Source organism: Beta vulgaris, chromosome 1, assembly GCF_026745355.1.
Source record: "Beta vulgaris subsp. vulgaris cultivar EL10 chromosome 1, EL10.2, whole genome shotgun sequence".
Classification (NCBI taxonomy): Eukaryota; Viridiplantae; Streptophyta; class Magnoliopsida; order Caryophyllales; family Amaranthaceae; genus Beta; species Beta vulgaris.
The window spans coordinates 60,655,292-60,777,187 of record NC_079202.1 but is presented as its reverse complement, the minus strand read 5'-3'; the positions used below and the strand labels follow the sequence as shown (position 1 = coordinate 60,777,187).

The following is a 121,896-nucleotide window of genomic DNA, read 5'->3' as shown; positions in this document are numbered from 1 at the left end:
TGTATTAGTTTTAGTTTGTAAGTTAATTTTTAGTTTTTGTAAAGTTTCCTGATCATTTGAGTGATTTGCGTGATTTTTACAACGTGATTTTCTCAATTCTAGGAGTGATTTGTAAAGTTTCCTCATATAAGTGATTTCTGAGTGATTGTTGAAAATTAATTTCCGGTAGCTTTGTTTGACCCTCATTTTGGTATTGAGATTCCTTTTGTAATTTAGAAAGGGAAGGGGGGCAAAATAGTCGGTTCAAAAGAGGACACCGTTGCTCCTCCCTTCCCTTATGTAATAGAGATATGAAGGATGGCTCTTTCTATTTGACTAACCCTTATGTGAATGAGGTAGTACAGCTTCCCTCGCTCGAACATCTACCGTCTGCAGAAAATTATAAAGGCCCCAAAATATATTATTTTGAAAATTTTTCTTTATATTTGAAGAAACCACCCTTGTTTTCCAGCCTTAATAAATTTGTCAATGATTTATCTTTAGATTTTTAACTTTCCATTTTTAGAACTCTAACCTTTCATCTTTATTTTCTATAGATTTAGGGGTCCAATTTTCATGTTAGAACCGGGGCCCCAAAATCTTCAAGACGGCCCTGACCGTCTGTGGTGGGTGTCAAACGGGACCCTAAATCAGGCTCTATTCTCAAGTATAAGGTGATTCGTTCTGATTATAACTGGTATGAGTGGGACGAATTCTATTCACAACGATATCCCTACACACTCGTTGATCCTAATGATATGAGGCGGATGGTAACCCACTTGGCCCTTTCTACAGACGACCCGCGCAGTTGTGCAGATTGTGTTGCCATGGCCTGCCAAGGAGACATGAACCGAGTTGCATACTGTCGCATCGGTAATCAATTACCCAGCCGTGATCCCCCCGAGGCCCCGATTATCCTGATAATAGCTGCCCCTTTAACGATGGTCCTTTATGGTATGGCCTGCAAGAAGATTACTTTCCAGGTTTTTGTTATGAGCAGGTGGTATATTGTCATCAAAGGAACTTATTCTATACTTACTTTATTGAAACCGGGATTCTGGCCTTTGATGTGGAGCGCAACAGGGGCCGGGCAACTAAAAAGGTCTTTCAGTTCAAGGCAGAATACATTCACTCTCAACTCAAGCGTCATTTCGAGGCATATAGAGATGAAGGAGGTGAAGAGGTAACAAATTACCTCAAGCGTGTGAGAGCAATGTGTATTCGGACTATGTATTTAGTCACCCTTGACAACGGTGACCTTTTGCTACTTGTCAGGTACTTCTGTGGACGTTATCACGAGGCGAAGACTCTCCACTTTGATGTCTTCAGAGTGGTGTATCCAGGCCAGCTTGAGTGGGTACGCTCCCTCCAGGACAGAGCGATCTTCATCGGAACAAATCAAGCTTTCTCTATTAAGGCTGCTGATTACTCTGGTGTTAGGCCTAACTCTATCTATTTTACTTATGGGATTGAAAGTTACGATATGGGCATTTTCACCCTCAAGGACCGCATTATCACCCCTTTTAACATTACCCGCAATAAGGGACAGGAAAAGGTTCCATTCTTGTGGGTTGCACCAGCTTCACAACAGGTTCTTGATAATAGCAAGGGTGGTATCATATACGAACAATCTCGCTTCGAGGACCAAATTAAAGACATTGTTAATTAGCAAAATGCTATTCTAGCTGATTTGATCTACCCGTAGAAAATGCTACCTTGTATCTTATTGCGGATGGGATCTTCTCTGCCAACAAGACGGACTAGTTGCTCGAAGAGTACACAACAATTGGAGAATACAAGTTTTCTCTGTTATTTTCCCTCTCGATCCGATGAGTTGAAGGTCCAATAACCGAAGAGAATACAAGATACTGTATGAGAGAGTTGTGTGGATCCAGAGCACTAGTTACGAAAAAGCTAGTGGGAGTAGCTTGCTAATGAAAGAGGATTGGACATATGGAGGTAAAAGGACACCTAATACATTCAACTGATCAAACTAGCTATTTACGAAACAATTTTTATACAAACACCTAATACATTAGCTAACACAATCAACTAATACAATCAGTTGTACGCCAATTTGCCAATAGGGCCTATATACTGCTGTTGCATATTCGCTACAGCAATTTTACAAATAATACATGGTGATAATCTAAACATCAAAGATAAGAAGGAAAAGGAAATGGTGGGCCTAACCATCTTCTGAAGTGAAATCAGGCTCAGTTGGCTTCTGTAGGTTAAGGAGGGGTGACCTTGGAGGAACTCTGGCATTTTGGGGAATATTACGTCGAAGATTACGAAGTGCATTGGCAGCAAATTTTGACGCATAAATGGTGGCACCAAAACTTGGTGAGCTTCCACCTTCCTTTGACATAGCCAATTCTTCAGCCTCTTGTAAAGATTTCTCAACCTTCCTTCTGCAGTACCGTCGCCATGCTGCCTGTATGAAACAGGCTGCCCATCTTTTCCAATGTTGTGAGAAAAACCTAGAAATGCATCACAATTCACAGGTGTTTATTTGAGTTTGACGGAGTAGATAAGTCAAGTCATGTCAGTTACTGACTATAGCAAGGACTGAAGTTTAATTTGTAAGATTGGATATCACAAATTCACAATTGATGACTGTCTCAAGGACTGAAGTTGAGCTCTAACAAAATTAGAGCTGACAATCTCTAACTCGACCCAAAATGAGCTCTGAAGTAACAGAGAAAAACGTGAAGCCGACCCGAAACAAGCCCAAACAGTCCTATTTAACCCAGTTTATCATAATTTTTTCTTATATTATGTTTTACATATTTTATTCATATGTATTGAGAATAGTTCAAAATGAAGCTGAAACCAAATTCAAACCCGACCCATTGATTCGAATTGCCAAATATAAGTAAAACATAAGAATTTATTCTGGACATGCATCTGGCTTATTAGAGTGCTTTCCCTAAAATCTCATTTAGGCCACCTAAATTGATAAGAGAAACAACCTTCAGAGATTATCGTCTGGCAACCTGCTAGAAGAGTGAGGGAGAGACTTGCCTAAAGGTGTGGCGGAGCTGCTTGCTGTGAAGCCTTCGAAATTGTGATGCCACAAGCTTCAGATCATCAGACATTAAAGCAAAAGCTTCAACTTCTGTCTGAGTTTGTACAGTGCTAGTTGAAATGGGAAGATTGGAAGAAGAGTGTGGATCTAGGGCCCATGTAAGCAACTCTTCTCCACAGAAGTCACCAGCTTTGAGGGAACCTGAATTAAAGAAATTAGTTCTTCCACCATTAGTGGTCATTGTCAATAGACTTCCTCTCATTATAAAGAGCATCTCGTTAACAGGATCACCCTCGCGTACAATGAAGCTGGTCTCGGTATATAGCACCGGTTTCAGACGATCACACATTGCATCTTTCAGTTGCTCATCCATTATTGCAAACATCGGCACCTACAAGGAAAAGTTACACATAAATCACAGAGAAACTTCACAATCAAAATAACATGTATACAAGCCAGATTGAGAATCTGAGAGATATAGGAGACGCTGAAGGTAACGATAAAAAAAAAGATGCACTTACCTTCATCAAAAGAGACAAGCAGAGATGCCTCTTAATGTCCCTTCTAAGGTCCCTAGGAAGATTTCGAATCACACTCTCTTCATCAACACCTCTTGTTTCTTGCCAATTGTATTGCTCATACCTTCGGATCCTTTTTTTCATGTCCTCTGGAAGCAAACGATGGGACATCCACTGCTCTGCATCTTGACTTCTTATTCTCATCTGCTCTTCCCTAACAGTCGTTGATTGTAGATATTTCTGTTCAACACATAACCAGTAGCGTTTTAGATCCTTATGTAAAACCAACAAAATGCAGATAATTAACCAGATTAGTATACATCCTATTAGTAAATGAAGTTTCATATTTGGTTCATGATATTTTTGTGTATGGTCAAATCTAATAGCCACCGCAAGTCCAATATGAAGACAATCAACAACAAATTTCATGGCTCCAGGTTCTAACATATAAATAGTTTCTCAGAAGGACAAGAATATGTAAAATTGCTTTTGCTAATATTGAACAAAAAAAAGAACCTCAATACCTACACTTCCATCAGACAATTTTACCAGACGTTTTTGGTCTGACCACTTAGCCTACAACCTATCCTTTTTAGTTTGGGGTGCAAAGCCTTCCACCTTTCCTTAACTGGTGAGTATTTTTTTGTAAATATTTAAAATTTAAATATAGCTGTTTAACTACTTAACATTCTACCTATTTTTTGTAACTTCTGCTTTTTGTATAAGTATATGACAGCCTGACCATCAGATCATTTACAAGAATTTGCCAGACCCTGAGATGAAGAAGAGCCATAATTAACTTTTCATCATTAAGAGGTGACGTACTTCAAAATAAGTATCTTGTACAGAAATTTGTTTATATCGATTCCTTAAGAGCAGTTGAAATTCATGACTAGTTACTTGCCTGCATATTCCCAATAAGCAACGAAAACAGAACCAGCCCAGCAATACAAATGAAGGTGGCAAATAAGATCTCCCCAATGAAAGTACTTGTTTCAAGACCCTGTCCAAGAGAGCTGCAAGAGAAGTTTAAAGGAAGTCAGTCTAACAAAAAGTCGATGCGTTTCATCCATCCTCATTTGTACTTTTAGCCTTTAGCCAACGTCTAAATTACCAATCCACAAAATTAATCATTGTATACTTCTAAAGTTTAGGCAAAGTCTGAGCAGCTCTCTTGAAATTTCTGGAACCAATGATACTTCAGAAATTATTGATCCAATCAAATGCTTACCTAAGATTTCGAAGGCCCCACCAAAAACAGTAGGAGAGTTTCCTTAGAAAATTAGTGGACTGTATCACTTCTGATTTAAGAGCATCGTAGAACAAACCAAAGTTAAATACAGTAGAATCTGTAATCTCATCAGGGTTTGTAAGAGTGCAGTAAGAACTGTTAAATTTGTAATCTTCTTCATGCTTTTCTTTGACTTTGCAATATAAAGACAAATGAGCACAATTTATACAAGATCTGTGCCAACACTTGATTTGTCGATCCACAGCAAACAAATACCAAGCTGCTCCAGCCACCTGTGGTTTGACTCAAGATCTATAAATTGGTACTTTCAAATTATGATTTATGAGGAAAGAACTATTAGATAATATTGCTTTACATGGATGGATGCAGAAGTATTGGGATTTATTGAAGCCTGACTACATATTTATATAAGCACAGACTGATTTAGACATAGAAAATTTCCAAGATTCTTCTGTCAACTTATTATTGCTCTTGCACATTCAGAAACCTTTTTTTTTTTCAAAAAATGAATAAGAAGACTAAGATAAAGTCAAGGAAATGCATGGGATTTTTTTTAAAAAAAAGCAGGCACCATATCCAAACTATATCTCAATATTGATATATACTAACTGGTTTTAATTTATAAAGCTATCTGAAGTTAGAAAGATCTTACTAGTCGAGTGATGTAAGTCATTGTAATGGACAAGGATCAATTTGAACTTACGTGGCTGGCTAGCATGTAAAGGAACAGATTGAAAGCAGCTCCGGCCCATGCTGTTTCGGTGATTATGCCTGATGCCCGTGTTACTTCCTTGTATAAAGGATAAATCCGAAAGAGGCGTGGGACGTATTGGGCGAATATCACTAGTTTCAACAAGCCTTTTGAAGTCAAAGGACCACCATCCATCAACTTTGGCATAATAACTAAAACTGACATCTGCGAAATTTAACCGGGCAAAGAAATCATCTTTAGATTGATAGCAATAGCCTATGACACCACATTAGCAATTCAAAAATCTAACTTCTTCATCCTTGCCATCTAAGTTGATCGTAAACTACTCACTGTGTTTTCCACTAATTAATTTACCTATCAACCCTCGGCTTATGAGAAACATTAATTGGATTACATGTATTTTGGTGTAAGTGTGAGTATTTTGTTTGTCCCACATTGAAAGATGAAGCAAAGAACTTGCTTATAAGCCAAGGAGGCTACTCCTATCACCAATTTCAGATTGTATTAAGATGGAACTTTAAGTGCTCACTCCTCACCTGGTCCATGTTAGTGGGCTTTCCACTCCTTGTCTTTCAAGTGGTAACACGGTTTACCTAAGCTTTTCACACCAGTAGTATAGAAAAAGCTTGGAGTCAGATTGAGAGATGTCTGAGAAGAGGCAGGTACCTGAGGAAAGGGAAGCACGGCTAGGATGTCCACAATAAAGTATGATGAGAGATATCTTCTAGCTATAGCAACATGGTCCTTTATTATTTCACCTCTTCCAAGCACTCGAGTAGAAGGAGAGACAAACCCTGTACGGAACTGAAAGATGATATGAAGTAGATAGAACAAGTCGGTGAACGTGCGAAGAATACAAGCGATGATTTCTAATTTGCCATCCAACTTGAGGCATTTCTCTTTGCCATCGATAACTGGGATGTAGAAGAACAATGGATCCCAGGCCATTGCGAAAAAACATGATATCAGAAATATCTTATTCCATTTCTGCAGAAACGGTCCTTGAGGATCAAGAATATTATCCTGAGGTACAGGCTTCCTTGCAGATTGGTAAGAGAGTGCCTGAAAGCTCAGAGATCCTGCCAAGGTCCTAATTCTTTGCAAACCTTGCTCAAATCCTCGACGGATAAAATTGAAGGTTGAGCCAAATGACACTCTATTATCTGATGATGGTGACGGCCTTCCAGTAGGATACAATGGTTGGTCTGAACTTGTAGATCCCTCTGACCTTCGGTCCTCAAATCTGAGAGAGAGCATAATGGAAGAAAAAAACTAAGAACAGTAGTCATACACGGGTATATACTGGAAGACAAATCCTTACGGATCAAGTACATTGCAGCAACTTTATTTGACATTATTTCATGATGTAATTCTTCAGCATAACTGGGGAATTTGGACAAAAAAAGATTGGTGAAAATTTGATACTTTGAGAATTGAGATTCACCTTACAACTTTGTTTCTATTGTCGTTCATAAATTCAGAAAGCTCCAAACTTCCTGACATTATGAAACGTTTATCCTGGATATTTCTCAGTATTTGCGCCTTATCCAAAGCCAAAGATGGCGCAAGTGAGTTTTACCCCTGCCAAAATATTCATCTTCAAGTTTAGATGTTGTTTCAATGCCCACATAATAATCACAGTTTAGAAGACCTTTAAGTAAATTTTACTTGCTTTCTTCAGCATGTAAGAATCATATACTTAAGCTTTTATACCAATTTTAGTTCATCAAAAACAGAAATAAATTACAAGAACTATAACATACAACTCTTTCAACAACAACAATAATGCAATACTATCAAGCTAAGGTACATTTGTGTGCCATATGAATAAGGCAGCCTTGATAATATCCTAATAGTGCATACATCCAATTCGAAATAAATTTGGTAGTTTATCCTTAAGAAAAACAAATAAAGTACTTCCTACGTTCTTTTCTAATTGCAACATTTCCCCTTATTTGGAAGTTTTGTTTTGATTGCAACATTTTTTTTTATCCGGTAATATCTCCTCTCTATCTCTCCTATCACATGGATCCCTCTTTTTATCTATCTTTATCTCTTTCTCTTCACATGACTTTCTTAAAAAATGTGCCAAGGGATGATGTTGCAATAATAATGGAACAGAGGAAGTATAACTTTTGGGCAATCTATGTTGTGGTAGATGTATATCCTAGTCGGCTTAAAGATAATTTCTCAACTTTAAATCATTTTAGATATAAAACTACAACAATGACTTTTTTTAATTTTCTATCAATAATCTATTGAAATTAGGTAATCTCCCATCACAAAATTACAAGTTTACAACCACTCCTAAGAATCACCATCTCCTAGGAAAATATACACCACTAAAGAATATAAGTATGTCCAAAAGCGTGGGATCGAATGTTAAAGCTTTTGCTCATTATTATTTTGACACTATAAAAGGGTTGTTAATGAAACTATGAATCATCAACATGGAGGGTGTGTTTGATTGAGCATAAAACATTTTCATGGAAAATTGATTTTGCCTTCTTTTAGTTTGTAAGTGGTGGAAAAAAGTTTCCCAATCATGCAATATAGTGAAAAACATGTTCCTTATCAAAAGAAGGGAAAACATATTTTCCTCGCAATTTACACTTTCTCCCCATCCGTCCTCCCCTTTTCATTACATTCTACCTTTTCCCTTTCAAATTTTATACAAGGAACCAAATCACGGAAAAACTATGCTAGAATTGTGCTTTCTCTTAAAAAATATCTTTAAAAAAAAAAATCATTTTCTATTAAAAATAGTTTCCGTCCAACCAAGAACTGAACTTAAATAAAATTGTGTTGTGAGTAAAAATATTAAGTTAAACTAAATTGAAATAAACTGAATTGAAATGAGAATAAGCTTGAGAGATTAAAAAAATATATATACTTTCTCTATTTACTTTGACTTTTGCACTATTCACCCCGTATATAAAACCAAAATTATTAATATATTATTCTAAAATTGGTTTCAATGAATATTTTCATTATATCAACTTTTTGTAATTTTTACATATACATCATATATTAATGTTCAAAGTTGCACATTAACGAACTTAAAAGTCAAATTGTTGCACTTATTAGAATCAACGAAGTATCATAAAAATTGCAGCAAAAAGTGCAAAATTTGAATTTTTTTTTTCTTTAAAAAGAAATACTTCCTCCGTTTCTTTTTACTTGCAACGGTTTGACTTTTACACTATTCACCAACTCTACTTAATTTATGTTTGGTGATTTATAGTTAATGAAAAACATATTCATGTGGTATTTTGTTAGATTCGTCTGAATGTATATTTCCCGAAAATATATTTTTTATAGTTTTTATTTATCGGTAACTAAACTTATTGATGGTTCAAATTATGCATTGGCACGCGTGAAAGTCAAAATGTTTCAAGTAAAAAGAAGCAGAGGAAGTAGTATTCTATTATAGTAAATAGGAGCTTACTAATAACTATGGCGCTTTACAGCAGAAAATGAGGATAAATTGACGAAGACCTCATCCTCCTGCAAATCATTCAGAAAAAATAAAAATACCAGCGAAATTAAATATTGTTAAATTATGATGAAAATAAAGCATAAAAAACAATCATGAGACGATTAAAATCAATATTTAAAAAAATCAATTTATTCCAAACCTGTATAATCTAAGGCCTTGTTTGGCAAATTCCTGAGAAAAAGCTAAATTCACTAGTAACTCTGAACTCTGAAGTAGTATAAGTTGAAAGTGAAGCAAATAAGCTAAACAAAGAGAGAGAAAATGCAGAGGAAATAAAAAGGTTGAAAAGAAAAGTATTTATGGAGAAATGTAGGAGAAATTGGAAGGAAATTTCGTGGATAGATAGATTGAAATTGAGTTTTTGGGGTTTATTTGCATCACTATAAATATATTTTTTAGAGGGAAAATGGAAAGGGAGAAGACCCAAGAGTAGACTTATGTCATTTGTATGACAGTGTGAATCGTCATAGACTAATGAACGTTGACTAATAAAGTAAAGAAGCAAGTCAAGTTTTTTTTTTTTTTTTTTTTTTGGGGTGTGTTTGGAGAAAAGTCAGAAAAACAAAATTTTATTTGAAGAATACTCAATCAAATGGCTTCATTTTCTTTTCTTTTCTTATTTTTCGGACGGGGTAGGAATAACAAAAGAAAACGGAAGGAGTATATCATTAGTAATTCCTACACTAGAAAAGTATATACATCATCTGTTCTTTTCACTCGTAATGTTTTTTTTTTTTTGGTAATTTTTTGTTATATGCAAATGTTTCTACTTTTAATGATGCATTTTTTCTCTTTTCTAACCTACGGGGTTCTTTTTTTTATCGCTCTTATAATACACGGATATTTTTTTGATCAGTCTCCTCTCTTTGGTTTTTGTGTAAAGGAAATGTTGCTAGTAATAAAAAATAAAAGAAATATATGCAAATTAGTTTTGATAGTCATGCAGAATATAACATTGAGTTGCAAGATTGGCATCTAATGCTTCCAATTGCTCTGAAATTTGGTACTTTTAAAAACTAAAAAAAAAAAAGAAATTGATAATCAGAAGTTAAACCTACCCTAAATGGTAGTAAATATGGTACTATTCAATCTCATTACTAGCAAGGGAGAGGGATGGTAAAATGCTCCTTATTAGATATAGATCCTACATAATCAAATATCCCCAATAGACCATGTTTTGCTTGGTATAATTAAGTATCAACTAAAGGAAAAGTAACATGACCTTTAAAAATTAAAATAAGATCGAGTATTAGCAAGTAAGTCAAGTTTTATTTGGTAATTGGTCTTGTTTGAAACAGATATAAAGATGTATGATTAAGTATAAAAGATACCATTGATGTAACGTTTGACGAATTCTTACAAGAGTAACTTACATAGTAAATAAGCTAACTTTATGGGTTTTTTTATAAACAAGTTTCAAACTTTAAGAATTTTTATGATTTTTTCAGTTTAAATGAATGAACCTTTGCATGGGAGCAAGATTAAGGTCTTTATAGTGTGGAACAATGGATGGAAAAAGATAAGAATCCATTTATTTGGACAACCTTTAGGCATGGGCTCAAGAAGAAACTTTGGTCTCTATGAGTTGTGGGCCCTCACATAAATTAAACCCATTGGGCCATGATCCATATGTTATTCCCAACAGAAAGTATTATCAACTTGTCATGCATCATTAGTCAATACTAGTTGTATTACTTGTATTACCGGATAATAACCTACAATAGATTATCTGGGAGATTCCCAACATTAGTGTTTTTTTTCCACAATAACAACATTTGTTTTTTCCATTTCTTAAAGAATTCTTTTTGATAGGAATTTGAGACTATTAATTAATTGTCCACAGCTAGACTCTTCTCTTTTTCTTAAAATCCTATAAATAATTTATTCTCCACGAAATACATGCATCATGCACGAGTGTATTATATGTATGATACACTCATACTAATTAATGCTCATTTGAAATTCTCCTTTTTCATACATTTTGTTCATTTGTATTATTTAATATGAGTAATGAGTGAGTAAGAAAGATAATCTTACATATACCATACTCACGTTACACTCGGATGTTGGATAAAATTTGTAATCTCCCACTGACATAAATTGATTCTGCTAGCCAGCCATGACATGGAGAACATTATCTTTGGTGTATATTTTGGACTTTGATTGTGAAAATCACACAGCAAATGAACTCTTTTTTTTTTAATACTGATTCTCAACACTCCTTAAAAGTTAAAACTGCTAAGTGCTAACTACAAGTCAAACTTGCTAATGCAATCTGCTAAAATTTCCGATTAAATTTTGCTAAAAATGGTAACAAGAAAATAATAAACAAACAGGTCATTTTCTCTTCTCAGGTTCTCATCACCACTGAATCTAACAAATTATACAAACTCAAACATTTATGAATGTCAATACTATAGATATATTGCACACCATCAACGAGATGGGAACTCAAAGTATAGCATCGTTATATTTCAAGATATAATTAGATTGGTATACAATACAGAACCAATGAACAGTCATCATCAAGTTCTTGTTAACATCTGACGACAGCTAATGAGTACATATATCAGTAGAAGGCAGACACATGTCCCCACTCTTTTCCCTTTCCGAAGTAAAAAATTTATGGTGTAGCGTCGAGAACTCAGCTTCATTTGTCTTATATTGGAGAAGGGACGGATCGAAATGTGGCTCAAGACTTCTCCTCATCGGATTGAGGAGGCGGTCCGGGGATTGAATCAACGAAAAACTCCTCCACTGAATAAAAAAGAGAGTAACTTCAAAGTAAACAAAGTTTTCTACTTCTTATATAAGCATTAACATATTGACAGTTGATTTGTAAAACGAATTGGCAGATTAGCTGATGCAGTTCAGTAAATGACAAAATAAATTTAACATGTTCAAGAAACAAGAAACAAATTCTCCAAATACCTAGGTCCTCATTATCTGGTGAATCGAGCAGGATATCAGAATCAGAAGGCAGAAAAGGCGAACCTGGATAATTTCCCAAAGGCCCAAGATCTGCAAAATTTCGAAGAGAATATAACAAACATATTGGGAAAGAGAGAGAAACAAAAACCAAAGGAATGTATCACCACTCATGGTTTCGAACAATAGTATCAAGCAAGTATATACGATAAGATCATTATGCAATAGTCATGTGACCAGTAATACGGAAAATGGTGACTGGACATGCCAGGAGTGTAATATGATTATACGAACAGCAGAAACTCTGCTAAAGATGAATTTTAGTAATAGTATCAAGCAAGTTTATACAAAAATATTAGCATCATTTCTATAGTTCGTCAAGGACATGTGCCAAGTAATTTGAAGAAGGTACATGTCACATGAGCAGATAAAAATCTAATTATATCCATTACTAGTTTGTCAACAATCAGATTCACAAATCAATTATTAAGTCAATGCTTCACTCTGGTGAAAAATTTGGTCCGTCTGTCAAGAACCACAAGTCAATAGATGCAACCTATAGTTAATACTGTTATACACATACAGAATCCTCCCTGAAGGATCAAGGGTGGGTAGATAATCTAATTTCACAATTTAACATTATGATTATCAAACATTACAAAAATATTTCATTCCACATTGGACACGAAAAAATGTGACTCGTTTGTAGATCTGGCAGGGTACTCCTCTGGTTGCCAACTGGGTTTGGACTTTGGAATAAAAATAACTTAAAGACTTACAAGTGATTTTGCTAGGGCTTGTAGCTGGTCTAATTCTCCATTCCAAGACCATTTCCCACATTTATTAGAATACTCTTTGAAACAAACAAAGATTAATGAACTACTAGAGGTATGAATTAGAAACAGGAAAAAAAAATCACCTCCCAAGTTTGATAAATCTGCTGTTAGATCAGAAAGGCTGAAATTCCAAGGAATTTGAGCCAAAGACCGCAGAGAATCTTTAGAATTTCCAGCTCCTCCATCAGAAGGAAGCTGCAACCCAATTGAACTTCCCACATCAGATTGAAATGCTGTATCCAGTGCTGAAGTATCTACTACCATCCCCGGAATTTCTGAAGCAGTGAACGGAAAATGCCCACTGGATGCCACTGAAGTTGGACTAATGGGCATTTCTGACATCGATGACATGCCACTGCTGGGTGGAATCACTGGTGCAGCTTCAGCTGAGCTACTTTCGATCACCATACTAGGGGAAAAAGAACAGTTTGTCAGCAGAACTTCACAAGACAATCTAAAAAAATAAAAAATGGAATATCTGTACTCTACAAGCACCACCAACTACACAGGCAAGTGAGCCACACCATTAGAATTCATTTAAAGATTACCAGTTCATATACTCATATACTTTTCCGCTATGCATTATGCAAGATGGTCACTTCCAAGTTGATTAATACATCCTAAACTAATTTAGAATCTGCTGCATACCGAGCTGATACTTCGCATGAAATTTAAGGATCCCAAGACTGCGTAAAAATTCTTTTTACCAGACAGAACCTAGGGGAAAATGGAACAGACAGGGAGTAGCACTAAGCCAAGTAATGTCACAAAAGAGAAGAAACTTTGCTTCACAGCCTGACAGAAGATGTAAGAAGTCAATATTGAAGGTGATATGTAGGTGCTAGTACTCAAAACCAGAGATGCTCGTCAACATTATGTTAACCCTAATGTTAAATGTGGGAAATCATCAATGCTAATATTGTCTCATTTACCTACAGAAGGAGATAACATTGAAAAACCAAAACACCACATATAGGTGGAGCAATCCATTCATTTTGGCTGATATAAAAGTATTGCACAGTCATCAAGACTAGTGAAAACAAAGGCTACTAATTGGTCAAGTTATGATAAGATACCAAATCTCAAAATATTGAAGAGACGCTTACTCATTTCCAGAATTCATCCTCATGGGTTGAAAATTACTGGGTGCAGGGACTCCATTAACCACATGACAGCTGGATATTCCATGGCTAATAGAATCAAGATGAGGTTGACCAGCGGCTGGAATTGGAGGTGGTTGTAGGACGGGGTATCCCATAGGCAAGTTGTTAACTGCAGTGCAAACGATTAGAAGTTACAAACCTAAAGCACAACGTTTAAAAACATTTTACTCCCTTCATCCTCAAACTTCAGTCAAACTTCCATTTGAGAATGTCCCAAGATACACGTCAACTTTCTATAAGAAGTATAATTGAGCACTTGAAAAATTATGGCAAATTGTGATTGGTTAAAAGGAAAAAGGAACTGCAAAGCAATATCAGATGTGATATTCCCTTAGTTTAAATTCACTTTTCCTACAAGAGTATTAATAAAGACAGAGGGAGGAAATTTTTTTATAGTGAAAGCGAGTATTAGAGCACACACAAGCAGCCGATAGACAACTATCCGGCGCTCCAGCCACTCACAAACACAAAGAATTTTAGAGAAAGAAATGAAGAAGGCTCCTTTCACTGCTCTAAAAAAGATTTTGAATGGGTAATTCAGATTCAACCTCTGTACCAATCTAGACTAGGTAAAGGTAAGGGTGCATACATCTAGATTTCTGCTACAAGGTGGTTGATGTCAAAAGGTATGAAACAAACATCTCAAAGTCTTCTCATCTCCAACTAGGTCATAAGTCATAAGACACTAGATGAATATCAAAAGGACCCAGGAATGAAGCTCCGTAACAGCAAAGTTCCAGAATGTTCATGGAGACATATGTGTTCTCTCAAAGTGATTCGTATTAAGTCCATAGGAAAGAGGAGCAAAAGTCTCATTGCTATAGGTTGCCAGGCAGGCAGTTCCAGCAGTAAAATAGAAGATTGCATTGTAACAAAGGCTCCCAACTGTCATTATAGTAAGGACATAGCAATCACAATGCACTTAACTTTGAGATCCTAGTCCCATTTTACGTATCTTACCCGGCATAGGATGTATTCCATTCTGGATAGGAGCCAAAGGAACTTTTGGAGGTACGGAATACTTCATTAGATGATATTGGTGTTCAAGAAGATGATTGAATAAAACAATCTGCTTCTTCAATTTAAGCCTTATGTAATAGGCCCTGAAAAAATCAGCATTTTCTTCCTCCAATTTCTGCCATACTGGTCAAATGAGTCGAAATAAAACTGATCAGAACTACAACATAAGAAGGCAGGTTCGGTTACCAGATAATGAATTCAAAACTCTTCTACATTTTTTAATTTTGATACGTGCAATTCCTTCGACACATAATAAAATGTCATGGACTCATCACTAACATGATCACACACAGACACGCAGCAAGACAATAAGAGGGAAGAAGAAGCTAATGGAAGCAAAAAGCAGCTGCACAAAATTGGGGAGCTGAGCATAAAGTTGTTATTATTTTTATTCACAATTACTTGTGTGCACAATTTCCTTGACAGAAGGTATATAAAAGAACTTCCATGTAAATGAATAATCTATATAACATCCATGAGAAATGATGTTATAAATGTCATTCTAGCACCATTTACACATGTCTATCAGTCAATCTAATTCATTCCCATTATAACTCCAGCAATTACTTTAAGCATTACTGAATTCGTTTACATAGTAAGCATTTCGAGAATTTGCAACTGATCACAGATCCTACCTAAAGTAGTGAATCCTGGATCAATCCTTGCACGATTTAAGAGGGTCTTAACCACCTCATCTCTATTCATATACAGTTGTAAGCACCGTTCTATTAAATTCTGGACCTGCAACAAATCATCACACATTTCCAAATGAACATGGCACATCTTCCAAATATAAAGAAACCAGAAAGGGACAAAAGCAGTTTGCCTCACAAGTTCAATATCTTCTCGAGAAACTTTGCGCCCATCGTTGCTTGAAACAGCAGCTGAACCTGAGTCAGGGACTGGAGCTTCTTGATTGTTGTTATTTTGTTGGTCACTTTGGGACTCATGAGAAACCTGGTTGTTCGACTGTCTTTCAGGAGTGGTTTGAGAGTCCTGCACATATATGTACAATTCAAGACTAAGGGAATCACATGATAGCGAAATAAGAGCACCAGTGCTAATGGTCATCACTAACAAATGCCAAATATATAAACCCTAAAAGCTACAAGAGCACGAATATAAACTTGACAACTGCACAATGATGGCATATTATCTATTAAAAAAAAGAATTAAAGAAAATCAAATGGTCGAGATAACACTGTACATATCAGTATATAATCTGACATCTGAAGGAGGGCTTCAGGGAGCTGCTGTGAGCCTTTCCAGCAATTGCCTAGAAAACACAAGAGCTTGTCGCCCTTGTAGAAGTAGACAGTGGCAAAACAAAACAGATACCATAAACCTTTTCTTATCCAATACTGTTTCTTCCAAGGACCTAAAAAGAAACAAGAGGAAAAAGGATGTTCTATATCTGCTCATGGAATGCTTGCAGAAACTGCTTAACAAAAACAAAAATCTGCAATGTGGTATTCGGGACAGTCGATAAATGTTTTGATTTTTATTTGTATTTTTGGAACTGCCTATAATTTTACCTCCAGGTAAGTACACTAGAAAGACAGACAGCACCCAAGAGGCAAGGATACAAGGTTTTACAATGGTGAGTTCTGATGCTAAACAATAAAGTACACGCGTTTGTTGGACTTGGTGCATTCACACAAACAATGTAACACTCCAGACAAGTTGAACTGAATGATATCAATGCACAAGTACAGAGAGAGTGGAGTGAAAAGATAGGGTAAACCAGAATTGTACAGGTTTAAGAGGTTGATGGCAAGCAGAGGAGTACACGGCAGCATGCTTGTTACTTTGACATACCACACATAGCACCACAATCAACGTTTACAGACCCAAACAATGTAAACCATTTCAGTTTCACTCCCGTTCAAATATGAGAATAATATAGAACAATAACGTAAACGCACCGGTGAGGTCTTCATTTCACTATATATATAACAGCCACATCTTGTTCTGTTTGGACAAAGCAAGTGCTATTCGATATCCAGGGGCACCAACATAAGAAAGACAGCAGCTGAAACACAAAAATTGGTAATGTATTAACATCAGCCATTTTACAACTTTTGTCCATGTGCAATTGGATAATATTGAACATACTATAGAACATTAAACACAATATAAACGAGCTAAAAGAAATTTGGAAAATGGAAGGAATATCTACATGTCACTATACCAGTGACCTTTTGTGAGCATATACTTTAGACCATGATTGCTAACATAAAGGATCTCTATGGCATGCCATAGTCATAACGCCCGACTAGGCGACTACCTCTTTTCCGAAATAGAAGGCACCATTTGACTTCTTAAGTCCAACCTTGTTAGCTTTGATCCTCCTTTCATATCACTATATAATTGTAACAACTAACAACCATAAAGGGATAATCTTCTGAAAATACTTAAAGTATTGGTAAACCAAAGGCTGAGGTTTGATCATATAAGATAAACATGGCCAATTACTTTGAAATGTAGCTAGTAACTTTACTCTTATTAGTCTCATTACTGATTCCATTCAAGCTAACAGTTCATCAATCCTCGACGAATATCAGCATAACGAATAAACAACTTCAAACGACAACTCTCTTGCTATATTACATAATACAGTATGAAAGAACATAAACAATCCTTCAAATCTCTACTAACAAATCCAGCCATCAGTAATTCACAAGTGTAAAACATAATTATCCCAGTATACTCTTAGTTAAAGCTACAACATTTACCCATATATCTATTAAAGTAGAAACACCATTATGGAACAACTAATCATCAAATTCACCCCTAATTACACACTAACATTGAAGCAGATAACTAAACAACAACAATGCACAAAGTTAACAAATTTCATTCAAATCATATTGCAGAAAATTGTACCATAAACAGAAAAACTCAAACTAAACTGCAAATTAAACCCAATTAGCAACTATTCAGCTTATCGATGAGTTCAATACAAGATCTAGTAATAATTTACCTTAATTATTGCTTAAAATATCTGCAACCTTCAAAAATTTAGATAGTAAATGTAAATAATGAGTAATTAGAGCTTTTTAATCTGGAAAAAAGCGATGAAGTTTCGACAAATTTATAACTCAATATTGAGTAATAAAATCTAATATTAGAAAGAAGAACATCGAGATGGAAGAATTGAGTTTCCCAAAATAGTAATCTTAAAGAGTAGCTGAAAACGAAATTGAGAACTCAAAAAATAAAAAGAAAAATAAAAATTGTGGGAAGTTTGGGGGAAATTGAGTTAATATATAAAGTTAAAAAAGGACATTGATTGTGAAGGTAAAATAAAGATTAGGATGAAAAATACAAAAAAATACAAAAGAAAAAAGAAGTTATAGTTAGAAGGAAAGTCTTTTGGGGCTTTGACGCTGCAGAGGAGAGAGATGGAGTGTGGAGATGAGAATGATAGTGAGAGACTGAGAGTAGTTGAAAAAATGAAAATTACTCCTAGTATTTCGAAATATTATGATTTTCAAATGTACAATTTTGAAAAAAACTATTTATTACTTTTACTTTATAATAGTTAATCCATAAGACCATACATTTTCCGTTCTTTTTCAATTGTAATATCTTTCTTACCGTTTTTTTATTGGGTAGTATGTTCTTTATCACATCAATCTTTATATTTCCTATCTCACTTGTCTTCGCATGGGTTTCTAAAAAATGAGATGACAAAAGAGAAAGTTGTTATGAAATGGAGGAAGTATTAAGTATTAACTTTTGACATACACATTTTTATATGACCCTCTTGTGTTATGTATTATCTCCGTTTCAAATCAATCTACACACTTCATTTTGGGGAAGAACCAAGGAGAAAATGCAAAAGTATGAGAGATCAATTGAAAAGTGAGAAAAAAAAACTAAAAAGTGGATGACATGGGTGAGTGGAAAAAAAAATAGGAGAAAGTAGATGTGATATATTACCAAAAATAGAAAAAACAATAGTGTGTAGAATTAAAAAACAGACCAAAAAGGAAAGTGGGTAGGTTAAAAAGAAACTGAGGTAGTATTTATGTATATCAAAAGTATATATAGATGTGATACTATCAGATTTGCCTCTTTATATAATTTCACAATATTGACTTATAATGTTGACTTATGCATATTCGAATATATTACTGTTGAAAAATGTACATTGGCAAATATTTTAGATCCTTTGTGTGCAACTATTAGAAATAGGAGGAAGTGTAATAAAGTTGATATATTTAAAGTTTTGGAGTATAAAGTTAGAATTTTTTATCGAACAATATATGTGAAAACATATGGATGTCAATTAGCTAAATTGGTTAAAGTATTGGAGAGGTAGTATCTAAGACTTGAGATCAAATCTTATCTACATCATTTATCCTTGTGACTCTCTCAACACCAAAAAAAAAATATGTGAAAACTTAATAATTGTAATATGTTGGATACTTTGATATTGAGATTTTGATAAGCAAATTTTTTCATAAAGAAAAATGATAATTAGGATTGAGGATATTTAGGTGTGATAAGGTTTTATTTGTCTCTTTTGCATTCATAATTATCCTTATGTATGGGATGCTCTAAAATTTACACCAATAACAATCTCTTATTATTAAATCAAGATGCACAATTCCAATAAACTTATCTAACTTATTGTCTTATGTGGGGCTACTCTTATCCAACAATTTCAATCAACAACACTTACATTCTATATTTATAACATTTTTACAATTCATAAAATATCATTTTTCTATATTGAATTAATGTAAATATTATGAAAAAATAACTTTTTCTTTAGAGCTTACCAAACTAGAACCTTTGATGACATATTTTTCCTTTGGATTTCTATTGTACTCGAAAATGAATTTATATTTCCTTCATTTCATATTAATACTTAAACATTTATCTAATCAGATTTTTCCAACACATAACTTTAATTATAAAACTGATATTTTGAAATTATATATCGAGCTGAATCTAACCACATTTTATATAACTTTTTTTTATATTTTGAACTTACAAAATTTCGTCCGATAAATATCAATAAATAGTGTAAAAATCAAAAAATTCGAAGATTTTCAAATGAAGAAAGTACTTATAATTTAACATACCACCCTGGGCACACATTAGAGGAAACAAAGACAACATGGAATTCTCCACACTAACCAAAAGACATAACATCTTAGTCCTTAGAGACTCAGACCAAACATAATTAGGCCCAGTAGGTCAACCCTAACAGAACTAGAAGTCTAGAACCACATGTGGTCTAATATGTTAGCCGAAGAAAGTACAGTACTTATTTTGGAAGAAAAACTGAGTATTCCAAAGAAAAAAGAAAAGAAAAAGTTGATCTGGGTTCTAGAGAAATGTTGTCTGCTGGTGTCACAGCTTCACCACTGCACTCAACTCCACTCCTAAACCATAAACTGTCACCTTCATTCATCAACCTCTTTCAAAAAATCAATGAAAAACCCAATTTTACTGGTAAATTTATACAACCCACTAACAATATTCTCTCAAAATCAATAAAATTTCATGTGAAATCCTCTTCTAGCACCCAAGGGTTTGGTTCATCAGACCAAATTCTCCCTCCTGAAGAACAACAACAGGTTTTTTTTTTCTCTCTTTCTCTCTCCTATAGCTGCTAACATTGTGTATTATTTTCCCAAAATTGATTTCATGGCATAGTTTATTCTGTTTTAGGATCAAACAAATGTGGGATTTTGGCAGAAATGGAAGGTAAATCTCATACTTACTTCTATATGCTTGATAAACAATATTTGTTGTTATAGATTTGATCTTTATGTGAAAATTTTGGAAAATTAGGCAAATTCAGCAGAAATGAGTGCAAAACTAGCAAAGCTTGGACTAGCAGCTGTGCTTGCTTATGGGTTGTTTGATGGAGTCACTTACACCACTTTCTTTGTCATGTCTTTCCTTGGTTATGAGAAGAGTACTGGCAATAACCCTGCTGCTAATCTCAACGCTTTAATTGGGGTATTTCCTAAACTAGATTTGTTATTTAGTCTGTCCCTTGTTTGGTATTGCTTGTGTTCTAATTAATGTGTTTAATTATGTTAAAAGCCTCACTTTTGAAAACTGTATTTGTGAACTGTTGGAAGATATCTGTTTATTACTCATACTTCTTCATGAATTTCATCTTATCTCAGATTTTGCCCGTTTGGGTGTTGAACTGAATAGGGAGTGTGACTAATTATTTGTGTTAGTTCTTGTTGAGGATGTTGTGACTTGTGATGTGTTGTGAATTTGTGTTGAGTGTTACTTACCTGCTTGTCAACATACTCCTAATGGAGTTGTTTGGTTCATGTGATTATGGTATGAGGTATGGGTTTCGAATAAGCAAAACCCATACCTAGTGTTTGTTTAATAAATAGATAGATTTAAAACCCATATATCAAACCCATAAGGTATGGGGTTTAGATATCCAAGTGGGGAGGTGGGTATGACTCATACCAATACCTCTAGGTATAAAATAAAAGAAACATTTCATTCCCAAATTAAGCCAAACACATTATATTATGTATCAAGTTCCAAACCTATACCATCTTGATTTTCATTCTTGATTCCAAACCCATACCACCATATGAACCAAACGTCCCCTTAGTGTTCTGACACCATATTTTAGCTTTCTCGGAAACAATGTAGTGGTTCTTTTACACATCACTACATGATCAGAAGCTACCAACTCTGTCTTGTACATAGTAGTAGTTTGGAAGTATTCAGGGTTTTTGATTCCTCAACGAGTTTATGTAAGATTGTGATTTTATAGTCTAATGCGTCATCACTTAGATCCTTATTGCACTTCTAATCTTCTATAGTGCTACATGAACAGTAAAGCTCATATTAATAAGTGAAAACCTATCCTACATGCATAGAAAATGTGAAGAAGTTTTTCATTTTCGTACCAGTAGTCCTACATAACTACTTTTCGCTACTGCTATAAAGGTTGAGGTTTCAGTTTGCTACTTCAGATCTTCACTCGAGATGGGACGAGAAGGAACATCGCGTTCGGGTTCTCAATCCACCGTGCCCAAATAGAGAATATATTTGTGGCCATAACTGAGCTTGGGTCAGGTTCTTCAATCTCTCGAGTCCTTTGCAGAGTTCTGGTCACCCTGTTAGGTTTATGACAGACCGCTGATAATATTTGTTTCAGTGTTTCTTTAGTTTCTGTTGGTAATTATATTTGATAATAAAAGACAAAATATCGATCATAGTGGCTAGTGAACAATTGATCCGCATTTACAGTTTCTGAAATAGTCTGCCAAAAATAAAAGGTACTAGGAAGTCAGGAGAACGAAAGCTGAAATCAGGAATTATTTGAACACTAGAACTGAAACTTCTAGTGAGGCACATGTTCATGTCTGGTACCTTTGTACAACGGGAATCAGGTTACTAATTAGGACTGTAGGTTAAACCAGTTGCTCACTTTTGATCTCTCTCTACATTCCCTTGTTTGGTATAGCTCCTCACTATGCCAGATGAGTTCTGACGTAGTATAGACTAGTTTAGTTTCTGACATTGTATGGCCTGAAAATAGAGAAGTATGCTGATAAACCAAACACAAACGCCAACCCATCCTGTTTTACCTGAGAGGAACACCATGGACGGTTGAAGTGAGAGTCAAAGCAAATTGAACTCTTTGACATACTTTCAAGAATTCTTCATATATGGCCATACGTTGATTTACTTCTTAGCTAATTCTAACTATACAGAAGTTCGAAATTCAGATTATTCATGTCTTAGAATTGCAAATTACATCATGAGCTAGAATCTCTAATCTTCTTCATCAATGTAATCAATATGGCATGCTAGAATTCTGTCAGACTTTGAAAAATCATTCATTGGATTATTCCTCAGAATTGTTATGCTGCTAATTTCACTTGACTCCTGAGAATCTATCCATCAATCAAACTTTTCTACCACCCCTAATGGCTGATATCGAAAAAAATGAAACCCCACATAGTGATTGTATTTTAGAATCCAATCATCCTTTTTCCCCAATGATCCCCTTTATCTAGGAGGATACCCATTTTAGTTTTACCCCAATATACATAATCATGAAGCCCCCTATGCATGGGCTCCTATACTGCATGACTGTCATATCTCGACTGATAGCACCTCACTACCAGTAGTTGCTTTTGCAAATTTTATGTTCCAAGTGAATGTTCATGTACCCTGCTGATTTTGGTTATCGAAGTTAAGGACCTGGTATGAATCCACTGTAACAGTGTGTAATGCTTTTTGAATCCTCACGAGAGTCTCATATTCCAGATTGTTCTCTTGATGTGGGCTGGAAACAACGTCACAAGACCCTTTCGAGTGGCAGGGGCGGCAGCACTAGCTCCAGTTATTGACAAAGGTTTAAGGAAGATCCAAAAAGCTTTGAATCTACCCAGTCTTGTTTATGCTTTTTCCCTTGTGGTGGGTATTGTTGCTACATCTTGTTTTACAGTTATAGGCTTGCTTATTCTATCAAGATGGGGAAAATAAATTTTGAAGTTGGAGCATGCAGCTGAGGTGAAGCTGCCTTTGGCTAGTATGGACTGTAATTTTTGAGTGGAGTGGAGTGGAGCATGACAGAATCATCTCAATTTTTGCAAATTTCACTTGTATAGCTCGATGAAGGTCCTTAACTAGTATGGACTATGTACTGATGTAAACCCTCAATTATTTTCATCATTTGTGATTTATGCATAAGGAAAAACATAGTCACTGAGATGTTAAATTCGTTTCAACATATATTTTTAAAATATCTACTTTATTTACTTATTTATTGTTAGATAGTTTAATGGCCAAAGTTGTTTGTTGGCAAAAGTGAAAGTCAAAACATGTAGATAATAAAGAAAGAGAATTAAGGTGAAGAAAACACATCTTTAGAATTGCTTTAATTCCTTTAAATCCTTTTTTCATATTTAAAAAAAATTAATGTTCAAATTTAAGTCAAATTAATCATCTCCAAAATTCACAATTACAAAATGCAATTATGTTATCATTGTATTATCGTTATTGTTATAGGATGATTCTTCAACCTTCAACCAAAATCAGATCAAACTAGATATGATCACATTATTTCAAGTAAAAGTACAAAGACATATATTGTTGGTATTATATACCTCTAATGAGTTTAATATTTTCTCTTTAACAAATCTGACCTTGAGTTACATAAACATACACTAACTCTAATTTTCTTGATTTTTGACATTGATTCCTTGCATTAAGTTATGTAGGTTAAAGAGAGCCACTCCCCCTCTCTTTTTCTAAAACCCTAGCATCCCCTATTCCTTCTTCATCAATTAGGGATTGTCATGGATGATTTCATCTATCATAAGCTCCTTTTCCCCTTTTATTTCAGTTTTTAGTTCATTTTCTTGTTTTGTTGAATTTTAGTACTCTCTATGAGATTTTCTTCAAACCCTGTTATGAGGTGTTTAGTCTCAATAACAAGTTTTTAGTCTCAGTTGTGGAGATCTCCCTCTCCCCTATAGGAGTTGTGAGTATGCCTTTTTTTGTGTTTAGGTATGAGAAATTATTCTCATTGGTTGAAGTTCGAGACTCAACATTAAGGTATTGGAATCTCGGATGCAGTTAACCTGCCTCGATTAAGAATGCTCTTCCCAAACTATGTCGGAATGATAGACTTTCTCGTCAATAGCGGTTTGATTCAGCAAATACAAGGGAGCAACGCTGTATTGTACGATCTGGTTCATTGTAGTTTTTCAAAGACGGATTTGATTTAATCTTGTTTAATCATATTTTAGTTTTTTTTAATATCTATTGTAGATGTCGTTTGACCTTCAATTAATAAAATTTCTCTTTTAATAAAAAGTTATGTTCGCTAAGTATTCAGCTAATCACACTTCATTTGCATGTTACACAAAATCTTAAGAAGCATATGAAATTTACCAATGTACATATGCTCGAAACGTGCTTAACAGACCATCAATCCATCACCCATGAGGCCATGATGCATTAATGCCTAGCTAAAAGAAATGTTGTGGTGCGAGTTGCGACATAAGTGACCTACAAATGAAAATATAACAGGAACAGAGTGATCAATCTGATCATGGTTAAAATTAACTTCAGAAATTAAACTAAACTTGCTTTATTAAAAAAGTAACTTTAACCAGTTCAACTTACTGTCATTCAAGTGGAATTCCACAGCATAAATCACACGAACTTTTAGAAAAGTATACCATAGAAATTAAATTATTACAATAAGTTAGTTTGAAATGTCCATATCAATCATTAGGTAAAGTAGCATCTCCTAACTTCCAATGCTTTGTATAAGCACAACATACCGGTATTGTAGGCTTGATGCTCTTATAGATAAAGGAATTTTCAATTATTGCATCCAAAAGCCAGTTATACTGTGTAGTGTGTAGTGTGTAGTGTGTAGTGTGTAGTGTGTAGTGTGTACTGTAATATTTCTCTTCTTTTCCACATATTTCGGCCATATCCGACAATGAACTTGTTAGCTGATCGTGTGAGTGTTTGGTAAATAGTTTATAGGCGATTTATAAATTATTAGAATAGACGGTCTCATTTTAATATAAAATAAGATTAATTTAATATTGAATTTTTCTAACAAGTCCATTACATTTCACTGTAACCTAACACTATTATAGGTATTCCTTTTCTTCTCCTTTCTTTGTTTTCTTGATTCTCGAACTACAACAGACAATTTCAAAAAATAACTCGATAGTCTTACGAAACGAATTAAACTAGTCACTAAATGGATTAAACTAGTCACTCAATGGGTTAAAGAATATCATTACTGAATCAATTAAACTAGTCACGAAATAGATTACATTGGTTCCTAAATAGATTAAACTAGTCACAATATTAAAAAAGATGGCATATTCTCTCCTTAATATTGGCTTGGACCGTGCCTAATTTTAAATTAAAAGTAGACGTTCTCTTATAATTCCAATTGTAGGTAATTATATTTTCATTTAATTGTCATTTCACCTTAATATTTCCAATTTTCTCTCACCAAAAAGCTCCTTCCACTATCTTTTCTAAAATCAGAGGTTTGGGTCAAAAAGCTCCTACAGTTGTCTATATTAGGCAATCCTCTAATGTAGGTTAAAACAAGGCCAATTTTTTTGTATTATTTCCTCCCATAATTTTGTGTGAGCATCCACAATATATACTCCCTTCCTCTGTTTCTTTCTTATTTCTATAAATAATGTGGGAAGGAGTCAAGTGGATTGGGTTAGTAATAAGATAAATGGGTAGGTGGATTTAATATATTAAGGGAGACCTATTAGGCTGGACATCTATGGTAAATAAATGATTAATATTAGGTGGGTAGAGAAGGTAGTGACTAGTGAGGTCCATTAAGTGGGACATTTGGGGGATAAAATGAAGAAAAATAAGAAAATAAGCTATTGTAAATCTAAAATATAAAAAGAATATTCCAAACAAGAATATTTCAAATAAAGATTTTGTCCAAATCTCAATTTTCACATTTTCTTAATCTAGTATTAGGTTAGGTGCTCGAGAGTTGAGGAAGAAAATAAGATGATCCTTATCACTAAAAAACCATATTTGAAAAGATTCAGACTCAACAGTTTTAAGATTTAAGATAAGAGTCTTGTCAAGTGATCAAAGACTATTTGGTAAAAGAATACCCTAATATGAAAAGTTAAAACAACAAATAATAATGAAGTAATTGAGTATTAAGTTTTGAATTGTAATTTGTAGTATTTTGAACAAATTTATCTTGATGATAAGGTAGTATAGAAAGAAAACAAACTATTATCACTTAAGGAATCAATAAAGTAGACTCATGAATATGTCCAAGAAATGGACTTAAACAAAAGGTATAGAAAATTTTGTAAAAAAGAGAGTGTATTAGGTGATCGTTTGTCTGAATGAAAATATGTGTGTATGTGTTTCTTATATGAGAATATGAGAATAGTGGAATGATAATGAAGATATAATTTTTTATCAACTTGTACAAGTGGACAAGTATAATGAACACAAAAAAAAACGATTTTTTCACCAAGAGTTTTCAAAAAATTAACGTGGTACCTTCTAAGCTTTTAAAATATATGGAGTACCCCTAAATTTCAAACTAATACACCCAAATATCCTTAATGACTAACGACAATAATTGGTCGAGTACCATCCATCTAAAGACAATGTGGAGGAAAAACACTAATTATTGGAGTAAAATCAGAGACCAAGCATTGCATGTGGCTGAATGGGATGGTTGGAATCTTGTATAAGTGCTCTTACTTAAGTGTTTCTATTAGTGTTTAACTTTAATAAAGCTCCAAAACAACTGACAATACTACTTGTCGAACAACAAAAGCATAAATCAAATTAGCATATGGGTTTCTTTGTACTCAAAAACACCATCTTATACCATAAAATTTGAAGATTGATTTAAATAAAGGAATGATTATGAGGTGATGGCTCACTAGCTATAATCTTGTCCAGAAGGATTATGACGATTGGCTATTTTTGGAAAGCTACTACAATTCTCTTATTTAGCCAAGTGTATAGGATGGGTTGTTTGAAACATGACTTTTTGCCAACTTATAATGGCTGGCTTTAAACTTGTTAATCTAGTCAATCAATCAAACTACTAATAATAAAAATGTAAATGACATTCTCATTGGCTAACTCTTTCTAGACACAAATCAAACAAGTGTTTAATTTTGACTATTGGCCTTTTCATTTGTTTTGGCCAAAAACATGTTATATCGTTTCTGTTGGAAAAAAAACTTAGACTTAACTCCTAATTTGAGGGACAGCCTAAAACATCTTTATGGATGATTAGGAGAGAAATCAATACAATAGGGAGGGAACCAATACAAAAGGGAAGGATAGTCGTGCACCTTCCTAACCATATAGTCCGCTAGCTTGTGAGTACTGAAAAGCTATTTATCATTTGACTAAATCTTATGATTTATTTTTGGTAATAAAAGAAAAGAACTATATATAAGTGATATATAGTTTTTTTTATGCATATTACAAATGCTGATACTATGTATGAGTGTCAGAAAAATCTCACAATGTAGTTTAATGATCAATTTTGAAAAAAAAAACCCCAAATCAAACAATTGTTCATAGTTTAATAGATATCAAATCGAGCATTAACAAGTGCAAAAGTCAAATTGTTATGGAGGTTGACTTTGGTATTGTTTGATTTGCAGTTTAACCACAATCTTGATCTTAATATGTTACATTACCGCAAGTTAATTTTTCTAATGTGGACATAATTACATAAAGAAACTATGAATTATAGACTATTCTTTCTATCCTTTCTCTCTTTTCAATTTATGAGGTGGAATCGGTTTTTAATGGTGCCAGGTGAATTACATAGACTGATAGACAACCAAGTGTTGGCCCAGTAGTGATAGGAATTGGCTTTGGTAGGACGGACCCGTGTTCGAACCCCCGCGACACCCTTGGGAGAGGAATGGAACCTAACCATCCCGAACTTGACCTCGATCCGGATGTAACCCGAAGGGTGATTCGGGTGCAAACAAAAAAAAAAAAACATAGATTGATAGACACCCATGGGCCATGCTTGTATTCAAACTATTACCATTTAGGAACGTATTCCTTTTAAGTTCACATGCACCTGTTTTTGCTCTCTACTTCTTCTTTCTTCTTATGGATTACACTACTAAATATATTTGAGATAGATGGAGTATTTGGTAGCTAATGAGCTTTGAATTGTGGTACGTTGCCCATCTAACTCATACGTCATATATTAAAGAAATTATATGGTAAAGACTAAACTACTCGGACTAAGTTATATAGGCTTGTACAGCTTTAATTCTATGCCAACAAGCTAAAGAAATTTTGATGGCAAATTTAAAAAGTGTGTCCTTCTTGCCTAGAATAGATGAGACAGAAACATAGATCGATAAGCACAAGATGGAAGACTAAGATTGCGCTCTCGTCACCTTAAGAAATTAAGTTTTATTTTTTAAAGTAAGATAAGTTTAGTTCAGTTCATGTAAGTTCTACATCTTATAAGATATTTCGATAAATTTTAATAAGTTCATATATATTAGTTCATATATTTCACATAAGTTCATTTAAGACAAGTTCATAAAATTGGATTTTTTTTTTTTGAATTATATAGAGAACCAAGTTCAAGTGAGAAGACTTCTTCATGTGAAAAGTAAAAGGAGATTTAACTTTGATTGTAATGTAACTCTAACATAGAGAAACAAAAAAAAAGCAAACAAATTGCTATTGACTCAAATAATTTATAGCGTAACTCTAACTCCTGAGTTCTCAACTTCTCACCCTAAGACCCAATAAAGAGAAAATTCTTGTAATAGCGAACAATAATCAATTTTACTAAAAATGAAACCCTTTATTAAAATATCACATGATCCATTTTCTTGAAAATCTATATAATTACATGTTAGCCAAAAAAAAAATACTTGTTGGTTAAAAAGTATCACTATATAAAATTCTCGTGTGAACACTTCTTATATGAGAGCATGAGAACACTGAAGTAATAATTGAAATGTATCATATATTAAAGATATTTCGTGGTAATCATTTTCTCCTAAAAATGTAATCATATGTGAAAGTGGTCCCACAAGGTAAAAAAAAAGAGGTTAAAGTTTAATTGAAAATGGATTACATCTTGGTTAATAATGTTTATTACAAATAACCTGATTATTGGTGTACTATCAATGAGATGTGATTGTATCTAATATATATTACTATGTTGACTAAATATCCTATTTATTTTATAAAATATACTACTTATTTTACTAAGTATATTACTCCTTCCGTTCCATAACATAGTACCTACTTCATTTTTGGTGGGTCAAACTGTAAAATCTTTGACCGAATATTCTCATTTGCATATATAAATAAACATATTCATGTAAGATCTTGTTAGATTCGTTTCAATGTGTAATTTCACAATATCATTTTTTTATATTTTTTATTAATACAAAATTGAAGATATTAAAGGTCAAAGTTACATCTTGGAGACCGTGTAAAAAACAAACAAACACTATAATATGAGACGGAGGGAATAATACTTATTCTTACTAAATATATTACATTCGATAATAATCTGAACAAAAAATATATAGAACGAGAGTTCACTCATGGTACACCCGGGTGTACCATGAGCATGGTACACCCAGGGGTATTCTTGTAATAAATTAGAATTTCAGGTGCTCATTTGACACCAAATTTGTTCATATGAGCATTTTGCTCATTTACTCATTTGCTCATTTTGCTCATTTTGTAATAAAAGTGTTTGCTCATTTTGCAATAAAAGTGTTTGCTCATTTGTTCATTTTGCTCATTCGCTCATTTTGCTCATTTGGAGAAAATAGTCTTGGGTGTATCATGAGCATGGTACACCCAAGACTATTTTGCTTATAAATTAGAATTTCAGGTGCTCATTTGACACCAGATTTGTTCATATGAGCATTTTGCTCATTTACTCATTTGCTCATTTTGTAATAAAAGTGTGTGCTCATTTTGCAATAAAAGTGTTTGCTCATTTGTTCATTTTGCTCATTCGCTCATTTTGCTCATTTGGAGAAAATAGTCTTGGGTGTACCATGAGCATGGTACACCCAGGTGTACTATAAATATTCTCATTAGAACGAATCTGAATTGGGCAAAGCTCGAGAGAAGGGATTTTTGGGAAAGAAAATACAAGCCTTTGATTTCTTAATCAATGACTGATATTTAACGAACTCTACCGTGTAGAGTTATTTTGAAACTGTAGAGGATCTCAACACAACACTGATGGGCTCGTGTCTATAATCTATATATAGTAGCTCTCTAGTAGTCTATTCCTCATCTACTGCCATTAACATAAATTTCTTGCTTCATAGAACTCATCTCTGTTTTATGCCTTTTCTCTCTGTTTCAATTTACTTGTTCAAAACCCATATTGTCACTTTATCATCCTCTCTCTGTCAGATATCGTAGGTCCGCAACACATTACACCACTATTGGAAGATAAAAGTTGGTATGCTTCTTTTTATCATACATTATATCATATGAGATGTTTAATTTCCTTATTTTACTTAATATATACGACACTTCTCATTTAACTTGTAGTATGCATCATCTCCGTTGATCCATGCATTCTACATTACTCGCCATAAACATAAACTGCTAGCTATACACGAGCCATACAAAAAAAAAAAAAAAAAAAAAAATCTAGATTCTAGAACAAGGAAATGTCACTTTGAGCAAACTATTTAGGGTTGAAGTCATGGATTATGACTAGCTAAAATTCAAATTTTGAGGTGTTGAATTTCGATAAGAGAGCATTAAGGAGGAAAACCTTAACCTAGAAAAGTTTTTTTTTTTTTTTTTCCGATCCATATAAGTCACGAAAGCAGTACAAAGTACAAAGAAGGGGAAGGGGATTCGAACCTGTGACTTATCGTTCACTAGGCCAAGACATCCTTGATTACCTTACCCTAGAAAAGATGAATCTAGTTCTTTGTTTGATTTGTAAAATGTGAGAAATGGTTTTTACAAAGGTGAAAAATAGTTCTTGAGAATAGAAAATGTTTTCCTTTTATAATAAGGTTCACATATTCCTCTTAATCTATTATTTCCACTTTAGCTTCTTCTTCTCCCATCCATCCTTTTCCCTTTATTTTCATTTTTCCTTTTTTTTCCCCTCTAAATTATTTTTGAGGAACTAAACAAAGAAAGAATACCTTACACTTGTGTGTTCCCCCTGGGTGGATCTACATAGTAAGTTGTGGACGAATTTTGATTTTCTGAATTTTTGTTAGTACAAAAACAAAAATTTGTAGTTTTTTAATTAAGTACAAAATAAACTATTTGACCCTACTAAGATATTTTATATTTATTTTGAACCCACCAATATACGAATATGGTCATATGGATCTCCGACTAATCAAGCCAGAGAGTCATCAAATAATCCACTAGTATGAAAATTCTGCATTTAACTGAATGCATTACAAGATAATAAACTTTATTAAACTTTTATTATCCAATTTATTAGTAACTTTCCTTATTTTCTGTGATTATTACAAAAAAAAAAGTCTGAATGACAAGTAAGTCGATTAGCCATAACTCAGTTTATATTTTTTTACGAAATAATGTACTCACAAGTAAATAATTTAGAAAACAAGGGGAAAAAATACTTTGTCGAGGGCAATTCTCAACTTTTCACTCAACCATTGCAATAGTAGTTAAAACTTTATGTTAATTAATCCATCTAGCATTCTTTTTATGTGTTACGAAGTACTCCACTCATACTATTTGCGAGTGTGAAACCTTCTTACCTTTTGGTTAAAAAGTAGAAACCATAATATTGACCAAACCATGTAACACAAAGGTAAAAGTTCATTCCTCTCGATGACTCTTGCCCACGATTTTGCTGCCAGACTGCAACTGTGGAGTGGAGAGATGGAAATTTTATGTTAATAATGTACTGTGCACGATATTCTCTATTAATAAAAATTGTGTATAACACAGTACACACAAAAAAAGCGCTTTTCGTTTTTTTTCTTAAAATACTCTCTATATACATTCAAGTTTTTGGATAGAAAAGAAGATAGTCACATAGTTGACAGAGTCTTAAGTGTTTCTTTGTCACGTATGTGGGAAGATGAAACCTCTCCGAGTTGTTGATTGATTAAAAAGCACAAGAAGTTACATTCTTTAGAAGTTCTACTTCATACAAAATAAAGAAATTACTTATCTCGAGTCCTTTAGTTAAATAGAGATTCATGTGGGAAGTTACACTTAGGCCTTGTTTGGTTGTATATAGGAAGTCATATTTCCTAGGAAGTTATTTTTTCCATGTATTTGAAATTCCTAAGTGTAAAATTGTGTTTGGTTGATAATGGGAAGTAGAACTTCCTATGGGAAGCTCTACTTACCAAGGGGGACCTAGGTAAGTAACTTCCTCCATTTTGGAGGAAGTAGAACTTCCTAGGAAGTGCAAATTCCCATGATTTTGCCAACCAAACAACTTCATATATTTCTACTTCCTAAAAATTTGCACTTCTCATGACTTGTTTTGTCAACCAAACAAAACCTTATTATGATCAGTCATACAACAGCTTACGCTTTCTAAAAAATAAATAACATAAACAGAAGAATGTCCTACGCGGTATTGCTCCCATAAAAAGATCCTATGGCTAACTTTAGTATAGCTAATTCAAGTGTTGCCTTCCCACCCTTGTATATGGTCTTGGGAGTGCCTGATTATGATCGTACCAAATCTGGGGATACTAAACCAGTCACAAAGTTCATGTCAAACACCAAAAAAGTAATGAAGCTCTCCTATATAGCTAGCTACATCGCACACAGCTTATCTCTTGGCTTCGCCAGGGGGACCAAAGCAACTTGGGTCGTTGCTAACATTGAAGTTGAAGGTAGGTGGCTAGGTGCTATAGGGTAAGATAAAACCCCTTAATCCCCCATTGATCAGTGGCGGATCTACTTAAGAATAGGTGAGGTCACTTGACTCATTTGAATTGGTAAAATTGCAAAAACTTTATTTTAAAATTTTGACTTTTTGAAAATTATCTTGAAAAATTGACCATTTAACTCCGATAAAATTAAATAATTACGTTTTGAATGCACTAATTTTTTTTTTCTAAATCCGCCACTGTCCCTGATGCTAGGCACCTAGCAATTAGCATAAAGACCTTCTACACATGACTCAGACCCATAATTTACTCCTTTTTTGGCAAATCTTGGTCAAAGATGGTTGTGATGATAAGACCCTCAATTCGTTAACTAAATAACAATATAATTATAAAAAACAGGTTAAAATTTAAATAGCTATAAAAAGTTATAATAAGACCTTAGTGGACCAGAAGCCTTATCCAGCCTTCAAACATAGTGACTCTTTTTAAGTTTTTTTTTTACATAAGTTCTATATACAGCAAAGAAAAAGGCTAAATACAACATCTAAAATTATGGCTAACTTAATCATGGTTAATTTAATTTTTTTTAATAATATAATTGCACAATTATTACTCACCCCATAGCAAATTTGAAAATATAAACACACACACTTTTTCCTTTACCGCGTAAGTCATATTTTATATTTTTCGGAGGGTCATTTATCATAGATGACCCCCCCTTAGGGAGGTCCCCCCCAAAACGGGGTCATTTGTGATAGATGACCCCCCAAGGATAGGTTAGTCTTTTAATATATTTTGCTGTATTTAGCATTTTTTTTTCTACTGTATATAACACATCCCTTTTTTTATAAAATTAATTAATAACAAGAAATATCCACATAGACCATGGAGAAAAATACACTCTTTTCATTATATGATATCAGGAGTTTCCCTCCCTACGTCTCCTAATTCTTCCTTTTTTCCTTATCATTAAAACAAATTCAAAACCCTAAAAGCAATATTCCACAATTTAAAATCATACAAACACCATTATTTTAGTCTAGAAATCTAATTCCATTGCCATCTAACAAGGCTCTTCTAATCATTAGCTTGCAAGTTTTATGCTATGAAATAAGTACATGACTAGAAATTAGAAAGATCTTACATCTTAAAATTTGCTCCAACATAAAAAGTCCTTTGTATATTTAATATTCATATTGAGTGTTCAAGGGATGAAAGACTATGTTCCCTCTCTCACCATCACTAAAGACGTATTATTATTATTGTTTTTCACAGGAAAAGTAAAACTTTTATAAGATAAAAAAAATTGTGATGTGATCTTCATTTTAAACTAAAAACTAATAACTTGACTAAAGACTTTATGTCCGACATGATACTTTACTTGGATACTTCATTTTAAACTAAAAACTTGACTTTTTTTCTACTATAAAACAGCCAAATCAGACACTTAGACACCCGTATTCGAATAGACGCTCAATCCGTCCGTGTCTGAGTAACATGGCTGCAATTCTATCATTTAATAGGTACACAAAAACGAAGCCCTCAATGTGATGTGATCTATCCAAAAAAAATTAATAAAAAAAACTTTCCCTTCAAGTTGGGGAAAATGAGAGGGGGGTTAAAGTTCCTATCACGGGAACCCCAATGGGGTAGTGACAGTACTGTCAAGTAGCATCAGATCATGGACCCAACACAATTGTTTTAGAAGAAGAATTAAAGTAAGAAAGTATGTAGGCCAGAAGGTCGGTGAAAGCACGGCGATAAATAACGACCACGACCAGATGACAGTTGGGATTCATCCCTTGAACTGAAAGATACATTTGTCCTATATGAGATCAAATTTTTGTGGTGGTCCTTGCTATGTTTCCACATAATTGAACTCCAATCTCTATCCTAAGTTGTGTCATGCTTGCAAAAGATTATGGTACGAAATTTAGAAGAAAAACTGCATATAATGTAACAAGGGTATATTAAGAATCATATTCAAGAGCTTCAAAGTTTTAAACAAACTGAAGCAAGAATTTGATTATATGTATAGTCCAGAGTCAAAGAAAAAAAATGCAAATCAGCAAATTTTAGCTGTATGCCTGTATCATACATTACTGGCAATGAAGCATAGAATTAGCATCGAAAATAGCTGCGTAGTATGGGACCTTTTTCTTCCTTCTATTTTTCGGGGAGGGGGGTTGGGGTTGCTGGTGGTCAGGACTCAAGTAACAGTTCAGTCCATTGTATTCAAAAGGAGCAGATAGGTGCAGAAGCTTAGACGACGCAGGGGATATAAAGATCTTAACAACTAATCAGCAGAAATTAAAGACACTTGTAGTTTCGACCTGAAATATAAGGAGCCTAAAACTTGATACACTTAACGAGTACGAAGAATGAAAACCACCAACATCCAAGGCTAATGTCTGACGTCTAATAAGCTGAAACCCACAAAACACCCAAGGCTGAAGCCTGTTAACGCCAAAGATACGCAGATTGCTATAGCAATATAATTACAGTATTGCATCCAACTAGCACAAAGATTTCAGGAAATGGGGATTGACTTTGTGAACATTTGATAAATTCAGTCATACAGTTAACATTGTAGGAATTTTACACGTAATACAAGACTCCATATATTGCCTCATATGGTGATTCTTGGACATGGCAGTATCTTGTACTGGGTTGCTTTTTGTTATAAATGATTTGATAAGAGTTGATGAATATCCTAATACGAGAAAAAGTTCATTAGCACCTAAAATGATCGACTCTGTAAATAGCCTAATGACAGTATTACCATTCATGCTTACTTACAAGGACAAAGTTCCATAGCTCCGAGTATGAATAACTCCGGTAGATTTTTTACATCCATGTTTAGCACAATCTCTTATTACCAAAGGCTTCTTAAACCACATGTCAAGTACAGCGACCTATTACATACTCCATAGAAGATGCCTACATCATCACTTGTCAGCTTGACATTCAAAAGTAGTGAATTATTAAGGTTTGTCATGCAAAATATTATGTGTGGCATTGCATTGTCCACTGCAAACGAATGGCAAGTCCTACAATACAGATAACTAGATAGCAGTGTCACTATCACTTTTGTACCTATTCTATTTCTTGCTATGCTAATAATAAGTGGCCGTCACTGCCTCAGTGACCTGTTTGGATCGTTTTCGAACCTCACTTCTGAAAGAATCCAACATATTGCCTGGCTGAAGAAAAAACAGAGGTTTCTAATGTGGCCCTTAAAGTTCTGGGAGGTAGCATACATAATGTTAAACACTTAAGGTCCAAAACCATTAGATTACATTGAAGATTGTTTGATTCAATATAGGTTTACCTGAAATCATGAGTAGCAGTACCACATTATAACCTCCAAAGCTTTTGGATCTACTATTTCTTCCATCTTTGCTTTTTTTTTTTTTTCTTTTTTGTAAATCATATCTCTCTCCCTTTTTGAAGTGACAATTTTGCAATTGTCTTCGAATAGAACTAAGCCTGCCTCTTGTGAAAGAGGAAAGCAAGGAGAGGAGAGGGGTAGGGTTCAAGTGGGCATCTGAAACCGAAAGTACTACTGTCCCCACACAAAAAAAGGGTTGTGACTCCTTTTTTGTCTATAGCAATGATGCTCAACTCTCTATATAACTACTTCAGAGACCTTAGCTTGTTAAGATGCCAAACAGAAGCTTTATGAATCACTATTTAGTCAAATCAAGGTCTCAGATTTCAGACACTCATATCCTAGCAAAATAGGAAATCTAGGAAAGGGTAATTTACAGCAAAAAGTTGCAGATGAAGATCACAAGATTTCAGCCTTACCCAGGGTAGCGTGCATCTATACTCGTAGAAACCGCTGTATGTAATCTTGCTGCATAATAAGCTCACCCATTCCTTTCATAATAGTAGCTGCATTGCACCTTTGTAGTCAGAGCCAGCCTTTTCTTTTTGTTAAGCAGATATAGCAGATCTGTAGCGGAGGCAGAAGCAAACCACAAATTAGCATGTGATTCTTTTAAATTATTACTCTGACATGTATATTCTTTCAGCATGGTGTAATAATACTAATTGACACAACATTTTGTTGCAGGTAAAGTTTATAATTTAAAGTATCAGTTTCAGCAATGGGACTTCCTAGGTTGATTGCCAAACTTAGCAATATGAAGTCGGTCTCAAGCTCAACGTTTGATGAAGACAAGAACACAAATTGGCACTCATATGACTCATGGCTAGTAAGTTGCACATACTTTGTTGAATATAAATACATGAAATGCCATGTACAGAACAAGCACAATTACGGTTCTCTGGTGGTCTGCTGGACCAAAATTTCATAGAACAGACCATAACTACAATATTTAAATTCCCTTATATGTATCCCTTTTCTATGGTAATTAGGAAAAGCACCCTTCTGCTTTGGACAAATTCCAGAAGATGATGCATGGAGCTGAGAGCAAAAAGATAGTTGTGTTTTTGGATTACGATGGAACCCTTTCACCAATTGTTAATGACCCTGATGTTGCCTTTATGACTGACAAGGTAAACAAAAAGATAAAAGATAAAATTACATGAAAAACAAATGCAGTTAAATGTAAGCTAAAACTTCAATTAGCATCAAGAAATTAACAGCGCAACATTAACCATTCAGAATTATTTTATATTTTTGACAAGTTCAATGCACTATCATGCAACAATAACAAAAGCAATAACCAGCATGTATGCTACTGATTCACGGTCTAGAGAGCTCCACTTCTATGCAGATTTACCCCTAAACAGTCAAAGCATTATCATGTGATCACTAATCACAGTAGAAAATGAGCAATTGCAGATGCGTGCTGTGGTGCATGAAGTTGGCTGTTGTTTCCCAACTTCAATAATCAGTGGAAGGAGCAGAGAAAAGGTAGTGTAACCTATATAAAATCATACCAGAAAATAAGATAGATAAGCTCTAATTTTTTTTGACCTTTTTATAGGTATATGAATTTGTCGGATTGGATAATATATACTATGCTGGGAGTCATGGGATGGATATAATGGCACCCTTGCAGCCATTAAGGATTAGAGATTGGAAGCATCATGCAAAAGCAGTAGACCGAAAGGTTCTCTATGTTGGCTTTTCCCCTCTATTGTAGCTATGAATCTGTAAGCCTATGCATGAATTCAGCCTTAATCAATAACTTTCTTTTGCTCAATAGTCAAACAAATAGAATGATGATAGAAACGAGCACCATAAATCTGTAATATAGCATAGGTTCTTCAGCACATAGATTTCACTGATTGCGAAACAAGGCACATGCAGCAAACCTCCATGTACCTTTCCATTAATGGTGTTTCTCTTGTAGGGAAACAAGCTTGTCATCTATCAACCAGCAACCAAGTACTTGCCTGAAATGAATCAGGTTAACATTCAGCATCCATCTCATATAATACGTTATATATGCTTTAATTCAGAGAAATCTCAACATTCAAAGAAATAGAAGTATATAAGTTGAGTAAGTTGACAGCTCTTGAAGTGTTATCTAGTTGATGATTTCACATGTAGATAATTACTTGTCTAGAGCAGAAGAAAATAAGTAATGTTGATGGTACTTGGTAAAAGATTCATGAACTGCCTGTATAATGATAAAATTCAAAATCTTTCACATTCAATGTAATTAAACATCACATATTTTTCCTTATAGATACAAAAGTCATTAAAAGAAAAAACTGCAGCAGTTGAAGGCGTGAACATTGAAGACAACAAGTTCTGCATGTCTGTCCACTTCAGAAATGTATCAGATCAGGTAATTCAAGCTGCTATTATGATTAAGGTTACTGTTCAATTTAGCAGCAAGCCAAACGTTCAGCAAATCTATTACAAAATCTCATCAAATTTTATTAAAAACAAGCTGGAAGGATATAAAATCCCCTTTGCACTGACACGTGAGTGATCTCAAGATCCTGGTTGTCGCAGACTACTTACTTTTGGAGCTGAAAGTGCTACATAATCACCCCATCCTGAATCACCATAATCCCCCTCACCCTCACCCATGAAGAAACAAATATATAGGTATGAACTCCTATACATACACAAAAAGAAGGCGATAGTGAACATAGTAGAGTTGATCAGCTTGGGAGAACTTATATTCTAGTGTTATTATTTGAAGCACAATCCTGACCTTGATCCCCTCTAGAAAATTATTATGCCAATATTTCTCAAAAAAAAAAGACAAGAAATCTGAAATTTTATATTATAGTAATATTATTTTGCAATTAACACAAACACACAGAGAAATTATACATTGCACCAACGCAAGACAACTCCCTTTCAGAAGGAGGAGAGAGGAGCCTTATGTGATCCTAATGCTACTCTGATTTTATGAAGAATATGATCCTAAGTCAATCGAATATATTTTCCACTTTTTGGATGCAGGATTGTTGAATAGACAGTCCAGATTGGTTCCCAATAATTACGAAGTTACATTAGCTGCACTTTAAGCTTGATAATGTGGGAGTAAATGAAAAAGCACTTCTAACATGTATGCTTAAATTGCAGGACTTGGGCACATTAGAAGAGAAAGTTAAGTCTGTACTGGAAGAACATCCACACTTCCGGCTAACAAGAGGTAAAAAGGTACAGTAGGGACAGCACAATTTCAGATATTCGTCAAAAGGATAGCAAACATTACTTAATTTTCATTTTATAAAGCGCTCTCTTTCTATCAGGTCTTGGAAATACGCCCACCGATTGAATGGGATAAGGGTCATGCTCTAGAATATTTACTTGATAGCCTCGGGTTGGCTAGCTCCAACGATGTTCTCCCAATATATATTGGTGATGACACAAGTGATGAAGATGCCTTTGAGGTATTGATCCATCATTCTCAACAATAATTTTACATTTGCTAGGATACATAGGCTATCGTAATTTTGTTTTAAGAGTGTTTGGTTGGAAGGAAAATACAATTTAGGGAAAGTTGGTTTTAGGGTTTCTTATGTTTGGTTCATACAACAACAACAACAACAACAAAACCTTAGTCCCCAAATGATTTGGAATCAGCTAACAGAAGTCGTCATAAAAATCGTTTCCCTGGCCAATAAAACAATAAACACAAGGGAGTAAAATAAACAAAAAAATGAGAAAGTGAAAGTGAGGAAAGTAAGACAAGCAAAGTATACACTAGCTTATCTTGTATGTAACAAACAAAGAAAAGCTAAAGTATAATTGTATTTTCGTCTCAGCTATGTTTTTCAAGAAAAATAATTGTCCATCGAACACAGTCTCCATCCAACAAATAAAGCCTAAGAGAAAAGCTGTATAGCGTATTATGAAAGTGTTCATTGGACCATAGCCTTTAAAGGACAATGAGCAGATTAAAGATGTTCTTGTTTTCATGCTGTTTATATATATTTAATCACAATCTTCATTATATGTTTTGAAATTGTAGCTCATACATCGGAAAAGACAGGGTTATTCCATCATCGTCACTTCCATTCCAAGAGAAACATGGGCATCCTACTCTTTGTATGACACAACAGAAGTCATGCTATTCTTAGAATACTTATCAAAGTGGAAGAGGATCAGTTCATCAAGCTAATAGCAGATTGTCCAGAAAGGACCAAGTATGTGAACTGCCATAAGGCTCAGCCACCAGACGACCAAGTCAGCCTGTTAGCCAAGAGAACTTGCTATCACCTATCGACATACCCTAACATCGATAATTTTACTACTTACAAGGCAAAAATAGATTGTGTACATCATCCAATCAGGCAACAAACAAAAACTCCTCGGAATGATCTTTCAGCTTATGAAGTGAATTCCATCATTTCGCTCCAAATTTTGGCATCAAAATTGAACAAGGAATGATTCATATAAAAATCACCAGCTTGATTTTCTTGTGTTATATCAACTTGTTCATAATATATGATAAATTTTGTGTAACTTGTATCGATTTGTTGCTGTCAGCAGTTTTCTCATTAATCTTCACTTTTATTTCTGTTTTGAATTTCATATTTGATTTATCAGAGCAAATATTTAATAACCTAAATAATCAAGTATAAACCAGTGCAATTCTAATCAAATTTTAAGCTCAATCCATCATTTAAGCTCTAAATTCAAAAACAAATCCAAAAAATCAGTCACATAACTTATTCATGATCAATATAATCAACAACATTGAGGCGTAATTTCGAATTCATACTACATTATCATTTATCAGCAAATAGAAATTCTGATGCCAACAATAATCAAAAAATTAGGAAAAGTGAAAAGCAATGGCGATCATAAAGCGATGATGAGTTGCATACCTAATCGCAAAAATTGCGCGATAAAAGTGAACCGGCATTTCATTGAATCAATGAGGAGAATTTATGAATGAGAAAGAGCAGCAGTGAGGCAGTGATCTACTGATAAAATCAATTCCTCCATTAACGAAATGTTGTTGATGTTCTCCGTTAAAATAAAATATTGATGTTGATGAAGATGAAGATGATGACGACATTTCATGGACTAACGGCTACCAAGACCGGGAGGTTAGGAGTTAGGTTTGGGACAAGGCAATGTTCAAAAGAAGAAGTATAAATAGCTAATTAGCTATCATGTTCGTCATGCTTTGAACCCACGATCTTGTATAGAAAATACGGAGTTTGTACTAATAAACAAACATATTAATGATGTTTAAAAGTTTTTGCATTTTAAAATAAAAAAAAGATATAATATGACTTAACAATAAAGTTATACTAAACTATGATATTTTGTAGTGCATATATCGTTAAATTGATTAATTCCTTAATTGCTAATATAATCAGAAACAAAAAAAAATACACCACATATTATTCCATTCACAAATGTTTATTAGAAGTATCATACTCTTGATTCACAAATGTTTATTAGAAGTATCAAACTTTTGATTATCGTAGTTATATTGGTTGTTTTCATTCAATTTATTATTCCTTAACTTTAACTTCTATTAGAACTTTAATGGTGAACAGCATCTTGTAATTTGACTTGTCACGTCATTCTCAAGCAATGGTAAATTAAGCTATAAATCCCTTTAATGATCAGCTATAAGATTTGTTGCAACTCACAAGTAGATGCAATAGGTCCATGGAGAAATTCATCCCCTAAGTAACTAACATCCACAAGATTCAAGGTTGCCCTTATTAGTTCGAAACCCACCTTCCACTTTTATGACAAGAGTTCGATTCTTAGCCTGTAGACAAGAAGATCCCTAATTTTCCCAACTTGAATATTCATCTAACCTTAAAAAAAAAGTAGCTAGCATCCACACACCCACACGTATTTCAGTTTACTTCACGCAAAGTATAAATAAATCGCTAGGTGAATATACACCTTGATCCAAGAATATACACCATCTAACAATAGCAATTTGAACTAATAACCTCTAACCTACTACCAAAAACCTGAAATGATACATGCCAAAGACAGCTAAAGTGCGACAAGATTTAATGTTACCAAAAAATATAATTGCCCTCGAGTGTCAGCCTAAATTACATAGCTCGAAATCAAAACAATATAATCAGTTGATTACATCTATTTGATACGCAAACCAGGGACATTTTTCAAGCCCATCTTGCCAAGAACCATTTTGGCAATGGCGGGAGGCGTATCAAGCCCCATGCTTCGACTAAACTCATTTGCTAGCTCTACAAGCCTCGTTTTGTCACGCCCCACGTTCTTCGTGGAATTATAGTACCCAAGCCATGCCTGGTATGCTGCTTCCTTGTTCTTCATCTCAACCTGTGCTAAAGCCCGCTGAACCTATCATCACGAGACGTAAAAGGAACACAAATAAAATAAAAAGCAAGATTAGAAAGAAATCTCAAAAGAAACTTCAAAATAGAACCGACAAACGAAGGCAAACATCTGATATCTTACTTTCTTCCTTATATCAGGATCAATCATTGGAGTTGTCGCTTTGGTTATTGGAAGATCCTTGATAGAGCTCAAGAAAAATTCCTCCCATGGTGCCAATACGAGTATCCCTTGCCCTTGTTTACCTTTCCGTCCTGTTCTGCCAAGCCGATGTATGTACTGTTCTCTATCAGATGGAACTCCGAGCTGTAGATGAAACAAATGGTTTACGACATGAGATTTTAGCGAGACAAAGATAGTCAAAATTTAGTTTCACAAACAAATGGTTAAACATACAAAGGGATATTTTGGTATTTTCCAGGCTAAACAAATGGGTAATTTTGAAGAACAAACCCCCTGATGGAGGCATCACTTCTCAACACCCTCCCCTTAGGCCTTAATCTAAGGGCATATGGCCATATGCTAAGTCAAACAACCTAGGCAGTAATGTACCTGTATAACAAGGGTAACATCTGGATAATCAACTCCACGTGCTGAAACATCTGAAGTTACAAGGATGAGACCCTTTGACTTGCGGAACTCATCGGACACTCTGGTCCTGTAGCTCTGTGGCTTCCTCGAGTGGATCTCACGAACATTCAAATTAAGCTCGCCAAGAAGATCTGCAACGAGTTTCGTCACCATAGCTGTGGTACAGAATACGAGAACCTGCATAGCAGCATGTTGCGACTTCAGATAAAAATCGTGAAATAAACGGCATATCTCTAGGTAAGAAATCAATATGGAGTTCAAGGATTGTCCGATCAGGCAAGGCAACTACGGAAATCATGGCAGAGGCAAAGTCGGCCACAAAAAGAAAAAAGATACCAGATAGATTTTTCCCACAGTAAAAAGATCAATATTTGCACCTTATAGTTCACATCATCTGAGATATGCTCCCTAAGCATAGTGTATAATAGAGGAAATTGGTTCTCCAATGCAGCAGCTAAATGCATCTGCCTGACCTGAAAAGTTCATACATAAGTTTTGAGTCAGAAAATAAAATCAAAATTACCTAAATTACCTAATACGTATTAACCCCCCCCCCCCCCGGGACGGGCCATGGCCATGTGGGCGTAAGACAAAAATTATAGCTCTAGAATCCATACGTACTTTTTTTCTTGCCATAAGTGGTTTTTTGGCAATTTTTTTGCTTCAATTACTTTTCTTACCCAACTCAATACTCCATGTACTATTTTGAGAGCCACCTCACAATAATGGCTCACCTCAGGTTCCCCTCTCATTCTCTCCCCTCTCTAGTATTCCTTTCTAACTCCAATTTTTCATATCCAAGCTCTGATACTCCTCTTTAACCACCTCTTTTTGGGGTAATTGAAGGAGTTGAAAATGTAGGAGAGAAGAGTAGTGATTAAGAAGCAGATTCTTTCCTGCATATTTTGCTTCCTATCCTTCAACTCCTCCAATTACTCCAACTACTACTTGATATAATACATCCTATTGACCATGACATTTTTCATCTTTCATATTTCAATGCCATGGAAACTTAATTGAACTAAGTGATTAGCATAACACAATTCTTATGCAGAAGATTTAGATTTTTGCCTTCATTTTTCTTTTTTGATTTTCATGCCTGAGACAGAGGAAAAAGCCAAGGAGGGAAGGAGAGAAGAAGTTATATGAATATTAGAGAGAGCAAAGAGAGGACTAGAAATCACTAAATGAGAGGGACTGCTGGTGGTGAATAGTGATGGTCAGAGGGGGAAAGAAAGTAAAAGAGTTAGAAAAAGACAAAGCTTGTTCGTGATGAATGATAATGATGATGGCAAGGAGGAGACAGAAAGGGGTCAGGTTGAGATAGGACTTAGGATTTAGGAGAGCCAAGGTGAAGGGGAAAAAACTGTAAATCAACTTCTGGTGACGGCAAATGGGTTTTTCAATTTAGAGTACACACCTAGTAATTCAGCCAAACATATACAGCAGGATATTACAAGAATATACATGGAAACTTTTGACAGCAATAGCACCGTAAACACACCTGTGCATGTGTCTCCTCGCTACCTTCTTGAACGGTACTGATGAATTCATGATCTCTTTTTAAAGCAATATGGCTGATTTGACGAACCTTCAAAAAGAAAATATTCAGACTTTATTCATTCTCTGGATCAAAGGAAATTGCAGATTAAAGATTCATTTCAGAATTTCTTTCACATCATTGCACAGAGGACATGCAGCCACTTGCTGAGGAAAGAACAAACCTCATCTGGTACGGTGGCGGAGAACAGAAGTGTTTGCCGTTGTTTGGGAACGGCAGCGACAATCCTCTCAATGTCCTTGCGGAAACCCATGTCTAACAAGTGATCAGCTTCATCAAGTACAAGAACCTTCACTCCCATAAGCCGAGTGGCAAATCCTGCAGTGTTCTCAACGTGATCCCTAAGCCGTCCAGGAGTAGCTACTAGAATCTGTGTCCATTGTAAGTCAATAAAGAGCCGTCAGAGGCAATTTAGCGATAGAAAATACTGGGCATCATGATGATTAAATTCTAGATTTCAAATATGTCCATTAGAGGCTTTGTATAAACTACTCGAAAGATTTATGTATCTGACCTGACAAGGATTTGCCTGCATGCGCTTCTGCTCAACTGCAAGTCTAGTACCTCCTATCACAACTTGGACACCAATGGAAGAATGATACTTGAGTAACTTGTTAGCTTCTGCAGCAGCTTGACTAGCAAGCTCTCGTGTTGGACATATTACGAGAACAAGAATTGGTGGTCGCTTCTGATCGCGACCAGCAGGAGGTGTATTTATCACGACTTCAATGGATGGAAGCTGAAATTAAGAACAAGTCTTAGTATCAAAATAAAATAAATAGATATATTTTGAGGTAATAAATTAAATATATCTCGAGTCTTCTCTTGAAACTCAGGATATATTAGGTCTTTATTTTGTCAATAGATCAATTTAAAAACATGTGCTGTTTCATAGTATTTGAACACTCTTGATAAAGATGAAATATGTTTTACCAAAAATGCTACAGTTTTTCCTGTGCCTGTTTTAGCTTTTGCCATAACATCCTTACCTGAAATATACCAGGAAATCAATCAGGTACTAATTAAGCGGCAGCAAAACAAATTCGAAATGGAGGTTTAGCTTATCAAGCATGGTGTTAAATTTGAAAATCAACAGAAATCCTACACAAGCTTTTGAGAATGACAAAGAGGACAGAACCGTGCAATCAAAGACTCTACTGCTGTTGTATCATTGAGCTCTAACTGGAATATGCATTGAGCTGTTGATGGATGACATATTGCAGAGAGAAAAGGCCTCAGGGACTAATTAACAAATGTAGTTGCTGGTTGCTCAATCAACTAAAATCAAGATCTAACAAGAGATATTGGACTTAAGCATCTTAATGTCAAAATATGTGTGTGTGGGTGTATTCGCCTATTAGTGCTAGTGCTACTACCTAATTGTAAGTCCTATCATTCAGAGATGAAATCTATGTTGTTAACAGAAACATAAGTTGGCATATAAAAAAACCTAAACCCAACGCCCCAAGAGCAGTGAAGTCATAGAATAAAGGTAAACTAAGTTAAAGACTCAAAAGATTTCTTAGTAGAATAATGTTCAACTCACCCCATCCCCCCCCCCCACATTAAAAGAACGCAGAAAAGATCGCCTGTTATAAGACAACTCCCACTTGCCACTAAAAACACCCAAAAGCTGGAATATATGAGTGGTGAACAGCCCGAGGACCACGGAGACTAGAACAGACTTTACCGCTTAAACTAGTTTGCACATCCATTGGCAACAAAAATATAACCATCAAGGGCATACAACGTACATTCAGCACTCTAATCGTCTATTGACAACTTGTACTTATATTGCAGCTCCCATTTTGTCTATTGACAACTTGTACTTATATTGCAGCTGCCATTTTAACCAAAAAAAGTACCCAACTGCCCAACAAGAGCAGAAACCATATCTACGCATTTATATATCATCTACTAGTACAAATAGACCACATATAGCATAGTTCTTGTCTCCCTAACTCAGATACCATCATACCAAATACCAATAATTCTCACATTGCAAAGTAATCAGTAGCACTGCAAAAATAAGTTTTACTGAATACTTTTCTTATTGACCTTTTAGAATAACAGGGAGAGTTGCCGCTTGCACCATTGTAAGCTTCTCATAGCCAGCATCCCTGATTGCTTTCAGCGACAAGTCTGAGACAGCACATTGATCAAACCTGCAGACAGTGTGGAAATAAGGCATTGGCTGAATGGGAAAATAAACACATATACAGATCCATAACTCCTCAAAAGTAAAATCCAAATAACTGAACTGGCCATTCGGAACTACATATCCCATTCACAAGGCAAACAAACTAATAGCAACTCCTTCGGAGGAAGAGCCTCCAGCACAATGCCTGCCCTTACGACTTACATAGCCCATGACTGGATTAACACACGAGAGATTTTGTTTCTTAGATACCTTTGCCTGTCCCTTGGGGTAACCCTGAATGGCATTATAAATTGGAAGGTCAGGATTTAAATAACTTGTATGGATGGATCTATTAACCTGTACTTGCCGGATCGAGAGAAGATAAGCTTGACTGGCTAAATTGGATAGAGTGAGAGGCAATCCGTGGGTAAGGATATTTTACTCTGACAGAATTCAATCCCAACCTTGGATTGATGCTTTAGGGAAAGGGTGCATTGGATAAATCAGGAGGGAAGAACATCCACCATAAGCAGAAAGAAAGACTTCTAAATTCAAGGAGATACATTGAATAAAACTTCCATCTCTATCACACACTGAAGAAAATTATATTCATGTACACTTAGCTGGTTAAATGCAAAATATATACCACTCATAACAAAATTCCATAAGCAAGAAACCAAGGCTAATGACAAAAGTAAATGAATCAGATAGCATAGAAACTAGTAAAAGAAACCAAACATATAATGAAACACACCTCGTTTCGCTAAGGTAAGTATCAACACTATCTGATGAGCTAGGTCCAGAACTCGGTTTCTCACCCTCATTTGCAAACAAAGAACTCCTACTCCTAATCACAACTTCCTCATCATCATCATCAATATCCTCATCACTATCATCCTCATCAATCAAATCCAAAAACCCAGAAACCGACTTATCCTTCCCTTTCCTAAACTCAAGTTCATCAACCTCATCCTCCTCCTCCTCCGAAACAAACGCACCTCGCTTCCCACCACCCACCTCAACACTACTTATCTTCCCACCTCCTCTACTACCACCCCCGCCACGCACATTTCTCTCCCCAAATTCTCTTTCTTTTCCCTTCACACCCTCCCTCCCCACAAATTCTCTTTCTCTACCTATCCTCCCACCTCCTCTAACACCCCCGCCTACGCCTCGACTATTCCTACCTCCAAACTCTCTCTCATTTCCTCTCACACCTTCCCTCCCTATCCTTCCACCTCCTCTAATCCCCCCGCCTCCCCGACCGCCTCTCGTCCCGAATTCTCTCTCATTTCCTCTCATTCTCTTCTCTCTCCCCTCATCTTCACCCCCAAATCTCCTCCCAAACCTTGGAGAATCCTTAGTAGAAGAAGGTACATTATTCGACTCCCGCCCCCGCTTACTAACTTGCCCCTCACTCCCCCATTTCTTGCCTAATCCTCTATCAACATTCTCCTCATCATCAGTAAAAACACCAGACTTAAACGAACCAGTTCTCAACCCACTAACCCAATTACTCAACTCATCTTCATCCTCAATTAAACTCTTCGACGTTGACGCTGCTTTAGCAACCATCTCTCGCGGGTATTTGGGTCCGGAATCGGACCTTGATTTAAATGGGCGAGTTGAGAAATTACGAGGAGGAAACCCTAACCCTAACCCTAGATATTTGAGTTTTAAGGGGAAAATACGGCGAAATGTAGGGATTGAAGAAGAAGGATTATGAATTGAATTAAAAGACATAGGAAGAGGAGAGAGAAGGGAGCGCAACGGAGGAAGTGGTCTTACTGGCATCAGATGGAGTGGTGGAGGAGAGAGAATTTCTGGGTTTTTCCGGTTTCCAGTTATGATAAGGTTAGGAAATGGTGGAGAATTTGAGGTGGGAAGAAGAAAGGGTTTAAGAAGGGTTTTTCAGCTTCCGGTTTCCAGTAATTCAGTGAGTTTTTTTTAGGTTTAGGGAAGATTTTTTTGGGTATATGACTTCTTTTTTACTAGGTTGATCTTTTCGTTATTGGCCTAGTGTGTACTTAAAATTTAATAAAGCACTAATTTGGATAGGGCCTACTGGCCTATAGTTTTTTTTTTTTGGTCTTTAGACGAGAGAGATAAAAATATCTGATTTATTATATATGCTCCTTTTCATAATACTCGCTACAATTTTCATTGTGGGAAGTTTTACATTACTTGTTACATTTCTTTTTTAGGCAATAAACTCTCTCTATCTTTGTCCTCTCACATGGGTCCCTTTTCTTTTTACTCTCTACCCCTCTCTTTTCCAAAATTGCCTAGGAGTCCGTGAATTGAGAAGTGTAGCGAGTAAAATGAAACAAATGAAGTATATTTGATATGAAAATCATTTGGGGTTTATTTGACAAAACTAATTGTCGTTGTAGCTATTAGTTGTTAGCTAATAAAAACAGATGTCAAAATTGCTTTTAAAACGATTAGTATTCGATCTTCAAAAGCTAAATCTACCACGAAAGCTTTTTTTAGCTTTTATAAAACACTATTTTAGACACCAAATCTTGCCTCGAACACTATTTTCACTATTAATAGAGTTTTGACTTAGCTCGATTTCTATAAACTTCCTCAAAAGCGCTTGCTAAACCCACTCTAGACGAATTTTACTCATATTTTTAGTGAGTAGTATGAGGAGAATTGCTTATTGCCCTATTGGGTAGCTCTAGTATTCTCCAATTGGAAGAGTATTCTTTGCCTCTCTCTTCGGTTAAGGAGAAACTGGTTGGGAACTGATCAGGATTTGTTTGCATAGTTACCCTCACAGGCCACCTGTACAAATTCTCTAGAGTTTTATGAAACTCTACAAGGTAGAGTTGTATGTGAACCATACATTTTTAAATCAATGGCTCATATTAGTGGGAGGAAAAAATTAAAAGGTGGGTTTTGATGAGAAAAAATAGTGAGAATTTTAAAAAGAGAATATATGAACCATTGATTTTTTATTCAAAGATTGATATTGCTCACACTCCATCTTGTAGAGCTATTTTACAACTCTAGAGGATCCAAACACATAAGCCACTGCCTCACAAGATCAAACTCCGGGATGTGGTCCAGTAAGTTAATGACAAGTTCAGCAAAGACTAATGGAAGACAATCCCCAAGTATTAGGACAAGAAGATGAACAGGAACAGTATCAACAACTTCTGTCTACTCCTTTAAATATGAGGGTGAGTTTGCTACACTGTTCATAGCAAATCTGAACTACTGGAAAACAGCTATCACATGAGCTTTGTCAAGAACCCCCTACTAATACAGTGGGTAAGAATGAAAAACTGATGCTCATCAGGGCAAAAGAAAAGCCCTATTTGTAGTTTCTACAAGCTACTTTGACTAAGTTACAGTGTGTCAGAGCCTAAAAATTTTGAACTCCCAAATGCCTCAGCCTGCTGCTCCTTTCACCCCCTGTCACATTTACTTTTGGGGGGGTGGGGGATAAAGGATTGATTGATTCGTGAACCTCCATTTCATGATCTTTTCCTTGTTCACCAGTCCTCGACTCTTGGAGCGGGAGTTGCTTGGAAAATGATTCCTAGTGTACAGAACCAAGCCGACAGATCCGTTCACCAACCCAGCCATCGCAACCCCACACGTCCTCCTATGCTTGTGGTGCAAGCATCAGAGTCTGGTGGTAGGAGTGTTTTTCATTAAAGATCCTCCCACCACCTTGTCCCTGATTTTGGAACACCAACGGAGGAAAGTCTTCATCTTTCAACTGGTAGTTCCTTTGGGCCACTGATCTGGCAAAATAATCAAATCCTCCTGTTATAACCCAAGAATATAATCACTGTTAATAAAGTTACTGAGGAATAAGAACTAAGCAGCAGCAGGAATAAAAAAGGCTTCTGCAGTATTGAGCTAGATAAATAGAGACAATAATTTACCTCAAGCTGCAGACAACAGAGGGAGATGTGAGAGAGAAAGATTCACCTTTGGAAGCGAGGGGACGACTGTTGGTCTGGTGAAGACTGTTGTGCAGAGCTCCCATGAAATCTTTGATCCTCATATGCTCTCCTCAACCGAGTTCCTTCAACAGGTTGTGATGCATCATTCGTGCCAACAACACTCATAGGACCAAGAGAGCCAAACTCAAGTTGCTCCCCGGGTGATACATAACCAGAATTATGATCATATGGATATAGCATGACAACAGGTCCATTTGACGTTACCCCACCTGAATTCATGCCTGGCATTGGGTACATCCCATAAGCCACATTTACCAAGCTGCTCTGAGAGGAACTGGGTCGTGATGGGCCATTTTGCGTCTGATATGAAGATATTTGGTCATGTCTATAGGTAGACCAAGCCCTGTCAGCTCGACTCTCATTGGTTGCTTGTCGGTCAATCCTTAACTTCTCAGCCTGGCTACGATTGTGACCACGCCCAGCAGCTCTCGCTTTCGCAGCATTCCAATTTCCTTCTCTGTCACCATGATCATTTCTGTCATAGTTGTAACTGTTCCTTCTCGTCCCAGAAGAATGCCGATCTCTAACAGAGGCCTTCTGAAGCATACAGAAATTAACAATTAGATATCAAATGATTAATAAAAACAAGAGATCAGAGTTGAGTTTATAACACAACTATGAGTCTGAAACAATGTACTTCACCCTCTCAGTTCTCAGAGATAGGCATGTAGATGCTCGAGACAACTTTATGAAGACAAACAAGAAAGAGAAACAAAAGCAAAAAAAAAAAAATCTATTATGCAATTATGATGATTCCCTAAGTCTGATCACCATAATCCGATCACCAATATCCTGAGTACCAATGGGGATAGCTTGATGTATCATCAGCCAAGATCTCAAGCAGTCGCATAATAATTGAACGCACATTAGACATTAGTATCATAGTTTTGCAAGCAGAGTAGGATAATCAGCCAGTCAAAGAAAGTATTTGTACCAGATGCAAAGCAATCCTATCTGTTGGATTATACTAGCTGCTGACCCCAAATTATCTGGAGAGGCGGGTCTTGCAGTGATCTGGTTGGGGATGGACGACTAAGATATGTGAGGTGTAAGGAACTATAATATTCAGGGCTACCAGATTAACTTGCAATCCACGATCATTTTCTAATTATTAAAAACCCTCCCTCTCTCTCTCTCTCTCCCCAAGTAACTCGGGTGTTCAAGATTACAGATATAATATACAGGCACAGTAGCTCAGTAAACAGATCCAACGAAACTTTTTCATCCTGTTCCTACAGCCCTAACAAACCTTACTCTTCCATTATGAATCCACACCCAGCCATCATCGGACCCACAGCCTCTGTCCGGATGTCTACTTGAGATATCTCACCAGGGAACATGTAATAGATCATCACCCCAACACATTAGAGAGATAGAAATGAGTTTTCTTTTTCTACTTGGCAGCATAAAGGTTACAGCTAATAGCGAGTTATTCATCATAGATTGTGTCATTGTATGACTAATTCCCCTCAGTGTTTAGCCAATATTCAACGAATGCTTCTCTCACAAAAGACAATGGCAGGACAGGAGAGCTAGTGGAAGTCTGTCACAATACTCAGAAAGGCTGGTGTAAGCGAGAGAGGAAGTCGCTAGAAAGATCAAGACAGAATGGACTTGAAATTTCTGGCAGTTTGAGAAGCTACACAATTACAGTTTGACTTTTGTGGGAATAGAGAAAGAAGAAGGGGAGCTACCATCATTCTTCGGAAGAGAGAATCGCAATTTCAGGGTCTTCCAGTCTCAGTGCACCTCATTTGCTTAGAAAGCAATAGTCTTAACTAGGGTTACAACTCAAGCGCTGGTATTAATACTAAACAATGCCGGCTGCTTCTTTCGTTATAAACTTGGAGCTATCATTCAAAATGCTAATGCTATACTAAAGGAAGATTGGATCGTGGTTCTGCTCCATGCCAAGAGAGATGTTAACATAGTTGCTCATTGGCTAAATGCATTATGGAAGAACCATGTCTGAAGATTAAAACCTGCATTTTGGTATTCCACTTCCAGTCGAAGCTGACTATAAACTTGATCTACAGAATATCATCATGTATCTTCTTTTATCATTCTTTATACTTTAGATCTCACCCTTGCGTTTTTTTACTGTTAGGCCCTTTAAAGGGTTTTTCAAGGCTTCTAATACTTGTACTTGTTTGAGAGTTTTAAAATCTCTCTTAATGGTGTCCTTCCTATTTCGCATCAAAGTTAAGGACTTCACTTGCCTTCGTAATTATGTGTACTCACACTCCACTCAACCCGCATCCAAATTGCTTAAAATGAGTTAAAAAGAAAACAATCCAAACTTACTATGTGAACTGTTGAAACATGCAAGTGCAACAATCACATGCAGAAGACAATAAAATATGGACAACAATATGCACAGAAGGAATAAGAGATGGCCTTACAGGGTTTGGTAAATAGGTTCCTGTTCCACTACGATATCTCGGTAGTTCATCAGCATAGCGTTGGTAGACAGTAGAGGGTCTGCTCGACACAGACTGAAGAGGAGCAACTGGCACCAGGCGAGGGCCATAATTCATAAGCTGGGACAAAAGGTTCGCATTTGCTGCAACAGGTCTTCCGGGACCATCCCAAGGTAAGCGACCTTGTAAGTACATCGGAGGTACAGCAGCAGAGGAGTGACCCATGACGGGTCCAAGAAACCTTGGGCCCTGGCAAAGTCGTCCAAATTGCAGATTTTGCCAGTAGCTCGCGAAGTCACCGTCAAGGATATTAGGCTTTCGCTCTTCCAAAGACTCCACTGCAGTTGCTCTTCTCATGGAATTATTATAGGTATCCAAAACATCAGAAGCATCATGCCCTTCAGAAAAACCGATCTTTTGCCCAGAATCACTGCGGTCAAGACCCTCCTCCCCACGTAGAGGATTACTTGATGGATCAGACCTTCCAGCCTCGGCAGGATAACCATAATAAGGAAGCATAGTCAAGAACGGTACTGGTGGTCCAGTGGGGTAGAATGTAAAAGGAATTTGCTGTGAGCCAGGACCCACAAGCATGGGAGCAATATTTATAATTGAATCAGACCCACTAGTATGTGAAACTTCAAAGCCCGGCAAGTGATGGCTTGGGACATGCAAAGTCGATGCATGCTGAGAAGTTATACTTCTTTCATCAATTTCATTCCCTGTTGTGGACACATTGTTCCAATCTCTAGCTTTATCATCTAACTCGGCAGCATCATGTTCGAAGGTATTTTTATCTTTTCCATGTATATTAGAAGGTACTGAAGCTGAAGCAACTGTTTTCTTCCCCCGCTTTTCCCTAGCCACCTTCAACACTCTTGCAGACGATCCATCCCATGAACTCTCAGATGATGTCTTACTTCTCACTGAACCAGCCTGAGAAGCAGAAGAAAACCTAGCACTAGAAACCCTATCATCTGAGTAAAAGTCATTTACTCGGTTATCTTGGCCCTGAAATTTTTCCACATACTCATCTCTCATTGACTCTCGAAACTCCTTATTAAGTTTTGGCTGTGCTTTTACAGAACTCCCTGAACTAGCCATGCGAGACGAGGGAACCAAGATGGAATTACCGGAAGTTGAAGGCTGTCTGTCATCTGCCTCCCGCGTCTCTAAACTCAAATCATCTTGGCCAAACACTCCACTTGAAGCCGTATCTCGTTCACGCCAATATTCACTATCAGCAACTTGTCGTGCCATTTCTAAAGAACCAAAGTTTTCATCACCTTGTTCAATTAGATCCTCAGAATTTCTAGACATCCCAATTCCAGGAAAAATTTGGGTCAACGGAGATGATATCAAACCTTGCTGAAACTGCAAATTTGCAGCCCAGTGAGGATCAATCAGGGGCATGTTAGCAGGGACCATCCCTCCCATGCTTCTTTGACCATATCCCATAGAGGCAAGCACTGATTGAGATATTGGTACAGGTAGATGAGTTGATGCCAAATTCAGAGGCATAGGGACCTGTCCACCATAATTGTGCAAAGATGTGGACGCCATCAGATTAACAAGATCTTGCTCCTCTTGATGCATCCCTAGCGTCCCCACTACAGAAGCGTGATCCTCGCTCACAATGCCAGTTCCAGAATCATCAACATAACTATTTGAAATACTGTTGGAATCAGCAGTAACATCTGTGATATGATGCGAGGAACTGTGCATTCCAGATAAAAGTTCATCTGACGAGGACACGGTGCTTTGCGTTGACATGGTTTCAGATGCTATATTTTTTCTAAGTTTGCTATCCGTCTTTGAAGAAGCAATTTGGCTCCTCCCAATTTCATTAGGTCTATTACGCCTTGCTCGTGAAGATGCGTCATAATATGCATCAGTGAGCTCAGGACTTGACCGTGTCCGAGCAAAAAGATACTTCCCCTGTACTTCATTCACCAAATGATCAGGTCTCAGGTTTTTCTTACTTCTGTCAATTTGCACACTCTGAGAAGGATTGGTCTTCTCAGCCTTCTCTAAAATCCTTGAACTGGTCAAATTCACAAAATTCTTCTGACCATGTGTGCAAGAAGCTTCAGCAACATCATTGATTTTGGAAGTGCTTTCCAGTGGATAACTAGTACGTTGAGAGGATAGAGGCCGAGTACTCTGAGGAACCTCAACCTCAATTTCTTGCATTGATGAATTGATACTATTCTTGCTACTTACGGCATTCTCTTGATTAGTTGATTGATCATCTGGATTTGTTGATCTTAAGCGCCACGAGTCACTATTTGGGACATCAGGACGGATGCCACTACCATGCCTCTCCCATGTATTCATAAAGAACTGGTTTAACTCAAAAATAATGTTTTCTTCAGGACAATCCACTAACCTGGCTAGCCTCTTTGCCCCGAATGCAAAAGCACTGCGAATTCTGTAGAAATTTCCTGCAAAATTAATAAGCCAAGTATAAACAACATCCTTTTAGATCATCAACAAAAACTTGAAGTCAGTTGATGCTATATTATATAATATTTTTAGTCAATCCCCTTCCCTGCTCATGTTATGATGTAACAGGTCACAGAGTTACACATACTTCCTCCGTTTTTTTACTAAGTGAGTCACTTCTCCTGAAAAGCTTTCACATAAAAGGGAGAACTGACTCAATAAAAAACAGAGGAAGTATTCCCTTTTTTCCAGGTTGATATCAGATATTCATCTCTCCCAAATTGATGACAGAATATAGCTCAGTAAAGGATGTTTTAGCACTCAAGTTTCAACCAGAAATAGGCATATTTTTTATAAAAAGAACGTTACTATTGATTAATTAGTCAAGCTAGTTTCTCAGGTGACGCGCAGGGCTAGGCTTGGAGAAAACAGAAGCAGCCAGGAAGCAACTGGCTGGGCTGACCCAGGACGGGAGAACGACTGATCTTGGTGAGCCAACATATCAAAGGGATCAAATATAGCTGGCCAAACTAAGATGTGATGGAGTCAGTATGAAACAGGCTGGCTTGAAATTTCATCCACGATCCACCCACTTGATGGACCGATCAGGCCAGTTGTAACCTGGACTAACCTAGTAGCCTGGGAAGCCGGTATTGGCCTGACCCAACCTACAGGCCACCTCTAACCGAAGCACAAGTGAGACCATGCCCCTCAAAAAGAAGAAACTTCACAAATTATGTTCAACTAAAGGTATTAGAAACAAGCAATCTACAGAAATAAGCTCCGTTCGGAAAGACCGTAGTAAATTGCTTGAAAGCCTCCTCATATAGGAAAAATGATAGCTAAATTTGTTTTTACTAGGGTTAGGAATTGAGTACCTTTACTAACACTTCTTCCAAGATTATTGTTCACACGCAAAGGATCAATGACATTAAAATGCTTGGGAGGAAAGGACTGTCCCTGATTTTCTAGGCCTCCAGGGCAGACAGCATATACATAACTACACGAGTCGAGAAATACTCTACTTAGCAGCAACGATCCACTATCTTTGCGAGGAGGCTCCGCTGTAGAATTGAATATAAAATAGATTTCAGTATATCACAAATAGCAAGAACACTTAAATTAAATAGGAATAAGCCGCAAGTAGGACGCATACCAGTTACATCAGGAAGTGAGCTAATAGATACAGGACCCCATAGGCTAACGCAAAAATTATCCCAATCAAAGTTACTAAAGAACTCCAAAAATCGATAAAGAACCTGGAAAGCACATGCTATTAGTCGGCATTGGAGAGAGTACAGAATCTAACACAACAAAATGATAGCAAAATGTAAAGCACCTCTAGAGGTCCAGTGAAGGTATTATCGAAAACATGAAATATGTATAGAACCAAGGTCTCCAAGGCATAAGTAGAGATAAGCCCGTGATGAGCACCCAATATACGGCTTTCATAGTAGCACCAGGCTTTGATCAATATTATGCTACGTTTGAAAAGATGATTCCGACCAATTAAGTAGTCAATCTGCAGTTAGGAAAAATCATTTAGGAAAGTGCAAATCCAATCATCACAAGTTCTGAATAATATCCAACAGCAAGTATTAAGGAATAAAACATCACCTCTTCCAGGAAGCAAAGAGTACATAACCCACCCAACTGATTAAATGATATGTCCACAACAATATTTTCCACAAGACACTTTATTATCTTCACCTGTAAAAAACGCACAGTTAAATATATATTAGGTTTAACTTTTTTATAAAAATAAAACACTAGCGAGCAATGCTGCAGCCCTACTTATGAGTTTTGCTTCACATAGCAGCTTTACTCAAAGACATTGTTCACAAGTGCATGTTTATGTTCTTTTCAGTGTCCTGTTAGTCAGATATAATCTGCATAATTTTAGATAAGTTTGAAATATTTTAGTTGTAGAGAAGAGACTCTGTGGGAGACAGATTATAAGCGCCAACACACAGAGCACCGATGGATCTACTAAATGATCATGAAGATACCAAAAGTGTGAGTACTTAATATTTACGTGCTTTATAGTGTTTAAAAAGGTTCAAATAAAATCAGATATATTTTATCAAATATAATCTACATAAGTTTAGGTAAGCTTGAAAGATTTTGGTTGAAGAGAAGAGGCCCTGTGAGAGACGGAGTATAAAGGCCCAGACACACAAAGCATCGATGGATTCATTATATGACCATGAAGATACCAAATGTAAGAGCGCATTTCTAAAGGAGACTTTGCATTGTCTGTTTACAACAATACCCCAACGGCCCAACCCCTCTGAAGAGAAAAATAAAGGATCTTAAGTAATCTACGAAACAAGCAACAAGATTAATTTGTGGTGCTCTCCGACAACAATGACTTACCCACAAAGTAAGACAACAACATTTCCAGATACATCATTCAAGAAAGTGGAGCAATCACTACAAGTGTGCAGTGGCATCAATCAACATTATACATTTTACTAGTCAGCATGATTCACAGCAACACCCATAATTTAACTAATTTATCTGTTATAAGAGTAAAACAAACTGAAAAGGGACAATATTAATCATAACAACATTTAGCTGCATTATAAAAGCCATAAATGGAGTAACAACAGATAAATGGAAAGAATAACTCACTTCTGCCTGAATGTACTGGACCTCTTTTACACGAAATTCTGCATTTTCATTCTTTTCTTCACTTTCTAGTATATCACGCACTTCACTAGCCCAAGTTTCCTTGAGAGACTGGTTTTTACTAAATGCTGTCAAGTCAATGTCCCCATCCGGCAAATATGTCTTCAGAGGAACAGACCCAAAAGTGAAAACCTGTAACAATACATATTAAGGAGGAGAACTATCAAAATGACGTAGATCAGATACAACAATAAGCAGATATCCCTGTACAGACTGACGCTTCTGTGCTTAGAGGGGTGAGATGGCGTCAAAGGACTAACCTTTTGAAGAGAGATGCATAATAAACACGTAGTAACACGTTGTGTTACTTAGGTCTTAGGGAGGGAGGAAAAGGAGGAAAACGTTATCCTCTCAGAGAACTCTCTACTTTCTCAAAGGCAAAATGAAGTATGCAAATGACAACCCATCTCAACTTCACAAGCAATATAATCATAAAGACATGGCCAATAAAAGCCAAGCGAGCCACATTTGTTTAGCTGCTATTACAGGTAAATATCCCAATATAAGAAAGAGGGAAGAACTAGTAGGATGCTGCACAACAACTGAAGATGAAGAAACATTTGAGGCATAGATTGTGCAGCAAATCATGACAGGCAAAATATTAGTCTGGTTGAATATGCAAGCTCAGCACAGCTTTGGTAGTAGTTAATACATAATCATGGTAACAAGCAAAAAAGGTACAAATCTTATAACGGCATAATGGAATTGAGTTACAGCATTAAATATTGGTAGATTTATTGATACTGGAAATGCTATTAGGCGTAAGTATAATAACTACGAAATACGAAATGTTCCAGAAACACAAAGTGAGACAAATCAAACTGACACAGCAGTTAACATAAGGCTAATTCTTATAGCATTAGTGCATTACAGCAGCACTAGAAGTGTAAATGCACAAAAGGTCATGTACTACCACTACAGTACTAGCAAGAAATGGCAGGGAAATGTCAAACAACAAATCAATCAATCTCTCACTAATTATCACCTAGCAATCAAGCATTATAAAGGGGGTAACTTCACCTGACAAGGGAAGCATTTCCTGATCAACCGCTGCACATAATCAGCAACAGCATTTCGCCTTTCTTCTGATGGCTGATTGGGCTGAATGCAGGCTATAAGCTCTGCAATTCTCTCCTCGGCTCTCAACCATCGTTCCGAATTTACAACACGAATCACCGAAGCAGATACATTGGGCAGAAGCCCATTCGGGTGTAGCCCACTTGGCTGTTGCCTAGCCTCAAGCCCGCCCATGCAAGCAAAGGCTAGTTTCCTTCACTCAATACTCTAATCCTAAGCCAAAACCTACCCACTAGTAACAATCCAGATTAAGAAAACACCAAACTAACCCAGATTTTCAACTCAATCAAAGTACCTTCCCACTTTGCAAATTGCAAAAAAAATCAACTTTGGTGTTCTTATTATCCAAAAGTTAAACTCCAGATAATAATAATAATAATAATAATAGGTCAAATTTTTGGGTTATCACAAACTAGAACTAAACTATAATACTATGAATTAGATGCTACAAGAACAACTCCAAAAAATTTCCAAACTTAAGCTACTAAAATGATCATAAACCTTAAAACAATCCAAAAAAACACAATCTAATACTCCAACAATTTGAAACCTAAATAATCTATCAAACCCTATTTCAGATAGATTAAGAACAAATTATCTTACCCAACTTTGGCAGGAAAAAACCCTAGCTGAAAAAATAGAGGAACTTTTCCAAAGTGGGTACAACAATATGTTGATAAATGTCGACAAATGGCAAGTTTAATACCAAAATTCAACGAAAAAAGAAGAACCCAAGTGAGATTAATGCTAATTATTGTACAAAAGTTATGCTCCAAAGAAAAACATCAAAAGCAGAGGTTATTGGATCGCATAAAAGGGAAAAAAAAATGAAGTATCCAACAAAATGGGAAAGAAGGGAAGAAATAGAATCAGATATTTAGAGAAGCATGGATTCGATGGCAAGAAAAGGGTAAATTTTTATTTTGAATTAGGAAATTGGGAAAATAAGAAAAAGAAAAAGGGAGAAAGATAGAGAAAATCTGGTGGTGGTGTTTGAGGAAAGAGAGAGAAAAGAAGAAGAAAAAAGAGAGAATGAGGGGGTTTTGAGAGTTTGTTTTCTCCTTTGTCAATGTGCTAACAACTTCTTGTTCACAATTGGTTAATTTTTTTGCCCTAAGTTTTTATTGAGTGCTAAGTGCTAAGTTATGGGGCCACCTAAGAGTATAAGATTTAATTAGGTATATGAAATGAAACCTAGATATATATGATATAGTAGTATCATATTACTATATATGGTCCGGCCTTGTTATAGATTATAGTTCCTTAAATGTTAATCATAATCACAAATCTTGCCTCAAAGTTATTTTAAGGTTGAGAATAATAATGTGGGGGAGGAACAAAGGTAGTTAATATGTACTTAAATTGTATTAAGAGTATTAAGGATGTTTTGGTCTAATGATTAAAATTGAGGTGATATGAACAATAGGTTACAGGTTCGAACCCTCTATGTTGTACTTTGTATTACCTTCGTGGCTCATATAGATCAAAAAAATGTATTGAGGGTATTTCGTGATGAGGTTGCAAAGTGATTGTTTGGTTTCTTGGCTTGTTTTTAAAAATGATAGTTTTTTGTTTTATGATTGTATTGATAGTATGATAAGGTTTGATTTATACCATAGATAAGGTAAAGGAATTTCTATTCCCAAATAATATAACTAAAAAGATAATCACAAGGTGCTCCCTACCCAGTATAATGCTCTCTCAAAAATCGGATACCTTTTTGTTTTCGTTTCTAAGTCTCCGGACTCCAACCATTTACATCAAACAAGTTTGGCTTTAAATAAAATTATGTAACTAATCTTGTAAAATCGAGATGATAACAATTTTACCTTAATCTTATATATATTCTCTATTTTTTAATAGTTGCATCGGTGTGGGTTGGCACACTGAAATGAAGAGCAAATTACTTGAGCTACTAAGATTCGAATTATTTTTAATCGATATGTTTATTACCTTCACTAAATTCTTCTTGTACTACATCTTCCAATCCACGTGATGTAAGTATAAAAAAATGAAGGAAGTATAGTATGTTGTGAAAATTTAAAGTTTGAAGTATAAATTTGACATGAAAAATCAAACGAGTCATATAATTTTGATGGTGAAGGTAATTGAGTACGTAGTTGTCGTTCAGTTGGTAAGTACTACAAATAATAATAGTAATTGTGTTTTTGTAATTTTCAATTTTAGCTTCATAATGCAATAGGAGAAAAATTATTATTAGAGCAGTTTGCATAGTACCAAGTAAATAATTTCTAATATTCCTTCCATATTTTTTACTTGCTAGCTACTTAATCTACAATGAATATTTCAATTTATTTGCTACATTTTTCTAAGATGTCATCACGTAAATAATACCCATTCCATGTTATTTATACTTGTTTCATCTTTTTTTCATTAGCCTATCAATCTTTTACTTATCATGCACTTTCTTTTCACCATATATACTAGTAATTATATAAGAATTATAAATTGATCCTGTTTAGAAACTGGTCAAAAGAGTATGTATTGTTGAGAGTTCAAAATTCCAGGAAAGTGTCAAATCTCGAGAGCCTTGTCACCGGAAATTCTGCAAATACAATCAAACTAGCCTTTTTTTTTTTTCGAGAACGCCCCTCCAACGCTCAAATCAGATGTGATCAAGGTAAATAGAGAAAATGAGTAAAGGGAGAGAGAATGTCTGGTTTTTGTAGGTGAGAATTGAATAGTTGTTCGTTGATAACTATTGTATTTTATAGTGTTGGTGATTTCTCGAAGACTTGACAGGGAATATTCCAACTTTTGAGAAAATTGTCTCCCTCTTATGATAAAGTTTATTTTCATCTCAAAAAGGTTGATGGGCCTCTTTCAAATACATCAATTTGACCAGTTGATGGGCTTTTTTAAGTTAACTAATTTGACCAATTGATGGGCTTTCTTTAAGTTAAAACTATTTTGACCAGGTGATCGGTAAACAATGACCATAGTCCATATGTCCCTATCTACATTAGGATGTAGGCTCTTGTCCTGAGATTTCAAGCATTTAAGCTTTGAGTTTCGCATAAAACTTACGCGAATAAGAGAATTTTTTTGTTCAATTCAAACATACGTTATCATGTTGTGTTAATTAACCTTGTCTATTTTATTAATTACGTGTCTTAGTTTGATCCCTTTAAGGGGGCGTTTGGTTCACATAGTGGTATGGGTTTGGAATCAGGAATGAAATCAATGTGGTATAGGTTTGGAACTTGATACCTAATACCATATGTTTGGTTTTATTTGGGAATGAAACTTTTTTTCCTATTTAATACATAAAGGTATTGGTATGAGCCAAACCCACCTCCCCTTGGGTTTCTAAACCCCATACCTTATGGGTTTGAGGTATGGATTTTAAATCTATCAAATTATTAAACAAATACTAGGTATGGATTTTGCTCATTCTAAACCCATACCTCATACCAAAATCATATGAACCAAACACTCCCTAATACTCAATTAACCCAAAGATCTTCATAACCAAGGATGTCTTAGCGTAGTAGTTAAGGTTGAGGTGCTGTAAACGATAGATCACAGGTTCAAATCTCTCCTCCCCTTCTTTGTACTGCCTTCGTTCAAAGAACAAGAAGTGTTCGTCTGCAAGAAGCCTACCCACGGAACGTTCGATACTGCCAATGTAAGAAGCTGGCAGCAGGCAAAAAGTGTTGTAAGAAGAGTTTGTCAAGCTGTAACTCTGTACATACTATATTGCTGTAAGTACATACGTTGGTGTAGAAGGCAATTAAGTTGCTAGTTTTATCCTTTTGTATGAGTAATCAGGGAACAATTTTTCGTGATTGAGCATATTTGATCAGTCTGAGAAACCATACATATTATAAAAGCAAATTGGTCCTGCACTGATGTTGAGTATATACAACATACTATTGTGATAATACTAGTCTTTCTGTTTGTTACTCTATACTTATATATCTTTGTGCTAAAGAGTAAAGACTGATAAATGATGCAATAGGATAATACTAGTCTTTCTGTTTTAACATGGCAATCATCTCATAGGCGCTTTCCCTGAAATCAATTCTTGATGCAGGCAAAGGGGACAGAGGGAATGCGGGATGTTGAGCTTGGGACGATTCGCCAAAAGAATACAGTTCAGGGATTTTATGTACCTTTTTAATATACATAGACTATCTAAAAAACATGTTTTATAGAGAATTTAGGAATTGGGGTTGGCTCAAGTGGTGAACTTTTCCATCTTTTCTAACAAGTTCAATTCTTACCCCAAGCAAATTGAGAGTGTGTGGCTTGTAATAGGCCTCTAGGTAGGAGCCCTGCGCGATAAAAAAATAAAAATGTTTCATAGAGAACAAGAGAGACGAAGGTGGTGGAGAAAACTTCAACGTGCAATCACAATGTTACCCTCTCTTGCTCTCCATAGAACATGTTCTCTAGGTACCCGAAAGGCCGAACTCTTTTCAAACAATTGTTGTCAGAAATGATATAGTTTTGGGCATCTTTGGTCTAATACCAACACTTTCAACACCCACATAGTAGTATATATTAGTTGTTAGAATTTTACTAGCTTAATTTCTTAGTTGATTTTGAGGGATAGATGTACATGTTATGTACAAGAAAGTCTTAGCTCCAAATCTATATATACATGCATCCTATATCTCTCCCTCTGTTTTCTTCTCTTCTCCCTTCCTCGGTCTTCTTCTCTAATTGCTTTCTTTCTTTTTTCTAATCTTAGTGTTTATTTGAAGTTGGTTCGACGATCACCCGAACCCCATTCTACATATGGTAAATTTTGAGTAACATAGATCACACACTAGTCATCACCTCTTTTCTTGTTGATGTGTTCTCCAATATACCTTCATGTGTCCATGAATATTGGGTTGGAGAAGCTATCAATGGCCATATCACATGTCTCTCTCTCTTGACTTTTCGGAAGGCTATCTTCGTGTATTGCTTTATAACCCCATTAACTGCCTTTGTATAGTTGTTTGAGTCATGATCTCTGAGGATAGTTCCGTCCGAACCATAAGCTTTAGGATCACTTAGAGTTTCCAGAGGATGTGGAGTATTCAGAAATTCCCTCAATGCTATTGCTACCGAGGCTGGTTGAGTGTTGCCGAATGTATAGAGGGCACAACCTTGTGGAAGCAAGGGATGTGATGGCGAAAATTTTTCAGCTGGTTGAAGAATATATACTTGTCCCATAGGAAAGTACAACATTTTCTGTAGGATCATGCAAATAGAATGGTGAGTAGACTTGACAAAATTGACCTGTCATATGCTCGAACTGAAACTGGATAAATGGATTTTTACTCAAGCCAAAATTGACCTCACTTAAATTGGCTGAAAAATCATGACTAAACTTGATTTTTTTCGTAATAAGCTAATCGACAATAAACCCAAATATGACCGAACCTGAACTGAATGACTCATGACCTAAATACAACATGAACAAGTAGTTTATTTTCAGACAAATTGATTACCACATTTAAGTCCGTGAACTATACTGTGTGTGTGTGTGTGTGTGTGTGTGTGTGTGTGTGTGTGTGTGTGTGTGTGTGTGTGTGTGTGTGTGTGTGTGTGTGTGGGTGTGTGTGTGTGTGTGTTAGAACATTTTCAGAGCTAATTGATACTAGTAATAGTAAAAGCAAGTATGTCTGTAATATGAACTTGTGGGAGTGAACACCAAACACTAAAGAAGAGAATAAACTACACCAGGTCTTAGGAGATACTCACATGTTTATTTAGACATGGGTGTAATCTGAACGAGCTGTTTAAACGCTTCAGGACCTGTTCGACTTGTCGAGGATAATTGCATGAGAATGATCTAGGAACAATATCCCTATGCATAATGACATTTTGCACCATGCTTTCATCCAGTTTTAATTGCTTCAAGATTTTTTCCCCTCCACAAAACACGAACGGGGATCCAAAAGTAACCACTGGCAATATGGCTGATGGCTTGACAGCCTTTCTTGCCATGAGCATCATATGGACTAATAGTGATAGACTTCCACCTAGTGAGTGACCTGTAAATTGAAACTTTGCTTCTTCTCCATAGGTATCTAAGTGATTTTGGATTTCGGGCATGAATTGCTCGTATATTCCTTTTGCTGCTTCGTAGATTCCTCGATGAACTGCTGCATCTGTATCCTGTGTGTGTGACAGTCTGACAGAGCTTAGACAGGTTTTACAAACGCGCACCTTCAATGATTTGAACTATTGATAACATATAAACGCATATGCAGTTGTTCTTACCTCGAATTTGGCAGGCTCAAAGAACAAGTTTGCTTGCCAAGAAGCCAGTGATTCAGATCCCTGCAACAATACACCAAAATGTCTTGTAAAGTCATATAGGATCATTCAGTATTGTACTCCCCCTCTGTCCTGAAATCTTTGCCCCATCTGGGTTTCAGAGGTCAAACTTTATTGTGGGATCTTAATAGATTTTTTTCAATGTTTATTATCAATATAATGTAGTTTTTCATAATATCAAAAACTGTGTAGTTAATGATATTAATGGTGAAAAATCTGTCTTAAGGACAGTGAAAAGGTCAATGAGGCAATAATGTTGGGACAGAGGAGTAATACAATTCTCAAAAAGCTTGGAGTTCGTACAATGCAGGAATTGAAGCATATAAATCTTAAGTAAAAGAAGATGGGTTATACCTGGATTACAAAGAAGCGCACATGAGTTCTTGGATCATCACAAATGAACCACTCACAAGGTGATGAATGTAGTGACTGAAGTTCCTTGGCAGCCGCTTGCTTTTCTCTCTCTTTCCCAGCCACTACTGCTGTCATCGTTGTTGCAGCCATTTGTGCAGCCATCTCTGAGTTACAACCTCTAGGTACCGGACATACTTCTATATTGCCTGAATAAACGGCATCTCTACATGATGTGCTGGAATGATATTGATCAGTTTTAGCTTGATTTTGAACATGACAAGCTGCAGAAGCGGCAATTTCATAGGCAACAGAAGAGCTAACTATATGTTCTCGATTTGTTTGTTGCAGATTTTCTAAGTCTTCTTCTTTCAGGTGAGTTGAGTCCCTGGCTAATTTGGCATTCAATTCAATAGCCTTCGCTTTCTTCTCCAAGGAAGATGTTACAAATTGTAGACCATAATACCGCTGTAAGTCATGAGCCTACATGTTAAACATAATCCTCTTAGCTCCTCATCCTTCGGCATTCAAATGGTCAAAAACATTCTCTGTGTCTACATAAACATCTTACATCACATCTACTAGATTGGTACATAAGGGGTTTGCTGTATTGGTGTCAAAAATTCACCACATAAGCCTAAATGTTGACCAAATCATGTACATGTACTCTACTTTCTTATTTTCTTCCTTTCTCATCGACTGTTCTAAGTTCTAACATAATGTTGTAATGTCACCTCCTTAAAGATCACGGCGTAAATTACTTCACTTCCTAGACATCAATTTAATATTATAAATTAATTGTGTGACTTATTAAGGAAAGTTAAGACAAAATGGCTAAGAAAGGTAAAAAGGAAGAGGAGCATATGTTACATACTAACATGTGTTCATGTCCATCAATATTTAGGTGTCTTAATCATCGTGCTATATTCATATACCAAAATGTCATCAGCTCTTTTGTTCGTCTGTGTAAATCGGGTGTATAATACGCAAAAGGCTTAATCACTCCAAATCACATAGAAGTCAATTTTAATTTGTACTGGAGTAGCTTTTCCATAATTTGGATTGACTAAACTCTATCATATAAGTTTTTGTGGTTTTTTTTAGTCATTCCAATTTCATATACCAACCAGTTAATTATTCGGCGGATATTATAATTTTACAGATAGAAGAGCATACCTTAATTTGAGGAATTGAATAGGCTTTGTTACAGAGGTAAGCCAGTTTAGAGAACTTATTTGCATCTGTCCAAGGTACATGAACCAGCATCTTTGAGAATGATTCAGAATCAATTCTTACTTCATCTTCTATATCTCCATATTCCACTAGACAACCATCCTCACTATCACAATTTTCTTCCTTATCTCCCTCTCTACAATCAACTTCCTTTTCTTTTCTTCCCTTCCATCGCGTTCTCAGCTCCAAGAGCCGCTCCACCCAATTCGCTCTTTTCACTCGTTTCTCTCTATCCACTTCCTCTTCCATTTCTCCATCATCCATGCTGCCATCTACGCTCTCTGTATCAGTCTCATTCTCATATTCAGTATCAAACAATAGTGACTTTACAGGTGTTGCACAAGTACAGGGAGCTGCAAATGGGTTAGAGAAAATCCCAAAGGAGCGATTTGGCCTTAGCTTACTTGACCGAGGTGAAGAAGAGGCAGCTCGAAGTCGAGTCGAGGAGGCCACAAGGTTGTTATCCGAGTATGATCTTCTCATAGGTGCTTGTTTATACAACTCTTCACCGGAGGATGATCGTCGAAGAATCACATTCTCCCCAAGGATGCCTCTCCTTGCTGTGGCAATGTGGGAAGAAGGTATATTCATTGAAGAGCATGCCATGGTAACCTGTACATTCAAACATGTACCTATATACATTAGTAAACAAGAAACACCAAAATATCCCCTCCAATCGTTGCAAATACATTTAAGTAACCATTATTGAGTTCGCGAGCTTAGTATTTTGGTTAAAGATTATGAGATGGGACTTGTTTTTTTCAAGTCTTGTAGAAGATTTAGATGAAAATACATTTCTTAACTACACAATATTAATGTTCCACCGGTAGGTTTGGTTAAAAGATATGGTGGTTAATACTTTTTGAGCATATAAGTTGATCCAAATATTTGTGCAATTGTGCTTGCTTTACCTGAATCAGCGGCCTAATAAGTTGAAGTAACGGAGAATTTTCCTAACATGGGGGTGATTACACATTACCAAAAGTTTCCATCTCATTTCACCTAGTTAGACCATTACTCTTCATAGTTTCACCTAAAAGTAAGTCAATAATCACATGTTTTCTTCTTATGGTGGTATCAAGTGGTAACAAAAGTTTATGAAGAAACGCATATACTTAAAAGGAGGGAAACAATGCAATGGCCTGGACTATACTTACTCCGTTCAGAAATAGTTGCACCATTTCATGTTTTCACGCTTGCCAATGCATTATTTCAAACATTAATATCTCTAATTATCAATAAGTAAAAATTATAAAAAGTTGATATTAAAATAATATATATTGAGACGAATCTAATAAGATCTCATATGACTATATTTTTCCTAAAATATAAATCACCAAAGACAACCAAAATGCAAGATATAAATAGTAAACAGTATACAAATGGTGCAACTATTTCTAAACAGAGAAAGTATATCTTAAGAATTTATTAGCATTTGGCAAGATATATATCAATATCAACCTTGATCATTACTATGTCTTCATTTATTACACTTGTCAAATGAGTTGCGTATTCGAAAATACTCCCTTTATATTTTTTTGTTCTTGTTAGATTCAGTTTAATGCGTATTTTTATTATAACGCATTCTCTATTTCAATTCGCTTGTCTCAATTGTCAACTCCAGATAGTACGAGATACTTTACGTCTTATTTAATTGTATCTTGTTTTACTTTAATACCTATTGTAGATGTTGTTTGACCTTCAATTAATGAAATTTCTCTTTAAAAAAAAAAATACTTTGCGTCTAAAAATAAAATCGGTGTTACATTTTTTTGGGGGTTCCATTTCAAGAACCCCGTGATAAGATGAATTATCTCTAAGTTGCCCTCGCACAGTGTCACTCACCCAAAGGTCCAACAAGCTCAAACCCCCCCAACAATATTGAAATTTATGTTCCACTAAAATTTGAACCTTGGTCTCTCATAAAATCAATGTCTACATGCAAAAATAACACACTCAAAAAGGAATTTTACGTGTGTTACCAATTATTTGATGCCATTATTTAGAACTTAGAAGTAGCGAGAAACAAATGGGCAAAAAGGACAGCTCTTGTTATTATATAACAAGGTTGTAAGCATATTAGCATGGCTGTCTACCTTGTGGACTCCGCCTGTTATCTTTCACATTATCAAAATTTTGCTACTATCTCATCGTATTTAATAATATCTCCAACTACTAATACTATATGCAGTACTCTTTTCTTGCCATTTCATACATGCATAGTTCTACTATTATATTAATTTTATTTTCATAGTTTAAGATTCAAGATTCAAGAACAAAAAGAAATGTTGAAAGAGAACTTATTCCTCAGTGCCAAATTAGTTGCTACATTTGTTTTTCCATATCAAAGTTCCTCAAATCTAATAATAAAAAATTTCCTTTCAAAAAAAAATATTATTATTTATAATCTTGTTAGATTTGTTTTAATGAGTAATTGATCGATGTCAACCTATCATAGTACTTTAAAGATACTCTCTCCCTCCATAACATAATAACTTAATAACTGCAATAAATGAATATTTTATGTCTGATAAATAATAACACCCATATGTTGCAGTTACTATGTCACGGAGGAAGTATTAAAAATCAAAATGTATGATTTAATTTGCAAATCGTGAAAAATGTTACAACTAAATTAGAACGGAGGGAGCATGCTTTATTAAATTTCAAAACAATAGAAAAACGAAAATGAAACGAATAAAATAATGATATGAAGAAGGCCTAAATTCAACTAAACCTAATTGTTCTCAATAGAAGCTCAAAATTGCTTGGAATAAACGTACTACATTTTCAAACTACTTTAATTGCTTTGAATTTACCATAATGTATAATTATTTGGAACGTACATAAGATCAATCTTAAAATTACATCATAAGATCAATCCAAATTAAAATTTTCATAAAAAGTTCTGAAGATCCACAAAATGAAAATACTAATTACATTCTAATTATTGTTTGATGCATGATTTTAGAGAGGCGAGCAAAGAAGAAATAAAATTTACCTGGTAATTAAGTGGTTAAATTATCTCATTGTTTCAGATTTCAGCGCTGTAAATCAAGCTTAAGGATGAACGAACGACATGCATGATTAAAGAGCTTAAAATGTAAATGTGGGTTGCATGAAAGTAAAAATTTGTGGTGAATAAATATTTTGAGAATTGAGAGAGAGTGATGACAATCTATCATATGATGAACATTTTGAGATCCGAGGTTTGTGATTTGTGAAATTCATACTAAAAACTTGAAAATATTTATGGAAAGGAAAATAAAATGGCCACGGGTGAACTTTTAGAGAATCATGTCACGTGGACAACGGAGGTATCTCTATTTGAATGAGTCTTTTCATTGTTGGACTTGTTTGCCCTTTCTTTTCTTTTTAAAAAAACTTAAATAATATTAGGTTCATAATACTGCCTCCGTTCCATAATATAGTGCCTATTTTGTTTTTGATGGGTCAAATTTTAAAATCTTTGATCGAAAATTCTCATTTGTATATATAAAAAAATATATATTCACGTGGAATCTTGTTAAATTCGTCTCAATGTGTAGTTTCATAATATCAAATTTTTATATTTTTTATTAATACGAAATTGAAGATATCAAAAGGTCAAAGTTACATCTCGGAGACCGTATAAAAAAGAAACAAGCATTATATTATGAGACGGATGTAGTACTTTAATTTATTGTGAATCATAAATCAAATTAATAATTTTTGTTAATATAGTCAGTTTTTATTTGAAATATTAGTTAGTTTTTGTATGATATAACCACCTATTATATATATATATATATATATATATATATATATATATATATATATATATATATATATATATATATATATATATATATATAATCAGCTTTTTTATGATTTTGGTCAATTTTCTTATATATAGTTAGCTTTTGTATGATATAGTAGGTTTTTTCTAAAATAATTAGTTTTTGTGCGATAAAAATTAGGTTTGATGATAATAAATTATTGCGAACTCGATCCATCCAAGAAATTTTGCTTTTTTTTTTCTTAAGCAAAACTATTAATAATTCTTATAAACTTTATTTTTGTACTCCTATATAGATATTTGTTATAGTAATTTTTTAAGTATCTAACCATTAAGCATCTTCACTCTCAGCCGTTTTATGCAAGTTGATGTTATATAATTGTTACTTAATGTGTCTACTTATTGGGTAATCCCTTTGTTTATTTTATCGTTCTCAAAATATTGACGCTATTCATACTTAAAGATAATCTTCTCAATTTTTTTCAATATAAAAAAAATATATATAGTCATGTGGGGTCTTTGATTAGTCTCAATTAGTACATTATTTATATTCAATCATTATCATTTTTGCCTAATATATAATGAAAAATATTTAAGTTCAAAGATATGCATTGGAAAATGTGCACGGAAAAGTGGGAAAGATTAAAAAAAAACGGAGGGAGTATTTGTTAGTCATATTTTTTGTTGTTATAAACTCTACACAAGTAACACAACTCACACAAGTAAAAAAAAAAAAAAAAAAGGTTAAAGACTGCTATTAATAGTGGTAATCTTCAATTACTGTTACGTAAAATTCTTCTGGGAAGATGAGGAAGTTAAGATGATGAATTCCCAAGACAAGCATAGAAACTTCGTTTACTCCATTTTTAGGTAAAAAAAAACAGGGAATTTGTTAAGAAAATAAAACAGCCAGACAGAAAGAGGGGTAAAAATGTCAAATTAAAAATAGTCTGTGGAATATTCTTTTTTGTTTGGTAGTGGGTATCTAAAGCTGCAGTTGTGGACAAAATATAGGAAAAAACAGAATAGAAATGAAAGAGCCAAATGTGTGGTTGCATGAGAGGATGGATGCATGTCTCATGTCTGGCTACTCTTCGCCTCTTTGTTTGCCCCTCCAATGAATTTTAACAGATGAATGGAAAACTGATACATGTAACTTACATATGTCAGCATGAAAGAATTTAATTGATATATTTCACATTTTTTCATTAAATTATTGTTTTCTCTATAAATAAGTATAATGAGCCAAAGCATGTTAATGTTTGGGTTGGAAATGTATGTCAACCCTAATTTAGGGTGTGTTCGGCAACAGTAGCTGTGGTGATAGCTTTTAGCTGTGAGAGTAGCGGTTAGCTGTGCTGGTAGCTGTTAGTGGTTGGTGTGTAGCTGTTAGATATTAGCTGTCCAAGTAGCGGTGTAAAATATTGATGTTCGGTAAAACAAGCTGTCAAAGTAGCTGTTTAATAATAACTAGTTAAAAATTCAAATAAAACTTTAACATATAATTTATACACCACTAAAAGCTACCCAAAAGCTACAAATTGTAGCTTTTGACAAACACTACTAAAAGCTACTTACACCACTACCTTGCCAAACACTCTTATTTTTTCTAATTAGTGTTTTGACCTAGTCAAGACACTAAAAGCTACTTAAAAAGCTTGTGCCGAACACGCCCTTAACCTGTTTGATTAAATGAAATAGTTGTTTTATGTGTCGATGGTTGATTGGTTTGAAAATCTCAACCAAAATCCGCTTAATTAAGATTTGTTTTGGACGATTTTTGAAATTGGGACGATATTTGTTGACTTGTCAACAATAAATAGGCATGTAAGATATATAGTCGTTTAAGAAATTTGAAGAATCGAAACCTATACTAAAAAAGGAAATGGAGTGATGTAAAAATTATAAAAAAAAATCTATAATTAAACCGGTGATCATAGTGGTTAAACGGTTCTCAACAAAATTCGCTTAGTTAAGGTTGTTGTGGATAGCACCGCCCGAACAATATGAAGGCTCTGTGTTAATACTGAAAAATAGGCCCTTATATAAAAAAATTCTAAGAATTCATTAAAATATGCAAGTAAATCAAATAACAAATATGTATCAAAATAATTTTCTCTTCAAAAACTTTTGATACATTACAAGAAGAGCTGAATTCTAGAAATTTGCAAACATTTTGACTATCATCTTCAAATCTTTTATGTTTAATTTTTTTTCATTTGGAGCCCTTTTGAAAACGAGGCCATGTTTCATGTCCCACTTTGGTCATGCTAAGGGTCGGGTCGGGGCCTAGCTATAGATCGATTTGTCAAGTCGGGACAACTTTTTTCAACTTGTCAACAACAAAATTGGCACGTAATTAAGATGTATGGCATTAAGGAAATCCAAGACTCAAACCTCCTAACAGAAAAGGAATTAAAGTAATGTAAAACTTACAAAACAATATGATAATTGAACAGGTAATCATAGTGGTTAAGCGATTTAATTACAACTATAAACAAGATACTCAACTGAAAAAAGGAAATAAAAGTATAAACCATAGAATTACTTTACCATAAGTATCTAGTGATACACAATTGATTTGAGTGGCCAAATATGATTTGTACCGCTTTTAAACATTCACATTTACATCTCAAAATGGAATTATGTTGATATTTATTAGTACTTTTTTAAAAATTAGTAAGATGAACAACCACTAGATTATCCTCGTACAGAGCCGAATCAAAAGGCCAAATACTTGGAAGGAGAGTGATGGTAAGAGGAATCCTCCTCCAAGCGTCTTCACTTGGTGGAATTCAAACCTCTCACCATGAAGTCACATGGTCATGAAGTGGAATCCCCGCCATATATAAGCCAAGTCTGAGTTTGGTATTAGACTTTTAGTACTCATGATTAGAGGTGTCAATTCAGTTCAACAGTTCAGTTATGGTTATAACCAAACAGTTCAGTTGATACCAGTTCAGTTTGTATCAGTTGAAATAATTAACAGTTCAGTTCAGTTAACAAACTTTTCAGTTCAGTTTAATTCAGTTTTTTTCTTTTCTATTTTCAGTTCAGTTCAGTTGCAGTTTAAATCAGTTTAACCAAACAGTTAAACCAACCAACGGTTGAATCCATATCAGTTAAAATTTGTTGCGGTTATTTTCAATTTTGTTTCGGTTTATTTCAGTTATTGACAAAAATCACATAACTTCGCCGATAATCGCATCGGTTCGGGTAGAAGTTAATCACACTCTTGTATTTGTTCGGGAAAAATTGTGCTTCATGTCAGTTTTGTCCAGGTGTTTTTCGGGTCCGGTTAAAAATTAATGCAACAAATAAGTGTTGTCGGCACTTCCACAATTGCCTCAAAAAAACAGTTGCACTTCATAAAAACGTGAATGAAAGTGACATCGGTTAAAGTGTACTCCCTCCGTTTCCTAAAGATCTTCCCTCTTTCCGTTTAAGGGTGTTTCCAAAAGATCTTCCCTCTTTTGCTTTATTCCTTATTTGGCAAAACAAATTTCCCTATTTACCCTCTCATGTCACTATCATATGGTCCACCATTACATTATTAATTCAATTTTACTCCCTTTCTCTCTGCTACTTTAACCTCTTTTTATTTGTTTATTTATCTTAACCCCTTTCTCTCTCCTACTTTACTCACACCATGCTCCACATAACTTGATTTTTCTTGGTATCTGTAGGAACAGTAAGTGGGAAGATCTTTAGGAAACGGAGGGAGTACTTTATTATTTAATATATATGATTTGGAATAAGATAAATTTATATTAATGTCTTGCTCTTAGTGTATTAGTTCAATGGATTTATATATATATATATATATATATATATATTCGACGTAAAATAAGTTGATTATGGGTTAACTCAAGGTATCTATGTGAATCGACAAGTGAAATCAAGATAACAATACTCTATTTAAGTTAATCGCTAACAAGTTATATTCAATTTGAAACTCACATATCTTAGCCAAACTAAAAGAAATTACAATTGATATTAGATTAGATGAATGTATCAACGTAAGTCGATAAAGTAATTGAAACTCAAAACGTTTACTTAAATTGAAACATGTTGTTATTTGAATGAGTGTATCAATGTAAGTCGATAAACTAGTTCAATATAATAATAGTACTCTACTTAAGTTAATCATCTTTTTAAGTTGAATTCATTTCGGAACTGAAAGCATCTAATCGAGTTGCAACAAATGTAGAACAATGGAACTCAGTAGATTGGTTCAATATAACAATACTCCATTTAAGTTAATCGTCTCTAAGTTAAATTCATAATGAAACTCAAAACATCTACTTTAACAGTACCCTAAGTTTAATTCAAGATAATAACAGTACTCTACTTAAGTTAATCATTTCTAAGTTGAATTCATTTCGTAACCGAAAGCAATTGCAGTCCCTCCATTATATAATATATGAATTATGCAAGCTTACAAGGTAACTGAAAAAGGCAATGATCTATCAAAATGAACCTTGATTAAGCTTTATATGTTGCAAAACAAGTTGATAAGTGAAGTTGTTATTAACTTATTTGATTAGACGTTATATATGTGAATACATCTAAACACATAAACAAATTGAAACAATTTGTTATTGCATAAGACTAATGTATACTGATATTGGATTAAATCTATATATTGATATAAGGCGATAAGTCAATTGGTGTATATGATTTACGTGGACCGTTTATGTTAAAGATACTTTATATTATCATATGATATGTATTCTGTTTACATTGACCCTTTATGTTAAAGATACTTTGTACTTTGATATACTCTATATTCTCTACTGAACATAACAACAATCTATATAATTTGATCGTTTAAAGTCAATGAACTCATTAAAATTATATAATTGAAATGAAACAATCTGTTATCAGATAATATCATTTCATTAATGTAAACCAAAAGTTTAATTAAATAATTCAAAACACCATTTAAATCTCCATGTAAAATTAATTTTGTAGCAAAAGTATTTAATTTAATTCATGGTTTGCAGCAACTAATAAATTGTAAGACCTAGACAAGAAGTAGTAGTATAGTAGTAGTGACTTGTGATTGGCCATATAAAAAAATACGGATCCTCATCTAACACCGTTGATTTGCTTCATCCACCTTCCACAACCATTGATTTACATAAGGAAGGATGACCACATTATCAAAATTTGACATAACAGTTGATTTGCTTCCTCCATTTACAAACCCTAACCTTCATCTCTTTCCTCACCCGCCTCCATCCTCTCTTCCTTAGCAAAATGCACTGTCAAAATTTTTTAGCAAAATGCAAAAAGTGGCGAAATGCACTATCAAAAGGCAAATCAACAACTTATTTCTTCTCTTTTTTTAGCAAAATGCACTGTCAAAATTTTTTCTTTTCATAAATTCATCTTGGCCGGTGAGATTTGATATTATGTGAAGATTTGCTTCATTCCTCCTTCGCTCGGTAACAAACGACGAAGTGCCATAAAAGTGGCGACAAATTTGTTGTGGGTGAGTCATTTATCTGATTGTGTTTGTTTATGTTTTTATATCCAAATTTTCCATAAAACTCGAATCTAAATTGGTAGTAATTGCTTCAATCATATTTCTCTTCATCCCTTATGTTTTTATTGTTTTTCATACCTTTTCTCATGAAAACGAGTTGTAGATCTGAAATAACTGATACTAGGCTTTTTTTTAATTCGATTTTTATTTCAATTTCAGGTATTTTTCGTTTTACTGTCATTCAAAGGATATCATTCAAGAATCTATTAGTCCGAATTTGTTGAATCCATCCACTTTTTATTATTATGCCGCTGATATTTAGAAAATGACATTTGAGATCTCTGTTTTTTCTTTTGTTTCCTTACCGACAATATTTTTTTTTGTTCGTTACAGGCAATATTTAGAAAATGGAATAACCAATTGATGATGAGTTGCAAGTCGCGGATCAAGGGAGACGATCTACAAGAGTAGCATAGTTATAAAATGTAATTATAATTTTTTCAGTGTTAACAGATCTGGAGGTTGGAACGAGTATAATTATTTTGTAATTGTGGTGGTGCAAATAAATTGGTATTTAAAAAAATAAATAAAGGAGCCTACATGCTTATTACTTTGTAATTTATAAAGATTTTATTTTTTGTATGGTTAGATTAGTTTTGTAAAATATGAATATTGGAGAATGATAAACAAAATGGCAATTTTGTCCTAATTTTTTTTTTATTGATATGATTTTCAATATAGTAATTTTAATTGCAGTATTAGTATGTGATACAATACTCGTATGTGTCCTAACTTTGTTTTACCAATGAGATTTGTTGATGTAAATCTACTTATTTGATCAACATATAGAACTGTAGAATATATTTTCACAAGAAGCAGCAAATCTGTTGGTGACGACTGACGAATACAATGCTCAATTTTCTTTCTAGACATAGAAAGTTTGTATTGGGTATTAATTTTGACGAGTTATGTATTATAACAAAAGATAAAACTAAAATTTTCAGTTTTATATAGTTATAATGTCATAAATTCATACACTAATAAATTGTCATGATAAATCTTCATGTAAGAGTATATCATAAAGTTGAGTAAAATATAAATTGACTTTAGAGTACAAAGCAGTGAACTTGACAGTTGAAAATTATCAAGAAATTAAATTATAGAAGTATGTCATAAATTCAAATACTAATAAAAAATTTATCATGATAAAATTTGTATGTGAATTGGAGTACTATCATGGATTTGGATAATATGTGAATTCACTTTGGGTATAGTTAAAAATCACTTTGAAACAATTTCAGTTTAAATTGGTTTCAGTTCAGTTCAGTTCAGTTTCAGTTTGAATCAGTTCAGTTAATTCAGTTACATATTCAGTTCAGTTCAGTTCAGTTCAGTTGATCGATCAACTTTTCAGTTTTTCACAGTTATTTTCAGTTACAGTTTATTTCAGTTCAGTTGCAGTTCAGTTATGGTTTTTCATTTACAGTTTATTTCAGTTTCAATTCATCATTTTTCAGTTTATTTCAGTTACAGTTACTCTCAGTTCAGTTTAATTCAGTTCAAATTTCAGTTGTTTCAGTTCAACCAACAGTTTATCAACCAAACTGACAGCTCTACTCATGATGCATTCATGATGAGGCATGAGTAATATGGACATGGACCGATTTTGGGGATTGTGAGTTGTGACGAGGTTCTTGAACTTGGGCCTGGTAAAGAGGCTTTAATATCATATCATTATATAAATATTGTCATGTATGTAGTACTACATAAATAACTACAAACAAAATGTGGACCCAATTTTACCGACTTTTTCAAAAGTTTATTTTCAATTCTAAAAGGGTGGAAATGTTGTTGAGAGTTAAGAGTTAAGGCCACCAATGCATCCATTATATTTAAGCAAATCTTATCTTTAGCTACAAAATATACATAAAAAGAAGGAATCATATCTTGAAGTTGGACTTGTTAAGTTTCAAACTAAGTTTGTTTCAGAAGCATTAGGATGCTCTAAGGGTTTTTTTTCTTTGTTTTTATGGCTAATAGGCAATAGATAGTCTTTATAAAAATACAAAACGACACTTACAAATTATAAGAACATAACAACAAATCAGCAATGGATGGTAATGAAATCCCACAAAGGATGGCTTATGGGGGAAGAAAATCATCACAATCAATGGAGAAGAATAATTTAAAAACCAAGAAAATACAATAATTACAAATAAAGAGAGATAATCTAAATTTCACCTACGGGAGTCGGCAAGCATACATTAATTGTTGCAGGTGGACATATCGACGGACCATGATGAGCAATGGAGTTCACACCACTAGTGAGCCACTTAGGGTTAATTTTTTTTGGACAACAACTATAAATTTTTTAGGGTTAGAGAAAGAACTTTTTTAACTTGCCTACCTAAATGATATATTTAGATTGGAATGTATAATACCGACACTAATTTCTCATATTTATCAAAAGTTGCTTAAGCCGAGCTTAGCTCAAAATACACATACACAAGAAATAAAATTATTAATCTTCTGCATGAGAATTGAATGGATAAAATAAAATGAACCTTCATAACTAATTTAAAATCTTAAAATGTTAGTCAATTTTTTAAATAAATAGAAATATTAATTAAAATTATTTTATTTCAAAAGCAACGTGGTGTAGTTGAGAAAAATATTAGAGAGATTAACTTGTGTTAGTACTTAGTTAATAGCAAGTAAATGATATGTGCATCTAATTGTTAGCTGAATATTGGACTGATCACTTATTTTATCATATTGACATCGTATAAGACCTACTTAGAGGAACAATCTTTATATTAAAAAGCAACTTCAACCTAAGTATTATATTTTGTTGGATACTACTCTTTTCTTTTCATAACATAACATTAGAAAAGTAAAATAAGTAAGGGATTTTGTTAGGAATTAGGATGGATATGACACTAATGGAACATGAAAAACATGGGATTGGCATCCAAGTTACTCTCACAATAATACCAAAGGATCGGAAGGGAATAGGGAATTCATGAGATTGTTATAGCAAATTGACAATTAAATATCAGAGTAGCATTTGGCTTAAATATTGAAGAAGCTGTAGATTTGCCCTTTTCAATGATATGTGGCATACTTCTTCACTCATAATTGCATGAGAAAATATAGTCTTATCATCTTAGAATGATCAACTTCTTTCTTTTTTTTTTGGTCGTACATGCATTATTTATGGGTGCTGATAGAAAAGAATAGAGTAAAAAAAAAGGGTTGATACACATAAATAAGATGTTAGAAAACAGGGTGTTATAGTTTGATTAATGCGGAACAAAATCAATGAAATAATAAAGGTGAGAAAACAATAAATATGAACAAACAAAGAACATAAAGATTTACGTGGTTCAGTCAAAATAGACCTACGTCCAATGGTGGAGGATCAGAACTTCTTCACTATAATGGAGAAAAACTAGAGAGAATAATACAAGGAGTCCTAAAATTACTAAAGGCTAAAAGTGCTTCAAAAGTTGTGTGTTAGATAATGAAACACCAGGAAACCCTTTTATAAATAAGGAACCCATGCAAAACCTTAAAAGATAACTCAAAACAGAAAAAGTCGAAAGAGCGTAAAAGCTAAGCCGTCTGATTGAGCGAGCAAATTGTCCACCCAGTCGTAATTCGTGACGGACACCCAATTGGACGTGCCCGTCCAATCCAATCAGTCGGGCCTGCTAAAATCGATTTTGACAGAGTTTCAAGGCATCAACTTTAACACAAGAAATATCCATAAACAATAAGTGTACAAATTTTATTTAGTCATTATATATTAATTTATATATTATATACATAAGTTTTTAGTCGATAAGATGAATGGTGCGACCCTAGCAGGTTGGAACCTCCTATCGGTCAACTTGGCCAGGATTAGTGAGTTAGACACTTTAATGGGGTTGAAGAGTAAGAGGAATTTCAATCCTAAAGTGCGATCGAACCTCCTAACCTTAGATTGAAAGATTTTTTCCATTTCACTAGATCAAGTTTTGCTTGGTTATATATTAGATATATCTATATATAAAACTAATTTTTTCATAATGTGCTCTTTTATAGAACTTATGGTAAGTGCTTATGTTTGGTTGAATGATACATTTTCATGGCTATGGCAAATATAACTTGTCATTTCAAGCTCCAACCACTACAAGGACTATTATGTAAGCCCATTAATATAAAAGTTTGTCTTATGCCTCAAAATTAAATCTTCAATGTCAAGGAATTTCTACTTTGATAGGGATTTAGTCGGTGCATGCATTATCTTCTCACTTATATATATTAGGGATTTGTAAATTAAATTTTGTTTTTTTCCACTTTGGTGCATGCTTGATTGATTGTCAATGGATAAATAGTGATCAGATAAGCATGACTTTTGCTTGCTTTATGGTAAGATAGATTAACATACCAATTTTATCCATAATAAGCATAGTTCATTCTGCACACTTACCCTAAATCTATTAATCAAGTAAATTATGAACTTACTTAAAAAACTAACAAATTTTCGTACTTATCCGCTAATTCATACTTCTATACGATTGATATTATGTTGTCATTTCGAGTCAACTTTAATACTATTGTCTTTTCAAATCAACTTTAATACTGTTTTTTTACAGAAACTTTATTACTGTTGTCGCTTTGAGTCAATTTTAATATCGTTATCTACCACTTCAGGTCAATTTTAATACTGTTGTCGCTTCACGTTAACTTTTTTTTAACTAATCCCGGAGTACGAGTAGGGCACTAGGGCTAGAACATTTTTCCTCCTTCCTCTGTTCTTTTTTTTTTGGGGGGGTTAGCAAACTAATGTTTGCTGCTTTATGATGAAATGATCTTCCTCATAATACAATAGCCAAGTTGCAACCAATAAGATGCCAAAAGCTTCAATTTTGAAGGTGCTCAAGCCTCACAGTATATGTGAGACCCACAAATTCAACCTACCCACAATCAAGAACATTTACTGGTCTGTTATATAATCAAATATGACCACCATGTCAACATAATCTTCTCCTTCTTCTTTACAAAAAACAACCACAAAAAATAAATTAGCCAGAAAATGACTCATGTGAATATAAACAAAACTTCACAGGTGAAGAAGATAACGACTATGCAAAATTGAGCAATATAGAGTTATAAATTACAAAAGAAATACAAAAAAGTTGGTTTCTTTTTATTTAATTCTTCAATATTTATTATAATTGTTTTCAACAGAAAAAAAAAACAGAAAAAGAAGCAAAAGCAAAACACTTTTTCAAGTTTCTATATAGTTTTCTTTTTGTTCTGTAAAAATTGTGTTGAGAGTTTTTATTTTATAAATTTTAAGGTGTGAAGTTTTTCTCTTTTTCTCGTGAAAAAATGGAGTCTGTATACATTTCTAGACACCACAATCACAAGATTGGAGCAAATCAGTGTTCATCTGCTCTCACTCACCACATCAAAGCTCCTGCCGACCTTGTAATTTTCTCTCTCCTCTTTCTTAAATTATTTGCATGAATTTCATGATTTCTTTTTATGGGTTTTGTTTGTAATTAAAATTAATTTCTGGGTTCTGAATTTTAATCTTGAATATGCTGAATTTAATTTCTGGGTATTGTTATGGTTTTGATGGGTTTGATGTGAAATTATGGAAATTAGTAGAGTAAAGAAGAAACTTTTTTAGTTTTCTGTATTTGTGCATTTTTCTTGTTTTTTTCTCTGATTATGGTACTTCATTTCTATTTTTAGAAGTGTAAAATTCAATGTTTTTCTTCTTTTAGACAGATATAATGCTGCATGTTTTTTCTTACAAATGTTTTTCTTTTGCTTTCACTTAATTAATTGCAAGAAAAGGGTAGTTTTAGCTGAATTACGTTTTGTTTATTTTGGTCAGATTCTTGGATAATAAGTGAAGTTTATTGATAATATTATTATAAATTCTTCATCATTTTATGAGAACTGAAGTAACTATTGTCAGTTTTATGCAAGATTACCTAACATGGATATCATTCTGATTTAGCTACATATTCTAAAAGTAGTGATCATCCTATAATAGTGGATTTTTGCAAAAAAATCATAAACTAAGTTCCAAATTTTTCATTGCAAGTAATTTTTGTCTCCTACACAGGCACACAGCTATTCATCATTTCTACAGTATCTTGTTTGTAGCACTTGCACCTCCAATTAGTTTACTATGCTTTTCGTTGATCGCGTTCTCATGATCCGCAAACAAGAGCAGCTGTTTCTTGTTCATGTCTATAGATTTTTGATGTGTGGCATACTGTTATTCTTTAGTTTCTTGCTGCTAATCAAGTGAATTTAATGTGTTGGTTAGGTGTGGTCTCTGGTCCGGAGATTCGATCAACCTCAAAAGTATAAGCCGTTTGTAAGCCGGTGCATAGTGAGTGGTGATCTTAAGATTGGAAGTCTTAGAGAAGTAAATGTTAGATCAGGTCTTCCAGCCACAACTAGCACAGAAAGGCTCGAGCTTCTTGATGACGATGAGCACATTCTCAGCGTCAGAATCGTTGATGGTGATCACAGGCTAAGGGTATGATTCTAAAGTCTTTCTCAAAATCTTTATCCAAAATAAGTTAGATTCCTGATAAATATCTATGCAAGCTATGAGAAAGATATTATAATCTCATGGATCTCTTCCATATCAGGACACTTGTTTAAGTGCTCAAAATCATATCTAAAATTCTTTGCAACCAAATTCGAAGTATTGTTCTTTAACTTCCATTATTAGAATAGACCCCTCCGAAAAAATAACTATAATAACCGTTGTTCATGAATTTGACATGTAACTAGTACTGCCATTTATGAATATATACTTTTGTCCTTTCAAATTAGTTAAGTGATCAAAGTAGTTCACGGTGAAGCTTGATTGGGTCTTTTTGCTTTAATAATACACGGTTGAGCGCTCTTCAACTTTGAAGTGACATTAGAGTAAGATTTCACCCCATTATTCTTGCAATCCTTCGCCAACCAATAAGGTGCAAGTATATAAGCGTAGGAGAAAGGACATACAGAAAAAGTTGAAAAGAAACAGGAAATGCAAATGCTTGATAGTGCTATGGTCCACTTCCCACTAGAGCTTGAAAAGGAATTGCTGGAGATTGAATAGAATGTGCTTAGTGGCGAATGTGAAAGGCTTTAGTGATACTCAAGTAAAGAAACAAAAGATATTGGCTCATGTGTGTATGAAAGGATGTTGGTGGGTTGATAAAGTCCTTTGAGTTCTGTATTAGAGACCTCAAACTCGACTTTTTTGCCTGTATCGACCTTATTTTGCAAGTCCTTTACCCCCAGAATAGAAGAGGAAAAAAACAGATTCCGACACATTGGCTCTATGAAAATTTTTGAGTCATACATCATATATTAAAGCATACATTTTCCTTTGGCATAAAGATTAGGAAGAAGAGAGATAAAGAGTGGGTGGGCTGCCGCGGGGACCAACTCAACTCTAGAAAAGAAGTAAACAGGAAAACTTGTGCAAAATAGAATGAAAACTCTGATACCGGATATCCATTTTTGGTAGATGTATATTTTAGTATGCTATGAAGCTATCAAGCTAATATCGAACTAGCTTATTCTTGTTTTATATAGTCCATACGATTTCATGGTATTTGTAGTAGAGGATGATCTGCCTTGATTGCTAACCAAAGATCTCGTTTTACTGCAGAATTACTCATCGATCATCTCAGTTCACCCTGAGATAAACAATGGAAAGCTAGGGACATTAGTGATAGAATCCTTTGTAGTCGATGTGCCCCAAGGGAATACTAAAGAGGAGACGTGCTACTTTGTTCAGGCCTTGATCAACTGCAATCTCAAATCTTTAGCCGATGTTTCTGAGAGAATGGCAAATGCATGATATTGTATAGCTTATAGTAGTGTGCACAGGAAACACTATCACTATATATATTGAGTGAGGCTATATCTCTAACAGTTATCTACATAACAAGTGAGGAAAAGATGAATACGCCCTTTTGAGGTGAACATAGTGACTTATTCCTTTGGGGTGTATATGTCATTTTCTCCTATGTTATGTTCCTAACTGTTAGGCAACAAGACTTGTTCATAATAATAGTAATAGTTCCAATATCGTGTGCTTGCTTGAAATCGATAAAAGTTTTTTCGGCCCTTTGTAATTTCGTCCATCCTTGAAGCTTCGAGGAGATTGTCTTGGACAAGTGTTTGCATCCTTTTTTTCACCATGTTCTGATGCAGGCTTTGTAGCATCCCAGGCTTCATAGTAACTTCTTTTTTTGTAATTATGTAAAGCTTGTTTTTCAAGCAATCCTTCATGCAATCTTGCTGTGTTTGTAAGTCTTTTTTAAGTGGTGCTTATTTCTGTATAGAGAATGTATGGAAAAACTCTTGCAAGAGTGATGAAGTATGTTTGTTTTGCTTTTTCTGGTGTAATATAATTCTATATACTTGGTGCACTATCTGTGTCATTTCAATACTGTACCTTTAAGGTTGGTTTTCTGTTTACTGCCTTGACCTCAATATTTGGAATATAGCAAGAGAACTCAGAAATTTGGTAAATATAAAGAACCGAGTAGAGCTCTAAATGAGCAAATACGTAAAAATTAAGTTTATGGTGCATAGTGAATGCACTCGTAATCTAGGTGCATAGTGAATGCACTCGTAATCTAATTTATCCATTGTGAGCAAATGCGTAAAAAATAAGTTTACGGTGCATAGTGAATACACTCGTAATCTAATTTATCATTGTATGTTACTTGTGAAATGGCTCCTTTAAGTCTTTTTCTAAGTTGTCGGTATAAAATGACAAGACAAGAATTAAATCAAAAGATAAGGATCTTTGTTGGTTGCAGTTGACATAAATAATTTCTAGTTTCTTCATTTTCTGAAAATCAATCCTATGTATGGAATGATGCAATGTTTCATTTCAGGGATATTTCCGAACTACACATATGTTTATGGTGCTCTATTCAATTGCATTGTAATTTATTTGAACTAATACTGTTGTGCGATGTTAATAAGCTATATTAGCCATCATAATGTCATATGTGCACGTTAACTTATTTTAGTTATGAATGAAATGTACTAGAATATGTGCAAATTAATCAAACTTAGTTAAGCATTTTTCTCTTAGAAGAAGAAAAGAAGTTTAGGGGTCGTTTGGTTCTTTATTTTTGGGTTTCAAAAAATGGAATCAATTACCGATTTTCTTTTATCTTGTTTGGTTCAACCCTCATCAATCCCTTACCATTACTTGATGGTAATGGATTCCCACAATTTGTTACCTTCCCTCCCCCCTCAAGTAAGCTTTTGGTTGGAGTCCCAGGAATAATTTAATACTCTATCACGTGAACCCGTGACCTTTATGTCACGCTGGCTCAGATACCATGTCAAAGGACCATCTCAACCAAAAGCTTAAGCTTATGGTTGGAGTCCCAAGAATAGTTTAATACTCTATCACAAACACTCAATAAAGGTAACCATCTTTGTTATCATTCCCCTTCTCTATTTGTGTTCATTCCCTTTCCATTTCATATCTTAAACCAAATGAACCTTAAATTACTATATGTATTCTTAATACTTTAAAGTTGGGAGTATTCTAGTACACGTATTTTTATTTTTTCTTTTACGATAGGCTGAGCATGCAAATTAGTAGTGCCAGAGTGTAAGAAAAGGAAAAGATAAGGAAACAAAAATTCTGCCATGTGGCAGTGTTTGAAGGAGCACAAGATAATGTAGAACGTAGTATCCCAAGAAGAGAACAAATGTCATTCTAGTGTTAAAGCTAGTAAAAGCAAAAGTAACACCCCACCTGAGACGAACTATTGCAGATGAAGAATTTAGTAAAAGCATCATAAGCACCATCTCCCATATATTGAGTACAAGATATACCAGGGTAGTACGTGTAGCATAACTTATAAGGCAGTGCATTATCTACCTTTTACGTTCATTTTCTTCAACTATGCTATTACTGTGGGGGTATGGCGTGTTCTTTTGAATTTATTTTCAATTTAGTTCAGTTTATATTCTCTCAATTCAAAAGAATGGACTTATATGTACAGGTAGACAAAGCCTGAACGCACGTTCCCTCCTGTAGTATTAATGTGTTATCCTTTTTTTTATTTAGATACAAGTATATCATAATGATTAGTTAGAATATGGGTGTTTTGGAGATTTTGGAGACAAATTAGAGTTGCTTAAGAGAATTTGTAAGGAAAACTAGAATATATATTCTCTATGACTCTATCAATATTCATTACAAATTTGGAGCTCCCCGTCGTTATCTTAACTAATTTAAAAGGTGGAAGCTCATGCATAAAGTAATGAGATTTGAACTCTAAATCTCATAACTCATAAGTCAGACAAGCGAGAGTTTTATTATTGAGCTTTCACTTGATTCTTATTCTTTCTCACTTTTACTTCGTAGAGATTGAAAACTATAGTGTTTCAAAAAAAAAGTGTGTCAAAGTGCATGAAGACTTTGACAACTCTTTGGCATGATTTACCCATCTTTGCAAATTTATTGCAATTATTACAACTCTATATCATTTGACCCAATTTTGCACTTTAGTTGAAGTTACATCATATTATCAGACAGGTTACAGGTAGTAGAACTTAGAAGAAGATTTAAGCAGGTGCACTCAAGTCATGTTCCTTTCGTGGGGCTTTCCGTAAGTGGCACTATTAATCTTCATCAATGGTTTAGTCAGACACACTTTTCCAACTATGAGCCAACATTTGCCACGCATAATAGATAGGATAGACACATGAGTGGTACCATTTAGCACCAAAAGCAAATAAATGACAAAGTTTGGTCCCATAGCTAGTATGGAGTTTACTCGTGGTACACCCGGATGTACCATGAGCACGGTATACCTAGGGCTATTTTTGTAATAAATTAGAACTTTAGGTGCTCATTTGACGTCAAATTTGTTTATATGGGCATTTTGCTCATTTACTCATTTGCTCATTTTGCTCATTTTGTAATAAAAGTGTTTGCTCAAGTTCTTAAATGAGTAGAAATATTTGCTTATATGCTCATTTGTTCATTTTGTTCATTTGCTCATTCGCTCATTTTGCTCATTTGCTCATTCGCTCATTTTGCTCATTTGAAAAATAGGTTCATGAGCATGGTATATCCAGGAGTCATCGAGCTCGCGGTTTTAATTTTTTTATGGTACTGCCTTTATTAACTTCGATTTTACTAATGATTAAATTTGTTTTGTTGAAGTAGTATGTAATCATGTCAAAACATTGAGTTATTACATTTTAATTTGTTAATTTTCTGCTAATATGTAATTTCAATACAATTCATCAGAGTTTGGTGATAATACTAATTTTGAAGTGCTAATTGAAGACTTTTTTTCATATTTTTGATGCATTAAGTAAGACATTAAGTCTATGAATTACTGAGAGCACCATCCTGAAATTGATGTAAACAAATACCATCTCTAAGGATAGTCTTCGCGATTGCTGATTTATTACAATTTAATTATAGATTAAGAATAATAATCATGGGTGTTTGTCAATTATCTTCAGAGTACGAATTGTGCAAGAAAATGGAGTGTTAAGAAGGCTTCTTGCTCAGTGAACCTGTTCTTGTAAACTTGTCTGTCTGCACTCTGTAGTCTGTAGAACTGAACTCAATCAAACCAAAGGAGCAAAAAAGTTACTGAGTGCAGCCCAAGGTCACTGATGACAGCAATAAGCATTATATTGATCCAATGTATATGACTCATTAGCTTTGATACAAAAATCAACAGCAAAACTGAAACCTACTGATCCAATAAATCTATAATATTCATATGTACTAATTAAGCAAAATTGAGTCGCGAACAAGTTATACATTACTACCAACAGTCGTTGCAAGAGCATCTTCCTTTTCGAAAATGATGAAATCGAATGCCATCTTTAAGAATAATTTCACGGTTTCTTACCACAGAGATGAATTTTGCGGCATTATGACAGTCGGAACACATTCTAGTGCTCTTAATCACCCTTATTGGTGAACTATCCCTCAAATTCATCAACCCATATGTAATGGCTAATTTCTCAGTATGAGTAAGCAGTAATTTCTCTTTCTCAGTATCATCTATATCTTGGTGCACAGATGTCACATCAGGGATATAACCTGCTTTCTTCATCTCATGAACCAGCTGATACAGCTCAAAGTATATATTTCCTGTATCTGGATGAGGTTTTTCTTCGCTGAATATATGAACTTTACTGTAAATCTCTATCCAGCTCCACCCGTGTTGAATTCTCAATCCTCGAGCAGTCATCTCTTGTCTTACACGACTTACATCTTCCCATCTGCTTGACATTGCATACAAGTTCATCATTATAACAAAATTAGCAGAATTATTTGGTTCTAGCTCAAAAAGGTTTTTGGCTGCAATTTTTCCAAGCCTCAAGTTGTTATGGACTCGGCAGGCCTGAAGTATAGAACCCCAAATGGAAGCATCTGGTTTAACGGGGATTGTTTTAACAAATTCCCAAGCTTCATCAAGATACCCAGCTCTTCCTAGAAGATCAACCATGCAAGAGTAATGCTCAACAGTAGGCACTATGCCGTAATCAGCCTTCATACCATCAAAATATTTCCAGCCCTCATCAAGCAAACCTGAGTTCTTGCAGCATGATAGAAGAGCAGTGAAAGTGATGGTATCAGGATGAATTCCCGTTTTACACATATTCTTGAAAAGCATAATTCCCTCTTCCCCATGGTTGTAAACTGCAAACCCCATAATCATGCAATTCCAAGTGACAACTGTCTTGTTTTTCATCCATCGGAAAATCTCAGAGGCACTCTGCAGACTTCCCGACTTGATGTACATCTGCATAAGAGCTGTCGCCACTAAAACATCTTCGTCAAACCCATTTCTTATGCACCAATTATGTATCTCTTTACCTTTTTTAAGCCAAGACATGCCTGCAGAAGCTTGAAGTAAACTAGATATAGTGGCCGAGTTAGGGTCTATACCTACTTCCACCATTTGATTAAAAAAGGTTATAGAATCCTTATATTTTCCGTTCTGGGAACAACCTGATATAAGAGCAGTCCATGAAACCACGTTAGGTTTTATACCCAAAATCTTCATTTTCTCTACCACAGCCAATGCATCCTTTACGCGGTCATTCACTGAATAACCATAAAGCAGAGAGTTCCATGTAACTATATCTGGCTTTATGCCTTCCTCTTCCATTTGATTTAACAACCTCATAGCATCATCAAATAGACCCTCGGAGGTATACCCAGAAATTAAAGAATTCCAGGCAACAATATTTTTAGCCTTCATGAGGTCAAACACTGCTTGAGCTTTGACCAGTTCATCCATCTTAACATACATGTCTAACAATGTCGTTTGCACATATAAATCACAGTTCAATCCATTTCTGAGAACATAACAATGAATTTCCTTCCCTAATTTGATCCAATCCAACTCTGTTAAGGCTTGAATTGCGGGGGTGATTGAGCTGGAGTTTGGCTTTGATTTTGCTACAAGCATATCACGTAGAATAGCCACGACTTGATGATACAACCCATGTTGTAAATGACTCGATAAAAGGCAATTCCACGTTACTATGTCCGGTTCCACATTGTGAGACGCCATCTCATAAAACAGCTCCATTGCATCATCAAAGTAACCATGAGAAGCATAAGCAGAAATCATTGAGTTCCATGAAGATAAATTGCAATTCTTCGTAGAATCGAAAAGTCTCCTAGCTAATTCTACCTTGTCATTCTTTGCATACATGTTGATCAAAGAATTGCATATTGCTAAGTCCTTTTCCATCTCATGTCTAAACACGTACCCATGAACTTGCCTTCCCTCATCGATAGTTCTCCCTTTAGAACAAGCTTGTAAAGCTTTGGCAATCGTAAAACTATCAGCTTTCACAAACAAAAACTGCATTTCCTGAAAATATTGCAGGGCCTTAATTGGACTCTCATTCTGAAGAGCCGCAACAATGGCTTCATTCCACAACGAAACTCCTCGTTCAGGCATTTCATCAAACACTTTATCTGCAAAATCTGTTCCCCAACATCTTCCATAAAAATTCATCAATGCAGAATTCAAATAAACATCCATATCAAAACCCCTCTTGATCAAAGAAGCATGAACTTCAACCCCTAACCACTTATTCATCAAAATTGCACAGATTTTCAACACAACAGTCAAAATTCGATTATCGAAATTCACTCCTTTTCTATGTAATTCACTGAAAACCTCAAGAATCTCAACTGGGTTTCCACCAAAACTCTTAAATTCCTCCAAAAACGATCTCCACATCATAAAATTCCTCCCAAAACCCAGAAAAAAAACCATCACAGCTGACTCAAAATCTCGAAATTTCAAATAAGAACTAATCAATTCCTCAACAAAAACATCTGAATTCCCCATTTTGGGTAATTTTATCACATGGGTATGCACTTGTTTAACTAAATTCAAGGTACTAATCTTTCCAGGATCATCAAAGTAATCAGATATGTAATGTAAATGCGAAGATGAGAGAGAAAGAGATAGTACTGGAGTTTCAACTGCGCCATTGACAATACCTCCAATAGAATGAGAAGTGAATTTTGGAAGCTTCGAGAATGAAGAAGGGGTTTGAAGTAGAGGAGAAGTGAAGCAGTAGAAAGTAGAATTAGCAGAAAATTTCTCCATTGATGAAATGGCCGTTGTTTAGAGTGAAATTGATCGTTAAGCGGGAGTTTTAGGCGGGTTTTCCATGGTTGGACCACCATAGTTGATTAGTTCTGGGGTGTGGATAAGGTTTATCCGACTGTAGTTTGGAAATGAACTTTTACTGGTTGATCCGATACCGATTAGGGAAAAAAAAATTAAGTTAAGCACAAAACAAGGAGTAACATAGTTTCTTAAAACCCCAACATTTGATTAGTGTTATTATAAAAAAAAAAAATCTTGTATCAATAATGTTTTGGCCTAATGGTTAGGATTGATGTGTTGTGAACGTTGGGTCGTAGATTTATGGGATGGAATCTTCCTCCCCTCTTTATGTGTATCAATATTTATGTTATTATAATTTGATTAGAGTTGGGGTAAAATTTCGAAGTACCGTTTGGATGTGTGCCTAGTCCAATTGATCAATTTAATTACAATTAAAATTTCAATTTTCGAGTGAGCATGTTATGAGTTTATGACGTCGTCTATACTTTCGCTGTCTATATTTACTTGTTATATTTTCCGTAAATGAATGACTCTTTTTACTTGTTACATTTCTTTATTTTCTAATTTTGGCCCATGAAAAATTATCATTATTTTCCTTTATATTTGTCATATTCCCACATACAATATGACTTGTGTGGTCGGTTCATATTACTATAGATATACATGTGCACCAGGCTAAAAGCACGTACATTACTAAACAATTCACTATATCATGCAAAAACCCATTATATCATTCAGAAACATAGTATATCATGTAGAAGCTTCATCATTTCTAAACAATTCATTATATCATTCATTCATCCACTATATATGAAGTCACTATATTATTCAAAAACATACTATATCCTGCTAAAGCTGCATCATTTATGAGCAACCATTATATCATTAAAACACTGATTGTATCATTCAAACACTAACTATACCAGGTAGAAACTACATCATTCTATATGTTAAAATACATGTAACGATATATACTACCCTTTTCCTACATGTTAAGACATTTTAATCAATTTCTCCATTATAGTGTATTTCATAACTTCACTATATATTTTCTATTAATAAAATCCACTATATTGTATATAAGTTTACTATATATTTATAAAACTCACTGTATGAAGTTAAAAAATAGTAGTGTTTGGTAAGTTAGTGGTGTAAGTAGCTTTTAGTGGTATAAGAGTCTGTTCTCCCCAGCTTATTTTAAGTTCAACTCCAACCAGTTTAGTTCAGTTCAATTCAGTTCAACTCCAATCATTTCAGTTCAGTTTAGCTCCATTCTTTTATAACCATTTTGTTAAATATTATTATTATGTCGGTATAATTTATTTTACTAATTACTCTTATTATTATTTATTTTAATATCATTAGTATTAATTATTATTATTATTATCATTATTATTATTATTATTATTATTATTATTATTATTATTATTATTATTATTATTATTATTAATTATTATTATTATTATTATTATTATTATTATTATTATTATTGTTGTTGTTGTTGTTGTTGGTGTTGTTGTTGTTGTTGTTGTTGTTGTTGTTGTTTCTATATATTATTTTGTTTATTATAGCTTTACTCATTATTATTACTATTATTATTAGGAGGAACATGGTTTAGGTCAAAGCACAAATAAACCCACCTTTTCAGCCCATAAACCAATCAAATCGCGTCAAGATGGTTTATGATGTAATTTTCGCGGTCCAACCCAATCATTACATTTATTTCTAAATATTATTATATTATTAAATCTAATTATTAAAATAGTAATATTAATTTACTTCTTAGATATTATTGTTATTATATATCAGTATTAATATATTAATACAAATAATATAAAATAATTATTATTAATTATTATTATTAACATTAATTATTATTATTATTATTAATTAATGATTATTAATGTTATTTATTTATAACTATCATTTTAAAATATCCAAAATACTATTATTATTATTACTTATCATTATAACAATTATTTAATATTTATATTATTATTGTTTAAATATTATTTATATATTTATTACATTCAATTTAGTTCAATTTAATTTAATTTAATTCAATTCAGTTCAGTTCAGTTCAATTCAGTTCAACTTCAATCAGTTCAGTTCAGCTCCCATCAGTTCAGTTTAGTTTAGCTGTTTTATGCCGAAGAGAACAAGCCTAAGTAGTGTTCGTGAAAAGCTACAATTAGTAGCTTTCGGGGTAGCGTTTAGTGGTGCATAATTATATATTAAAATTTCGTTTGAGTTTTAATTAATTATTTGTAGACAATTGATTTTAACCTACATCAATCTCTTACACCGCTACTTGGACAAATAACAGCTACACACCAACTACTAAGAACTATCAGCACATAACTAACAACTATTCTAACAGCTAAAAGCTACTACCACAACTATTTTTGTCGAACACACCTTAAATTAGTGTGTATTGGGTCCATTTAAGTTTTATATCCTACTTACAAGTGCCAAATTTATTATTAAGTTTCTCCAACACACTTTTTTTCTCCATTTTTAAATATTTGCACTCGCATCATAACAATGTAGCAAGTAAATAAAGACGATGGAGGGAGTAATAGATGGAGGAAGTAAATGACCGCTTAAAATAAAAATGGGTTCTAAACAGTAAACATCTGTCACATGATTCTCCGACGAGAATAACATCCAATGGCCAAAAAGCAACCAAAACCCGACTCAACTCGCCGTCGAAACCGAGTCGAACCATCAACTCAACGAGTTCAACCAACAAACTCACCTTCCAAAAACCTCCATAGCAGCAACAACAAATTCTTCGGCATCTTCTTCGTCGTCGTCTTCATCGTATTTCCCGCCATATCCATACTCATCTTCCTCCATTTAAAAAACTCTCATCCTCCTACTTCATTTGTTCATCAGCGAGGTCTCGTCAAATCGGATGTTAATTTCCAGGAAATTCTTACTGTAAATCTCTCTCTCTCTCTCTTTTACAATACTAATTTTGTTTCTGCGATTCTTTGAGTTTTTCTTATTGTTTATGGTTATTTGCTGAAACTTCAATCAATGCAGGAAAATTCTAGGGTTTCCGATAATGTTAGTCATCGGCATTTCAGCAATCCTGTTTTGGCTTACATTACTCCTTGGTACGTGATTTTTGTTTTGTCTTGTCCTTCGATCGTATGATTATGACGTTTAGTTGTTGCTCCTTGTTCAAATAATTTGACTAAAGTGTTGATTTGATATATTAGTCTACTTAACTGTAATCTACTTAATTTCCTATATGATTATGGCGATTAGTTGTATTTTAGGGACACGATCTAAGTTATATATATTCCATTATTAATAGGAAATTACCATCATGAGTACAACTCGTGCTCCGAGTATGATTTTGTGTAAATTTGAAGGTGGTTAATTGTGGTATGAAATATGAATTGATATGTATGTCTTCTTTCCACTCTCGATTAGTTAATATAATATGAGTTGAGTGATTGTGTGTTTAGAGGTTTTGGTATATATTTTTTTTGCTCAGCATATTTTGAGATTTTGAATTTCATCAATTATCATGAATTATGATGGAGTTGTCAAATTGTTTCACTTAAAGTTTGATGTGGAGGCCGGGGGTTGGTGTATACGGCTTTGCTTGCATAGACAATTGCACAAAAGGACACTTGACAGTCAAGAAGAAATGCCTTGGGACATTTTGTGGTAATTATTTCTTTACAGCTGTGTATGTGCATGTCTGTCGTAGGAGAAAAGAATCTCATTAGATCAAAGAGAGAAAGAGGTGGTTACTAATGTGGAACTCAAGTTCCATAGCTTGTTATAAAATCGTAACATTTCACACCAGGATTTGCTCCCTAGGTGCCCTTGTGGGATGGCTTTGCTTTGGACATATTCTTGCCCAAGGCCCCAAGCCCACCATCAGTATTGGCATCAACATCCATGCACAAGGACAATAGGACATTAATGAAGGGGAAGTGATTAGCTTTGCTGCCAATTATGCAGGTCTATGCAAGAAAGCTACATTGAAGGGAGAACAGGGCTATAAACTTATATAAGCCAAATATAAGGGCCCCATTTGATCAATGTGGGACTCGAGTTGGGGATGCCCTTGCCTTTGGATTATAATAGTTTATTGGTAGCCTAAGAGATCTTATCTTGGTAATTGAGGTAGAGTGAGGTGCTTATTTCTTTTAATTTTTTGTAGGTTTTTAGCAAGCATTTCTTTCCTTTTGCTAATATGAGGTCCAATACTAATAGCTCCGTAATTTAATGGTGTAGGAATGCAGCAGGCTATGATTTAGCTAAAAGGTTCTTACCCAAGTTTACACATGTATCACCTGTATGGTATGATCTTAAGAGGTATGACTTGATGGAAAATAAAAATCAATTCTCTTAACTGTATTTGTTTAACTATTCTTTTTTTCTAGTCCTCGCATTTTGTAATTCATTTAGTTATATATAAATGACAATTGTTCTTTTATATATTCCTCTTATTGGTTCATGTTGCCCTTGTGCAACCCGTTATTTTGTATTTGAATGCATTCCTTTCCTCTCTAATTTAGTTCTTTGCACAAGCTTGTTTAACTTCTCACTTCATTTGTATTTTAGAGACTCTTAAGGTTTCTTTAGGATATAGTTTGCATTCATCTTAAAGAATGATCAGAATTCGATAACATCTAATGTTTATTGAGTGCAGATTTGAGAAAAAGAACACATTTTCTCTCTTTATTTCTTTTAAAGAGGGTCTTAATCTGCATTATATTCTCCTTTAATTGTCGAATGGAGATTATCAGATTTTGTGTTTATTTCTTATCTAGGTTTTCTTCTTTAGTGTGTGTTTGTGTGGGGTGTGTGTGGGTTTGTGTTATAGAACAATAGGAATGCACTTCCCAACATTGTCCTATATAAACCACACACCAACCTCCTATACGGTCGATGTAGGATCCTTTTCCTGACATCAGTCCATAACGTTCGTCCCCCCATAAGGACCAATGTCCTTGTTTGTCACGGCCGGCTGGTTCTAGGCCACCACTCCGAGGTTTGGCTCTGATACCATTTATTATAGAACAATAGTAATTCCCTTCCCAAAAGCTAGTTTAAGAGGAGGAGAGCCCATTGTCCTACATAAACCACACACCGACCTCCCATACGGTCGGTGTGGGATCCTTTCCCTGGGATTAGTCCATAACAGCTTGTTGGGGGTGGGGGGGGGGGGTTAGAAACATTTATTGTGTGTGTGTGTCGTTATGACTTGTGCCTACCTCTATTTTCTCAAACTTCTCTATTGTCCATTTTGCTCCCCATGTATGTAGGAGAGAGGATTCTTTTTTAGTCTTCTTGTTGATGATGTTTTCTAATGTATTAAACTTCTCTTACATATGTGGGGCAGTCAAGGGACCAAATTAGTTCTGGAGGGAAGACACAACGCTGATGTGGGATGGATGTCTGAGCTGAGATTACGAGGAAACGCTCAGGTAGTACTGTAGTTAGTAGAATACTTGTATTTGGAAGAGAAATTCACGGCCTGGAAGTTTCTGCTGTTCTGTCTGTCACTGACTCACTTCATCCTTGCTGCTGATGAAAGATATTAAATAGTATATGCAACTGCAGTAGAATTATTGGACATTTATTTTTGGGTTCTTCTTTTGTGTATATTCTTTCCCTCCCCCAAATCTCCAATCTTCTATGGAATATCAAGGTCAATGGAACTTATTTTTCGGGCATATAAGATGCAATTTTTGATGTGTAGGTTCTACCAAGGGTGGTCCTTGAAGCAGTGCCAAGAGACCTGCTCAGAAACAAGAAACTGAGAGACAAAGCTATTGATCTTGTTATAACAGAGTGCAAGTAAGCAAGTAATTCTTTTAAATGTTGTGCTTTTAAGTGTATAATCTCCAGCTAAAGGTATGTGGTCAGTGTTGAAGTCGGAAACAGTAGGAAAAGTGTATGCTAATGGATGTGTTAATGTTTGTGCGCTATTTTGGTTCTTTTGTTCATCTCCAATGTTCTTCATTGCACAGGGATATGGGCTATGACGGTGTTGTCCTAGAATCTTGGTCTAGATGGGCTTCTTATGGTGTCCTCCATGATGTTTACATGAGGAAAATGGTAATCTAAGACTTATATTCTTCATATTGTCTGAATGCTGACCACTGCTTACTATATTTTATTCGTGGTGTGAATGAGTTTTGTTCCTGTTCCTCAAAAGAACTGGTGATGACTCATTTTAATTCTGTTTCTCAGCGATGCCTTCATATCAGAAAAAAGTATGAAACTAGCCTTTTAGTGAGACACTTTCTGCCTATCAAATAGATAGGTGCGCTCTTGAATTGGAAATTACGCACTAGGTTAATAAGACTGATGGGATCCTGGCAGTTTCCTTGATGTTGTGCATTGAGTTTTTGCCTTTGTTTTGGAACAATACAAGATGCCTGCAAATAGGAATTTAGGGTCAAATTTTTGTTGATATGATCCAAAGCTATTGACAGTTGATGTTTAGCTACTGAAGCATGGTGGCAAGGGGGTGGGGCTGTGGGGGAGGTCATTTTAGATATTTGATGTACAAGATATTCCTTTACCTTGCCCTCCCTTTTACAATAGTCTTATCGATTTAAGATGATTTCTAATCTTTTCGGTTAATGTTTTGCTCACTTAATTTACAGCAATCTATTTACTTGGCACAAGAGAATACTTTTTAGGTTTTCCTGCAAATTTGTTATAGTGCATAAGTAAATATAGGGTAACTTCTACTCAATGGTGCTCTAGTAATGTTATTCTTAGTCTTTTTTGTGGGAATTGCAGGCACTACAATTTATTAAGCAACTTGGCGACGCTCTGCATAATGTCAATTCACGTAGGGATAGTCAACCTCTGCAGCTAGTGTTTGTCATAGGTCCTCCATATTCAGAGAAGCTTGAAGCTCATGATTTCGGACCAGAAGATTTCCAGACCCTTGGGGAGTCTGTTGATGGTTACTCACTAATGACATATGACTACTCAAGTCCGTATAGTCCTGGTCCTAATGCACCACTGAAGTGGGTGCATTCCACGATTGAACTCCTCCTTGGTACAGATAGAAAAAACCTCGCCAACAAGATATTTGTTGGAATCAATTTCTTTGGGAACGATTTTGTAATAGCTGAAGGTATGCTATTTTCTTGAACTTTTCTTCTTCTGAATGACATTTTGTGAGCAAGGTGTTGGTTAAATAATGTTAAAATTTATTGACAAAGATACTAGGAAGGACTTGGATGATCAAAGCATCTGTTCCTCATGCAATCCTTAAATTCTCCACCCTCTGCCTGGAAATAATAGTTGCACTTAGTTGTTAGGGATGTCCGAGAGGTAGAATTAGATTACTATGTATAGCGGGAGTATAGTGACATCTTGGTGAGTCTTCAATCATAATTGGTTGGAACTTGGAATAATGTGACAATAAGTATGAATGAAAGCAGTCAGTTTCTTGGTTAGTCTGATTTCTCCTTGAAAGGCATTATTCACCTTATTGTCTTTCTCCTGAGTTTGAAATTTGATTTGGCAGGAGTGTGATAACTGCCAAACTATAGAATAAGCAATTATGTGGAAGAGGCATCCTAATTTAGCTTAGCATATTCTCTAATGCTGAAATCGTTATTCATTGGTTTCATTTAGACCATAAGACCCTTTTGACAGCTCTTTCTCGATTTATAGGTGGTGGTGCTCGAGCAATTACTGGCAGGGGTTATCTCTCTCTAGTGGACCAATACAAACCCATCATAAGGTGGCAAACGGACTTTGCAGAGCATTTCTTCTTGTACTCCGATGATCAACATCACGAACATGCAGTCTTCTATCCTACTCTGATGTCAATAGCAGAGCGACTAGAGGAAGCACGTTCATGGGGTGCTGGTATCTCAATCTGGGAAATAGGCCAAGGACTAGATTATTTCTTTGATCTTCTTTAGGTACAAACTCTAGTGACACTGCGCCAGTTATTAGCTAGTCTTGATCACCTTAGAGCATTTGGAGTCAACTCGGTCTTCCTCCATTGGCTGTTAAGTGGTTTTAGGATGCACCTCATTGGAATTTGTATATGGTCTGTTCTTCGTCCTACACAGGCTCGCACCGAGCTTGCTGTTGCTGAAAATCTTACATTTGATAGAAGGGAAAGGAAAATCTTATAGTGGTGGAATTAAACTCACTACGAAGAACTAAATTTTTGGTATAATTTGCCAAGAATTACCTTTCAAATAGTCACGTCTGTCACTTATCCTTGTATAATTTCCTTTTTGAGGGCTACTATTTCTTTTTTCTTCTGATATATTTGCATTTATTTTGCTTTTAATTATAAGATGTGAAAAAAATAGCAACTATAATGGCAAGAATCAGTGATGCATTGAAGGGGGACAAGTGATGTATGAGAAACCGATCCTGTGATCTCGAGGATCGGGGATATTTGAACCATATGAGCAACCTTATTCCTTGTGACTATAATAATACCAATATTTGTTGATAGGTCATCTTTTTGCTATAATTTTATTGATGATTGTCATCCAAATATTAATTTGAGCCAATTTTTCAGCACATAACTGTATAAGTTGCAATAAACTTTAGGATGGATGGATCATATTGCTTTTGACAAATTTAAAATTACTTGTGGTATCAAATTTACTAGAATAAGAAGAGTAGTATTAAAGATCTTAAGCAGTAGTACAACATATGACAAAAATAAATAAGCAGTAATGCAACAGATGACAAAAATAAATCATATTCTGGTACAGAGATAATGGTTATGTTTGGGGCCTTTGGGCTCTCATGAGCTATCATAGGCACTTAGTAAATTTTTTTTGTATGTCATGAACTCATGGATTAGTATTTACTATTTAGTACTCATATTTCTTTCAATTGGTATATGAATAATTGTAAAATGGCGCTACCAATTAGACGGGTTATGGATACTAAGGACTCGTTTGATTGAAGTTGGGAAGTATAACTTCCCATGAATTTGCAAGGGATATCAATATAACTATATTAGATACCAAATTCGTCTCCCACAAATAAAAACCAATACTTTCTCAGGCTTTCAGTCTGTACTATCAAGTCTGATGTACTGTTGTATTCTGGTACTGTAAATTGCAATCACGGTTGATGCTTCTCTAAACAATTTCCCAGAAATTCTAAAAACTTCTTCGTATAATTGTCATCCACACAAATCTTATAACATGAGAATCATCTGACAGCGTGGATTCTAGAGTCTAGACAATCAACAACATCTCATCCATTCATGCCACATGTCCACCATCTGGTGGACAACCAATGATTCTGCTTCCATGTCAGCTTCTTCTACCCAAAATATATTGCACTTTGCATCCTGTGAAGCCAATTCTTTTGGCTTCATTTGCTTCCTCTTAGACTCACCCATTTGAGCTTCAAAGCAAGATACCTTAGCTTTATTATCTCTCATTGTGAATTGATTATTTTTTATTTTTAAAAAATAATAATAATTTCATACCCTTTGAAATTTTTTTCTTGATTAAAACTATACTATGGAATCCCTCAATGCACTACAATTGAAGCCAATTTGTGTTCTTCCTGATCAAAGAGGAAAACCCAGAAAATTTCCTCAAATCCCAACACTTCCATCTCTCAAATTTCCACAATTTTCAACAAATAAAGTCAACCCACCAAATTTTACAGAGGATTTAGCAAGGAAATTTCATGGAAGTTTAGTACTTTTGGCTTCTGCTTTCAGTGCTCAAGTTGCTGGTGCTTTAACTTATGAGGAAGCAATAAGTCAATCAGTAAATGAAAATCCTGCAGCTGATTTTGATGCTGGAAGTGTTGTTGAAACAATTGTTCAAAACCCACTTATTATAGCTGGTGGAGTTGCTGTGATTGCAGTTCCTCTGGTTTTATCTCAGGTTTTTGGGAGCAAACCCAAACCTTTTGGTGTTCAGCCTGCTAAAGCTGCATATGCTAAGTTGGCTGAGGACCCAAATGCTCAGCTTCTTGATATAAGATCCTTGAAGGAATCAAAGGAAGTAGGTAGTCCCGATATTCGAGGATTGAAGAAGAAGGCGATTTCGGTTGTGTATAGAGGTGAAGATAAGCCAGGGTTCTTGCAAAAGTTGTCATTGAAGTTCAAGGATCCAGAGAACACTACTTTGTATATCTTAGACAAGTGAGATTCTTAAGCTTCATAATTTGTTAGTTATGTTCTTTCTTTGTTTCTGCCTTGGTTTAAGTGTTTTTTAGTTTTATTTATATATGTGGCTTTTAGTGGTTATATGTGAATGATATGCTAGCTAGAATTTGTAGTTTGAAGTAGTGTTACCTAAATTGCAAGAATGGTTATGGAAACACAAGTTGCTACCTAATGTTATACAATTAGCCCAAAAGTATACCACGTGTTAGTTCGCGTTTTTCAGGCTAGTAGTAGCTCACAAAAGGTTTAGTGAATTAGGTTATATTGTTAGCTTGAAGATTAGTTTGGATTGATTGTGTGTGAGTGTGTGACACATTGTTAAATGAATTTATACATTGAAATTTGAAAGCATTACAAAATCAAGGTGAGAGTTGTCGATTATGATAAAATTAATTGTCATTTCACAGATTGTGTATACACTAACATCAACAGTGTGTTGGATCATGTCTATTGTATGTTGAATTGAGAGTCTCACCTTCAACACATATTAAACTACTTTCATTGGTATAGTTAATAATTTCAATAGTTATTTTGCTATCTTGGTGATTAATTTCCTGCATCGATGTTACCCCAATGCCTCTAAAAGATAAAGAGGTTCCTGCCTTAGGTAGGGTGAAAAAATGTATCATCTTGTAGAACACCATTTTGAGTGATAGTATGGATGACGTCGTTTCTGAGTGATTTTCCCATGTTTTGGCCTTGCTTGGAGGTTAACAGCATCAAATTTTTACAATGAAGATCCTGGTGGAAATTTAAAATCAAGACAATTATATAATAGCTCCTACTTGATCTATTGATCCTCTTTAATGTACGAGCTGATTAATTTATAAATTTTTACCACTATTTTAGGCTGCTTAGTCTTGATCTTAGAATTTTGTTTTAAACAATACTTCTATGATGTTTGTTAGCTTATTTAATAATCTCATGTTGTCTTCATGTGATACTGTCAGATTCGATGGAAACTCTGAGTTAGTTGCAGAATTGGTGACTGCAAATGGGTTCAAATCTGCTTATGCTATCAAAGATGGAGCAGAAGGACCTCGGGGATGGCAGGTCTGTGCTGCTGCTGCTACTTTTTTTTGCACTAGGATACTTCGATACTAATATTTTGGACTAATCACATAAGCTGCTCCATTGCAGAATAGCAGTCTCCCTTGGGTTCTACCAAAAAAGTCATTCAGCCTTGATTTTACTGCTTTGACAGAAGCATTTGGTGGTGTATTTGAAGTACGTTTCCTGGATTTTTCTATGAATAAGTGTTTCAGAAAATCTTTGTTACATAAAGACTCAAATGAAACTGAAGTAGACTTTGAGAAATTTTCTACAATTTGAATTACAATTTACCAGAGAATGCTTGCTATTCAGGCTAGCAAATTATATTGGTGCTAAACTTCCATTATTACAGTTCATTTATTGGCGGATCAATGGGATGGTGTGGTGGTTGAATGCTCACCTTCCTTCCCTTGCGTCCCGAGATCAACTTGTATTACCTCTGTCCTCTCTTTCTCAGATAGGGAGTAGGGAGGCTCCTTGCACATATTACTACAAAGGAGAAAGTAATAAAGTTGTGAACAAAATGACCACCTTGTGATTTTTTTTTCCCCCTGTCATTTCTGGTATATTTTGCATTGTTACAAATACAAGGAGTTTCTGACATGCAGGAGAGTGCTGATGCATTACCACTGCTAGGAATTGGTGCAGCCACTGCTGCTGGATTGGGCTTATTGGCTTTCACAGAGGTTTAAACCGCTACTATATAGTTCCTTCAAGATTAAAGACAGACAATCTTGTCATGAGTAACGGTTCATTTTTGTATATTTTTTTTACTCCAGATGGAAACCGTTCTCCAACTGCTAGGATCAGCCGCACTAGTTCAGCTGTTCAGCAAAAAGCTTTTATTAGCAGAGGTAAGTCATCTGAACTTTCATTGGAGATTTTAGTCAAGTATTACTATTATTGAACATTATTAGGCTAAATTAAAAACAGGTAATAATTTACTCGTGTTTGAGAAAAATGACCGGCCTGATCTATGCATTTTTATCAGGCAATCAATATCTGAAATTATCTGAAGAGATATGTGACTTTGCTTAACATATTCTTTCTGGTTCTTCGTGACTGCAGGACAGAAAGCAAACATTTAAACAACTCGATGAATTTGTCACCACCAAGGTTGCTCCCAAAGAGCTTGTTTCAGATATAAAGGTCAGTCATTGATGTTCCTAAATTTTGGTAGATTTTCATACTTACTTCATGGTTTCTGATCTTCATTTCTCATATTTTGGTGCTTGTTGCAGCAAATAGGAACTGCCCTTCTACCAATAACTGTGAATAACAAGGCTCTTCCAGCACCTGCAGAGGCAGCACCTACAGAGACAGCACCTACAGAGGCAGCATCTGCAGAGGCAGCACCTACAGAGGTGGCCCCTGCCGAGGCCACCCCTGAAGCAGCTGTTGTGGAAAACAGCATTCAGAAAGCTGAAGCTGTCCCAGAACCACAAGCAGAAGTACCGGCAGAACCTGCCCCAGAAATCAATTCCACGCCTCAGAACGAAGTTAAAGCAGTATCACACCCAAGGCCACTTTCTCCATATGCTGCAGTAAATATATATAACTCCTTTCCTTTGCTTTTCTTCTTTCCTTATTCTTTAAGGTAAATGCAAAACAAATCATGATCCCTCCCCCCCTTTTCTTCTGATTGCAGTATCCAGATTTCAAGCCTCCAAGTTCCCCTTGTCCTTCACAACCTTGAGAGATGGAGATTTTCAAGAATCAGTTTTTCGCCATAAACATGCAACCGGAGTTGATGCATGTGAAATATGAGCTTATTATGGTGGGCACAAACAAGTGAAACTTGATTGTTTCCCTTACTAGGCCAGATAAATTGTATTAGTCGTTTGCTAAGATATCTTGAGGTGTTTACTGCAACTGAGGTTTTTTGGTTTTTCCTCCTCAGAATTGGTTGGATATTGTATTATATAATATGTAGCTTCTGTTAAATGATACTCCATTGTCCTTACATCTATACCAACAAATCTAAAGGGTGTACTGAACTTTTTTAGGTTGTTCAGTATATATGTTTATGTATCTTGTGCTCTTTTCTGCAATGGACCGCGATCTAGGAGAGAATCGTATTAGATACCCCCCACCACTAAAACCAGTTGTGCATTTCGACCCTCTACCTTAGATTCAATCTTCTATAAACTAAACAATGGAAGACGCCTGACGTTGATGGATGTTGATGCTCATCCAAGAGGTGAAGATCTGTTCTACAAACACGCCCACAAGGTTTGACCTGAGACTTTGAAGTAGCTGCACAATTTCACATCACACAATAACTCAACAATTATCAGTAGTTGACTTTTCAATGTGTTACTAGAGACCAGTTGCTAAGCATTGAGCATAATACAATATACTCTGTATGTAGTATATATATCTTGATCACTCTTCCCTCTCTCGTCTCAAAGGGGTAATCCTAAAATCAATTTATATTACAAACTGGTACTTATGTTGAGATTTTTGAGGTTTATTAGCTTACTCATTGTGCTCTTTCTCTTTTCTTCGAATTTTACGCTTACTCCTACAGGTTAGCACACTCTTCCTCTTTTAGTGTACTTTCTACTTATGGAACTTTGATATGCTGATAGAATTTCTTCTTTACTACTATCAATTTATGCTTTGCAACATATTTTTGCTTTGGATTGTATAGATTATAATTCCAGATACTTGGTGGGTGTAAATGAAAAATGATCCACTAGTATTAACTGGAGTTAAATTGGTAAGTTTGATACACACCAATGCACTCTTTAAAGGAAAAGGAGAAACAAAAGAGACTTAGGCTCAAAGATCAATTAAGTTGAAAATGCTGTAGTTGTTGGTGTAATATACCAAAATTGAGGCTGTTCTTGGAGTTAACTTCCCCCTCTATTTGGCTCTCACTTTACACATGACTCATATGTCACCATTTGAATCTTTGATTTTGTTTGAATAGCAATTGTAAAAATTTAATATTTTTAAAAGTACACATCAAGACACATGTAACAACATCGGTATATTTATAGGTTCTTAAAAAATGACCAAAAATGTTGAAGTGTAAACTAATAGGCGACAAATGAAGTAGTTTGATACTCCTCGGTTCTGAATAAATTGTTTTGTTAGTTTTCTTTTTATCAATATGAACCACGAAGGTAGTAGAAAGTACAAAGAAGGGGAGGGAGGGATTCGAACCTGTGACCTATCGTTCACAACACCTCAATCTTAATCACTAGCCAAGACATTCTTGGTTATGTCCTGTTAGGTTTTGACACACATATTAAGAGTAAATAGTAATAGAGCGTAATTTTTGGTAGATAGAGTTGGTAAAGTTAGGACAAAATAATGGATTGAGTGAGGGTGAGAGTTAATGGAGGACCCCACATCATAAAATAATTGCCGAGAGAGTGGGAGATATAATGAAAGGAACTACACCAAAATGGTTGAATAGACAATATGGGTTAACTTTTCATTTAAGGTAATATGAAAATTATTTACGATATGACAAACATAATACATAAATACAATTATTCGAGGATTGACGTAGTAGTCAAGTTAACATTGATTCTTTTGAAACTTTAAGAAGATAATAAATTACAAACTCCATCTTGCTTGTTAAAAAACCTAGACATAACCTAAAAGGTAAGATCCTTAAGCAAATTATACTTGATAATTATTTCGTTTATTATCGTAATACTTTTCCTACATGCATTTTCTTTCTCTCTTTTCACCCATCTCCTCTACTACTCGTCAAACTATCCTTCTAAACTATTAAGTTCACTTTCTCCGATTACATTCTCAAAAACACCCTAATAACCTTTATTATTCCGAAATACTCCATCGTCTAGAATTAAGATTATTACGAAAAGACTAACCATAATTCGGCTTTTTTAACTATTTCCCAAACACCCCGTGGCTAAGCTCTCAACCGAGGAATAAAACACCAAAGCTCTTGTCATAAAACATATTGAATCTATAGGTTATATCATAGGGGCTTTGTTTCCCATTTTAGATACCAGTCATATCATAAATTCATTTCATACCACCACATACATAATTACATAAATCCTAAATCAATCACTACCATCTCAATAACACAGACATCATCTTCATCTTTTTCTTCTCTTCATAACGGATCTTTTTCATCTTTCATTTTCTTTCATTTCGCAAGGTTTTAAGGTTAGTTCTTGATATTTACGCAGCTTTAGTATCTTTTTTTTTTCTGGAATTGTTTTCGCGTGATTATCTTGGTCGATTTATTGTCTTTTGTTTGATTTTTAATTTGATAATTCGATCACTGTTGGAATGATGAGTTGCTTTTGGAATTTGGAGTGTTAATTGGTGAGGAATTGTGAGCGAAATTGGTAATGTCGATTGTTTTTTTGTAGGGTTAGGGTTTTGATTTTTGGTTGGGAATTAGGGTTTCTGCTAGGGTTAGTTTGGATGGCAGAGAGATTATTGATATTTGGATAGAATTTCGTCGAAAAATAGAATAATTGGTTGGATTTTGACATTTTGTGTAGTGTGTGGGTGGTGTTTTTATCGTTTGATGGGAATGCGGGAGTTGAAATCTTGTCTTTTGATTTCATTTCATTGCGTACCCTTTGGGTTTAGCTGGTTACTGTTGTTGGTTTTATGGCGTCTTAGTTCCTGATGATGATCTGAGGCTTCACTCGGCACCGTCGGATCACTGATGTCAGGGAGAGGAGTTGGTAAGGTAGGGGTGGGGGAAGAAAGAATCTCTGGGGTTTTCTTTTTTGCTTTAAGTCTGAGTTAGATTGAAGAACTTTCTATTTCTTTTAATATACTATTTTTATTGTATATTGATGTGGCTGGCATTTGTAGTACTTAGCTAAATGACTGCAATTGCAACCGGTAGGGATATGCTATGAACTACGATGAATTTATGGCAGATCTCATGATCAGCTTTAAATGGGTTTAAGCCAAATTTGTGGCTGTTGGATTGATTTTGTGTTGTGTAACAGTTGGTCCAGCTGATCGAGAGGGTACGAAAATGAATGATCGTAAAGTTATTGAACTAGAGCAAGGATGGGAGTTCATGGGGAAGGGGATTACAAAGTTGAAGAGGATTCTGGAAGGATTGCCAGAGCCACCATTTAATTCTGAAGACTACATGATGTTGTACACGTAGGTGCCTTATATAGTCATGTTTGACGTGTTTTTGTTTTCGATACTGTTGTTGTACAATTAAATGTCCTATTCAAATGCAGGACGATATACAATATGTGTACTCAGAAACCCCCACATGATTACTCTCAACAGCTCTATGACAATTACAAACAGGCTTTTGTGGATTACATCAACTCGACGGTAAGGCTATACTGTACTTTTGGTGCATTGCTCTTTGTCCGAGGGTCATTGTTTATGTACCTGTGCATTTTTGCTGATGACAAGACCCAAGAAAAGAAAAGGGAACTTGTTTTGAACTATTGATTTACATCTGTACATACCCTCATGGGTGGTAAATGCCGTAGATCTATTTTTCAGAATTAGAAAATGTGATCTGCTAGTTATTTCTAGGGATTGCTCCAACATGTCCATTCTAGGAAGTGTTGCCAGACTGCCAGTTCAATTAATTATTCCTCCTCCTCTTTATGGCAATTTATCTCTATTAGATGCATTGCTAATTAAGTTGGCTGTCGTACTTTCCTTATACAGGATGATATTAGTTCCGCTATTGGTCTCATTTTTCTTACGAATTTCCCGAATACTAATTCATGTATCTGTACAGACTGTATAAACTCTTTCTTGCAAGTCTACCCTGCATGCCAACTCCGTGCTCGTAAGTTCTAACACTTTATATTGTTTCTTTCCATTTCTTTGAATTAGGTTTTACCTTCTTTGCGGGAGAAGCATGATGAGTTTATGTTAAGAGAACTTGTGAAAAGATGGGCAAATCATAAAGTAATGGTCAGGTGGTTGTCTCGTTTCTTCCATTATCTGGACCGGTATTTCATTGCTCGGAGGTCGCTTCCTTCTTTGAATGAAGTTGGACTGACTTGTTTCCGTGATCTGGTAATGACGTACTTTTCATGTCCATGTTAATGTTATATTTGCTCTCTGCTTAGTTTTGCTCTTGCTTGCTTGTACACTATTGCTATCTTCTGAAGGGCTGAGTTAAGAATGTGTTTCTTTCTCTTATCAGGTTTATCAAGAAATATCTGGCAAAGCCAAGGATGCTGTTATAGCCCTGGTAAGTTCTGAAGTTTTTTCCTGCTTTTTTGTATGTTTTTTTTTTCACATGTTATGCACAAAGATGAGAGATGACACGGTGTTTTTTATCAGATTGATATAGAAAGAGAAGGTGGGCAGATTGACAGATCATTATTGAAAAATGTACTTGATATATATGTTGAAATTGGAATGGGACAAATGGATCACTATGAAAAAGACTTTGAAGCTCATATGCTGGATGATACTGCTGCTTACTACTCGCGCAAAGCGTCTAGCTGGATTCTTGAGGACTCTTGTCCGGAATACATGTTAAAGGCAAGCATTTTCTTTCAACCGCAATTTTGATCTTGGACATAAAATAGTAACCTAATCTAATCTGGTTTTGGACAACACAGTCTGAGGAGTGTTTGAAGAAGGAGAAAGAGAGAGTGGCTAATTATTTACATTCCAGCAGTGAGCCAAAGCTTCTGGAGGTTAGATTAGTTTTTTTCCCCTAGTTAAGCATATCTTCCTTTTATTATTGCCTATGTTTTGATTCTATTGGGCAGAAAGATTTTCTCAGAATTTCCTTGTTTTGTATGAATTGTTTGGTCTTTTTCTTACTTTGGTTTGCTTTTGTCGTACTATTGGTACTCCACTACCCAGAAAGTGCAAAACGAGTTGCTATTGGTTTATGAAAGCCAATTGCTTGAGAAGGAGAATTCGGGATGTCGTGCATTACTGAAAGATGACAAGGTATATCTAGCATTTACGTCTTTTTATTGGTTGCAGCTTTTCTGCTCTTTTTTTTATATATTCTATTTAATTACTTTGTGATTGAAGGATATTGCCTTTGCAACTTGATTCTGTTTAGGTGGATGATCTTTCCAGGATGTACAGGCTTTACAGTAAGGTTACCAAAGGATTGGAACCCATTGGCAGTATCTTCAAACAGGTACAATTTACTCCTTACTTTGAATTGGTCGACTTTGTCTTTGTAATTTTGTTAATGTGAACTGTGGTTTTCGTGCAGCATATAACTGATGAAGGAACAGCCTTAGTGCAGCAGGCCGAAGATGCTGCTATCAGCAAGGTATGGCAAGTCCCACAATCATTATTGAAATGTTGCTTGTTATTGTCTCTACTCCACCCCTAGTTCTATATGGCTATGAAGAGATGGATATACTTTGATTGCTTGAGTTGAGTCAAAGCTATATTTTGGTTTGGATTACAATGAGTGAAATGTCGTAAGCTTTAAACAAAGAAACAAAGCAGACAATAAATGTTTCAATAATCTATTGGTACTATTTGCTTCCATATTTATGTTTGTATTGTTTGCTATTTGATTAGTTTTAAAAGAAAATAGGGGAATAGCTACTATATTCCAGATTATGTTTTCTTCTTTAATGTTTGTGTAGCCAGGAATGTGGATTGAATAGAATTGTGACCATCTGCTAATTACCCTTCTAGAGCATATATTGCGGAATGCCTAGTTGCTCTATTTATTGTAATATTTTATGTTTCTGGCTGACACAACTTCCTCGGCAGGCTGAAAATACTGGTGGTTCACATGAGCAGGCAGGTCCCTTAACTTGCAGCTTCACATATGAATCTGAATGGGATATTTGGGGTGACTTGTTTGCTTCTTTTCATTAGGTCTTCGTCAGGAAAGTAATAGAGTTGCATGACAAATTCATGACTTATGTCACCGATTGCTTCAACAGCCATACCATATTTCACAAGGTTTGCTTTTTGAGAAATAATTGGTGAGATTTGGTTCCTGTTGCTGTTGTTTGTAGCTGACATGTTGCTTCTATGTAGGCTCTTAAGGAGGCTTTTGAGGTATTTTTGAACAAGGGTGTTGCTGGTAGCTCAAGTGCTGAGTTGCTAGCTACATTCTGTGATAACATTCTCAAGAAAGGTGGGAGCGAAAAACTAAGCGATGAGGCTATTGAGGATTCACTTGAGAAGGTAACTTGCTGTCAACTTTTCAGCTTTAGTTCTACTGAAGTATTCTATATTTCTATTGCTGATTGTGCTTTCAAATATTTATAGGTGGTGAAGCTTCTGGCCTATGTCAGTGATAAAGACCTGTTTGCTGAATTTTACAGGTCAGCAATCTAGCATTTCTTCTCTCCATTCACATCCACTAATTTTCTAATCATCCCCTTTATGGTTGTTTCTATTGATGTGTTTTAATGCTGTCTCATACTCTTGATGTAAAATAGAAAGAAGCTCTCTCGCCGGCTACTCTTTGACAAGAGTGCTAATGATGATCATGAAAGAAGTATTTTAACCAAATTGAAGCAGCAGTGTGGCGGACAATTCACATCAAAGATGGAGGGGATGGTAGATTGCTAATAGCTTTCATGCTTAGTGTTCAGTGACTGGAATTGAGGTGGATGGTGTTTAACCTCTTTGCTTCTCCTTTCAGGTGACAGACTTGACCTTGGCGAGGGAGAATCAAACTAATTTTGAGGAATATCTTAGTCAGAATCCAGATGCCAGTCCTGGTCTTGATTTGACTGTGACTGTTCTGACAACTGGGTTCTGGCCAAGTTACAAATCTTCCGATCTTAACCTTCCCGCTGAGATGGTAATCAGTGCCTTTTAGGTCATAATTCTTTTTTCTGTGGTTTTTCGATGAAAGGTGGTTATCAGGGTGTGGCCTGAGCATATTGCCATATGTTAAATTATTCTTAATGTTCTCGTAGGTGAGGTGTGTTGAAGTTTTTAAGCAGTTCTATTCAACTAAAACAAAGCACAGGAAGCTGACCTGGGTTTACTCATTGGGAAGCTGTAATATTAATGGCAAGTTTGGTCCAAAAACTATTGAATTGGTTGTCGGAACTTATCAGGTAATTATTTTGAAGTGAACTTTTCAAGTGATGCTTCGGATTTATAATATTAATCCATCATCCTGATGTACTTTCCTTGTAGGCTGCTGCTTTGATGCTCTTTAACACATCAGACCGACTGAGTTATTCAGAGATAGCAACTCAACTAAATTTAGCTGATGAAGATCTGGTTAGAGTGCTTCAATCTTTATCCTGCGCAAAGTATAAGATTCTTTTAAAGGAGCCAAACACGAAAACCGTGTCCCCGACTGATTGTTTTTCATTTAACTCTAGTTTCACTGACAGGATGAGGAGGATAAGAGTATGTGCTCTCCTTCCCCCTTTACCTTAATTCTGAAAAGTGATTTTGTAGGTCCAACTTTGGCTCATTTATTTTCTTTTAATGCTTGCATATAGATTCCTCTTCCTCCGATGGATGAGAGGAAAAAGGTTGTTGAGGATGTTGACAAAGATAGAAGATATGCTATTGATGCCTCAATTGTACGCATAATGAAAAGTAGGAAGGTTTTGGGGTACCAGCAATTAATCACAGAGTGTGTGGAGCAGCTAAGCCGCATGTTCAAGGTATATCTTTCCTTTATCAACAATTTTGTCGAGGGCATTAGCTAGATACGGTATTTTATTGTTGCTGCTGTTCTTGTGGAGCAAGGGAATCTATCACTTACCTCCCCACGTTTTGATAGTGTCATTTACATCTCTATAGCTTTTGTAGCTTGTGTCCTTGAGTCTAGCTGTGAATCCATACAGACTACACAGGATTGTGCTAACCAATTAGACCTTAGATTGTGGGAAAGCTCCATTTTATATGATTGATAACAATTTGAATTCAATCAAGTTGAAAACACGAGGCAACAACCACCAATGAGAAGAGCAGGCTGGCCTGCGTGTTGGTACAGGGCTGGGAGTATGAGTGGTTATCATGATTGGTAGTCCCAAACTGTCAAACAAGGAAGAGGCAGAAAATTACTTTCATGAACAGAGGGATGGGGGGTTGGAAAGTGAGGTTGGAGGCAATAGGGAATTAAGATGACAGGATAGAAAGAGAGCTCTTTGGATTTTGGGGGTGTGGAGTGATGGAGTGCAGATCATTGCCTTATTGGGCGCTTTTTTTTTTTTTTTTTTTGCGGATGGCAGAGAGAGGGGGGGGGGGTGCTGTGTGGCACAACCAGGTGCAAGCACTTTGCATTGCTATGTGGAAATGGCTCTAGTACAGGTGCAACATTAAGATGGACTTTACAAATTACAAATAATTTTCGAAGTTGGGAATGGATAACATTGCAGTAGCCTGCTGCCGCCTACTGTTATGTAAATGTCTTTGAAGTGGACTTGTCTTTTATCATGGTGAAGTATCCTTCAAGATATAGGATGGAATTGCTTTTTTGTTTGGTTTCCTTCGTTTGTGTCAATCTTTGGAAAATTGGTGTAAGCTACTTAGTTCTTTATTGGGTTTATTGTTGACTTCGTATGGAATTGTATACGTATATCTGTGGAAAGGGTTACATCTAGAGGTTGTAAAGATGGAATTAGTTTCCTTTGGTTAATGACTTTGACTGTAGGAAGTAGCTGTAATATGGCAAAAGTACCCCAATGCAGCTACAGAAGTTGCTCTTTCATTAGCAATTGTGTATGTTGGGTGAGAGAATAATGTAAGTACATCGGGAAATAACTTACATAGGGAACTTGGAAAATGGATTTTAATGATCAATCTATGGTACAAGATTTACTTCCACGGTACTTGAAGCTTCCTGCTAGCTTGTATCCTACCCAACAAGGCCTCAATAATTTAAGAATTTTATGCTTGGTTAGTTGGTTTAAACTGTCTCTCTGATTACTTACGTTTATCAGAGGTAAGATTGTGCATTTGCAAACCTTCTTGATACTTCTTCTTTGTAGAGTCGATTGTCCATTCTAGGGCTCGGTGGTGGTAGTGCTTTTCTAAATGCTGGCTAGAAATATATGTAATAATTATTGAATAACTTGTTGTGTGGACTGGGGATGCTTTTTCTTCTCATTTTGGCATACTAGATGCAGGGAATGTTAATCTATAATCAGCTCATTAGTAGGTACAATGAGACTGAGATAGAAGATGACTGATAAAAGTTAAGCCAGAGCTAAATAGCATTTTTGTTTTTGTTTTTTGTCATGATGAATGAACTATAAGAGATCAAGGAGTTATAGATCATATTTATTTATTTTTGAACGAAGTTCACCTGATTGAAAACGGCCAAATTGATTGATAGGTTGGGGATTGGGCTACCAGCCTACCATCCTACCATCCACAGTAGTAAAAAAGTCAAGTGAAGAGTGAGATTCAAAGTCTCAGAGGAAGAAACTCAGAGTCATAGAGATACGGATTGAACTAAAACCTACATTTTCCATTCCTGAAGCATAAAAGAGATCTAAACAAAACTTGCAAAGCAACACTTATAATTTCCAGAATATGACCTTTGATCATTAATGTCCTGAAAAATCTGTGTATCCATAATGTGAAAATAACACTTCTAAATTTATTATCAATAGTATCCTCATGAGACTTTCAGTCTATATTTTTTTCTGGGACATGCTGGTAAATAAGAATATTTGAAAACAAACGAAGAAGTGAACTAATAAAGTGTTCAAGTTATTGACAAACAGTGGGAGTATATGTTTTGAGAGTTTCTTTGATCCTTTCCAAGCATAAGAAACTCACCATTAGTTTAATAGTATTTTACATTAACTGCTAAACCCCTCTGCGTACTGAAACCCGATAGCCGTACATGTAAGTGGTATACTTCTGATTTAATATAACAAAACGAGGTTGTGAATTGCATTCTCGTACCGTGAATTAGGTAACACTGGTTTTGACCTGTCCCCCTCCCCCTGGCGTGAGTGATGACTGTTCTTTGTTATTTCCAGACTGGTATGGTTTGAATATTCTTTTGATCACGTTGAGCAATAAGAAATTGTCTTTAAAGCAGTTGTAGGCAGTTTGACATTGGAGCTTTGTACACCTTAAGTTTAGCTAGTTGTCCACTTGCCCCGGTGCATGACTGTTGTTTGTTCTTTCCAGCCTGATTTCAAGGCAATTAAGAAGAGGATCGAGGACTTAATAACCCGAGATTATATTGAAAGAGACAAGGAGAACCCGCAGCTATTCCGATACTTGGCTTGATCATATGTTTGTGTCCATTTGAGCTTTCCTTCCAACTTCCAAGGTTTCATATGTACCAAATCCAGCATGATAACAAGAGTAGGTTTTATTGTACAGTAATTTGGTTTTCCATGAGTTAAAATTCTTAGTGAAATTTATTTTTTGGCTCATGCAATCAAAGAAATTAAAGACATGATATGTTCAATTTTAAATGTTATACCAATATGAGGTGAAGTTGTAGAAGTTGTATCTTCTTTTTTTATTTTTGTTGTCCACCACATTCTTCAGATTTGGGATGTATGTGAGTTTGGGGGATATGATTGTAGTTTGTACCTGTAAGCTGTAATATCTTACCTTGTATTTTTATTTGCACTTCCTGTTGTTGCTTTAATAGTTCTTTGTTATGTCCAGACTTAGAAGTTTTAACTCAAGTATTCAAGACCAAATAATAAAGTGAACGCAAAAACTGGCGGTCAATAGATTAATGATAAACCAATTTTGGTCGTTGGCCAAATTAGTATTTTGGATAGTAGCAGCAGAGAAATAAGTATTTCATCCGAATTTTTTCAATAATAAAGTTTTGATTTCACGCCTTGTAATAAAACTATGGTAAGCCCTAAGTGTTCCTCAATTTGTGTGTAAAATGGTTATCTTATAAGTCAATAGTGTCTTTTATGTATGTTAAAGGGCTCACATATATGTATCTTAATAGGTCAGCTTATCCCTCAAAGTGAGCATATTTATTATATAAATGGCCTTTTAGGATAAGTTAACTTCGTCTTATTATATTTTCCTCCCGTATTAAAATATAGTTTTCGTTTCCTGTTGAAAACATATCTTCCTCTCGTAGAAATGTAGTTTTCGTTTTTTTTTTTTGCATGGTTTCTAACATGTATTTTTCACCATTTAATAAACAATATGAAAGGTGATATTATAAAGTAAACATACTTGGAGAGACTTTTCTCTTACCATCTCCCAATCTCAAAATATTTGCTCGCAAACTCAAATCAGGTTAACCTGCGAGAGATGTCGATTTGACAAGGCCTTTTATCTTACCATGGAATCTAAAATATAAAAGTTAACAATGAAACCAATCTAAGTATATGATTTTTACCAAGTTAAGTACGATCTAGTGTTAACAAAAGAACCTTTCAACATCAAGGTTGGGGTTTTGATCCCCACTAGGGGAACTTTAGGAGAGGGTTTACCATCCCCCTAATCTCAAAGTATTTGCCGCAAATTCAGGTCGGGTTAACTTCCTAGAGTCTCTGGTACGGTCCTTCATCTTACTATGAGGTCCCCAAAAAAATTATAAAAGTAAACATTGTAACGAATCTAAGTTGTCTTACAAGATCTAACATGTTTTTTTTTTTGTTTTTGTATATATTGATGAGGATACTTTGTCAAAGATTATAAAGTTTGACCATGAAAAATAAAACAGAAATTATTTTTTAGGACAGATGGAGTATTTTGAAAAGACAGTATTATATGAGATCTTGTATCTCTTTAATTTCAATGTGTTAACTTTCATGCTTATCCATTATCCTTGTCCGAACGTTTTAGGGTTTTAAGGTTTTTTATGCCATATATGTTAGGGTTACTTATTTATTTTACGTAATAAATCTGAATGTTTTAGGAATTTATATGCCATATATGTTACTGTTGATTTAAAGAATTTTCAGTTGATATTTTATATTATATGCTTTAGATCTGAATGTTTTTTGGTGTATTTATTTATCTTATGCATTAGATCTGAAAATTTTAGAGTTTTTTGAGCCATATGTTATTATTGATTTATTTATTTTTAAGAATTTCTAGAATTTTCCGTTTGTTTCATTTTAACCCAGTAAATTTGTTCCATTTTCAATGAGTAAATGTTCTATTTTAAGAATGGTTTACATTAAACATATTTTTAAGCAAGAACACTTTTTCTTAAATTGGTCCTCATGAAAGGATAAAGTGGTAACCACTCTATCTCCCCCAACTTTGACATGTGTTTATTACTTATTTGATGCCTCTTATTGTAATCAAGGGATTTTGTCCAGAAGCAACCTTTCGAGGGAAAGAAAAGACAGTACTACATCCATCTATTGTCCTCAGGTGTTATAATTTCTCCTTTTTTTTGCGTTTTGTTTTTTAAAAGGCCATTTTCCATATTTTAATTGTTTACATGAATTCTTGTCTTGATCATCAAAGCTTTGTTTTCTTCTATACCATATACACTCTTTATGGCATTATTTTATATGAAAGTTATCATGAAATAAGGATAAGATGTAGGAGGTAACTAAAACCTGGATCAAATCCGATCTATATTAATGAAAAAACCCATATCTACTTCTGATTGTATTCGAATCACATAAATAATAAATTATACAAAATTCAAAATGTTTTAACTGTTCTTTTCTACAAAATCAACAAAAGGTTCAAGGTGGAGAAACATGAAGGATCATAACATGATATTTACCTCTTTTTTTATATAGCTTAATAATCCTTTTCTCATTCTTACTCACTTCGTTTCGTGAAGTTCGACTCAGTTATATAGATACATTATTTTAAATAGTAGGTGAGAGAATATTTACTTTTTTAGTCCACTCGTATTAAACAAAAATAAATATATAAGGAGAGAATATTGGTATACATTTTGGGTCCACTTGCATTAAATAAATATAAATAGTAAGCAAAAGTGGATCATAGGCCAATTAACAAATAATATTTTGGGTCCACTTGCAGAAAACTCTTCTATGGAAAATGATACGCAGGAAGTTGAAACAGTAAGACTAGGGGACTGTGCCACCAACTTTATTGAAAAGCGAAAAGACCCACCCAGTCCCAAAAAGCCATTAAATTCCCTCGAATGTTGGGAAAACAATCCAGTACTCAATCATTTGAACTCTGAGTATCATCCAAGCACAGAGTCAAACATTGGACTTGATGACATCTCACCTTTTCAGCCGCCCCTCTTTAATGAACTGTTGCCCATCAAATGGAAAAAGCCCAGCACCAAGACAACTGTCACAGTCAGCTCAGTAACCAAAGCCAAAACAACCAATATCCAAATTATTCTTTCCCCCACGAAAAACCTGACCTTAAGCCCGATACCAACTCGAAACAAATTTGGGCCTCTGCTGCGCCCAACTAAGCCCAATTCTACCTCCACATCTACTATTGGGTCATCCACATGCTCTGGTCCCCTATTTCCACCAGGGTTTGAGGATCAAATACCCATACACACAAAAGCCACGCAAATAAAAAAGCGAAAGAGAAAAATGGAAAAAAAGAAAAGATTGAAACTTATAGCATCACGAAACAAAGAAACCTCTCCCATGCACACATCTAGCAACTGTTTCAACTCAATAGAACCTGATGATGTAATCACCATGGCAAAGGCTTTAGGGCTCTCATACAAAGGTCCCATATCAGAACTCAAGGAGAAAATAGAAGCAATCTTGAATACTCAGAAGCAAAATTGGGAAGCCAATAATGCTTGAAATTCAAAGCAATCATCTCATTAAGAAAAGGGATTAATGTCAGCCATATCATGGAATATTAGGGGGTTTGGAGCGCGAGTCAAACGCAGTGCGCTAAGGAAATTAATAACTATTCATGATCCCATTTTTGTCTTCATTCAAGAGACTAAAATGGAACAAATCACAGAAAAAATCATGAAAACATGCTCCAAGTCAAGTGATTTTCTATGGTATTTCTCCCCATCGGTTGGGAACTCTGGCGGACTCTTAATCATGTGGAAGAGTTCCCATTTTCATATGAAGAATAAGGTCATAAACAGACATTGGATTGCTATTGAAGGATCCTTGCTCTCCATCACTTTTGATTGTGTAATCATAAACATTTACAACCCATGCTCAATCAATGGAAGAGCGGTGGTGTGGGAAGAAATCCTGAACTACTGCAGGACAATATCTCTACCTTATTTCATCGTTGGGGACTTCAAGGAAGTCTTAAAAGCATCCGAAAGAGGTAGTGCTCTCTTCTCTCAAAGTGGCATTGACGATTTCCAGAATTTTTTGCAGGAACTTCAGGTTTTGGAAATAACATCTTCTTCTGGCGGATTCACATGGTTCAGGGGGATCTCAAAAAGCATTTTGGATAGACTATTCGTGAGTCCGGAATGGTTATCCTATTTTCCCTCATTGAGTGTGACTCTACTTCAACGTGGCCTCTCTGATCATTGCCCACTATTTGTACAGTCCAAAAACAACAACTGGGGCCCGAAACCCTTCAGATTTCAGAATTTTTGGCTCACTGACCCCATGTGCTTGAAGATTGTTAAGACAACATGGAATGAATCATCTTCTCTCACCTGGGCAGAAAAATTAAAGGAGGTGAAGAAAAATCTCAAAAAGTGGAATCATGAAGACTTTGGCAATATAGATGCGAACATTGTAAAGTCAGAAAACACAATACAAAAATTTGATGACATATCAAATCAGAGGGATCTAGACAGTGACGAAATTGAGGCAAGAAAAGAGGCAAATGCAGATTTGTGGAAGTGGATGAAACGCAAAGAACTATATTGGGCGCAAAACTCAAGAGTCTCATGGCTCAAGGATGGGGATCGCAACACTAAATTCTTCCATGCTGTTGCGACAATTAAAAGAAAAAAAAACTCAATCTCATCCATTGATGTTAAAGGAAAAACCATTGATGAACCGGAAAAGATAAAGAAAGAAGCAGTAAGTTTTTTCAAGAAGATTTTCGAGGAAGATTGTTACAATAGGCCGACCTTTGAAGGCCTGGATTTCAATTGTCTCACACAGGAGCAAGCTTCGGCATTGATCATGCCTTTTTCAGAAGATGAAATTGACAATGCTGTTTCCTCATGTGACTCAGACAAAGCCCCTGGACCCGACGGGTTTAATTTCAAGTTCGTTAAAAAAGCATGGGAAACAATCAAACATGATGTGTACTCGATTGTGAGAGAATTTCAAGCAACGTCTCAACTTCCAAAGGGCTGCAACACAGCATACATAGCTTTGATTCCAAAGATTGACAAGCCAAAGGAATTCAAAGATTATCGCCCAATAAGTATGGTTGGATGTATATATAAAATCATCGCAAAATTGATGGCTAAGCGGCTTCAACAAGTTATAAGCTCCCTTGTTGGTCCCCTCCAGTTCTCGTATATTGAAGGTCGCAAGATAATTGATGGAGCCCTGATTGCAAGTGAGTTAATAGACTCGTGTAAAAGAAAAAACATTGATTTAACACTGCTCAAACTTGACTTCCATAAAGCTTATGATAGCGTATCATGGACTTTCCTTGAATGGGTCCTCAATCAAATGAAGTTCCCTAAACAATGGATTACATGGATTATGACTTGCGTCTCAACGGCGTCTGCATCTATATTGGTCAATGGCTCGCCTAGTGTACCTTTCAGACTCCAACGAGGATTGCGGCAAGGCGACCCACTATCACCTTTCTTGTTTGTTCTTGTAGGTGAGGTCCTTAATTTGATAATCACGAAGGCATCATTGATGAGCATGTGGAAGGGTGTGAGTATTCCCCATAGTGATTTGAACATCACACACTTACAATATGCGGATGATACTCTAATCTTTTGTGACGCAAGTATGGAATCTCTCATGAATATTAAAAAGATGCTAATTCTATTCCAACTTGCATCCGGGCTCCAAGTCAACTGTCACAAGAGTTCTTTAATCGGAATAAACACATCAAGAGAATGGCTTCAACTTGCGGCTCAGACGCTTCTCTGCAAAACGGGGACTATCCCCTTCACCTATCTAGGATTGCCCATTGGAGGCAACACATCGAGCATCCAATTATGGGATCCTATTATTGAAAAAATGTCAAACAGGTTGGCAACTTGGAAAGGGAAGCTTCTCTCAATAGGGGGAAGAATAACCCTAATCAAAGCTTCCCTTTCGAGCCTTCCCTTGTATTTCATGTCCTTATATCAAATGCCAAAAGGAGTGTTGCAGAAAATAGTCAAACTTTCGAGGCAATTTTTGTGGAGTGGGCATTCAGAAAAAAGAGGTCTCCCCCTAGTAGCTTGGAGCACTGTCCAATTGCCGAAAAAGCTAGGTGGACTCAGTTTGGGAAATTCATTGAATAAAAACCTAGCATTGTTATTCAAGTGGTTGTGGCGATTTTTTGACGATCCATCGCAGCTTTGGTGTCGAGTGATTAAAGCTAAGTACAAATACCCTTCTTCATTCACTATTCGAGACCTAAAAACCCCGTTAAAAGGAGGCCCATGGCGAAAAATCTGTTCGGCCATCCTGAACAACCCAGCAGCAAAAGAAATAGCCCTCAAAGGGGTTCGAAGAAACATAGGCAGTGGTGTGAATTGCCTTTTCTGGCATGATCAGTGGGCTGGCTCGGCCCCTCTTAAGATCTCATTTCCAAGGCTCTTCTCTATTGCAATAGAGCCCAATGCATCAGTGGAATCTTGTGGTTTTTGGGAGGGTCTAAATTGGGTATGGACGTTCTCTTGGAAGCGGGTTTTAAGACCCCAAGACATGGTTGAAAAAGGTGAACTTGATAAATTGCTGCAAAATGTCTGCCCAGCCTTGAATGGACCTGACAAACTAATATGGGTTTATAATGGTTCCGGAAAGTTCTCATCCAAGTCCTTCACATTCGAACTGGACAAGCAGTGTGCTCTACCTCACCGAGATGCAATCCGTGGATTATGGAAGGGATTGGTCCCGCACCGCATTGAAGTGTTCGTGTGGACAGCTCTACTTGAGCGAA

The 121,896-nt window shown here is 35.2% G+C and overlaps 13 protein-coding genes and 2 long non-coding RNA genes across 28 annotated transcripts; 8 read left to right on the top strand and 7 right to left on the bottom strand.

Moving 5' to 3' along the window:
* Nucleotides 1-888: 888 nt before the first annotated feature.
* On the top strand, nucleotides 889-1,794 carry LOC125492953 (uncharacterized). The gene has a single exon (XM_048635727.1). The coding sequence runs from the start codon at nucleotides 1,193-1,195 to the stop codon at nucleotides 1,646-1,648; it is 456 nt and encodes a 151-aa protein (XP_048491684.1). The 5' UTR covers nucleotides 889-1,192; the 3' UTR covers nucleotides 1,649-1,794.
* Nucleotides 1,795-1,935: 141 nt separating this feature from the next.
* On the bottom strand, nucleotides 1,936-9,536 carry LOC104885117 (cyclic nucleotide-gated ion channel 1). 2 transcript variants are annotated; one of them, XM_010669853.4, is made up of 10 exons: nucleotides 9,131-9,536; nucleotides 8,941-8,999; nucleotides 6,937-7,073; nucleotides 6,159-6,735; nucleotides 5,484-5,696; nucleotides 4,760-5,052; nucleotides 4,433-4,544; nucleotides 3,532-3,768; nucleotides 3,007-3,401; nucleotides 1,936-2,462 (listed from the first exon to the last, which is right to left on the bottom strand). In XM_010669853.4, exons 3-10 carry the CDS (start codon nucleotides 6,993-6,995, stop codon nucleotides 2,168-2,170), a joined length of 2,181 nt encoding a protein of 726 aa, XP_010668155.2. In that variant the 5' UTR covers nucleotides 6,996-7,073; nucleotides 8,941-8,999; nucleotides 9,131-9,536; the 3' UTR covers nucleotides 1,936-2,167. The 2 variants fall into 2 exon arrangements, with proteins under 2 accessions (XP_010668155.2, XP_048491660.1); XM_048635703.1 differs by lacking the exons at nucleotides 6,937-7,073; nucleotides 8,941-8,999; nucleotides 9,131-9,536 and adding an exon at nucleotides 6,029-6,085 and having other exon boundaries at nucleotides 6,159-6,285.
* A 1,777-nt stretch (nucleotides 9,537-11,313) lies between these two features.
* On the bottom strand, nucleotides 11,314-18,388 carry LOC104885201 (hypothetical protein). Its single transcript, XM_010669926.4, has 9 exons — nucleotides 17,922-18,388; nucleotides 16,864-16,970; nucleotides 15,770-15,934; nucleotides 15,574-15,679; nucleotides 14,879-15,061; nucleotides 13,862-14,027; nucleotides 12,839-13,164; nucleotides 11,923-12,012; nucleotides 11,314-11,748 (listed from the first exon to the last, which is right to left on the bottom strand). The coding sequence occupies exons 2-9, from the start codon at nucleotides 16,876-16,878 to the stop codon at nucleotides 11,684-11,686; spliced, it is 1,116 nt and encodes a 371-aa protein (XP_010668228.1). The 5' UTR covers nucleotides 16,879-16,970; nucleotides 17,922-18,388; the 3' UTR covers nucleotides 11,314-11,683.
* Nucleotides 18,389-20,183: 1,795 nt separating this feature from the next.
* Nucleotides 20,184-23,716, top strand: LOC104885327 (hypothetical protein). Of its 2 annotated transcripts, XM_010670074.4 has the most exons (5): nucleotides 20,184-20,532; nucleotides 20,627-20,662; nucleotides 20,750-20,920; nucleotides 21,916-22,013; nucleotides 23,219-23,716. In XM_010670074.4, the coding sequence occupies exons 1-5, from the start codon at nucleotides 20,290-20,292 to the stop codon at nucleotides 23,229-23,231; spliced, it is 561 nt and encodes a 186-aa protein (XP_010668376.2). In that variant the 5' UTR covers nucleotides 20,184-20,289; the 3' UTR covers nucleotides 23,232-23,716. The 2 variants fall into 2 exon arrangements, with proteins under 2 accessions (XP_010668376.2, XP_010668340.2); XM_010670038.3 differs by lacking the exon at nucleotides 21,916-22,013 and having other exon boundaries at nucleotides 20,200-20,532.
* Nucleotides 23,717-30,743: 7,027 nt separating this feature from the next.
* LOC104885430 (probable trehalose-phosphate phosphatase 4) lies at nucleotides 30,744-41,227 on the top strand. Of its 7 annotated transcripts, XM_048635956.1 has the most exons (11): nucleotides 37,031-37,167; nucleotides 37,269-37,315; nucleotides 37,400-37,541; nucleotides 37,705-37,845; nucleotides 38,135-38,206; nucleotides 38,280-38,405; nucleotides 38,649-38,705; nucleotides 38,988-39,089; nucleotides 39,842-39,919; nucleotides 40,012-40,152; nucleotides 40,734-41,227. In XM_048635956.1, exons 3-11 carry the CDS (start codon nucleotides 37,434-37,436, stop codon nucleotides 40,881-40,883), a joined length of 975 nt encoding a protein of 324 aa, XP_048491913.1. In that variant the 5' UTR covers nucleotides 37,031-37,167; nucleotides 37,269-37,315; nucleotides 37,400-37,433; the 3' UTR covers nucleotides 40,884-41,227. The 7 variants fall into 7 exon arrangements, with proteins under 7 accessions (XP_048491877.1, XP_048491940.1, XP_048491913.1 ...); XM_048635920.2 differs by lacking the exons at nucleotides 37,031-37,167; nucleotides 37,269-37,315 and adding an exon at nucleotides 30,744-30,926; XM_048635983.2 differs by lacking the exon at nucleotides 37,269-37,315 and having other exon boundaries at nucleotides 36,999-37,136.
* Nucleotides 32,100-42,050, bottom strand: LOC109133802 (uncharacterized). Of its 2 annotated transcripts, XR_007269589.2 has the most exons (4): nucleotides 41,593-41,931; nucleotides 38,621-38,691; nucleotides 37,132-37,279; nucleotides 32,100-32,335 (listed from the first exon to the last, which is right to left on the bottom strand). It is a non-coding gene; the product is annotated as an uncharacterized LOC109133802 (long non-coding RNA). The 2 variants fall into 2 exon arrangements; XR_007269599.2 differs by lacking the exon at nucleotides 32,100-32,335 and having other exon boundaries at nucleotides 36,720-37,279; nucleotides 41,593-42,050.
* Nucleotides 42,051-42,586: 536 nt separating this feature from the next.
* Nucleotides 42,587-49,360, bottom strand: LOC104885831 (DEAD-box ATP-dependent RNA helicase 31). The gene is made up of 10 exons (XM_010670458.3): nucleotides 48,107-49,360; nucleotides 47,271-47,377; nucleotides 46,146-46,201; nucleotides 45,727-45,951; nucleotides 45,376-45,582; nucleotides 45,156-45,242; nucleotides 44,029-44,124; nucleotides 43,613-43,828; nucleotides 43,184-43,366; nucleotides 42,587-43,066 (listed from the first exon to the last, which is right to left on the bottom strand). Exons 1-10 carry the CDS (start codon nucleotides 49,144-49,146, stop codon nucleotides 42,839-42,841), a joined length of 2,445 nt encoding a protein of 814 aa, XP_010668760.2. The 5' UTR covers nucleotides 49,147-49,360; the 3' UTR covers nucleotides 42,587-42,838.
* Nucleotides 49,361-50,491: 1,131 nt separating this feature from the next.
* Nucleotides 50,492-61,054, bottom strand: LOC104885924 (hypothetical protein). 3 transcript variants are annotated; one of them, XM_010670584.4, is made up of 9 exons: nucleotides 59,912-61,054; nucleotides 58,835-59,023; nucleotides 57,818-57,910; nucleotides 57,540-57,722; nucleotides 57,357-57,459; nucleotides 57,079-57,264; nucleotides 53,738-56,199; nucleotides 51,301-51,869; nucleotides 50,492-51,110 (listed from the first exon to the last, which is right to left on the bottom strand). In XM_010670584.4, the coding sequence occupies exons 1-9, from the start codon at nucleotides 60,140-60,142 to the stop codon at nucleotides 50,969-50,971; spliced, it is 4,158 nt and encodes a 1,385-aa protein (XP_010668886.2). In that variant the 5' UTR covers nucleotides 60,143-61,054; the 3' UTR covers nucleotides 50,492-50,968. The 3 variants fall into 3 exon arrangements, with proteins under 3 accessions (XP_010668886.2, XP_010668834.2, XP_010668926.2); XM_010670532.3 differs by having other exon boundaries at nucleotides 51,301-51,872; nucleotides 59,912-61,053; XM_010670624.4 differs by having other exon boundaries at nucleotides 50,966-51,132; nucleotides 51,301-51,872; nucleotides 59,912-61,053.
* Nucleotides 61,055-64,045: 2,991 nt separating this feature from the next.
* Nucleotides 64,046-71,103, bottom strand: LOC104886129 (phospholipase A1 PLIP1, chloroplastic). 2 transcript variants are annotated; one of them, XM_019247716.3, is made up of 6 exons: nucleotides 70,851-71,103; nucleotides 67,793-68,461; nucleotides 66,620-67,099; nucleotides 66,209-66,268; nucleotides 65,687-66,103; nucleotides 64,046-65,173 (listed from the first exon to the last, which is right to left on the bottom strand). In XM_019247716.3, the coding sequence occupies exons 2-6, from the start codon at nucleotides 68,453-68,455 to the stop codon at nucleotides 64,757-64,759; spliced, it is 2,037 nt and encodes a 678-aa protein (XP_019103261.1). In that variant the 5' UTR covers nucleotides 68,456-68,461; nucleotides 70,851-71,103; the 3' UTR covers nucleotides 64,046-64,756. The 2 variants fall into 2 exon arrangements, with proteins under 2 accessions (XP_019103261.1, XP_010668971.2); XM_010670669.4 differs by lacking the exon at nucleotides 70,851-71,103 and having other exon boundaries at nucleotides 67,793-68,725.
* A 5,633-nt stretch (nucleotides 71,104-76,736) lies between these two features.
* LOC125499518 (uncharacterized) lies at nucleotides 76,737-77,838 on the top strand. The gene is made up of 2 exons (XR_007276394.1): nucleotides 76,737-77,124; nucleotides 77,338-77,838. It is a non-coding gene; the product is annotated as an uncharacterized LOC125499518 (long non-coding RNA).
* Nucleotides 77,839-82,202: 4,364 nt separating this feature from the next.
* On the top strand, nucleotides 82,203-85,568 carry LOC104886203 (abscisic acid receptor PYL9). Its single transcript, XM_010670696.4, has 3 exons — nucleotides 82,203-82,596; nucleotides 83,453-83,668; nucleotides 84,803-85,568. The coding sequence occupies exons 1-3, from the start codon at nucleotides 82,498-82,500 to the stop codon at nucleotides 84,992-84,994; spliced, it is 507 nt and encodes a 168-aa protein (XP_010668998.1). The 5' UTR covers nucleotides 82,203-82,497; the 3' UTR covers nucleotides 84,995-85,568.
* A 3,239-nt stretch (nucleotides 85,569-88,807) lies between these two features.
* Nucleotides 88,808-92,001, bottom strand: LOC104886253 (pentatricopeptide repeat-containing protein At4g01030, mitochondrial). The gene has a single exon (XM_010670739.4). It carries the CDS (start codon nucleotides 91,779-91,781, stop codon nucleotides 88,962-88,964), a length of 2,820 nt encoding a protein of 939 aa, XP_010669041.1. The 5' UTR covers nucleotides 91,782-92,001; the 3' UTR covers nucleotides 88,808-88,961.
* A 2,367-nt stretch (nucleotides 92,002-94,368) lies between these two features.
* LOC104886317 (uncharacterized) lies at nucleotides 94,369-100,110 on the top strand. The gene is made up of 8 exons (XM_010670792.4): nucleotides 94,369-94,748; nucleotides 94,854-94,927; nucleotides 96,066-96,146; nucleotides 97,177-97,261; nucleotides 97,537-97,634; nucleotides 97,808-97,895; nucleotides 98,589-98,931; nucleotides 99,477-100,110. The coding sequence occupies exons 1-8, from the start codon at nucleotides 94,476-94,478 to the stop codon at nucleotides 99,728-99,730; spliced, it is 1,296 nt and encodes a 431-aa protein (XP_010669094.1). The 5' UTR covers nucleotides 94,369-94,475; the 3' UTR covers nucleotides 99,731-100,110.
* Nucleotides 100,111-100,868: 758 nt separating this feature from the next.
* On the top strand, nucleotides 100,869-105,054 carry LOC104886380 (rhodanese-like domain-containing protein 4, chloroplastic). Its single transcript, XM_010670856.4, has 8 exons — nucleotides 100,869-101,946; nucleotides 102,921-103,023; nucleotides 103,111-103,197; nucleotides 103,632-103,709; nucleotides 103,803-103,877; nucleotides 104,092-104,172; nucleotides 104,265-104,567; nucleotides 104,672-105,054. Exons 1-8 carry the CDS (start codon nucleotides 101,312-101,314, stop codon nucleotides 104,717-104,719), a joined length of 1,410 nt encoding a protein of 469 aa, XP_010669158.1. The 5' UTR covers nucleotides 100,869-101,311; the 3' UTR covers nucleotides 104,720-105,054.
* Nucleotides 105,055-105,426: 372 nt separating this feature from the next.
* On the top strand, nucleotides 105,427-115,552 carry LOC104886440 (cullin-1). 2 transcript variants are annotated; one of them, XM_019247783.3, is made up of 20 exons: nucleotides 105,427-105,553; nucleotides 107,985-108,147; nucleotides 108,231-108,330; nucleotides 108,850-109,035; nucleotides 109,166-109,213; nucleotides 109,306-109,509; nucleotides 109,590-109,667; nucleotides 109,840-109,929; nucleotides 110,048-110,128; nucleotides 110,207-110,266; nucleotides 110,722-110,751; nucleotides 110,830-110,916; nucleotides 110,995-111,144; nucleotides 111,229-111,284; nucleotides 111,402-111,522; nucleotides 111,608-111,769; nucleotides 111,888-112,031; nucleotides 112,114-112,332; nucleotides 112,428-112,595; nucleotides 115,081-115,552. In XM_019247783.3, the coding sequence occupies exons 1-20, from the start codon at nucleotides 105,475-105,477 to the stop codon at nucleotides 115,180-115,182; spliced, it is 2,328 nt and encodes a 775-aa protein (XP_019103328.1). In that variant the 5' UTR covers nucleotides 105,427-105,474; the 3' UTR covers nucleotides 115,183-115,552. The 2 variants fall into 2 exon arrangements, with proteins under 2 accessions (XP_019103328.1, XP_010669213.1); XM_010670911.4 differs by lacking the exon at nucleotides 105,427-105,553 and adding an exon at nucleotides 106,967-107,178.
* The last annotated feature ends 6,344 nt before the right edge of the window (nucleotides 115,553-121,896 follow it).

What these genes read in the sequence shown, in the direction of transcription:
- LOC104886380 (XM_010670856.4), top strand. Translation starts at nt 101,312, where the DNA reads ATGGAATCCCTCAATGCACTACAATTGAAGCCAATTTGTGTTCTTCCT. An exon ending in ACTTTGTATATCTTAGACAA is followed by an intron (nt 101,947 to 102,920) that starts GTGAGATTCTTA and finishes TGATACTGTCAG; the next exon opens with ATTCGATGGAAACTCTGAGT. An exon ending in AGCTTGTTTCAGATATAAAG is followed by an intron (nt 104,173 to 104,264) that starts GTCAGTCATTGA and finishes TGCTTGTTGCAG; the next exon opens with CAAATAGGAACTGCCCTTCT.
- LOC104886129 (XM_010670669.4), bottom strand. Translation starts at nt 68,491, where the DNA reads ATGTATATAGGTACATGTTTGAATGTACAGGTTACCATGGCATGCTCT. An exon ending in ATTCAATTCCTCAAATTAAG is followed by an intron (nt 67,100 to 67,792) that starts GTATGCTCTTCT and finishes TTTAACATGTAG; the next exon opens with GCTCATGACTTACAGCGGTA. An exon ending in ACCCATGTCTAAATAAACAT is followed by an intron (nt 65,174 to 65,686) that starts GTGAGTATCTCC and finishes ATGATCCTACAG; the next exon opens with AAAATGTTGTACTTTCCTAT.
- LOC125492953 (XM_048635727.1), top strand. Translation starts at nt 1,193, where the DNA reads ATGTGTATTCGGACTATGTATTTAGTCACCCTTGACAACGGTGACCTT.
- LOC104885327 (XM_010670038.3), top strand. Translation starts at nt 20,290, where the DNA reads ATGTTGTCTGCTGGTGTCACAGCTTCACCACTGCACTCAACTCCACTC. An exon ending in CTCCTGAAGAACAACAACAG is followed by an intron (nt 20,533 to 20,626) that starts GTTTTTTTTTTC and finishes ATTCTGTTTTAG; the next exon opens with GATCAAACAAATGTGGGATT. An exon ending in GATTTTGGCAGAAATGGAAG is followed by an intron (nt 20,663 to 20,749) that starts GTAAATCTCATA and finishes TTGGAAAATTAG; the next exon opens with GCAAATTCAGCAGAAATGAG.
- LOC104886253 (XM_010670739.4), bottom strand. Translation starts at nt 91,781, where the DNA reads ATGGAGAAATTTTCTGCTAATTCTACTTTCTACTGCTTCACTTCTCCT.
- LOC104885831 (XM_010670458.3), bottom strand. Translation starts at nt 49,146, where the DNA reads ATGCCAGTAAGACCACTTCCTCCGTTGCGCTCCCTTCTCTCTCCTCTT. An exon ending in ACTTACCTTAGCGAAACGAG is followed by an intron (nt 47,378 to 48,106) that starts GTGTGTTTCATT and finishes CACTGTCTGCAG; the next exon opens with GTTTGATCAATGTGCTGTCT. An exon ending in ATGTTACCCTTGTTATACAG is followed by an intron (nt 43,367 to 43,612) that starts GTACATTACTGC and finishes TTTCATCTACAG; the next exon opens with CTCGGAGTTCCATCTGATAG.
- LOC104885117 (XM_010669853.4), bottom strand. Translation starts at nt 6,995, where the DNA reads ATGTCAGGAAGTTTGGAGCTTTCTGAATTTATGAACGACAATAGAAAC. An exon ending in AATAGAAACAAAGTTGTAAG is followed by an intron (nt 6,736 to 6,936) that starts GTGAATCTCAAT and finishes GCTCTCTCTCAG; the next exon opens with ATTTGAGGACCGAAGGTCAG. An exon ending in TGGGGCCTTCGAAATCTTAG is followed by an intron (nt 4,545 to 4,759) that starts GTAAGCATTTGA and finishes CTTCTCTTGCAG; the next exon opens with CTCTCTTGGACAGGGTCTTG.
- LOC104886440 (XM_019247783.3), top strand. Translation starts at nt 105,475, where the DNA reads ATGTTGAGATTTTTGAGGTTTATTAGCTTACTCATTGTGCTCTTTCTC. An exon ending in GTGAGCCAAAGCTTCTGGAG is followed by an intron (nt 109,668 to 109,839) that starts GTTAGATTAGTT and finishes TCCACTACCCAG; the next exon opens with AAAGTGCAAAACGAGTTGCT. An exon ending in CTGGTGGTTCACATGAGCAG is followed by an intron (nt 110,752 to 110,829) that starts GCAGGTCCCTTA and finishes TCTTTTCATTAG; the next exon opens with GTCTTCGTCAGGAAAGTAAT.
- LOC104886203 (XM_010670696.4), top strand. Translation starts at nt 82,498, where the DNA reads ATGGAGTCTGTATACATTTCTAGACACCACAATCACAAGATTGGAGCA. An exon ending in TCAAAGCTCCTGCCGACCTT is followed by an intron (nt 82,597 to 83,452) that starts GTAATTTTCTCT and finishes TGTGTTGGTTAG; the next exon opens with GTGTGGTCTCTGGTCCGGAG. An exon ending in ATGGTGATCACAGGCTAAGG is followed by an intron (nt 83,669 to 84,802) that starts GTATGATTCTAA and finishes GTTTTACTGCAG; the next exon opens with AATTACTCATCGATCATCTC.
- LOC104885924 (XM_010670532.3), bottom strand. Translation starts at nt 60,142, where the DNA reads ATGGGCGGGCTTGAGGCTAGGCAACAGCCAAGTGGGCTACACCCGAAT. An exon ending in GGAAATGCTTCCCTTGTCAG is followed by an intron (nt 59,024 to 59,911) that starts GTGAAGTTACCC and finishes GTATTGTTACAG; the next exon opens with GTTTTCACTTTTGGGTCTGT. An exon ending in CCTTCACTGGACCTCTAGAG is followed by an intron (nt 57,460 to 57,539) that starts GTGCTTTACATT and finishes TGTGCTTTCCAG; the next exon opens with GTTCTTTATCGATTTTTGGA.
- LOC104886317 (XM_010670792.4), top strand. Translation starts at nt 94,476, where the DNA reads ATGGCCAAAAAGCAACCAAAACCCGACTCAACTCGCCGTCGAAACCGA. An exon ending in ATTTCCAGGAAATTCTTACT is followed by an intron (nt 94,749 to 94,853) that starts GTAAATCTCTCT and finishes CAATCAATGCAG; the next exon opens with GAAAATTCTAGGGTTTCCGA. An exon ending in CGATTTTGTAATAGCTGAAG is followed by an intron (nt 98,932 to 99,476) that starts GTATGCTATTTT and finishes CTCGATTTATAG; the next exon opens with GTGGTGGTGCTCGAGCAATT.
- LOC104885430 (XM_048635920.2), top strand. Translation starts at nt 37,434, where the DNA reads ATGGGACTTCCTAGGTTGATTGCCAAACTTAGCAATATGAAGTCGGTC. An exon ending in GTGGAAGGAGCAGAGAAAAG is followed by an intron (nt 38,207 to 38,279) that starts GTAGTGTAACCT and finishes ACCTTTTTATAG; the next exon opens with GTATATGAATTTGTCGGATT. An exon ending in GGCTAACAAGAGGTAAAAAG is followed by an intron (nt 39,920 to 40,011) that starts GTACAGTAGGGA and finishes TCTTTCTATCAG; the next exon opens with GTCTTGGAAATACGCCCACC.
- LOC104885201 (XM_010669926.4), bottom strand. An exon ending in TGGAATACATCCTATGCCGG is followed by an intron (nt 14,028 to 14,878) that starts GTAAGATACGTA and finishes TTTGCACTGCAG; the next exon opens with TTAACAACTTGCCTATGGGA. An exon ending in AGGATGAATTCTGGAAATGA is followed by an intron (nt 13,165 to 13,861) that starts GTAAGCGTCTCT and finishes TTTTTCCCCTAG; the next exon opens with TATGGTGATCGAAAGTAGCT.